Source organism: Balaenoptera musculus, chromosome 7 (genome assembly GCF_009873245.2).
Source record: "Balaenoptera musculus isolate JJ_BM4_2016_0621 chromosome 7, mBalMus1.pri.v3, whole genome shotgun sequence".
In the NCBI taxonomy this organism is placed as follows: domain Eukaryota; kingdom Metazoa; phylum Chordata; class Mammalia; order Artiodactyla; family Balaenopteridae; genus Balaenoptera; species Balaenoptera musculus.
The window spans coordinates 92,137,755-92,281,730 of NC_045791.1; the positions used below are offsets into that span (position 1 = coordinate 92,137,755).

The 143,976-nt window shown below is 45.4% G+C and overlaps 1 protein-coding gene across 1 annotated transcript; it reads right to left on the minus strand.

Moving 5' to 3' along the window:
• Positions 1–8,648: 8,648 nt before the first annotated feature.
• On the minus strand, positions 8,649–108,464 carry MARCHF4 (membrane associated ring-CH-type finger 4). The gene is made up of 4 exons (XM_036858155.1): positions 107,932–108,464; positions 31,543–31,698; positions 25,904–26,096; positions 8,649–9,049 (listed from the first exon to the last, which is right to left on the minus strand). The coding sequence occupies exons 1-4, from the start codon at positions 108,442–108,444 to the stop codon at positions 8,682–8,684; spliced, it is 1,230 nt and encodes a 409-aa protein (XP_036714050.1). The 5' UTR covers positions 108,445–108,464; the 3' UTR covers positions 8,649–8,681.
• Positions 108,465–143,976: the final 35,512 nt, after the last annotated feature.

Consider the following 143,976-nt stretch of genomic DNA (forward strand, 5'->3'; position numbering starts at 1 on the left):
CCCCTTCTTTCTTTCCTGCTTTGAGCTATCGTAGGCCACTTGAGACTCGGAGGTCACAGCCACGGGTGACAAGCCAACAGGCTAAGGATGCCTGAGCAGAAAGACAGAAAGAGCCTGGGTCACCGGTGGCATTATTGAGCAGCTGGATTGATGCCAGCAGCCACTTATTCTGGACGTCTCATTGCAGAAGAAAAATAAAGCCTCAATTGTTTCAGCTCCTCCTAGTTGGGTATCTGTTACTTGCAGCTGAATGAAAATCAGACAAGACAGAGTATTGGTGCCAGGTACCCAGTTTTGCTTTCACTTAACCTTGCTTTTTATATGCTACGGTAATGGTATAACTTTCCTATTACTCTGTTGAGCAATAAAATGATAATAGAAGTAATTTATTCACTGCCTACTTTATATGCATTATTTCTGATATTACAAAGATCCTGAGAGGAAACTGATTATCCAGAGACCAGAAAAGCAAGTGACTTGCCCCCAGAGGAGTTGTGGCTGCTTCCATAGGTCCCCATACATAAAGTCAGGAACCCAGGGTGGTTTACTTAATCCAGTAAGAACAATAGCAGTAGCAGTAAGGTGGCACGTGTGTATGGGGCCATGCCATTTACATGGTCAGTGCTAGGGAGAACGAGAAACCCTTTGGCTGTGGCTGGTGGGTCAAGGTCTTGTCCTCAGCTTTGCCTCTTACCTTCTGCTCTGAATCTTGGTATCCTGGCTTTTGTCCTGGGACCTCATAACTGGATCCTGCCCATTCCTATGACGTTAAATCAGAGTTCTGATTAAGGTCTGTCTACTTGTCATTTTAGGTCCTGTCACTGTCACCCCTGGTGCAATCTTAAGAAAAACATTGAAAAGATATTGTTTAAAAGAACACCCTTCTCATGCAGACTGTGAGTATTACCTTCCTGTTTAGTCACTGAAAACCTTGAACAGATTCATGAAAACAGTTAGGGGAGAATAATAGGTGCAAATGCTTCCACTGTGCCAACCTGGGCCCCAAACCAACAGGAAAGGGGGGCAACCCATCCCAGTGCTTTGGGCCCCAAACCAATGCACCATGGATTTCACCCAAAGTTCTGTCATGGGGTGTATGGAAATCTTTGTATTTATGATGGATATTTTTGGTTGCAAGAAACATATATCCAGCTTAGACTAATGCAAGCAAAAATAGAATTTATTGGCAAATGTCCTGGGATATCTAGCCGAGAAACTGGCTCAATCATGGATCTGGGAGAGAATCAGCACCATCTCTCTCCTGCTTTTTCACTTTGCATGTCTCTACTTGACTTTATTCTGACAGATAGATGCTTTCTACATGGCAGAAAGTGAGGTCTTTCATTTTCACTGACTCCCAGCTGGGAACCATGGTGGAAGGAAACTGTGTTTCCCACTAGCTCTGATAGGAAAATCCCACGGAGGACTTGGATGGGTTTTGGTCACATGTCCATTTCTGAACCAATCCCTGTGGACAGAGAAATAAGAGACTTTGGCCATCCAGGCCTGGGTCACAGTACCACCCCTAGCTGGAGTGGTTTTAGGGATTCAACCCTACCAAAACCACATGGTATGGGTTCCCCATGGGAAAGAGTGTCTCTGTGTACTAGATAGACAAAAGCAACAAGTGTGCACCAAAATAATTTGAGGAGTTGTGGATGGCATGAGATAATGCTTCAGCCTTGAGGCTTTAGCAGGAGGGACTAGGGCTTACAATAGTGTCACCATGATTCACTAGGCAGGTGTGGGCTTAGCATGCTCAGGGTGGTGGCAACTCCAGAATTTCTACATCCCTTCTTTGAAGAGATACAGTGGCCTGTGTTGGAGGTTGTGGAGGGTCCCCTTCTCAACAGGGCACCCCTTGGAATGGCCACTGGCTGGGGCAGAAAAGGTGATATCCCATATCCAACCTCTAGACAAAGAGGCTGCTCAAACCAAGTGACATGACAGAGCCCAGAGGGCCTGAGAGAGATGAACATTTTCCTGCCTCTCACCACCTGTTACCTGGGTGTCTTCGTTCTCCTGAGGAAATCCAAAGAGCTGCTCAGTCAAGAGGTCTGGACTCAGTGTCAATTTTTAGGGAATGCATTTGTCATTCACTCTATTTCTGTGTATGTGTCTGTGTGTCAAATGCACATACACAGTTGTGATCTTTTTGACTGAAAGAACTCAAGACAACCCTGCACCTGCTTGATGATGATTAAAATTCCACCCCTTACAGGGTTACTCCTCTTGCTTAGGAATGATCTCCTCTTGCTTAGGAATGGTCTCCTCTTAAAAATGCAAATTCCACAGGAGAGGGAATAGTGTTAACTTACTTATTAACAGTTAGTAAGAGGAATCTTGTCAGGCTCTTTCATGAGAACAGCTTTTGATAAGAAATGCTGAGCCTCTTACTAGAGTCTAGTAATCAGAGAGTGAGATCCTTGAAGATGGTTATATCTGGTTTATATCTGAGACACCTACCTGGCGAGAACCTTCCACATAGCAGCTTCTCATTGCAGGTTTTTATATGAATAATCTTCAAATTACTTCAAAATTTCTGGTAAAATTATATCATACACAACTGTAAGTGGTAATACTTTGGGTTAGAGGGAGACTTAGGTGGAGGAATTTCGTCCAACATTTGGGCTTAACCTATAGTCAAAATAAAGAGATGGCGGTAAGATAGAGAACGGAAACCCTGTGTTCAGGAGATTCTGGAAATTCCAGTAGGAAGTGAATGAAAAAAATTTTAGTGTCTGAATTATTAAAAACCCTGATGAGGGCATCAACCTTCCCATAGCATGAGGGATGGAGAGGTTTCAGCAGACTTCAGCTAACTTTGAGGGGCAGGTGATGGTGTCCGGGTTACATCCAACTGGTGTAGGGCCCATTCACTTTTCTCCAACGTCTCTTGAATCAGGATAAACCTTTTAAATGCATTTTCACTTTTCTGAGAGGCAGTATAATGTAGTGGTTAACAGCCCAACATACGGCACCAGACTGCGGAGATATAAATTCTAGTGCTGCCTACATGCGGCTACATGACCTTGGGCAGCGTGTTTAACCTCTCCGTGCCTCAGTGTTCTCACTAGAAAAATGAAAATAATAGTAGTTCCCAACTTTGTGGGGTTGTTTTGGGGCATTAAACGAGTTAATATACATAAAAAGCTTGAGATGAGTCTCGGCACATAGAGAGTACTATACGTTTGGCTATTTTTATTATTTCCCCAAAGTGACTGGGGAAAAGGGCAGTACTACCAGATGGAGAGCTTGCGCATCCACGTTTTTATGTAACAGATGCAGAAGCAGATTGTCCCCTCCCCATCTGAGAGGTCCCCTCAGGATCGTGGACGCCCTGGAGGTGCTCCGTGCCACGCTGCCACCTGGCCCAGGTACCGCGCCTTTCCTTGCTGGCAGGGCCTTAGGCGGACAGCAAAACGCCAGACTTCAGCCAGCACCACGGGCACTGAGGATGCCCTGTTTTCAGGACTTTTCTCTCTCAAAAACTAAGAAGGCACGGGCGCAGCGTGAGCCTGCTTCTCTTTTCTTCCCTAAACCCTCCTCAACCACAACTCCTTCTCTTCCCTAAACATCTACTGAGCCCTTGGGTCAAAACTGAGTGTGCTGGGGAGGTGTTTGGTACATGGTTATGGGTCACTCATTTAAAGATGAGGGACTCGCCTCCGTGGCCAGTGGTCGGGGGTCAGGAGGGCACTGAGGGCTGTAGTTCTCATCAGACTGGGGCTTGGGCAGGAAGAAAGCCTTCGCCCAGTGGACTCTTATTCCCACGAGAGGCTGGGTGAGGAGGAGATAGGATGCTGGAGGGGGAGAGGCAGCATGAAGAAGGACCCTGTGGTGGGACAGGGGTGCTTAGGCACCAACCCGATGCAGCCCAGACCCTGGACTCAGATCTGGAGTGAAGCCAGTCCCAGATCCTCACCACTTAGAGTCATCTTGGAGCGTTACTTAATCATCTATGGCACCCCAAGCACTTCCCAGTTCCCACATGCCCTTCTGCCAACAAGGGTGGGTGGAGATGTAGGGGTCGGGGGAGGTTTTAGGATCACTGCGTCACTGCTATAAACTCAGACCCTTACAGGTGAAAATCATCCTTGTTTGCTTGTTACTTAACAGGATAATTTGAGAAAAGGTGATAAGGAATAATGCAAAATGTGTTTCTCATCTTGCCCCCAGCTCTCTCACCTCCACAATATAATGCATTCTGCTTACAAAGCACATCATTTCTCTTAGAAATTGGTTGTTGTTGTATCCAAACCATGCCTCTACTCTCTGTTATCTTTGAATCTCACGGGGCAAAACAAACAAAAAGCAGCAGTATATTATCTCATAGATAATTAAAAGTTCTATGATTTTCGTGGTTCTGTGCTCTAAGATGGTTACAGATTTGATTCTCCTGGTACACAGGGACAAGGCCTCTTGTGGGGTAATAACTGTGGGGTCCTCCTAAATTTTATGGGCTATTTTTAGACCTCCCCCCCCAACCCACTATTCTACACCACTCACTTGGAACCAGGGGCAAAAGTCTAGTCCCCAAATAGGATAATTTTTACTTTTTTTTTTTCTAGAAAAGGTTTCTGTGATTCCTTATGGAAACTGACCCTTTGCCCGTAAGAATACGGTTGAGAACTTCCCTGGTGGCGCAGTGGTTAAGAATCTGCCTGCCACTGCAGGGGACGCGTGTTCAAACCCTGGTCCGGGAAGATCCCACATGCCGCGGAGCAACTAAGCCCGTGCGCCACAACTACTGAGCCTGTGCTCTAGAACCCAAGAGCCACAACTACTGAGCACGCATGCCACAACTACTGAAGCCCACACGCCTGGAGCCCGTGCTCTGCAACAAAGAGAAGCCACCACAATGAGAAGCCACCACAATGAGAAGCCCACACACCACAATGAAGAGTAGCTCCCACTCGCTGCAACTAGAGAAAGCCCGCGTTCAGCTATGAAGACCCAACACAGCCCAAAATAAAATAAATACATAAATAAAATTTTTTTAAAAACCCATGTATTAAAAATATATATATATATATTGTTGAATTGTGTCATTTGTCCTTTGAGAATTCCCCACTGTCCAGATAAAGCCAACTTTCTACTATAGCGGCTTCCATTCAACCAGTGTATTAACTGAACAATATCAAAAATTGTTAGGTACCCTCAATTTTTTTGGTAGGGGACAGAAATAGTTTATAATTATTAAATCCCAATTTCTCCAACCTCCAAAATTTTTCAGCAGATCTCTACCATAATGAGCCCCCTGCATTGTCCTGTCCCAGATTTCCCTTAATTTGGTGCCAGTTGTCCTGTAAGAGTGGACACCTGTCCTGCCAGGTTGCCTGGGATGGAATCCTGGCTGGTGATTATGAGCTAGTGACTTAACCTCTTTGCCTCGGTGCCCACATCTGTAAAATGAAGATAATAATGGTATCTACTTCATCAGTTGTTGGAATACTAAGTATGTCGATGCATATAAATATTTAATTGGGTGCCTGGCACATAGCAAGAGCTTTAGGTGTTAGCTGGTATCTTGTCCCATGCATGGGGCCATACTTTGGAATGATGTGCAGGTGAATTCTCTGGACTACTTCTCACCGCTCTGCATTGGATAAATCTACAGGAAATCTAGGCCTTTTCTTGCGGTAGGAAGGATGATTTGCACATTTGGCAAAGGACAGTGGTTTCAGGTTGTCAGGGTGCACTTCTACCTCGAACCCTAGAGATGCATATAAAATATAAAAACCCAGCTCGCTCATTTTTGTACCCAAAAGCACCATTCCCCAGGGCACAGTGAATTTACCATCCTGTTGGGTAGAGAGGTCAAAGGTTGACCTTTTCTATTCTATGATTGACCTTGAGAACTGGAGTGTAAGTTGATAGAAGTGGAGGCATGTCTCCTGCATGCTGGAAGGTCCTTCCGTTCTCTTCCAGGAGTGTCTTATTCACTCAAAAATATTTATTGAGCACCTACTGTATGCCAGGCACTACTGTAGGTCTGTAGGTCCTGGATATATAGTGGTAAACAAGACAGATGTGGTCTCCTTGATCTCTTGGTGCTTACATCATGAAGATCCAACAAACTCCAGAATCCTATTAGAACTTTTCATTAACCACCTCTTCTTCAATACAGTATATTCTGAATGATGACCCTGCATGACCACAATGTTCTGAAGCTCCCTGCGAATCACCAAAGAAAGACGACATAATGGCCACTATAGTTTTGATGATGTGCATATTTTGTTGCATTCTGATACTTTTTTGAAAATAGATAATGCATGTCTGGACACATCTATATTTTTCATAAATACATGTATATATTTTGGCCGTGCCATGTGACTTGTGGGATCTTTGTTCCCCGACCATGGGTTGAACCCAGGCCCTCAGCAGTGAAAGTGCCGAGTCCTAACCACTGGACAGCCAGGGAATTCCCGCATAAATATTTAATTAAACTGAATGGCCCATTCCTAGACTACAAGGAAAAAGAGATACCTTCACTCTACGTGAATTACTTATATGGTTTTGTTGGTTTTCACTTGTACGTTTTCTTTGTATGTGTCCTTTGGTCTCTCATTAATCGTATGTCTTTTCTGACCCTCTGGATTGTGAGCTTCCTCAGGGGAGTAACTTCCTAAGCCTGTGCACATCCCACTGATGACATTGCCTGACCAACTGCCGGCCCCAGGAAGGAGGGCCAGGTCAGGTTGGAGGGAGGGAAAGCCTTGCCTGCTGCCTAGTGATATGTCTGAGCCCCCTCTCGGGGCCCTGCTCTGGGGGCTGTTTTCTGATGTTCAAAGGAAAACTGTCAGGGGAATGAGGTCCTAACATGCCCCTCACCTGTGGTTCTCTTAGCTTCTCTGAAATGACCAGATGGGGAGAAAACTCTCCAAATTTCCTCCCAGCACTAGTGGTCTCTGCTTCCAGGAGTCCTGGGGCGAAACCTGGGAAAAGTTGGGGAGTTGGTCCTCTTTTTGACTTGAAGGAATTCACCTGCTAGGAAGACAAGAAGAGGCCAGGAGTCCCAGGGCTTCACTGTAGGTTCACACACACACACACACACACACACACACACAGGCCCTGCCCCATCTGTACCCTCAAAGGAGAAACCATTTCTTGTGAGGGAGAAGACTCTAGGGGTGGAGCAGACACAGGAGAGAAGGAAAGCAGTTTATACCATAGAGGGAAAACAGGACAGAGAAAGGAAAAACTCACATAGGGGAAAGGACACTAGTGGTAGGGAAAGAAATTTTATTTTCAAGCTTTTAAGAGAATAATACAAACAACAGAGAGTTTTAAAAAACCCTAAAAACTAGTTTAAAAAAGTACTTGACAGTGTCCCTTTCACACCCACGGATGATGCGACCATTGTGCAATGACAACAAGAAACTCTGCAGGTGACCACCCCGTGGCCTTCCCTGGCAGGGTCCCAGAACCAGCAGGCGGGCTCAAGGGACAGTGCTCCCTGCCAGGGTCCCTGGGCCCGCCTTGCTGCATGGGAGGGACCAGGGAGCCGGTAGCACTGAGGGATTAGCCAAACCGCCCTCGGGGGAGGGTCCCGAGCAGCAAGGAATACTTAGATTGGTCTCCACCCCACTCCTTGGGCCACATACGGCCAACTTCCATTCGCTGCAGCAGCTCTCCTGGGAGACCGTGGGCAGGAGGTGCCCTGCCATGGGGGGCCCTGGGTCTCAGCAGGTGCCAAACCAGGAGGGGCTGTGGCCCTGAGCATGTCCTGGCCATGGGTGGTATTGGGTGATTGGGAAAATCACTCCTGGATTGACAGCTTTGAAGGCTGAAGCCACGGCAGCAGGACTGTGCTCGAGATACCCATGGGAAATCTGTACTACTGTTGTGTGTGTGTGTGTGTGTGTTTCCTGTAAACATCTTTGAGCCAAATCACCATAAAATAAAGTAACAAGGGCACAGAAAGACACCCTACTCCAAACCTACGCCCTCTTTGAGCCCATCTGAAATTGGGAGTTCCCAGTTTGGAAGGTTTGGAAGGGGAAGAAACCCCCCTCCCTCTGGCGGCTCAGGCCAGCATCTCCCTCCCTGCCCCTGAGGCCTGAGTCAGGAATCCTGCCCACCCAGGTGAGCCCAGGGGCCGCAAATGCTAGGAATCTCATCCCTGCCAGCTCCCACCCATCCCTCTCCCTCCCCCCAACTGCCCCTGGAACACAGCCCAGGGAGAAACCAAAGCAAACTCAAGGGTAAAACAAGGAGGGCTACAAGTGCTTTTTCTTCCCACACGTGCACACGTGGGCACCACCGCCACCAGACACGCAGCTTCGCCCTCCCCAGCCGCCACTTCTCCCTGGTGTTTTGCACAGGGGGGCACCTCTGGGTGCCTTTGCTGTTGTGTTTTGTTAGGCTCAGTATGTATTGCACTTCGTTGCTGAGTTTGTATTGGTTTTCCTCGTGCTTGTTGGAGAATGGTATTGCCTGGCTGGAGATCACGAAACCCGCTCACAGCACCAGCCTCCCTCCAACTCCAGTCCTGCCCCCAGGCCCCTCGAGCGCCACCCCCCCCTCCGCGCCTGCCCTCTGGCCCCTGGGGTGCCTCCATGCCTCCCCACACCTGCTCCCCAGATGGCGTCCTGTCAGGGGCGGCCCCCCCCCGGCCCCTCCTCTCCTCGCTCCTGTGCGTGCGTGTGTGGTCACGGCTCCCTCCCAGGTCTCTCCTCTCACACCGTCGTGACCCTCATGACCAGCTCTCGGCTGCCACCCTGGGGGCTCCGCTGTTCATGAGGTCTTAAGTGACTCAAGATGTGCAGGATGGTGTAAGCACAGTGGTGATCGGACAGAGGGCCTGAGGGGTGGCCGGCCGCCCGGGCAGGGCCTTCCTCAGGGGCAGGGGTGCCCGCAGCCTCCTCTTCGGAGGGGGGCGCGTTGGCCTGGGTGGACGAGGAGGTCCGGGGGTTGGTCCTGCCTCCTGCCTTTTGATCCTCCAGGTCTTTCGTCTTGTCATAGTTCAGCACTTTCCACTGCTGGTTGACAGCCTGCCACCGTTTAAAGATGCGGTACACGGAGGGTCCCTCATGAATGATGAGGCCTGGGCAGCAGGGAGAAGAGAACAACAAAGGCGAGTAAGAGATAGCAGCTCGCTGCCGGGAGAAACCGGTCTCCCTCTGTTTATAAGTGAGTATAGGCATTGGGTAAGCCAGATTTATGTTGGTTTGATTTGCTCTTTTCAAACCTACCTTTCAGCTCTGCGCCACATGGCACCCATCCTTACATTTCTAGGCTCGACGAGTCTTTGGAAGTATGTGGAAGGCCACCACACCGAGGGCATGAAATAGTTGGGCACCTACATGCAGTGCTTTTGCCTGGCTCTGCTCTACCCCTCCTACTCCTTGGCCTGACAAAATCCAAATTCATTGTCCATTAAGGCATAATACAAATATCTTTTTCTCCCTCTGCCATGTATCTGTGGCACCTGGCACTTAGCAGATGTTGACTGAATCCTGTGTCTTCAAAGGTACCATAAAAGAAACCCTATGGTCATTCCATACCTGCTGAATGTCTGAAATTCCACTGATTACCTCTCGGCTATTTAACAACAAGCCCAGTGCTACTAATATACACACATTGCTGGCGGAGAGAACTTTGGCATGGCTCTATTGGCCAGGGGCAGTGTAGAGTCAGAAACGAGCTATGTCAGACAACCAGGAAACTAAATATTAATTGTGTGCCTACTATGTGCTAAGCACTAGGGATAGCGCAGTGAGCAGGACAGGCAGGGTCCTGCCCTCAGAGTGCTGGCATTCTAGTGGAGAGACACACAACAGACACGGAAACAAACCAATAAGACTATTTCAGGCACGGACATATGCTATGAGGAAGATAAAATAGGGGGGAATAGCCACTGCCTGCAGACACTGAGAGTCCTGTTTGATGGAGACAGTAGTAAGAGCTTGTGAGGGAGGTGATATCTGAGTTGAGACTTAATTTCTTTTTTTTTTTTTTTCTTTTTTTTTCCGGCCGGGCCATGCAGCTTGTGGGATCTTAGTTCCCCGACCAGGGATTGAACCTGGGCCACAGCCGTGAAAGCGCCGAGCCCTAACCACCGGACCACCAGGGAACTCCCTTGAGTTGAGACTTAAATGATGGGAAGGAGGGATCCACGCAAAGTCTGGAGAGAGAGCACGTTAGTGGTAAGAACTGCAGGCACAAAGGCCAGGAAGTGGGAATGCAAGGCACCCGGCTCAGAAAGGAGGTCAGTGTGGCCAGGGCGCAGGGAATGAGTGAATGAGTGGGGCAGTGCAGGGAGATGGGGGTCAGAGGCCAGTCTATGGTAAGGCCTTATAGGCCATGGCAAGGGACTTATATTCTATCTTGAGTATAAGGGGAAGCCATTGAAGGGCTGTAATAGGAGGACGATGTGGTCTGATATACCCTTCAGAAAGGCCATCCTGGCTCCTGTGAAACAATAGACTGAAGAGGGACAAGAGTAGATGCCGAAGACCGAGAAAGTGATGTAGTGATGCAACTCGGCAATGATGGCCGCTTAGACTAAGGTGTAGCGGCGGAGGAAGTGAGAGGCCACTGGAGTCAGGATGTATGTTGGGGGCAGAGCTGACAGACTTGTTGGCAGGTGAGGTGAATCAAGAGAAAACTCTGGACAACTCTGAAGCTTCTGGCCTCAGCAGTTAGATGAGTATTGGTGTCATTGACTGAGGTGTGGTGGGCATGAGGGTCAGGGGTGTGGATCTGTGTGGTGGTGGCAGCCACTGTATTAGTTTCCAATTGTTGCTGTAACAGATCGTCACATATTCAGTGGCTTGAAACTACACAGATGTATTCTCCTGCAGTTCTGAAGATCAGAAGTCTAAAAATCAATGTCACTGGGCTAAAGTGAAAGTGTCATCAGGGCTGTTTTTTTTCTGGTGGCTTTGAGGGGAGAATCTATTTCCTTGCCTTTTTTCAGCTTTTAGAAGTTGCCTGTGTTCCTTGCCACTTCCTTGCATCACTCTGCCCTGTTCTTCTGATGTCACATCTCCTACTCCTCTCCTGTCATTGAGTCTCCCTCTGCCTTTCTCTTATGAGAACACATTGATTACATTGGGTCCACCTGAATAATCCACGAAACTCTACCTGTTACAAGATTCTTAGATTAGTCACATCTGAAAAGTCCCCTTTGTCATATAAGGTAACATTAACAGGGATTAGGACCTGGGTGTCTTGGGGGACCATTATTCAGCCTACTACATTCATTAATAGTTCTATTTTGGTTATGGTAAATTTAAGACACCTGATAGGAATCTCAATAGAAGGGCTAGGTAGGCAGTTGGACATATGAGTCTGAAGCTTAGGAAGAGGTCTTGCCTGGTGATGGAGGTCATCAGTGTAGAGGTGGAATCTGAAGCCTTAGGAATGGCCCAGATCTCCTGGGAGAAGAGGTAGACGGACAAAAGAAGAGGGCCCATGACAGAGCCCTGAAGCTTCTGGTAATATGGAGGTTTGGTGGAGGCAGAGCCAGGAAAGGAGGTTCTGAAGGAGCAATAAATGGTGTAGAAGTAAGACAAACAAGTGTGGAGACCCAGAAGTCTAGAGAAGGACATGTTTCATGAAGGAGCGTGTGATAACCCCTTGAAATGCTGTTGAGAGGTCAGCTCAAGTGAAATGAGGATGAGGATGAAATTAGCTTGGTGGGCACAGAGGAGGTAGGAGGAAAGAGGCAATAGTGGGAAAATCAGGTAGTTCTCATCCAAGTGCATCTTTTTCTTCCATGAAGTCATCAGCTAAGGTGGGAAGGGGTAAGAGAGGAAGTGTTGAAGATTTGTGGGGAGAAGAGAAGGTGGAAAATAATTATCTTGCAGAGTGAGAGGATGAATTTACAAGGGAGAGGTGGTAGAATTATCTGACAGTGTTGAGCACCTATTTGAGATTTGTGGCCACAATTTAAAGTGGGTCTAGTTATTGGTTGGGTGGTTTTAATTAGCATAGACTGTCTTTCCAGGTAAGTATGGCAGGAGAGAGAGTGGGACATGAGAATTATGGATGTTTGCAAAGGGGGTGTTTATCACGTTGGCCCATGGAGTCTAGACCGGGAAGGAGGGAAGTAAGAACACAAAGGGATAAGGAATCATGAAAATGGAAAAGTGGAAAGTGATAGGGTCAATGCCAAGAGGTTTCTATGAATTTGGAGAATTGCCAGCGTTGGTGAACTACAAGGATAGGGGGTGATGATCAGAGAGTGGGGTGTTTAAATCCAGATTTTGAAGGGATGTGGTTCTTGGTGGTGATGAGCACTAGGGAGTGACCACTTGAATGGGGCTGAGGTGGGCTGGAGGGAAAGTTCTTCGGAATAATGAGGAAGGCAGGGAGTTGGATGGATTATCTGCATCAGTCATCCTCAGTTCCGTCAGACCAAATGCCCCCTTTTTATAACAAATTATAACAAATATATTTTAATATCCCCTTTTCTGTTCTGAAATGGAACTTACAAAATAATCCAAGCTACTATGGTTTCTTTTTTTAACTAATATAATGCCCTAACAGATTATGTAAAGAAAAACAAAGGGGAAGTCATTTTATAACACGATAATATAAATTTCAATATAAATGCTGGGGCACAACCACTTTAGAAAACAAACCAAAAACCTCATACATTTGCAAAAAGCCCCCTAGGTGATGGTAACACCTCTTCCAAGGACCACTGATCTACAGAGATGCTGAGGCAGGTGTGGTGGGAGGGAGTGTGTGAGCCAGGTGCACAGGGGATGTGAGCAGTGAGCAGGCAGTCAGCAGCCAGCAGCATCCAGAAGGGAAAAGGGCTGGTGATGTACATTCACTTCAAAGGGGCTGGGGCTTCTGGAAGATAAAGGAAGAGAGGCAGTTTGGAGATGGTAATGGGGAGCAAGGAGGACACGGCCCCAGCTCCAGGCCCCCAGGGTACAGTGTACTGGAGACAAAGCAGCCACTACTTAAGACAGCCATGCAAGAAACAATGTCCTCAGGAGACACCTTTATTTCAATTAAAGGATGAGGAAAGGAAGACTCGGAGGAGAGGTTGCCAGTGGTGGACCATGAGGTCCAGAGGGCATGTGGAAGGGCTGGGAAGAAAGGGCCAGTAAAGGGATGAGAAAAATAGGAAAGGGATGATTGTCCATATGGTGAAGATGGTTTGAGAGGCTGGACTCAACAGTGAGTGAGATGACTGGGGATGAGGTACAGTGGGATTCTCTTGCAGCCCTGTAAATCTAGGGGCAGCTGGTGTGTCCCCTGTGAGGAAGAGCTGATTCATAGGAGCAAACAGCAATGAGTCACTCCAGCCAACTCCACGTCAAGCAAAGAGACTGGATGGGAACATCTTAAAGCCTTTTCAACCTCCAACACGCTGTGATTCTAGGAGACAAGACAGCCACCCACTGCTACTCTTTCCTCCAGGACTCCAACAGCTCCTAAAATTGTACTTTGTACAACAGGTCTTCGAGGGTTCACTGAAGGAGAGACAGTCTCCCTGTAGCCCAGTTGTTCCTAATCCTTTGGATCATGTGTCCCTTTGAGGATCTGATGAAAGCTAAGGACCATATTCCTGGAAAAAAACCCAGACACATGAACTGTCTTTATGATTTTAGTGGGTTCATAAATCTCCTTTGGACCACCTGTGGACCCCTTGATCTCCTGCCTGGTTCTGGACAAGGAGACTTCCTCTCTGCCCACTTTCTCACCCTCTCCCAATGTGCCAACTCTCATCGCTTCCTTCAACCTTTTGAATACATGCCTGTGCACCCTTGGTACTTCAGTGCTCACTTGTTCATTTATTTCACAAGCCTTGTTCGAACACTGCTATGCTCTTTCCCCTAGATTGTATGCTCCTCGAGGCCAGGGGTCAGATATGGTTGAGGCTTGGGCAGCTAATATGGTATTGGGAGCTTAATGAAGCCCTGGTGATGATGGAGGACATAGGGGCCTTTTGGGGGGGGGGATCAGGAGTTTTTGAAGCCCCAAACTCACTCTTTCCAATAAGAGTCACTACACTTGATTCTTAATTAGCTTCTTAATCAGACAATTTTACGCTGATTGAAGAGGGTGGCTTAAATTTTCGGTCTGAATGCTACCTCCTCATTATCTGTCTAGTGTTCAGGAAATAATTAAACCATTTTAATGGATAGATGGCTGAAGGGAAGGGAGGTGCACCTGTTTTTGTAGATAATGCTTGTTTGCCAAAGTTGGAAAAGCACAAACTACCTCATCCGCATCCACTCCCGAGCCCTCTCTCTGCTTCTTGCTCTGCAGATTACTTATCGATTCCTTGAGCAGCAGAATTTTTTTTAATGAGGGATGATGGGCGGGGCTCATTTGATAGGGACAGGTCAAGTGGGCAAAGTTGAAGAGATGGGAGAGAAAGAAGATGAATGGGAAAATGGATAGAGAGAAAGAGACACTAAAGTTAGAATAGGAGGAAAGAAGGCTATTGGTGAATGGAGGCAGAGAAGTAGTAGAAAAACAAAATAGAAAATTAGAGTGCATGGCAATAGCAGAAATTCAACACATTTTGATTGAGTCCCTTTCTGGGGTTTTCTATTTAATTTATCTAGTAACCACCTAACAAGGTGCCCAACCCTGGGCTGTATTCACTGGTACAGTTCTAGAAGAACTGCTGCCTTCCTCTTTCTCACGTCTCTCCATCTTTCAGGGGCCCTCTTCCTGTAGGCTCCATAGGATGTCGGAACGCTTCATTTGTCATCGTATCTCTCCCCGAGCCTCCAGCTGAAATGGCCCTTCGCTCGGCCCATGAGGATGGGAGGGAAGGTGGTCTTTGTGAGTAGGTTGTCCTGCCTGCACAGCTGCCGTGCCCCTAACTCACCACAGTGCTGTCAGGGAGTTCTCCCTGACGTGGCATCCCAATCCTCCGCTGCTGAATTTTGGCCTTTGGTTCTTGCTGTGTCCATAGCGGTGAGATACAATTTAATTCTGTTTAGTTAGCATTTCCTGAACCTATTGTGTGTTTCTATGAGCACATGTGATGGAACAAAAAACAGATTCCCATGATGTATGCAGTTAATAGGCCAGGGCTGACTGAGAAGTATGCAGAGAAGAGCTCTGGTCCCCTCAGTGACACCAAATCCTGCTTCCCACCCTCACCTCTTCCCCGACTAGTATCCTAGTTTAAGTGGCATAAAGGTTGTAGACAACTAACTCTACAACAGTGCTTCTCAAACCGGAGAGTTTATGAAAACACAGATTCCTGGGCACCACCCCCAGACAATCTGACTCAGTAGGTCTGGGATGAGGACTAAGAATTTGCATTTCTAAGAAACTCTCAGGTGATGCTGATGTATGGACCACACTTGAGCAGCACTGCCTAGAACATGGTCCTTATCTGGACCTACTGCCTCATGGAAGGCTCCGAATTTTGATCAAAGAGCTATAGGTAATTTAAAAAAATACTCTATTTCCAGATGTGACAGACATGAAAAGCTCAGGCAGCTGAAGAAACGGATACTTCCTCTCCTAGACCCAAAGACTTTTGGGTCCCACAATTTAGGGTCAACTCACTGATGAACATGTATTGAACATTCAGAGTACCTGCCACTTACTAGCCTTGTGGCTTGAGGTAAGTTAATTCCTCTCTCTGAGCCTCAGTTTCCTCATCAGAAAGTGGGGGCTGCTATCCCCTTGCTTATAGGGTAGTTATGAGATTAAATGAGGTAATGAATCCTGCATGCTGATGCTTACACTGTGCTGGGCACACATTTACACTCAATGCCACATGATATTGATTGTTTGGGGGAAATTACAGGACAGAAAAAGCCCACTCATATCTCCTCCTCCTCCTCCTTTATTGCCAACCCCGTTCCCAGCGAGAAGCACCTGTCCTTCTGTCTCCTAAGTGTCCTTCCCAATCCTCAGTCATTGCTTATAGATGAATAACATGCTAGACCTGAAAGGAGCTCTGGAAACCAGCTGATTCTACACATGTCCCAAATATCCTTGCATTGGTGTAATTGAGAGGTCCATACCTGGAAGTGTGTTTCTGAAGCTCTGCCCTAAGATACTGTAGATTTTTTTTCCTGTGGGTTTTTTATGAGGCTTAGAGCTCTCACTATCTGGACAGATACTAACAGAACTGCATTTCTCAGCCATGCTGGGTGGTGATGGTGAAGGTCATGGTGATGGTGATGATGGTGTTGGTGATGAGAGTCAATATTTATTGAATGCTTACTATGTCCTATCACTAAAAGGGCTTTGCAAATATGGTCAACTTATCACACAAACCCAATAAAGGAGGTGATATTACCTCCACCTTACAGAACAGGAAACTGAGCTCAGAGAGCCCTCTGCACTCAGGTGGAGCTAGGTGCCTGGCACTGAATGTGAGCATGAGTAAAGCCAAGATTTAAGAAATGGGTACTGAGGGGAAAAGTGTATGTGTGCGTGTGTGTGGTGTGCGCTCGCACGCACGCGTGCACCTTATCCATGCTCTCTTGTATTTTCTATTAGATGGAGATAAAAGATTCAAAAGCCTAAGGAACTGTGGAGCCACAAGATGCAAGGGTCTTCGGTCCCTGAATCACTGTGTGGAGGAGAACCTCCCACTGACAGGAACTTCTGCTGGGTTAAAACACTGAATTTGGGGGCTTACTTTTTTTCTATCTACCGGAGTTACCCTAACTAAAATACCTTCAGTGCTAGATTAGGGGCCACAGAGAAAAGCAGTTGTGGCTCAATGACACATTTCACGTGGTCTCCAAAATATAATAGCTGGCTTGAGCATCCACTTTATTTACCAGATTGTGGCTATTTCTAGCCACAAACCCACCATCGATGGACAGACTTGCCACTTCTGAATCTGTCCCAAAATGCGCTGCAGGCACTGAAGGCAGTTCCTAAGAGCTGTTCCTAAAATATTTGAGCCCTGTCAGCATAACTGGAATAACTGAACTGCCTCCCAAGGGGTCTCCTTGGAGGGGGACAGCGCTTGCTTGGCGTGTCTACTTCTAAATCGGTCATCTTCATCCTCCAAGCATCCAGCAGCTCAGGCGTGGAGAAGGGCGACCATGCACAGGAAGCGGGGGTAGGGGGATGGAGGGGAGGTGCTTAAGGAAGGGGGTGGGGGGATATGAGTTAACAGTTAATCCAGAAAGTTGGATAAGCCACATGCAGGTAACAGAACATGGACTGAGCATCGTCTGGCCCATTTTTGTGGCTGATGCTTACGGGTCGTTTGGCCTGGCCCAGCAGTATTGGCAATCCCCGCAGTCACAATTGCCAGCCTCCGAGAGTCATGACCTCTCACAACGGAAGTAATTCAAAAATCCTGGAATGTCAGACCTGAAAGGACCTTGTAGGTTATCAGGTTCAACCCTCTCAGTTTATAGGTAAGTCAGCTGAGTTGTAGAGAGAGGCAGTAACTTGCCCCAGGTCACAGAGGTAGCTGGTAGCTTATCTGCTCGTCAGGTCTAGGTCTCCTGCTTCCTAGTCTCTTCTGCTGCAGCAGGCTGCCTCCTCCATATTTCAGCTTCCTAATCAGGGAATGAAGAGGGTTGACAGGCGAGGTCATTTCTACCCAGAAGGGGGGAGGGAGGGAAGGAATCCTTGCGGCATATATGTGTTTTCTGTTCACGTGAATTAAAATTAAGTTTGAAAAACAATGTTTTCACAGTCCTGCTGCCCCCACCCCCTGCCCACTTGCTGTAAACTGGGATTTGAATCCCTTTATCTCAGAGGGCAGGTACCAGGTACCTCTAAATCATAGCAAAGTTACTCAGTATACTGCACACAGAGGAAGTTTTAACGAAACCTTTTCTATAGTTTCATCAATTACCCTAGCCCACTGTTTTAAAGATTTGGAGCAATTTCAGAATCTTGCTCACTCTCCTTACCCTGACCCCATTTCACTCACAAGTGAAAAACAAACATGATGAGGATGAGGTCCTCATTTTTGCAGAGTTGACTTCTTGGTGGCCAATCTCTTGGGTCTGTGGAGTGAAAAAAAAATGTTTTTGGTGCCAGAGACCTTAATTAATTTGCTCTTGTTAAATCCTAATAACTTGACCCACTGGAGCAGAGAATGTCCCATTTGTTTCCTGGGTAGCTCTTTCAACTTCTCTGCCGGGGAAGACAGTGTCATTAGAGATGACGGAGGAGAAGGCAGGTGGAAAGAGGATGTTCGATGTAATCAGATCTGCTCATTGAGGGGACACGGGTGAGGGAGCCACAACCTTCCGGAAGAGGCACTGCTCCAAATAATAGCAGATTCTCAATTATGGGAGGACTCTGGGTCAGGCTCTCCAGGCTGTGGCTGGATTCAGGTTTTAACTGTTTGGGCATACCTTTATTGAGTGTCTACCTCGAGGGAAATCTACCCTGACCAAGTACCTCCTACCCTGGTCACTGATACGTATAAGTGTCTGCTCCTTTACATGTGCCATCTTATTCAATCCTCCCAACAAACCTCTGAAGACAGTATTATTCGCCCATTTCACAGATGGGAAAACAAAAGCAGAGAGAGGTTATGCAAATCACTTAAGGTCAAAAGGTTAGTAAGAAACTGAGCAATATGCAGTCCCAGACCATTATGTGGCACCACTCCTGCCACTTCGGAGACCCAGCACTCTGGGTTTTGTGGCTCAGTCCCTCCTGCTGTTTTCTCATCTTCTGTCTCCTTCCATCCCTTAAGTGTTTAATGCTCCCCAGGTCTCTGTCCTTAGTCATCTACTCTCTGAACATTCCTCCTAAGTTATCTATTCAAAATCCACAGCTTCAAACACCTCGAATTGTTGCCTTCCAAATCTGTCTCAACTGCCTACTTTCCTTACCTGTTCCCCTTCCCATCAGTTACCAGCCATAGTCAGAAATGGTTCAATGCCCTCTACCTCTTCCTCTGTGTCACAGGAGAGGACCACCTGTGCACTAAAAGAAAGCCTTTCCCTCTTTCTACCCCAGCAAAGAGACACCTTCCTGACCCTGCATTCTCCTCTTTGCAGATAATGTCTTCCATGTGTCTTGCATCTCTTCTACTGCAAACTCTTGACTTAGCAACTGCCTCTTGCCTCTCTGCCTGGATTTTAGGTTTAGGATGGTCTTTTTTTTTTTTTTTTGCTGCCTTTGCTGAAGAGATATACTCTGGTTCCCATTTGTTTCATCCATTGCCCACCCCATTCTCATGCTCAGCAATGGCGCATGGTCCCCACTCAAGCCAGAGCCCCGGGGCTCCCACTTGCCTGAAGGAGTTCAGGCGGTCCTATCAAGTCCACAACCTATGTGCTTCTCAAGGTCATCCCATACACTTCTTCCCCATTGCCACTGTTTTGCATCTCTTTCCTTCTTGCTCAGACTATTACAAGCATGTTTCCAGCTGGCCTCTCCCAATGTCTAGTCTGTCCAGCTCTGATCCATCCTCCCAACAGCTACCAGAGCTGTCTCTTTAAAACACACATCTGATCATAATTCTTCTCTGTATAAAATCTTATCAATCCCTCCCCATCACCAGCAGGGTAGTCTGAGCTGCTTAGCACATGATTCGTGATCTGTGAGGTTTGGTTCTTGCCAACCTCCCCATCCCCATGACCCACCTCTCCACCCTGGCTCTTTGCACCGAGCCATATAAATCTGCCCAAAGTTTCCTAAGCACACCTTGTTCTCGCATGTCTCTGTGTCTCTACACATGTTCTGCCTGGAAAGTTCTTCTCCACTCTTCTGGATAAATTTTGACATATCTTTTAAAACTAGCTCAAGAATAGGGTTCCTTCCTTTAGAAACCCTTCTTGGACACCTCCAAGAGAGAGTTAATTGCTCTCTGCTCTATTCTACCTTCTTCTATATCTTGTAAAACTCCTGCTATGTTGTGATTTATTTGTAGACTGTGAGCTCCTTGAGGGCAGGGACTGTGTCTCATTCACCTCTGTGTTAATATTCCCTAGTTTCAGGAACAAAACAAGACATCCAACAAATGCTACTGAATGAATGGATCTGACCATCCCAAGCCCATTCTGATTCAGTCATTTCCTGTGCTCACTCATCTCTGTGTCCCAGCTCTTATTATTGCCATCAATAATTACCTTGTCATTGAGTCATTTGTTGAGACGTGGATGGATCTAGAGACTGTCATACAGAGTGAAGTAAGTCAGAAAGAGAAAAACAAATATCGTATATTAACTCATGTATGTGGAACCTAGAAAAATGGTACAGATGAACCGGTTTGCAGGGCAGAAGTTGAGACACAGTTGTAGAGAACAAACGTATGGACACCAAGGGGGGAAAACCGCGGTGGGGTGGGGATGGTGGTGTGCTGAATTGGGCGATTGGGATTGACATGTATACACTGATGTGTATAAAATTGATGACTGATTAAAAAAAAAAAAGATCTAGTACAAGGGCTTCCTGCAGTAGATGCTGAATAAAAAATTTCCTCCCTGGGGGAAAAAAAAAAATTACCTTGTCTGCCTCCCCAGTGAAGTGTAAGATCCTTGAGAGCAGGTACCCTTTCAATAAATATTTCTGAGTGAAGGAATGGATTCCCTAATTTCATGCTAACCAGTAAATTTAGCTACCCACATCCCAAGTACCTTTCACCAGAGTGTCACAGGGAGACAAACCACCCAAATTTCATCTCAACTTCTCAAGCCTCCCTCTCAGTTGGTGTCAGAACAGCACTGATTAAAAGGGAGGTACAACAATGGCTAACCTCCAAAACCCTGAGTACGGGACAGGAGCAGCTGGGGCTCACTGAATTTCTTCTTGTTACCAGCCATTACTCTATGGGTCAAGGTATTACTGGACCAATTTCCCCTCAACCTGCCTCCTCATCCAAGCCCTGCATTTGCAATTTCACATAGCAATCAGAGATGAAATAGGCAGTAAAAAGTGCCCAGGAATTGGAGCCAGAGGTTCGTGGTCCAGTCCTCAGCTCTGCCATCTGCTTAGTTATGTGACCTGGAGCCCAACTGCTTTAAACCTATTCTCACCTGTTAAATATGGATAACACTTACCCTGCTTATCTTTTAGGGTTGTTGGCCCCTTTCTCAGTTCCTCTCTGTTGCAGGCGTTTGGTGGTTTGTTCTGTCTACAGCAACTTACATCTGGCTTTCACAGTGGCATAGATTGGTCTAGGGAGTTAGGACTGTAAGCCAAGAGATGCTTAATCTGTAGAGGCAGCCCGTATCCCAGAATATACAACCCTCTGATATGACCAAGTCCGGAGACATTGTCCACAACCCTGGACCCATGCTGCATCAAACAGAGAATCCAGACCTTCCTGGCAACCATTTCAGGCAAAATCCTTTGGTGAGAACCAAAGACCATTGTCTGAAAGTCATTGCTTTCACTGATTGACCTGGAGGCCAGCCAGGTAGTCACAGCCATGGATGGGGCTGATGTGGCTTCACAAGCAGCCAGCTGACCATGTCCCAGACTCTGCATCCTCTTAGCTTCATGGCAGAGAATAGCTGCTGAGCTGGTGTTGGTGCTGAGTGGAGTTTCTCCTCATGTGCCTCTCCCACTCTCACCAACTTCCCTTAGCACATCACTCTGATAGAAAAGGTAAATACATTTTTAAGGATTAATTAAACTTCTATATTATGTTTACTCAGATTTATACTATCTGAGGCCATTTAACAGTCTAGGGAATAGACCAAGGTGTCTGAAGAATAGAGAAAGTTCAAAGAATTATTTTAACAAACAGCCTTATTCCTTTCTTACTCCAACTCCACCTCTTGAGTTAACCCGGGGCTAGACTCATTTTCCTTTCTCCCGAGGATAAAATTTCTATCCAGGTACTAAATTGCTCCATCTATCCAAGCAGCTTGGGTCTAAGGATATGGATTCTTTCAGTCAACACTTTTATTTACCCAACATCTCTTGAAAGCACCCACCTCCCTCATTTCCACTTCCACCCACTCTCTGGTGAGGATCCCACTCTTCCTCTGCCCACCTTTTCACATCACCTTCTTCCACTCTCCCAGGACTTCTGGAAGGAAAGTTTCTTCTTTTCCAATGCAAGTGAGCTACATGATTGAGTTTTAAAACTGGTGACTGCCTCCAAAGTCTGTAGGTGACCCGCTGTGGCTCTCTGTGGCTTCCATCTTTGTGCAGTAACAGGACCACATCGTGCCTCCTCCTGGCTGGCCCAGCCTGGTCTCTGGCCCTGTTCTAGCTTCTCTGCCTCCCATCGGTTCAGTGAATCAGGCCAGAAGTCCAGATTCATGAATGGAGGCAGGAGGTGTAGGAGAGAATTTATGGCACACTCTCCTTCTAGAGGAACAGACTGGACCCTGGGTTGGTATTCTGGTTTGTTTCCCCTGAAAATCTGACGAAGGTGGAGTGTCAGCTGGGTTATAACCTTGCCTAAGTTGGAGGTGACCCCTGACGGGTGGGTGCTTTACCATGAATACAGCTGGGAGGCTGTAGCATTGGGCTTTCTGAGTCCAGTGATTCTGGTGAATAAGTGTGACTTTTGCGGGGACCCTGGAAACTAGGCCAAGATGGGACCCACTGTTGTGGATCTCATCTTGTTGTTTCTGAACTATCATCTGGGGGCTGAGAGACTAGCCCTAGACTAAGATAGGGAGTGTGGGGAGGACTTGCTTGCAGAGGTAAGCTGGACCTGCCTTATGGAGGCTGTGGGTCCTGGCCTGCATTCCTCTAAGTGGATCTGGTGCCAAACATGCTCTCTTGTAGTTCCGTGAGTCTGAACGTCTAGTTGAGCCTAAAAATAAAGAGGCTCCACCTGATTTTCCCTTCCAGAGAGCCCTGAAAAGCTGATATTTTTACACCCACTTTTGCAGTGCTATGTGTTCCCCCCCACATGCCAACTGACCAGAACATGGCAGAGGAGAAGAAGTGTCTCGTACTTGAACTTCACCCTTACAACCACCATCATTACTCTTGATCATCGTCATCATCATCAAAATCATCATCATCGCAACCAGCACAAGAATGTGTGCATTCCGGCTCCTGCCTGCCACCTCCCGCTCTCTTAACTACATCACATATCACTCCCTTTTTAACTTTGTCTCCCAGCATTTTCTCCTAGGGACAGCATCTCCTAAAAAAAAACAAAAACAAAAAACTCTGAACTGAGAGCCCCACCGTGCTGCCTGAATTAGCCTAAGACAAATTCTTCAGTCTCAGAGTTTCACCGTCTGAAAAATGGGAGGAATAATCATTGCCCCTGGGGACACGCTTCTGAAACAGAATTAGCTCCAGTTAGGATCAATAAAATAATAGGGCAGTCTGAACTTTTTAAAGGTGAGATAGTCTAAATATAAATATATCTGACCACTTTTGGATGGCACCAAAAGCGATTAGGGTCCCTATGCACTCCCCTTCCATCCGACGGCTGTCTCCACGCGGTCACTGGCTGCCAGAGCAGAATGGAGAGTTCCTGGTGTGGCTGTACACCTGGGAAACGATGTTTTCCTGAAAGCTTGGAAGGAAGGACAACAACGTGAAAACCCTCAGTATATGGCTCACTCGGCTTCTCCCATAAATGGAGTGACTGAGTGCCACATGTATACAAGAAGAGAGAGGAAAGTGGGCCGGGGGGAGGCAGGTAGATAGAGGAGCCAGGAAGAGACAGAGGAGATGGTGCTGAGGAGCCCTCCCCAGGGGAGACACCGTGAGCACCAGGCAGGCCAGAGGAGTGGTGCTGGGTGGCTCAGAGCCCCAGGGAGCAGGCCTGCGGTGAAAGCCCCGCCTGTAAGTGGGCCCAGGTGCGCTCAAAGTCATAGGTGGCATCTGTCGGTACTCCATAAGTGACTCTGCGGGATTCCTGGTATCTGATGCGAGGATAATGGAAAGAGCGTTAGACCGCCAGTTGGGAGACCTTGCTTCTAATCCCAGCTGAGCAATCTTGAGAAGATTACTTCCCTTCCCTGGCCCCTGTTCTCTCAACTTCAAAACAAGGGAGTTGCACTGGTCAATCACATGACCAATTCTCTTCTATGTCCAGTTCTCTCCGTTTTCAAATCTATGGAGCCCTGACTGGGAGATGGTATTTATGTTCCTCTCTCTCACCCACGCTCCCTCCAGGGCAGGAGCTTATGGGTGACTTTGTTGGCCCATGCGCTGTGGGCAGAAGGGACAGGGTGCCAGTACTGAGCAGAAGCTCTGAGAAGCACTGCGGGTTTCCACCCATACTCCTGTGCTCCTGCGCTTGGCTAGAAGAATACACCCCAGTATTCCCTGCTCCTTTAGCCTGGGCCCCAACATGAGGAGAAGGCCTGAACCCAGTACACAGTCAGAAGCTAAGTCCAGCCAAGCCCAGCAGAACCAAACCATCTTGCAGACCCATGAATGGGACATAAATGCTTGTTGTGAGGCAGTGCGACTTTAGAGTTGTTTGTTACTGCAGCCAAAGCTGATTCATACACCATGTGACAGGAAAGCATGTCTCACAGATGCGCACACCAGGGACTGATCAAAAGCCTGCCTGAAGGAGAATGAAGGGCAGCTGGAAGGGCCCCTACGGGAAGGCTTCCACTGCTTCCCCCTCCATGCCAGAGCCACACACCTCCATATGGAGACACACCTGGTTTTTGGCATCAACAGCCTGTGCCTCAGCAGGAGTAGGAAAGGAGTCTGGTAGGAGAGGGAACTAAATTAGAATGCCTCAAAGTCAAATTTCTCCCCATCCACAGTCCTCTCTCTTCCACAGGCCTCCAAGCCTGGGCGGTCTGTTTCTTTCACTGCCTACATGCCGTAATTAAAAGGCTCTTGAACTTGGGGGTGGAGGTTCTGGTTTAGCCAGCAGGGAGAGGCAGCAAGATGCTTAGACAAGTTTACAAGTTCCAGCATCACTGGTCTCTGGCTGCTGTAATCAGTATGCAATTCTCCAGGCCTCTCTGATTCCCAGTATTAAAGGACCCCAAAGAAAATGAACACCCTCTCAGCCCAATTCTAGCTAATAGATGTTTTCTTGCCAAACAGAGTAGTGTAGCATATTTGACATAATACACAAACTGATGTGCGGCGAGGACAACTGTGGAACTCTGGTACTCTCAGTGCTGCAGCCTAGGGGGTAACCTGAGAGGTCCAGGTTGGGGTGTATGACCAGGGCTTAAGCATGCTTCATTCACTCAGAGAAAACGGGGATCATTCCCCACCTCCTCAGTCACTTGGATGAAGACTTCAGAGCTGACAGCCACAGTCATCTGTTGGGAAGAACAAAGAGCCCTCCACCAACCAACCTAACATAATGGAAGAGGAGGGAACGTACATTTGGGAATGGTGTAAGGGAACAAGCAGGAACTGCAGTGGTGGGTTTCCAATCTTTTGCTAAAACACTGAAGGTTTGAAAACAAAACCTTACCTGGAACAGACACATATATAAACAGATGAAAGTGCAGAAGCTCAGGGTGAAGCAGGGGTGAAGTTTCAGAGCCTGTCTGTATAGCATTTCATTCTCCACTCCGAAAAGTGGCTCCTGAAGTTGTGTGTGGAACCCCAGAACTATATACACTTTGTAAACCACTAGGCTAGAGAAAGCTTGGGCATTAATAGGCTTAAAGAAACCTGGGAAAAAAAGGGAGCAGGTATCATCATGGCTGTTTCTGGGCATCTTGCTGTGAAGAGAACGGAATTAAATGTATAGGCATCCTTTGTCATGACTTGGCAACGGTGGTGCACACAACAGATAAGAGGCCTTCCACAACTTGCTTGAGGCAGGTAGACTGACCAACCTACCTTTCTCAGATACTCTTAGGACAAGGCTCCTTATTCTTATCTTCACGTGGGAAGGGCAGATTTGCTTGGGAAAGACCTAGATCTTCCTCCTTTGCTCTGCCTCCTCCTACTCCCTACTCACCCCTCAAATCTAAGCCACTGGCCCCTCCTGAGCTCACAGGTCTCCAGCCTGGTGCCATCTCTGCTTTGACCTTCAAGAGGGGACCCTGAGGGATATGTCTAATGCATCACTATGCAGCTCCCCACTTCCGGTAGAGAGCAGCCCCAGACCCACCTATGCACACCACATCCATGAATCCATACATCCCGTAGCAGATCTGGAAGAGGAGGTCTTGGCGCTGCCATTTTGCTGAGGGGCTGAAGGTCGACCAGATGAGCCAAGAGATACTGGCGATGAGGAAGAGGGAACCCAGGATGGCGGCCGCAATCTGAACCTTCTCAATGACTGTCAGAGAGATGGCCTGCCACTGCAGAGAAGAGAACGGCGGGTTAGCGGTTGCTTGGATGCCCTTTACCCCGTGTCCATCCCATTCCCATCCCTCCTCCTTCTGCTGCCCCAGCCTCTCGCCTCTGGATTTAAACCTGGGCTTTCCAACTTGTCATGCGATGGCTATTTTTGCAAGTTTCTGAGGCTGACACTGTGCTTTTGATGTGGAGGAAACCTGTATCACACTAAATGATCAGAAGTCATTACAGGGAGGGGGTTCTGGGCGGGCATGGCTGGGAAGGAAGGCCTTTGTGGTTGATGAGGATACAGACAGAAAAAGTGGAAATGCAGAGTGTAGGTGGTGTTCCGGGTCCCCAGAATATTCTTTTCTGAGCAACACATTATTTTCTCACTAACAGGTGCTGAGAGGGCACAGGCCTTTTTTTTTTTTTTCTTTTTTTCACTTGTTTTCTACAACAACACTTGGCATGTCATTTAATATACATGCTAGAGATTACCAATTCAACAGACAAAGAGAGGACACAGGATGTGGGGGAGAGGTAAGAAAAACAGTATAATTTACTGACCGTATATGGACACTGAGATTTCAGGGTTTTTTTAAACAGAAAAAAGCACTATGCTAATAGCAGTATTGATGGATGGGTTGAAGGCTAGGGTGTGGGTGGGTTTCCACTCCAAAATTCTATGAGTCTATGGTTGGTCCAGGTAGCATAGGCCTAGATGAGCCATGAGTTGGATTTTAGTTTGGAGTTTATTCATGCTCTTGCTCAGCAAATATGTACTGGGTATTCTCTGTGTGCCAGGCATCCTGCTAGGTGCTGAAGACAAAGCAGTAAGCAAAAACATACAAGACTTCTGCCTTCACGGGGCTTTTCATCTAGGGAACACAGACAACCAAATAATTCTTTACTACAGCAATCCATCTGGAGTAAGAAAGGGAGGTACATGGCATGTGAGAGCCTACGATAGGGGATTTCACTTCCCAGAGGAAGCAATGAGTTGACTGGGAATTTACTGGGCAAAGAGAGGAGGGAAGCATGCTCCAGCAGAGGGAAGAGCATGTGCAAAGGCCCTGTGACAGAAGAAAGCATGGTGAACATGAAAACCTGGAAGAAAACCAGAGAGGGCGGAGCAGAGAGCAGGGAGTATGGGGTGAGACGACTGGGAAAATAAGAAGGGAAGACCACGTGGGAGCTTGAAGAACATGCACAGATTTTTGACTTTATCATAAGAGTAAACATGATGCTCTTGAACAGTTTTAAGAAGGGAAGTGACAGGATCTGGTTTGGGAAGGTGGAGGGAAGGACTATCTCCTGATTGTAGCAGTTTGCATAATGCCCTGCAGAGAGCACCCCCAGAAGGCATTTCAGGAGGCATTTCAGAGGCATTTCAGAACTCTCAAGGAAAGGCGGACAACCTTCCTTCTGCCAACAGTGAGCCCTCCCTGCACATTAAATGGCCTGGATGGAAGCACTGATTCTGGCTCCAGCCAGGACTGACCAGAGGCCCCTAAGGAGCTGTAACTACTGGAAAACATTTTGCTTGCTAGTCTAGATGTAGGACATTAGCCTTTGCACTTAATTATACAGATCGCATCCCATCACAGGTAATTGGGCCTTTACATTTTCCACTCTCCAGCCTAGGGTTACACATAACAAAGGCATTTTCCAGAAGATGGCCTGATCCAACCGACTCCTCTCTTAGACGACAAATGCTTCTTCCAGAGCCTGCCTCACTGTCTGTGAAGCGCTCCTGACTGAGCTTTTTGTTTCCACCGCTGTGACATCAATACCCTCCCTTTCTGCTCCAGACTTCAAAAACCCCAAATGGAGAGGCACAGGAAGCTCCCCTTAATCCCTAAAGCCCCTTCCTAACAGCCCCTAAGCCACCTGAGGAAACTAAACAGCGCTCCCGACTACAATGTGAAGCAGGAAGAAGAAAGAGCAGGACGGGGTGATATGCACAAGGCTCTCCTCCTGTCTGTCCGACGGGAGGCTTCACAGAGCGGCAAGGAGAAAGCAGAGGACAAGAGAGCTCTGCAGTCTCCCAGGGAGGCTGGGAAGGGGAGAAGGGCTCCAGAGGCACCAGGCTCTGCCACCGCCAGACCCCCAGAGCTTCGTCCCCAGCGAGATCCTGATCGCAGCGTCCTGAGACTTCTCCGTACCCTGCTGTGCAGCAAATGGAGAGACAAAGAGGAAAGCGCGTGAAGACGGGATGATTCCTTCCTTATAACAGGAAGGGGAAGTGAGCAAGGGCCAGGCGACCCAATCCTAGCCCAGCTCTTCTCCAACTTGTGGACTGTGACCTAGGAGAAGTCAATAAGTCATCACGGGGCTTCCCTGGTGGCGCAGTGGTTGGGAATCCGCCTGCTAATGCAGGGGACACAGGTTCGAGCCCTGGTCCAGGAAGATCCTACATGCCGCGGAGCAACTAAGCCTGTGCGCCACAACTACTGAGCCTGTGCTCTGGAGCTTGCAAGCCACAACTGCTGAGCCCGTGTGCTGCAAGTGCTGAAGCCCGTGCACCTATGACCTGTGCTCCGCAACAAGAGAAGCCACCGCAATGAGAAGCCCGCGCACCACAATGAGGAGGGGCCCCGGCTCGCCACAACTAGAGAAAGCCCGCGCAGCAACAAAGACCCAATGCAGCCAAAAATAAATAAATAAATTTACAAAAAAAAAAAAATTATTAAAAAAAAAATCATCAAGACTTCCAAAAAGTGGAGATAATTGGTCCCTCCTGCTTCCTAGAGTATTGTGATGGTTAAGTGAAATTAATCAGTGCTCTGAAGGGTACACGCTGCCATCATTTCTGTTCTTCATTATGTTTCAGCAAAAGTACAGCTATGCATGTCAAGGTGGGGCTACTTATAACTGTACTTAGCAAACTCCGTGCTGGGCACTGCAGGGTAGAGGTTAAGGGCCAGACTCAGAAGTCAGACCCCTTGGATGTAACCCTGCTCCACCAGGGTGACCTTGGACAAACTGCTGACCCCTCCGTGCCTCTACTGTCTCATCTGTAAACTGGGAATAATAATAGTACATTGGGTTGTTTTCAGTATTAAATGTGATAATATATGGGAATACCTAGAACAGTGACAGGTCCCCAGTTAGCACTAACAAAATGTTCATTAATATGATTGCAGTTCAGGTGTAGCAAAGAGGGTGAGAAGCAGCTACAGAACCTTGAGACCACAGGGCTACCCTGAAATGCCTCCTTTCTCAAGGTGCTCTTTCTAGAAACAGAGCTTGCAGAGGGTCACTGAAATAACGTGCTGTCCTGTCCGCTGTTTCTCACAGCATTGCACGGGGCATGAACCAAGAGGTGAGAGATCTGAGACCTGGAAGAAACTTTCCTACTCCGATGGCAGAGGTAGCTCCGGCACCCCGTGCATTGCTCTGCTCGCACGTGGCAGAGTCTGCCTGCTGCATCCTGTACCACAGATGGTCGGGCTGGCCTGGGAGAGCAGAAGTTGCCCCACCATGGCTGAGCAAGCAGCCGTCTCACACTTGGCTGAGCCCGAGCCCAGGACATGCAATTGGGACAATCTGGGACACAGTCACAAAACACTGCTGCTGGTCCAGACTACATCCTTCTTCTGGTACTATCTGGAAAAGTGAAATGGCATTTACTGAGCACACACCATTGACTGCAATGGTCCACTCACAATCCAGAAGTAACAGAATCAGAGAGTCTCCAGTGACTAAAAACTCACAGTTAAAGACACGGTTGTAACTTAAGAATAAAGCCATAGATCAACTTTGTCAATACTGCCATCTGCTTACCGCACTTATGAGATTAGAATGACCTTTTCTTTTCTTTACCCCCAGGAAAAAGTTATCCCTAAATGGTTCTTCATTTTTTTGTGTCAAGGGCTGATTCCTGTTTGTGAGCCAAGGGCGGAGCCAAGGGGGCACTTGGGGGGTGGGCTTTTGGGTTTGGACTCTGACCCTTTTCCAAGGTTTGAATCAGCTGAGGAGGAAGGGAAGAGTTAAGGCACTCCAGGGCGTGGAGTCAGCTGCCTCACGGCACTGCTATTTTAAGACACTTCAAGATTTGGGAATGAATGGCTGGCTAAAGATGGAACCAGCGCAGGGGGAAGCACTTCTTATTCTGACCCCTTGGTACACTATCAGGATGGCCGAGGTGCCTGGGGGCTCTAATGCCTCCTTCCGGAAATAAGCCTCCCCCCTGGCCCGCATGAGTGGACACTGCAACTCCAGGTGTTTCCAGCTGCCCTTCACGCAAAGATCCTATGCCACCATCACCCCCAGAGCACTCGCCCTCCTGGGGCTGCAGGATTGACTCTCCCACCCCCTCGGAGAGGAGGAGAGAGACAACGGTGCCAAGCTGCTGGAGTTCCCACCCTCACTAGCGTGCTGGTTAATTGATTACGTGGCAGCTTAACTGTCTGACCATGCGTGTGTGGAGGTATTTTCAGAAGCAAAGCGCTCTCTCTCTCTGTGGGTGCCTCGCAGGGGGAGCTGTGTGATTTGGAGGATTTACGACGCCGCGGTGCAGGGCCTGCCAGCTCCTTGGGGGTGATGGATGTGTCCGGGGCAGGGCGGGAGGGGTCGAGGAGGACGGTGGGGGGGCCCTCAGTTCTGACAGGTCCAGCCCTGTGTGAAGCTGTTTCGCAGAGCCCACCCGAGCCCTGGCCCTCCTGCCCTTGCCCTTCGCAGACAGCTCTTCAGAGTCTCTCCCATTTCTTTCTTCCTTCTTGCCCCCTCTTCTCCTTTCCTCTGCTTCCCTCTCCTGTCTCGGCTCCGTTTTTCTCTAGTCCCTTGTCACAGGAAGGATGGTCTATGGCCATCCTTCAGCAACATCAGCATCATTCGATAGCTCTTTAGAGACTCAGGCTCTCAGGCCCCACCCCACACGCCTGAATCACAGTCTGTGTTTTGTCAAGGTTCCCGGTGAATGATACATTCAAGTTTGGGAAGTACCACTGAGTCTCCTCTCTCTTTGTTTCTTCTTTTACGCCCTTAGCTTTATCACTGTCTTTCTCCTCACCCTCCCACCCTATCTTTTTCCCCTCCTGCACTCGTCTGTCCTCCGGTCTTTCTTTCTTGTTTTTTTCCTCCCTCCTTCCCTCCCTCCCCTCTTTTCTTCCTATTCCTTTTCCTTATCTTTCTGATTTCACCCATTCATTCAGTCATCCATTAGCTCACTTATTCTCTCTCTTCCATCTGATTCTCCACATTTCTTTACTTCTACATCTATTTCTCTCTCTTGGCCTCAATCCCTTTCTCCTTTTCTGGCTGAGGCTTAAGAGAAAACACAAAAATTCTTTCATCCCCTCCTGCCGGGTTGCCATCCGCGGTCTCGCCCACCTGGCCCATCTCGTTCTTTTTCTCCAAACCGCCCAGACTCTAAGGTGAAGTCGTCCTCCCGCCGAAAAGCAGGGGGTGTGGGAAACCCCGGGCCGGAGCCCCAGCGTCCCAGCGGGCAGCCCCCGGTTGTACCTGCAGAGGGTTCTTTGTGCTGATGGCGATGACGTGGTACTTGTAGTAGCACAGCTCGCAGCTCCAGCAGCCCCGCTCGCTGATCCACTTGATGAGGCAAGGCTGGTGCGTGCACTTGACCGAGCCGTCGCAGCGGCACGGGCTCAGCAGCTCCCCCTGCAGGGAGAGAGGCGGAGGGTGGTGAGGCCCGAGCCCCGCCGTCTGCGGGTGGCGTTGGGGGTCTGGCCGCCTGAGTGCTGGTTTGCCCCCCAGCCCTCCCCGTCTCGGGGCAGGCCAGACCACAGGCTTAGCTGGGAGGCCCCAGACACTAGGGGGGAGGCCTGGGCTCCAGATCCCCAGCTTCCATGAAGTCAGCTAACAATTCTGAGCCCGGCTCCTACTCGGTACTGCCCAAGTCCTAGGGTTTCTGCGGAAATGAGTCGGGGGACTTCTGTGGAAACCCTCTGCCATCCAAAGGGGGTGTCAGCCTAGATAGGCTTCTCTTTAAAGGCTCAGCCAGGGGTCTCAAGCTCGAGTGCTCTCAGGGCCAGACAGGCAACACAAGTGACAGAAGACAGCTGGTGGGGATTAGGACGGATTGGAGGGCCCAGACCCCAGTGAAAGGGACAGCCATTATCAGCTGTACATGTGGGAATCTAGGTGGCAATTTTTAATGTAAAATCTCCCCATAGCCAAATGTCAACAGCGAATCCGAGTTTTGAATACAGTATATTTTGAGGGTCATTTTGCCTGGGTCCTGAGCTTTTGCGCTCTTCTGAAGGACAGCCCGTAGAGACCCAGGTCCCCTCTGTGAAGCCTCTTGCCCGTGGCCCCAGAGTGACAAAAACACAGCAGGCAGGCCTGAATCCTGGGGACCTAGGAGGCTGGGCAGGTGCCCTCTCTGAAGGCCTGGGGCCCTCTGGGCACGTCCCTCGGGCCTGGTTGGGAGTGACTGGGAAGCCCAGCCTGGGGCAGGCCTCGAAGCAGGGAGGCAAAGACGGTGGCTGGATTTGAAGCCCCTTGTGAGTGGACCGCAGAGCTGGGCTCAGTCTCCAGAGCACGCTGCGACCATACGTCCCATGACCACGACTGAAGCCTGCGTCTGCTTCCTGCTGGGCCTGATGCTGCAGCCCCAGAGTGCCTCCTTGAGCCTCCATCCCTGACTCCTCTTCTCTCCTCTCCCCTCCCTTTCCCCTCTCTCCCCCTGTGTGTTCTTTTTCTCCCTCCTCACTCAAGGTCTATCATTTCTTCTTGCTGACTCCTGTCTACCCAACGCTTTCATATACCTTCTCAGGGACTTTAGCAGCGGGGGCCCACCCAACTCCCCAACCTGTGCTCCCTTCTGATCTATCCCGTGGCCTCCCCCTTCCTTAATTCCTATGCCCTCCCTCCCCCAACTCATCTATTTTGGGAAAATGTCTTCTGCCTCACTCCTATCAAAGGATCCAGGAGCTGCCGTGCACAGCCCCATTCCCTACTCCCCACGCTGATGTATTTGGGATATGGCCACTTAAACCATGTCTCTGTTAGTTTGGGGATTTCACTATTCAGGAAACCACATCTTGTTCCCAACTTTGAATAAGCAGGCACAGGAGCTCCTGACCTATAAGTTACAGAGCTTCATTGGTATATTTAATCACGCTCTTGGCTGTAGACTGTAGAACCAGCCATTTCCTCCCAAGATGCTTGGAATCATCCTTTCCTTTCACTTCAACTTGTATCATTCAAAGACTGCCCCTTGGCCTGGATGTGTTCTAGAGTGTCCTTTGGCACCTGGTATACCTGTCAAACTGCTTCTCTGTCTTCATGATGGTTCCAAAGCCACCTCCTACAGGGAGTCATCCCTGATTTCTCTAGGTTGAGAGCAATGCCTTGATCACTGAGGGCCTTATCAGCACAACCTTATGAGGCTCTCTGCATATGCCTGTCTGCCTCCCAGAGGAGCCCTGGAAGGCAGGTATGGGGGGGATCATTCATCTTTGCACCCCATTCCCCCAGCGCCTAGCCTACTCTCAGCAGGTCCTCAACAACCTTTGTGTTTGAGTGAGTGAAAACATAAGTCAGGCGTCTGCTCGGGTTTCCTGCCTGGTCCTGAGGAACGGGGATGAGACTGCCCACTCCATAAGAACGGGAACCATGTCCATCCTGTTGACCTTGGGACCCCAGCACCTCACTCAGTGCCCAGCACTCCCTGTATATATGTACAATGAAGGAACATGGTGGCAGAAATGCTCAGGGTGCCTCATCCCCATAAAATCCTCCCTGGTTCCCCACTCTGATCCTCCAGTGTTGACAGGCCCCCTCACTGTGGCTGAAGGCCTGGAGCCTTCCTATGCCCGCTGTGAGAGCACTTCCCCATGTGTCTCTGGGTCACTACACTGTGACCCCTCACAGAAGCAATATGTATCTTATATCCATCTTTGCACCCTTAGCACCTAGTACAGTGCCTGAAACAGTTAGACAATCCATCCCACGTTTTTTTGTTTGTGGCTGTACCCCGCGGCATGTGGGATCTGAGTTCCCCGACCAGAGATCGAACCTGTGCCCCCTGCAGTGGAAGCACAGAGTCTTAACCACTGGACCGCCAGGGAAATCCCACACTCCATCCAACTTTAACAGTGCAGCGCACACACAGCTGTTTGATGTATAAGAGGTTTTGCTCCTCTAGAACATGGCCAGCCTCTGGCTCCAGGTGGGGAGCAGTAGCTCCAGGGAGAGAAATAGAACAGGCAGGAGATGCCCACATTGCCGGGCACTCACCACAGCCATTGAGGCCCTTGGTATTGAGAAGCTGCTGTGTGGTTCTGAGAAAAAAATAGGAGGGGGGAGGTTGGGGAGAGGTGCTGAGGGAGAGGCAAAAGCCCTCATTATTCATGGCAGTATTTCTTAGGCTCGTTAACTCTAAAGGATGAGCTGGGTTTGATTAATCGGGTTGTTAAGCAGCCATGTCAAATTGCCAATCAAGTAAGAGACATTACTTCCGGTCCCTGGCAACGGTGCCAAGCAACAGCAAAGGCTGTTCTCCTTGCTTTCCAAACGGCAGCCATGAGACAAGGGAGGAAGAGCCGCTGGCCAGGCATAACTGATAACAAGACCTGGGCTCTCCATCGTGGCTCTGGATGTGGGACCATCACTGGAGCCCCCGAGTTATCTGGAGAACAAGGGAGCATGACCTGGCCTGGTCCCAGTGCCTGGCCACAGGCCAAGAGGCCAAAGGTATGCAGTTTCCCCTGGAGCTCCCGGTCCCCCACGCTTTCTCTTGGCACCAGACAACCCAAAAGGCAGGATAGGGACTTGCTTTCGGTGCCACAAATATTAGAAAGCAAGGACACCAAAGCTGTTAGAAAAGTTTAACTTCGAGGAAGGAAGCAATCCAGGATTTTAGAAAGAAAAACCTGCAAAGAAGCTATTTTAACCTTGGCATTCATGTAAGTGTTTTATTTTATGATTTAGCATATTTTTATGTACATTGGGGAGGAGGGCCGTAATCTTTTTTGTGTTTAGGGCTTCTAAGAGGCCTGAACCTGGACACTGTACCATCTTTGATTGGTCAACCTGTGCTTCTTCAAGAAAGGAAAAATGGAAATGAGCCAACAGCCAGCCAGGTTCAGGTTAGACTGAAGGAAGGTGTTCTTTGCAGTAAACTCTATTAAAAGTTAAAATGGTGGAACGTGGAAATTGAGGTGATAAACATCTCTCAATATAACAGAGACCCCTATTGAAGAGAAAGGTTAAATGACCAACTCAAGGTTACTCAGCCAGGGACTTCCCTAGTGGCGCAGTGGTTAAGAATCTGCCTGCCTATGCAGGGGACACCGGTTTGAGCCCTGGTCCGGGAAGATCCCAACATGCCATGGAGCAACTAAACCCGTGTGCCATGACTACTGAAGCCCGCGTGCCTAGAGCCCGTGCTCCGCAACAAAAGAAGCCACCGCAAGAAGCCTGCACACCGCAAAGAAGAGTAGCCCCAGCTTGCTGCAACTAGAGAAAGCCTGCACACAGCAAAAAAGAGCCAACACAGCCAAAAATAAGTAAATAAAATAAATAAATTTATTTAAAAAAAAAAAGTGGTCACTCAGCCAACCAGTGGCATGGCCAGAAAGTAAAGCCGGGTCTTTCTGACATCAGACTCTGAACTTCTCATCACACTCTGCTCATGCCCCCCTTGCACGTGGGCTCCTCCTGTCCCTCCCGCACCTGTGCCCGTGGGTCTCTTCTGTGGTCCAGCTCCAGCCCTTCTGCCAAGTCTCCATGACTGCCAGCTACAGACCCATCCTCTCTCCCTGCGTCATCACCCACAGTTTGGTCCCTAATCAGTCTTCATTTGTTTCCTCTGGGATTTGGGGTGCTCCTGCATGACCCATAGGACTGGGCACGTCATAGTTGCACAATAAAGGTGCATTTACTGGCTGGCCAGGCACCAGGGTAAGGCAGAGGGCAGGCCCCTCTGGCCCAGCTCCTGAGGGTCCAGCCTTTGGGCTGGAGGATTATTACAGACCTGTCTGCAGTGTTCAGCAAACTCCGCAGCCCAGAGCAGCTCATTAAATGCAAAGGGCACCAGACACTTCCTCAATGAACGGCTTGGAGCTTTGGGGCCCAGAGACCACGCTGGAAATGACTAAGGCAAGAAAAACGGATCTTCTCTAATCCCCGGGCCCCCATGGGACACAGTGTAAGGGACAAGTGAAGGGCATGGTTTTGGGAGACCAAGTCCTTAGGTTTAAACGCCTCTTCAGCTCTTACTGGCTGTGCAAACTTGGGCAAGTCTCTTAACCTCTGTGAGGCTCTGTTTCTTCATCTTTCCTTTGCAGGCAACTCTTACCTCCTCAAAGCCTGGCTGTAAGAGTGGAGTGAGATCATGCATGCAAAGTGCTGGACACAGAGCCTGGCCCAAGTAAGTCCTCTTGTGAAAATATTCCAATTCGAACTCGCCTTTCCATAAGGACTTTAGTTTCATAGTTTTTTTCTACTACAACTCTAATCTATGCTCCGACGATCAAATAGGTAAGACGGGAGCCATGCCTTGAGTAAAGGGTCAACTAAGCCTAGAGGGAGGTTGAGATAAAAGAAATGCCTAAGAGAGTCCACCCTGGTGAGGTGGGTAAGGGGTCGGGATACAGGTCTCCCTTCTGGCCCAGGACTGTCCTCTGTGTTACCAGGGATCACTGAGAGTGTTTGGGGGCCCTCTTTCCCTGGGGAGGCTGAACAGGAGGCCGCTTGGATGGGTTAAGTGGGGTCATGCTAGAGGCGGGACAAGGTTGTCCATAGCCCTTGGCTGTGGCTGAGCTGGCGTGTGGGGAAGAGAACAGGATGGATTTCCCTTGCTGCCAAATAACACAGCAAGCTGCAGGCGCAAGACTCCAGTCATTTCTCCATTCACAGATTTCTTTCTGTTTACTTCTGCCTTGCTTCAATTTTTCTCCCCTCTCAATCTGAAAGGACTTGCTTCTGGAGTCCTTAGGTTACCTAGTTGCCGTGGCAGTGGCAGGTAAGCCAAAGGCTTCCCCTTCCACCCACATGGGCACCAGGCATCCTTGCCACTGAGCAGAAAGAAAAAAATAGTCTAGTGAAGCAAAGACAGCCCCAGTCCTGCTGTAGTTTGCAGCTCTGGGAGATCAGAACAGAGGAAACAATAGCCTTGGGGTGCAGTTTAGGGACATTTCCCTTTATTGAGACTAGCATGGTGGTTAAGAGCTTGGACCCTAATCCCAGACAGATTCAGGTATACCCAGGCTCTTATAATCTGTGTGACCCTGGGCAAGTTGCTTAACCTCTCTGGGCCTCATTCAATCATTCGTTTATTCATCAAATATACATCTAGTATGTTCCAAGTTCTTTTCTAGGTGACAGGGATACAGCAGTGAATGCTACTAATCAAAATTCTCTAGTCAAGAGGGACAGACGTTTTAAGACGATAAACAAGTAAACTATAAAATACCTGAGATGTTGTTATGTGCTATGGAGAAAAATAGGCAGGGAAAAGGAAAATGGAAAACCAGGGAGGGGAAAAGTTGAAATTCTAAAAATGGGGACATTTGAGTGAAGACCTGAGGATGATGAGGGAGCAAGCCATGCAGGTATATGGGGCTGGGCAGAGAGAACATCAAGTGCAAAGGCCCTGAGGCAGAAGCATACCTAGCATGTTCTAGGGACACCAAAGAGGCTGGTGTGTCTGGGCTAGAGTGAATGGAAGGACAGCGATTAGGACATGAGATCAGAGATATAATGGGGATCAAGAATGGGGGACAAGTCAGACAAGGCTTGTGGGCCATTTTAAGGACTTGGCATTTTTTGTGAAGGAAATGGGAAATCATGAGCTTGTTTTGAGCAGAGGAGAATGACATGATCTGACCACGTGTGACAGGATCCTTCTGGCTGCTGTATTGAAAATAGATGAGGAGGAAGTATGGGCCAAGTAGGGAGCAGGAGGCTGTAATCCAGGTGAGCAGTGATGGTGTTTTTGACCAGTAGGGTAGCAATGGAAGTTTTGAGAAACTTCTGGGTATATTTTTGAAGATACAGATTTTTTTTTTAAAATACTCAGTTATTTACTTTTTTTTTTAATTAATTAATTAATTAATTTTTATTTTTGGCTGTGTTGGGTCTTCGTTTCTGTGCGAGGGCTTTCTCTAGTTGCGGCAAGTGGGGGCCACTCTTCATTGCAGTGCGCGGGCCTCTCACTATTGCGGCCTCTCTTGTTGTGGAGCACAGGCTCCAGACGCGCAGGCTCAGTAGTTGTGGCTCACGGGCCCAGTTGCTCTGCGGCATGTGGGATCTTCCCAGACCAGGGCTCGAACTCATGTCCCCTGCATTGACAGGCAGATTCTAAACCACTGCACCACCAGGGAAGCCCCAAAGATACAGATATTAAGATTTGCTGATGGATTGGGTGTGGTAGATGAGAGGAGAAAAGTCAAGGATGATGAAGATCTCAGCAGTGAGAAGGCTGGAGTGTTGCCTTCAGTCGAGATGGGAAAGACTGAGGGGGGGCAGGTTTTGGAGGGTAGATTGGGAACTCATTTGGAGATGTGTCAATTTTGAGATGCCTGTTAAATATCCAAGTGAAGACATGAAATTGGGATGGCAATATGTATTTGTCTGGACTTTAGGGGAGAGGTCCAGCCTCAAGATATACCTTTGAGAGTCACTGGCATACAAATGGTGTTTAAAGCCACGAGCCCAGGAGTGCGTGCAGGTGGGAAAAGGGAGGGGTACCAGGGCTGCTTCCTGGAAGATGCCAAGATGTCAGAGCTTAGGAGACGGGAAAGAACCAGAAGAACCTGAGAGGGAAGGTCAGTGGGCTGAGAAGAGAATGTGAAGCTCCAAAAGCCGAAGAAGGAGACAAAGTCTTTCAGGAAACAGGGAGCCCTGTCAAAAGCTGCTGTTGGGTCCAGTTGGATAAGAACTGAGAATTAACCATGGATTTGGCAAGTATTCTTTCTATTTCTTCCATTTTCTAGATTAAGCAAAGCCATGGACTGAGAGTGCAGGTGGTGGAGGAGGTGTTGGAGGTCTGAGAACTGGCATAAAATAGTCGTCTGGGAGAGTTTTAAGAGTGATTAGACTAGAGAAGTAAGTAGAATTGCTGGCAGCACTGAGGGTCCTTTCTGTTAAAATAAAATGGCTCATCTGTGAAACTGGGGGAGGAGGGTAGTAAGAGAATATATTTAGCACCCTGCCTGGCACACAGTAAGGTCTCAGTAAATGCTAGGCGAATATGGAAAGGGTTATAATAGAGGTTATGGCTGGTCTCCTTGTCTCTAAGGCCACCTTCTCACCTACTTCAAACACTGATCAATTTCTTTCCTTCCTTTCTCCCTCCTTTGAATAAGATTCCCTTCTTATTAATAATCCTAATGTTATAAACATCTCACAGTTCTAACAAAGTGCTTTTATAGACATTATATCATCTACTACCTCAGTAACTGAACGAGGCTAATAATTATTTCTCCTGCTTTACTCTATGAGGGTACCCACTCAGAGAGGTTGTTACTTGCTCAAGAGAAAGGCAGGGTAAGGCTCTGAAACCAGTTCTGTCCATCGGGCTGCCCACACCCACAGCATCTCTGCCCACTCCCGTGACCCCTGCCTCCCATCCCTTCTCCCACCCCCAGCAGCCTTGTTCATCAGATCCTTACCTTTCCAGCCCTGACAAAGAGAGATGGCCTCGCTGAATCCCTGTTAATGTATAAACGCAACGGCAGAAATGCTTTTCCCCTTTGCCCCTCTCCTCCGAACCCAATTCCAGGCAGGCAGTGTTCACAGGGTATTAACTGATGTGGTGGTGAGGGGGACAGAGTGGCTCTAACTCCCCCTCTTACCCCCTCCTCCCACTCCCTCCTCTCACTCCCACCCTTGGCCGGGGGGAGACACTTGTTAAGTCAAAATTAAGAGACAGTGATTTTGGGAAGTTCCCTGGTGGTCCAGTGGTTAGGACTCAGTGCTTTCACTGCCAAGGGCTCAGGTTCAATCCCTGGTTAGGGAACTAAGATCCCGCCAGCAGCGTGGCATAGCCAAATTAAAAAAAAAAAAAAAAAAAAAAAGGAGACAGAGATTTTTATAAGCATAGGAATGCATTAAAGTTTCCTCTGAGATGTGGTCTGTATTAATAAGGAAAGTTTCACTTGCCTTGTAGATGCTCCACTGTGAAGACTCAGAGGACCCAACGCCTTAAAATCAGAATTTCCCCTCTTGAGTGGAGTGGAACCTGTGTGTATTGGAGTGGGAGGAATGGGCACAGGAATAGGAAAGTTGATTGAGATTGTGGAGGCGCATTAGGAGGAATGCCAAGGAAAGTAGAGACTCCTCAATGTCCATCCTAGGTAGCCTCTATGAGGAAAGATAGTTGACAGGGAAAGCAAAGAACTGTTTGGTACCACTCCCGGGACTCCACATATTCTGGGGGACCAGCTGACAGGAAGGCTTATCCATAACACATCCTCCCAACTTTATGGGCACCACCAAACTGGTCCGCGATATCGACCAACTATCTGTGTAGCTGTGATCTGGGTTGGGGGAACAGAGCTGGGAGGGAGGAGACAAACGGGGAGCACAGATGGGGCCAGTGAACAGAAGGGAAACCTAGAAGCCTTCAGTGTCTTCTTCCTGCAGGACACCAGGCAGTGATTTCTTGATTCCACAGACGGGAGAGAGGTCAATGTACCCTGGAACTGGGATCAAGAAAGATGACCTATCATGAGGACCTTCTTACCAGCAAAGGTTGTGGTAGATAAACAGGAGGGGGTGTGGCTCCTGCTGTCCAGGAGGGTGATGAAGCAAGTTTCCCCCTTATCTCTGGGAGGCAGGCTGATTGACATGATGACCTTCAAAGATCCCCATGGCCCTAGAATCCATTATTATATACAGACAAGCCATTCTGAATTCTCTGCATGTTGTGTCGGGCAGTGTACAGGCAGCAATTTGTTTTCTGGGTGGAGCCATTTCTGGCCACTCATCCATAGCACTTTACACGCTCCCTTTCCAGCCAGGCCAGGCCCAAGCTTCTCACTTCCCCTCTCAATGGCACCAAGGCCAAACCCTGGCTTTAGGAGACCCACAGTGTGTCAATACCGGTAGAGTAAACAGAGAATTGTTGCAAGATAATTCGATTTAAAAAAGAAAGACTCTATTACTAAGTAGAAAAAAAAAAAAGATTTAAGGCCTTAATGAGCTCTAGTTATCTACATTGAATTCAATTAACTGCATAATTATTTCTAGTTCTCTCATACCAGCAGCTTACTTTCACAAACACACACACACACACACACACACACACACACACACACACACATAATCTGCCTCTCTCTTCATGGAAAATTTTCCAGCTTTCCTGTTCATCAGTTCAAAAAAAGGGATACAAAATGAAGCATGGAAAACAAACACACAAACCCAAACCAAACCCTCCAAACCATGTTTTTCTATTTTCATAATTATTTTATTCCTGCAGTGCTTTTCTCCCTTATGTCTGGTATAAGACAAATGTACCTATTCCCTCTAACTGCCTCTAAATTTACTCAACTGGTACTAGAAAGAAGAACTTAACCTTACAATAATTGAATTTAAATAACATCCAATTCCATAAAGTCAAACATGATCAGCATAATAAACAAACCAAGTGCCACAAGGGCTGGCAGAAAGAAAGAAGGTCATATTTTATGTGCATATTCGTAATCATATCCATATTTCTAATGACCTAAATGTGCCATATACTGTCCATGTATCTTTCTGTACAACTTACCATTACCATCGCCATTGTTACCAAAGAGCTAAAATTAAAGGCTGATTTGCCCTCAGTCCTTTGCCTGACTTAATAGAAAAACATAACTTTGATAAACCTTGCTGGCCAGAATTGGGCTATTTGCATACAGCAGTGGGCTAGGCCTGTTTCCAAGGTTCCAGGCCACCAGGCTGAAATTTCAGAGATTCCAGGTCACCGTGTTCTCTTTCCTTCCCACAAGTCAGGCCAAGCCAAGGGCACAAGTCAATGGCAAGGTGAGGGCAATTACTCAATCGCCTCCTGCTAACTGCCTTCTTATTACAGGGAGAGGGAAGGATAAAACAGATACCCCGGCTCTCCATCCACCCAGATGTCTCAGTGTTTCATAAGACCCCTCCCTCCCCAAATCTTCTTCCCTCACGTGCATGTGTTTCTACCCCCTGATGTGGGGTAAAGAAAAGGTCTTAAGCTATGAGTGTTTACAGCTACTACTCCTCTCTCAGGTAAGGCTGTGAATTTGTGTGTTCATAGCCCAACTGAGAGCTTTGCGATGCTCTTGGTAGCGCAGGGAAGGGGGGCAGAGTGGCTAATATGATCTGTGTAATAGAGAGCTTAGCAAGGAAAGGGAAGTATGAGGGGGAAAAGGAGATTTTTGCCCTATAATTTCCTCTGCCTGCTTTTTAAAGAGGCTGCAGTAAACATTGAAATGCTTTTCAATTCTTTCTCTGTATAGGACTTGTATTTCTACTTCATGACGAACTTTGTTCAGATTACATTCCATTTAGACTGAAAAACCTGAAGCCCAGAGAGGGCAGTGGTCTTTCCTAGGGTGGTGCAGTGGGGCAACACTGAAACAGGAAAAAATGACAGACATCTCCCTCTCTGGGTTCAGAGCTTCAAAGAGTCGGTCCCACATCCCTCGATATTGATGCCTCTCACCACGCGATACCCATTCCAGAGCTGCTGAAAGTTCAGCCCAGTTCTTTTCACACCTCTCAAGGAAGTGTACTATTCCTGAAGTCTTGGCTCCAGTTCCCCGTCAGGAATAAGCCTGCTAAGGAGAATTGGAATTACTACGGCGTGTGAATAGATGCCAGTCTGTTGACTCCAAGCTTCTGCTAAGCTGCTCCAAGTGGTTGTAGCTTCTGTCATCTTGGCAGTTTTACTTTTTCTTTGAAAGAATTCTGTATCCCTTACTTCTGGAGCTGGGAAGGGGCGTGGTCTTCAAAGACCTTCCTCTCCATCCTCCAGCCTCTGGTCAGACTGCCTGTCAAGCACCATCCTTGGCAGATGGGGTTCTCCTGTTTGAGATAACGCAGGGGAGGGGGACCCCAGAGTCTCCCGTGCTTACCAGTGCTTCCAGGCTTCCCTGTCAGATCCATATTATGAAAACCAATGCAGGACAAGGCCAGAGCTTACAGAACAGCCTAAGCCTCTACACTTAAAGACTGGGGGGATATTGAGGGACCAGCAGTGCTTCCCTCCAAAAGAGGCTGACTGTAGCCCACTGTCTCCTTTTAGGAGCTGTTCAGCATCCTTGGTCGAGCTCTGGCTCTCCGGCACCTGCCCAGGAGACACACATGCTAGGAAACGCTTCCTCAAACCTGCCCAGATTCTCAGCCTTCACCATGATGTGATTTCATTTAATTAGTGGTGGTATGTAAAACATTACTTCCTTTTACTTGCCTTTAACCTCTTTCAGGTGACAAGGTGGCTAAGCAAGAAATCAAGACTTGTTTCAAAACAATTTTTTTTCTGGGATTTGGCAACTCAGTCCGTGTTCTCTCTCTCCTTGTACTTCATGATTGTTTAAAACTTTATGCATCTTCCCCTCAGCAGCGGTCCCTTCAACTGAAAAATTCTATTTTTAAATCCTATTCTCATGTCATGCATCATTTCAGCCACTTTTTTCCTAGACCTTCACCAGTCTCGTAGGTTTTTAAGGTAAGTTTCCCTGCTACGTCCAAGACAGCCAAGGGGCCACATGTCTGGAGGCTGAGAGAGAAAAGGCTATATCTTAAAAATATAGAGAGATTTATAATAAATCAAAAATTTCCTCATAACTATAACCCCCCCATGCACACATAATTTCCCCCAAATCAGGATCATAATTAACAGCCAGTATTTAACTTGTATTTTTTCTTTCTTTTTTTTTATACTTTTTTAAAAAATATTTATTCGTTTATTTATTTGGCTGCACCGGGTCTTAGCTGCGGCACGCAGGAGCCTTGTCGCCACATGCAGGATCCTCGCCGCAGCATGTGGGATCTTTAGTTGCAGCATGGGGGATCTTTAGTTGTGGCATGCGGTATCTAGTTCCCTGACCAGTGATCGAACCCGGGGCCCCTGCATTGGGAGTGCAGAGTCTTAACCACTGGACCACTAGGGAAATCCCTAACTTGTATTTTTTCTTTCACACTATGTCATGAAAAATTTCTCACGGTGATCCATGATTTTGTGCATCATATCCATGATTATTTCCTTAGAAGACAGGAGTGAATGGAATTACTAATTCAAAGGGTGTGGACATTGTTAGGGCTCTTAATACATTCTGAAGGCCAAACTGGTCTTCAGAAAGACAAGCCAGTTTCCATCCATATTCTTACAATGTGTCTGTACCTGTTGCTATTGGCCCATACTTAAGGTCTTGTCCTTTCTCCACATTCTCATGAACAACTGTCAGTAGTGCCATGACTATGACCCTGAGAAGGAAGGCACAGAAATGCAGGCAGTCTCTTCCTCTCTACCTTTCTTTCCACTTTAGGGGAAGCACAGGAGGTGGCTTCAGGATTGGGGCTGAGTCAGGAATTTGCAGCATTGCAACCGAGGCAGTCTTCGGGGAGAGTCTCAGCCATGAAAGAGAACCAGGGGGCACCTAGCCAGCTGGAGGCTGCAGAATCTTAGCCTGGGTGCTGTGGGGTATTCCTTCTCCAGGGAACCGGTAGATGATAGGGATGACTCAGGGTATTCTTGTCAAGAGTCTCAGCATGGCCCAGTCTCTGAGATGGCAAACTACGAGGCTAAGGCACTCGGGTCTGAAGGGCCCCACTCTTAAGACCCTGCACCTGGATAATTGCCCACCACTTCTCTTTGAGATTCCTACATATGGGAATGCCACACCCTTGTATGACTGGGCAACTTTGTTGTTAAAAACGTATCATAATCTAACCTGTATTTTCCCTGCTACAATTTCAGCCTTTTCCTATTTTTTCATGACAAGTGGATGACGCACACGCTTTAAGATCAAACAACTTCTGACTCTGCCATTTATCAGCTGTATCAGTTAGTTCAAGCTGCTCTTGCACAGGAACCCCAAAATTAATGGCTTCAAATATAACCATTTAGTATTTTCCACAAGGCTGTAAGTTGGCTGAGGGGTTCTGCTGATCTGGTTTTGGCTGGTCTTGGCTGGGCTCGCCCACGCATCTTGGAGTTGGCTAGAGTCTGGCTGGTCTAGGAGGGGTGGTCCACCTCTGCTCGTATGTTTCTTAGCATCCAGTAGGATTGCTCAGGCTTGTTCGCATGATGGGGGAAGAGTTCCCACCAACAAGAGAGGGCAAGCCCTGATGCACAAGAACTTTTAAAGCCTCTGCTTACATCAAATTTACTAACGTTCCATTGGCCAAAGCAAGTCATCTGACTATTTCAGAGTCAGTGTGAGTAGGCATTACAAAAGGAAGTGTCTACAGGGAAATATAAAGATCTAGGGCTATTTGTACAATCAAGTTATCACGTTAGCTCTGTGACCTTGGATAATTTTCTTAACCTCTCTGAGCCTTAGTTCCAGCATCTGTAAAAATGCAGTTTTTGTAAGATCCATGCTGTAATAAATGTAAAATATCTGGCACATAGCAAACTTCCCATATGTATTAATTTCCTTCTCCTTTTCCACCATTTTGACTTCCTCTTTTTTCTTAAATGCATTATTCTTATGCATTACCTTCCACATTCAAAGCTTCAACATAGGAACACTAAACGTTATACCTGTAGCTTCTGTTGAATCCCCAACTCCTAGCCTGTGCCTAAGAGAGTAGGCTTTCAATTCATTCCAATGATTTGGAATTTGTATAAAGGAATCAAGGAGTCTCCCCTTCCCTTTATTCCTGGGACTGTGCAGTTGAGAGATGATCTCTGGCTCTCTGATCCAACTCCACTCCCAAGAGTGAAATAGAAAGGGTTAACACGTTTGCATTAACTGATGACTCTGAGTAGAGGCAACAAATGGGGAATCTCCATTTGTAATTTAAAGGTGGCCTTGGGGTTAGGATAAGTATTCTGGCCTCCCCTTAGCTAATCAGGCTCCAGAAGAGACATTAATTGCAGCCAGTCCATCCTGCTGGGGAGACCCAAAGCTGCCAGCTCCCTTGCTGGGAATGGAATAGAATTTTAATTGGCTGTGAAAGCATCATGGCAGGAGGTGCACAAAAGAGTTGGTCCTCTCCCCCCAAACAGGTGAGAGAAGCTTCAAGGGAAAGGCCCTGAGGAGGTGCATGGCATCAAAGACCCACCGCATTCAGGGGTCATCCTGGCTGCAACACCACTGTTCCAGTTCCAGGGCTGGACTCCAGCCAGGGTCAAGGACTCTCTCACACAGTGCACTTGGGGTGGTCAGCACACGAGCACCAAGCCTACAAACCTCACCTCTGTGCTTCCCCTGACTTTCACGAGAGAAGTACTACATAGTTACTGTCACTTGTATAACCAAGAAAACCAATATCATCCACCTCAGAGAGCCCTCCATATATAAGCTTATCCCCCCAGTATGAGTGTGTGCGTGTGTCCATTTGTCCATTCGTGTGGTCTGAAGCAATGGCACAACATTCCTGTACTGTAGTTTCAGAGCAATGTTAATACTTTTTTACTTAAATAAATTAATGTGATAATGTTGGGGAAGACATGTTCTGGTGGCAATGTGTGTGCTCTTTCTGCCATGGCAATTCCTAGAACACACATATAGGGTGACGTGTGCAGGTCAGTGGACGTGACTATGAAAAACAAAACAGTGTGAGTTTGTTAGTATAAATACACAAAGATGCGTGGTGTGGTTTGGGGGGACTACGGGCAAGTTATTTAACCTCTCTGTACCTTACTTTCTTCATCGCTAAAATGAGGGCAATAGTAGTACTTACCTAATAAGACTGTTGGAAAGAATAATCAGATTTAAAAGCTTAGAATAATGCAGAGACTCAATAAATGTGTTTTCATGATTACTTTTAGTGAAGGGAGAGTGGAGCTGGTCATTGACCCGCCCGTGCTCTGTCGACCTAGTGGTATAATGAACTTGTTGGCGAAAAGCAAAGCAGAAAAACAAAAAATACACAAGCAAAATCAATGCTTTCAGAAAACTGTTTTGTGAGATAAAAGCTTGTTAGATATTCAGAATTTTCAAGGAAACTGTGCTACATTAATACTTTAAAATGTAAAGCAATAAAAAATCATTTATAGCTACTAAAAAGTTTTATTGTACATTTGGTTTTTATTATCAAATTTTTATTGAAAGTGTATCACAATTTCAGTTATGGGAGGAGAGATGCATTGAAGGAGACTGTTGAAAATGGAATTTTATAATTTATAAAGATATGAGGACAAGCTTCTAATTTTTAACCAACAAACACACACACACACACACACACACACACACACACCCCTCAGTTTCTACTCTCACTGCCCTCTCCCTCTATTCATACCTCCTATCTCTTCATTGGGAAGTAAAACATCTCTCTAGTTTAAGCTCAGGACATAGGAATGAAAATGGAATAAAGGAAGTGACTAATACACAGAATCCTCTCTGAAATGGTGAGAAATTCATCTCCTTAAAAAGCAGATGAAAATCCTTGACCTTTGGGAAAAAGAGCCAGAAGATGGAATTTTTGCATGATTTTAGAAGACAGAACAGGCTATTGGAAACAGCCCTTTCCGCCACCAAACCTGGTCCCCAGATCACAACTGGGTGTCCAGGCTCCTGTGCCTAATCTCTCCCAACTTGGACCATTTATATTTGGGAAATTAGCAAGACAGCCATTTAAAGAAGTAATTGGTTGCACAAATCAGCTCATCCCTTCAAGGGATGATTTTTCTCACTTTTCGTGAGTCTGCAATAGATTGGCAGGGTCTGTGTAGAGAAAGCCTTGGTTTTTTTCTCCGCTATCCAAGGTACTGAAAAGCATGGCGGGGTCACTTGGCTGGGGGTAAGTTTACAGATGGCAGGCAACGCTAGTGCCCCAGAGAGTGCCAGTGCCCAAAGTGGGTGCATCCCTAATGGTGTAAGAGATGAATAAGAAGCACTGGCATGAAAGCCTGGCTTTGAGTCTTGGCCCCTCCACTTGCCACTGGGCAAGTCTCTTTCTCTTTCTGGGTCTCTGTTTTCTCATTGTTTAATTGGAGGACATAGGATTAAATAATCTCTACCAGTCTCTGACGGTGTCTGACTTTTTAAGATGCTATAAAGGCTCTGTACATGCAAAACAACTCAACGCGAGTCTAGGAATTGCTTGAAAGTGAACTAGGCCAAAGGCATAGGGACGGGAGCTCTTTGTAACTGAAGTGAGCACGCTCCATGGACAGATGAAGAGAGCTACTGGAAGTGGCACAATAACCACTGGAAACTCCATGCCCCTCTCAGAGCTCTGAAGCAGAGGATCCAGAGAGAGCAATTTATGGTTGTGCATCTGTAACGCAGCAAAGGGAGAGACATGTAGCCATGGGAATCCTCAGGGCACTGGAAAGATTTGCTCCTTAGAGTGGAGAAGGGTAGATTTCTATTGCTTGACCCAAATTATTTTTAAAGAGTATCTGATTCACTTCTTCATGCCCCCATGTCACTAAGCAAGCTTCTTATCTTTTGTTTAGCTTCTCAGCTACATAAGATCCTACAACAAGTTCCCCTTGACGTGGGGACATAAGCACTCTAGGTATTGAAAAGGAGTGTCTTACACTGTAAATATAAATCAACTTTCTGATCTCTATCTTGGTTTTTTACAAGTTTTCTTGGCCTGAATTATGTCTTTTCAGAACATGATCACCCAGAGCAAAAGGTCATTAAATCAAGGTTCAAGACTTCCTTCAGCCCAACCTTGCAGGAGGGGAGTGGGGAGAGCAAAATTATTCTTATGATTGGTTGCCCCTTCCTTCCTCTTTCCTCCTGGACCCTCATCTGACAAAAGAGATGAATTACTCCTGATATGTATATTATGTAAGGTAAATATCATTTATTTTTGTTTTTATTCTGTTGTTTTTGTCTTTGCTTTTTAAATCCTCATCAGCCAAGTCTGTCTTAGACTGTAGGACAGTGTGGAAAACATTCACAGATTCCATGGAAACCATTCAACTCAGCAAGTAAGAATGCTATATGTGCCACTTCTAATCATTCACCAGCCTCTCAGTGACAAGGAGCTTACTATCACATCCATGATGTCTACCCATTGCATTTTTAATAGCTCCAATCAGTGAGTGCTTGTGGGAGGAATGATAAATATTAAGTTGCAAGCTGCAGGAGGGCAGGGCTGTGTGCAAGCCATGATGAAGAGGCATTACAAAAGACTGGAGGATGATCAGGAGGTATGGCAATGTACCTCTGTACTGGGAAGAGCGGTATGTGTGTGGAGCCAGGAAAGGGGATAGGCAGATGTAAGTTCAAGGTTGTACACTATGGGTTTGTCTGAATGTTCATGTGGTCATGGTGCCTTTTCCATCACCTCTGCAACAATTTCCCCCAGTACCTGTCCCACCTCCCTCTTCTGGAGGAAAACCCTATCCCTATTCACCATGAGCATCACCTTTCTTGCCCTGACTCTAACTTTCAGACAAAAATGCCAGAGGCAAGAAAAATGGAGGAGAGGCAAAGAAAAAGAGGGGGAAATAGATTGAAATAACCAAACTGGGGAGCTTAGGAGCTGCTAAAAGGCTCACCAAGAGGGACTTCCCTGGTGGCGCAGTGGTTAAGAATCCATCTGCCAATGCAGGGGACACGGGTTCCATCCCTGGTCCTGGAAGATCCCACATGCCACGGAGCACGAAGCCTGTGTGCCACAACTACTGAGGCTGTGTTCTATAGCCCGTAAGCCACAACTACTGAGCCTGCGTGCCACAACCACTGAAGCCCACGTGCTTAGAGCCCATGCTCCACAACAAGAGAAGCCACCGCAATGAGAAGCCCGCGCACCGCAACAAAGAGTAGCCCCCGCTGGCCGCAACTAAAGAAAACCTGCACTCAGCAACGAAGACCCAACGCAGCCAAAAATAGATAAATTAATTTTAAAAAAGTCTCACTAAGGAATGGATGGGCAGGCTCCTTTTGGCCCCAGCCAAGACAGCAAATATCCACATACAGACTCAAACTCTGTGGGAAAGAGCTCCATTCCATGAATCTTTGGCCTATTACCTCTCAACCCAGAGTTATCATAGACCCATATGGAAATTGAGCAACCTGTGCTGGGGGCTGTCATAGGTGGTCCAATCATGTGGAAGGAATCAAGGGCTTGCCATCACCAACCATCTCCCTACGCTCATCCCTTTTCCTTTTGTCTAAGTCCCTCAGAGGAATGGCACAGTATAAACCCTAAGGAATAAAGAGGCAGAGGGACCACATACATCTTATGCTGGCGTCCCCTGTATCTAAACACTCCTTTCTTATCAGGACATCCCAACACATCTACCCAACCGAATCCCACGCTTCTTTCACCTAAATATTTTTCATAATAGTCATCATCATCATCATTATGACCACGGTAAAGATTGTTTTTATTTCACCATTTGCACTCCAAGGACTTTCTGATTCTGTATTTATAAATGCAAAGTTTTAATGGGAGATATGTATGCATTGATAAACTCTTTGAAAATGTATTTTCCAAAGAGAACTCCATTGAGCCAATTTAATTTTTGATCAATCTTTTTTAATATAGAGCAGTTAAACTGTTTCCACTTTTTTCTATTTCTCATTTAATGTTATTGAAACTTTTCACTGGGATAAATCATTTTATAAGTAAAATATGTGTTAACTCATTGATTAGTTGATCTGGTTTGGGTCCATATTAAAATTAGCTAATTATAGCTTCTGTTGTTGAAAATTTTATTCTGTGGCCTTTATAATCCTTCCAAATTTACTTTTTTTCTGGATCAAAGTTTGCAGATCTGAATTTTGTTAAGAAGCTGTGAGTGTTCTGCCAGGTTTTAATAGATTATAAATTTTACTGAAGGCAGTTTTTTTAGCCACTCTCGTTTTTCTTATATTGACTGTTTCTAAATATCATCAGAGTGAAGATATCCTGCCACATAAGAGCAAGAGTACTTGATTAACTGCCTAGTGCACATGGGCATCAAATAAACACCATCTCCTTTAAGCCTACAACAGTGCTGAGAGGTGAGTATTATTATCCCCTTTCCAGATGAGTGAACAGAGGCTAGGAGTAATGAGGTCATTTGTCCAATGTCATGCAGAGGCTATGTGATGTACCTGAGAATTGAACACTAAGCTTTTGAATGTTAAAAGCTTTTATTTATTTTTTTCTTCTGTGCCACAGTGTCTCACTCTTCATTCATAATTGCACAGTGTTCACTGGCTGCACACATACCCCATGACACCTTCTGGGCTCTTGCCAGAAGAGAGGCTCTTGCTCTGTCTCTCTCTCTCTCTCATACACCCACCCTGCTAACAAAGCACATCAGACTGCCATCTGACTTCAGGCCTCACGCCCCCTCCCAGGCAGTGTGCCTCTCTTTCTCCCCCCTCTTGAGTAGGTGAGTTCCACAGCCGTCCCAGGGACCCCTTGGGAGGAGCTCCTATTGGTAGCACCTTAAAATGTCCTCAGAGGTTCACTTCAATGTGTGCCCGCGAGTTCCACCTGGAAACTTGAATTAGGTGGCCACATGGGGGGTGTGTCTGCGTGCCCCCCAGGGCAGAGGAGCAAGCTGCTGCACGCAGTGACTCACGGGGGTTTGACCACCAGGCTGGAGGGATACATCAGCGTGTTGTTTCATTTAGTCAGGAAGAGCATGTCTTTTCAGTGGGGCACATCCAGATGGTTTCCTTTTTTACAACAAATTATGGGGGGATGGGAAGGAAAGGAAATGGAGGAAGGGGGGAGGGAGAAGGGCTTCTATTTTTAAACCTTTGCCAGGCATTAGTTCTGTGGAAGTTTCTGTGAGGAAGGAAGAAGGGAAGAGAAGATGGGAGGGAGCAAGGGATAGCTGACAGGAAGGGCAAGGTCTAGAAGAGTGGTTTTGAAATATACTTTTTTTTAAAAGTACCTGGAAACTCTTCTTCAAATGTATCCTGTGAGGGATGCCAATATTTGAAACAAATAACAGGGGAGCTGTGTTCATTGACATGAGAGTAGGAGTTTCCAGAGCCCCACTGTGCACAGCGACCCCTGTGATAGCGCTATTGAAAACAGGTTTAAGCCATTTGTCGAGCAGCGTGTAGGAAGAAGACCACATTTCCATGTATTCATTCATTCATTCAGATACTTATTGATGCATATTATGTGCCAAGTGCTGTACAAGATGCTAGGAGACATCGTGGCAAATAAAACAGACACTGGTTCCTGTTTCTGGTCTAGCAGGGGAGACAAACATTTATGAAATAATCACACAAACAAATGTAAAACTGCTGCTTTGAAGAGAACTCAGTGACCCAACAGGGGGCTGCCCTGAGGGTGCTACATGTGGGCTGAGGGCTGAAAGACAGGCACTAACTAGATGGGGAGGGGACAGCAAATCTGGGTCCTGTGGCAGGAGAGTGCATGGCAAGTCCCCTTGATGGAGACGCGGCAGAGCACAGTTACTGGTGGGCTTGGACTGTTACATACAAATCTGAACGTTTTCACTGCTGTAGAATGCTACACCGTATGAATATGTCATAATGTATTCTCCACTCTACTGCTGCTGAAGATTTGGATTGTTTCTAGGTTGGGGTTACTATGAACATTCGCGTACACGTCTCCATAAGAAGGATGGCCTCTTGGGCAAGAGGGGTCAAAGGCCACAGGGCCTCCCCACTGGCCTGATGGAAGTTCCAGACCCCCAGCAGCCGTCCTCTCAGCCCATCTGAACTTCCTTCTCCAGAAGTCCCTCTGGTGTCCCACATGTAGTCCTTCCCACGTAGCTTCAGGCTTGATCAGAGTCAGAAGATGGCTTTCCAAACATGGCTCCAACACTTAATGGTTAACTGCAGTTCCGGACCTTGCAAGTCTTGAGTTTAGACTGACCAAAAGATGGGACCACAGGCCCTCAAAAGAGACCCCACTAGGATTTCACCCTCTCCCCACCCCAGGAATTTTCCTGGGATCAATATGTCTGGCCCTGGTTACCATGCTTTGTCTTCTTGTCAACTATTCCTAGTCTTGACTTCTTCTGACTTTAAGCCTTGGGCATACCTGCTCTATTTTGGCAGCTCCTGTTGTGCTAGTCTAGCCCTGAACCTGACCAGTGGAAGAGAATTACACTTTTATTTCACAGACCAAGTTCTGGCCTCTTGTCTACACCATCCTGAAACCCCAGCATATTGTCCTATAATGAATGCCATGTGATCTTGGGCAGGTCACCCAAGCCCTCTGAACCTCTCAGTTTCCTTGTCTGTAAATTGGAGCTAGTAATCCCCCGGTCCAATTTTAGCAGTTGTTGAGAGCCTAGCTTCTAGAGCTAGAGTCCTTGGGTTCAAATCCCAGCTCTGCCACTTACTAGCTGTCTTAACTTGTTTGGGCTGCTATCACAGAATATCATAGACCGGGTGGCTTATAAACAACAGTTATCTCTCACAGTTATAGGAAGCCGACAAGTCCAACACTGAGGTACCAGCAGATTAGGTATCTGATGAGAGCCTGCTCCCTGGTTCACAGATGGCCATCTTCTCCCTGTGTCCTCACATGGTAGAAAGGACAAAGGAGCTCTCTGGGGTCTCTTTTATAAGGGCACTAATCCCATTCATGAAGCCTCCACCCTAACGACCTAATCACTTCCCAACGGCCCCACCTCCTATTACCATCACATTGGGGTCAGGATTTCAACGTGAACTTTGGGGGAACACAAACATTCTGACTATAGCACTAGCTGTAATGAGATTATATTGTACAAGTGACTGAGCCTTTCAGTTCCTCAGTGTTTGTAGCTGCATAGTGAATAGTACCTGCCTCATTGGGTCATGGTGAGGATTACATAAGTTAATATACAGAAAGCACTTGGAACAGCACGTGGCACATAGCAGGTCACAAATAAACATTAGCTAATATTATTAATACTTTGGTTCACACGATGTTGGAAGGATGAAAGGAGATGATGGTGGCAGTGAGCCATAGATACTAACACAGTGTTTCTAGAAGTCCTAAGAAAATAGGTTGGTCTATAACCCTTAGGATAGGAGTGCATAGTCTTTGAAGTCTAAAGGGTCTTGATTTGAATCCCACTCTTCCATGGCTGGGTGACCTTGAACAAGTTACCTCAGTGAGGGTTTTGTCGTCTGCCTAGTAGGATTAAAGGTGAAGATTAAAAGAGGAGTAGGTGACCTGGCTGGCACAAAGTAGGAACCGGGCTCGTGTCAGTTTTCTGTCCTACCACGTGGCCCTGCTCTGGTGTAAGCAATGCCTGAGCCCGGTGTCAGAGTTCTTTAGCATGAGTTTGTTGGTTTGCAGACAAGGTGGGGCTACGGGAATACTTAGCCTCCAGCCCAGGGTATGAAGCATTCAGGTGCAGGTGACACTTAGGCTGGGAGGCTCCTGGCAATAGCTGCTCTGTCAGAGACATCACGGGTGCCTCATTATGTGATCTGTCAGTGTCTGCCTCTGAGTGCAAGGCATTTAGTGCTCTTTCCAGGGAAGGATGTTTATAAGCAATTAGTAACGATTAATAATGAACCGAGTAAATCATCATTGGGGTCTGTAGATATTACAACTCTTCAGCAGAAATGGGTCAGGAATAAGAAGGAGAAGATGAATGATGGCATATCTCTGTGAGCAGATACCACTGGGGAAATTGAGGCAACCCTGAGAAGTCTATAACCATCAAAGCATCTGGGACCTATCTGCAGTGTTCCAGCCTGGCTCTTCGGAGCCTGGGGTCTCTGCAGGTGTGAACCAAGGCCCCTGGGTACTCCATCTCCACCCAAACTTCATTCAGAGTAGCTCTATTTTAATCTGCTTTATATATTAGTTTCCACAAATTTCATTTGAAAATTAAGTTCTGCTGATAAAAAATAAAAAGTTAAATACAGGAATTAGGTTTTTGTTAGATGTTAATTTCATTTTTTCTCCCACTTTGGGTTTTTCTATTACACAAGAGAGTAATTTAAAAGTACGCAAACACAAAAAACAGTAATGATGCTTCCTTGTATTTTCATATCACGTACCAGTTTGCTCTGTGCCATTGATCACGTATCTTATTTGATTCTCAAATAGATCAGCAAGCTATTCAGAGAAAGACTTATTTCTCATTTGCAGGTGAGGAGACTGAAGTTAGGGGCTCTGGAAGTTTCTCAGGGAAGTGAAAACCTGTTTGGGAACAGGGTCTATCAGACTCAGGCTGGTGATGTCAGTGATGGTGCTAATCAGAGAGCCAGCAATTTTTAGGTGCTGACTTTTGTCAGTTCCTGTGCTAAGAACTTTAGATATTCTCTCTCTAGGTTCTCACAATGACCATATGAGGCATGTAATATTATCAGTAAGTTAAGGTTCTGCGTCACTGAGTAACTTGCTAAAGGTGATGCTGCTAAGAGTTTATGCATTGAACTTGAATCTGATCATGAGAAAGTGATTAAACCTATCCACATTAAGGGATAGTCTACAAGTAAACAACTGGCCTGGACTCTTCACTCTTCAAAAATGTCAATATCCTGAATGATAGACAAAGGTTGGGGAGCTGGATAGAAAAAAATCAGCTTAAAGAACATTATGGGGACAATCGAGGTATTAGCTTTTAACACTGTTATCAATTCTAATTTCTTGGGTGTGATAATTGTGTTGTGCTTACATAGGAGAATATGCTTGTACTAGGAGGTTCATAAAGAAATATTTAGGGATAAAGTATCATGAAGTCTGCAACTTACTCTCAAATGGTTTATTTTTTGTTTGTTTGGGTTTTTAAAATATTTATTATTTATTTCTTTATTTTGGCTGAGCTGGGTCTTAGTTGCAGCATGAGGGATCTTTAGTTCCGGCATGCGGACTTCTTAGTTGTGGTGTGCGAACTCTTAGTTGCGGCATGAATGCAAGATCTAGTTCCCCGACCAAGGATCGAACCCGGGACCCCTGCATTGGGAGCACAGAATCTTACCCACTGGACCACCAGGGAAGTCCCACTCTCAAATGGTTTAGAGAAAATTTTTTGATAGCTAGCTTGCTGGCAATAGATAGCTAGATAGCTAGCTAGATAGGTAAATAGATAGATGCAGAGGTAGATATATCTAGATAGATATATTGTGTGTATATATAGGTATGTGTCTATCTACCTATCTGCCATATCTACATCTATCTATTCATCCATTTATCTATCTAGCTATCTATTTATCTATCTACCTATCTATCTAATCTATCTATCTAAAGAGAGAGAGAGAGAGAATACACAATGTGACAAAATGGTGAATCTGGGTGAAGAGTATATGGTCTTCATTGTACTATTCTTTCAACTTTTGTATATGTTTGAATGTTTTTAAACATAAAGTTGGGAAAAAAATTTTAAAGGAAAAAAAAGTCAGGCCCATGGAGCTCCTGTCCTGGTCTCTAGGTCTTGCTCCCTAGAACAGCCATGGAAACTGGTTTCCTGAAGGCTGATGATGGGCCCACATAATCTAGGTAAGCAGACTAGACAAGAGAGCTCTCCAGTGTACCCGGTCCTGCCTAAGGTGTGGCTTATGAGCCAGGCCTATGCTGAACCTGCATTCCACCTTCCCACTAAGCACTGTGTTTCTCAGCATTTGTCCCTGACAGTCCCCAGAAAGGGATCTTGCAGGTTGACAGAGGAGCCCAGACTATGACGTTTGCATACTGCCCAGACAGTTATATACATCATTCATAGTTCATTAACCCGAGCTAAAAAAAGAAAGCACTCAGCATAGTCAGCTGCTAATCCTCAGGGCACTGGTTCTGATTTGGTTCAGGTTATACAACCTGCTTTGCCACTCCCGGTCTCCTGTTCCCAACTTCTGCTACTCCCTTCTCAGAGAAGGGTGTGGACACGCAAACCTAGCATGGTTGTTCTTCATGCTTGCTGCTTGTGAATGGCAGAGGCAAAAGTATTTGGAGAGGGAAGAGAATAATAATCATGGTCAAAATAAAAGTCTCAAGACTATTTGCAGACTTCCATTTCCTGTCTTTTGATCCATCCTCCTCCCATCTCCATAAGCATAAAAAATGAAAGGTTGGGTTTCCTTGGTGGCGCAGTGGTTAAGAATCCGCCTGCTAATGCAGGGGACACGGGTTTGAGCCCTGGTCTGGGAAGATCCCTCATGCCGTGGAGCAACTAAGCCGATGTGCCACAACTACTGAGCCTGTGCTCTAGAGCCGCGAGCCACAACTACTGAGCCCGCATGCCACAACTACTGAAGCCTGCACGCCTAGAGCCCGTGCTCCGCAACAAGAGAAGCCACCACAATGAGAAGCCCGTGCACCGCAACGAAGAGTAGCCTCCACTCGCCGCAACTAGAAGAAAGCCGCCCGCAGCAACAAAGGCACAACGCAGCCAAAAATAAATAAATAAAATAAAACAAATAAAACATTAAAAAAAAAAAGAAGGGTTGATTCTAATGGCAACATATCTTTACAAAGCATCTGTTTTTGAAGATCCCATGGCACTTTACAGATGGTTTCTGGAAAACCTAATTAATCCTCACAGCGTGTCTGTGAAAGAAGAGGTTTTGATCTAAATCTACCCTGAAGATGGCACAGAACAAGAAGGGTGGAAATTATAGCGGAAGGAATCCATGCTAGAAGAGAGGTAGAATTACCAGATGGTATGGACATAAAATAGATTTCTATGGCAGCTGATACATCTCTTTTTCCAAAATATTTTTAAAATAGGAGAGAGCTCCTTATACTGGACATAGGACACTTTACATACCCTGCTCAACCCAGAAGGTCCATGTAAGGCTTACTTGCCTCCACCACACCTAAATTCAGGTGTGTACATGTAACCCAGCCTAACGAATCAGTGGACTACCCTGGACACAGTGATTGGTTTAGGAATAGGTCACACGACCCAAATCATCTAAGATGGTTTTCTTAAGGATTTTACTTAAGTTTTGGAGGAAGACACGGTCTCAGTCTGAATTCATGAACTCTAAGTACAACATAAACTCAAAGCTGTTGACACCATCTTGCTTCCACATGAAGAGGCCTTTGTTATGATATCGCCAGACTCTGCTACATGGATCAAGGATGGAATTTGAAATTGGATTATACCTGCCATTTAAATGATTTGAATCAGCCCATGAATACCATGGAAATTGGAAAATTTTTACTGGTATTTAATTTTAAAGATTAATTGAAATTGCTATAGTTAAGTATCCTTGGTTCCAGCCACACTGCACCCAGTTCCATTCACTTTGGTTTCCCTGTTTTGGGGGCTAATATACCTTTTATTTTGCTTGATACAGTTTTAGTTGGCTTTTTGTCACTTACAACCAAGAGTGCTATATAGCTCCATTTCCCTCATTTCCAAGCCCCATCCCATTCCATCCCATCCACAGACACAAACCACTTGTCTCAAAAGGCTTTGGTGACTTTCTGCTTGGAGTTGAGGAAATAGCAGAGAGAGGGGAGAACTACTAAGTGATATCTCCAGGACTCTCCTTCCCATTTTATGATGGGAAAAGCATAGCATCATTGGCCTAGATGAGACCATAGAAAGCATTTAACCAGCATGACCACGCAAGTAATGCCAGACCCCTCTCAACTTTGCCACCAGGTGGTCACTTAGCCATGACCCCAGCAGTGAATATCCCTCCTCGCTGAGACTGCCCTTTTCACTTTGGGGCAGTTCCAATCATTAGACAGTTCTGTCTTATGGTGAACCCAAATCTATTTGTTATTTCCAGCCATTGCTTTCTGGGGTGACACAGAGTAATTTTCTCCCTTTGCTTCATGATAACTTTCAGGTACTTATGGGCAGGCAATCTAGCTTCCTAACCCTGCCTATGTATTCTAGACATTTTTCATGTCACCCTTTTATTAACCCCCTTCTGGAAGTATATGCTCTTTTTTTTTTTTTTTAATATTTATTTATTTATTTATTTTTGGCTGTGTTGGGTCTTCATTTCTGTGCGAGGGCTTTCTCTAGTTGCGGCAAGCGGGGGCCACTCTTCATCGCGGTGCGTGGGCCTCTCACTATCACGGCCTCTCTTGTTGCGGAGCACAGGCTCCAGACGCGCAGGCTCAGCAATTGTGGCTCACGGACCTAGTTGCTCCGCGGCATGTGGGATCTTCCCAGACCAGGGCTCGAACGCGTGTCCCCTGCATTGGCAGGCAGATTCTCAACCACTGCGCCACCAGGGAAGCCCAGTATATGCTCTTAAAAGCTTCATCTTGCACCTAACAGGTATTAAGCTGACAGGAGAGGTATATAGGAGGGCTCTTACTTCCCCTTTCTGGATTTCACACTTCAGTGAATGTAGCCCAAGACCAAGTTAGCATCACCAAGGAATAGGAAGGGAGGAGAGTGGGGAAGGCTTTTTAAAAATAAAAAAATAATATAGTCGATTATGAGGAATTTGGAAAATATTAAGAAGGAAACAGAATATTTCCTTTACCCCTATCACCTGGAGATAAACACTGCTAACACTTTATTATCTCTCTTCTAATCCTTTTCCTATAAAAATATAAATTTACTTTAAAAATAAAATTTGAAATCAAACTCTGGATACTTATTAGATTCAGGAATATATCCCATGTCATTAATTTATCCACAGAAATATTATTGGTAATGATTTCATAATAATCCATACTGTGACTGAGCTTCCAATTTTTTCATGTCCTTATTGTCAAACACGATTTTTCTCACATTTTTATTTTAATAAACAACTACATGATGAACATTTTAATTAATTAATTAATTAATTTTTAAATAAATTTATTTATTTTACTTATTTATGTTTGGCTGCGTTGCATCTTTGTTGCTACACACGGGCTTTCTCTAGTTGCGGCGAGCGGGGGCTGCTCTTCGTTGCGGTGAGCGGGCTTCTCACTATGGTGGCTTCTCTTGTTGCAGAGCACGGACCCTAGCCTCGCGGGCTTCAATAGTTGTGGCACGTGGGCTCAGTAGTTGTGGTGCACGGGCTTCGTTGCTCTGCAGCATGTGGGATCTTCCCCGACCAGGGCTCGAACCCATGTCCCCTGCATTGGTAGGCAGATTCTTAACCACTGGGTCACTAGGGAAGCCCATGATGAGCGTTTTTAGTAGAGTTTCCTAGAAGTAAGATTAGGGGACAGTAGAGTATGGATATTTGTAAGATTCTTGCTTCTTCCTGGGAAATTCCATTCCAGATATATCCTCTCCATTTATTTTTCCATCCATAGTGTATGAAGCACTTGCCTTACCACATTCTGCTCAACATTACTTATTATAATTTCTTACATTGCAATGAATTTATTAGGAGTAAATAGTATCTAACTGTGGTTTTAAGTTACATCCTTTGATTATTCATATAGTTGACTTTTTTAGGTTTAATAAAATAATTTTTAAATGGAGTAAAATTGGTTCCTCTTTTGTGGCTTTTCCATTGTTTTTAGAGGTAAATGGTATCTAATTGCTTTTTTTTTTTAAATTTAATTAATTTATTTATTTACTTTTGGCTGTGTTGGATCTTCGTTTCTGTGCGAGGGCTTTCTCTAGTTGCGGCAAGCGGGGACCACTCTTCATCGCGATGCACGGGCCTCTCACTATCGCGGCCTCTCTTATTGCGGAGCACAGGCTCCAGTCGCGCAGGCTCAGTAGTTGTGGCTCACGGGCCTAGTTGCTCCGTGGCATGTGGGATCTTCCCAGACCAGGGCTCAAACCCGTGTCCCCTGCATTAGCAGGCAGATTCTCAACCACTGCGCCACCAGGGAAGCCCTCTAATTGCTTTTTAAAGTTGCATTCCCTTGATTATTAGTAAAGTTGAACATTTTTAGACGCATTAAAATAGTTTTTAAATGGAGTAAAATCAATTCCTTTGTGACTTCTTCCATTATTTTACGCCTAGTGTATTACTTTTATAAATTGGAAAAAATTTACTGATATCCAGTTTTAAAGACTAAAAGTTACAGCCTCTGCAGGCCTGATTTTAAGCTGCCGTAGCTACTCCACAGGTAGTTGTGAAGGAGCAATGGCAGGTGACACGAGGTGGCACTTGAAGACTTTAAGAGCACATGTAAGTGCGTGTTGCCATCTTCCTCTTTCTGACTGTCTCTAACTCTCCATTTCTCTCATCTTCGTTCACAACTGTTATACGTGATCCCTAGATACGGAAAGGATGTAGAGAAATACAGTTTTTCAGAGCCGTGGAGGGAGCATAGATTTTTCAGGGCTTCTGAAGGCTGATGTGAATATTGTATGAAACACATCAAAGATATCTGATTCCCCTGCCATTTAAATGATTTGAATCAGCCAGTAAATACCATTAATTAAGGATCCTCTCTAGGCTGAGCCTTGAAATAAGCATTATGGTAAGCACTTAAGGCTAAGGCAATAATGGAGAAAGAGAAGTTATCGTAGAGAGAGGAGACAGTGGGGCTGGAAAACTGCAATTAGGAGAGTCACTGATTCTACCCCCTCCCATATCCCAGGCTTCATTTATCAGTTGCAAGTGAAACAGGGATTAAAAGAGAACTAGTCTGCATAGGGAGCTATATTCAACATCCTGTGATAAACCATAATGGAAAAGAATATGAAAAAGAATGTATATATATATATATATATATATATATATATATATATATATATATAACTGAGTCACTTTGCTGTACAGCAGTAATTAACACAACATTGTAATTCAACTTTACTTCAATAAAAAATAAATTTAAAAAAGAGAACTAGTCTGTATTATAGTTGTGTGTGGTAATCACAAGATACTATTTGGAAACACTTAAATTAGATCTCTAGTTCACACCTTATACCAAAATAAATTCTAGATGAATTTAACATTTAATGAGTTTTCACAAATATCTTTTGTATATCCACTATGTGCCAGACCCTAGGGGAGGTGCTGGGAATACAAAACAGATCTATGATTTCCATCCTTCATAGAGTTTACGGTCTAGTTGTAAATATTGCATAAGTAGACAAAATATGTAACTGCAATTCTGGATAAAACTTATGAAGGGAAACCATAGGGTGCTAAGAGAAAGAAGAACCGGGGTTGGGAGAACCTTCTTTGGGTAACGTAACCAGGAGAGGCTCCCTGAGATAATATTTAATCTGAGACTTTAGGAGTGAGAAGACACCACCCAGCTGCAGTGCAGAGAAAGATCATTCCTTCCAGGCTGAGGGGACAGCAGTCAAAAGACCATGGGAGCTAGAATACACAAGAAGAAACTACAAATCCATATTTTTATAACCATGGGATAGAGAAGGCCTTTCTAAATGTGGTTCCAAAAAAGCTGGGACCACAGAAGTTAGATAACATCAAAATTTTTAACCACTTTGTGGCAGAAACCACATAAAGTTAAAGACACGCGGTAAACAAGGCAAAATAGTTATAACTTGTATGACAATAAGTTATTATCTTTACTGTATAGAAAGTACTTAAAACAAATATAAGAAAGGTTAACCCCCCCAAAGGGGGGGGGAAGAAGGTCAAGGAAATTCACAAAACAAGAAACACAATTGGCCAATAAACATAGGAAGAAATGTTACACTCCTCTTATAAATAGAGAAATGCACATAAAAATGATTCTAAGTTACCATTTTTCACTCATGAAATTGGCAAAGATTGAAAAGATTTTAATCTCCAGTAACTGAGGAAGGTAAAGAGAAACAGGTACTCTATTTCCTGCTGGTGGGAATGTACATTGGTATAACTTTCCTAGAGGACAGAGAACAAGTCTTAAAAATATGCCATGCTAACACATACATATGGAATCTAAAAAAAAAAATGGTTCTGACAAACCTAGGGGCAGGACAGGAGTAAAGATGCAGACGTAGAGAATGGACTTGAGGACACAGGGAGGGGGAAGGGTAAGCTGGGACGAAGTGAGAGAGTGGCATGGACATATACACACTACCAAATGTAAAATAGATAGCTAGTGGGAAGCAGCTGCATAGCACAGGGAGATCAGCTCTGTGCTTTGTGACCACCTAGAGGGGTGGGATGGGGAGGGTGGGAGGGAGACACAAGAGGGAGGGGATATGGGGATATATGTATACATATAGCTGATTCACTTTGTTATACAGCAGAAACTAACACAACATTGTAAAGCAATTATACTCCAATAAAGATGTTAAAAAAAAATGCCTACTCTTCACACTCAGCAATTCCACTTCTAGGAATTTATCTTTGGGAAACACTCAGTTCTGCAGAAAGGTTTAACTATGAGACTGTTCATTATAATATATTCTATCATGATTAAAGATCAGAGGCAACCTCAAGAGGGTCATTCATACAATGGAATACAGTGAAGTCATTAAGAATGAGTCTATTAAATGTATATTTACTGACTTGGAAATATGTTCAAGATGTTAAGAGAAAAATGCAGATTAAAAACAGTACCTATGATAGGATTGCATTTTGTTTTAAAATATCATATCTATGCATAGAAATGTCCTTAAAATGTTAATAGTGGTTATCTCTGAATGATGGGACATGTAAGTTTTACTTTCTTCTTTATACCTTTATATGTTTTATGACCTTTTTAGAATGAACATGCATTGCTTTTTACAATAAGAAAAAATAAAGCTGTTTTCCTATTGGGGTGGGTAAAAAGTGAGTCATTATGGCCCCCCTGGGCCAGAAGGGCCTGGAAGATGATCCTGTCTGTTTTGCTTCCTCAAGCAGGGCTGTTTGATCAGCATCACCTGAGCCCTCAGGAACAGGCCTAATCCCTGGGGAGGCAATATCCACCTCCAATCCCTCTCTATCCTTGGTTTAGACGCAGTCACCCCATCCACATAAGCCCCCTGCTCAATGTTTTCTCTTTTCCTGGGAAACAAAGCCCTTCGCATGCTCTGATTCATCCTCCAGTTGGAGGCCAAGTCACCGGAGCCTCAGGCACAGGTGTCTGGGGTGACACAGCGCGACACAACACCTCGAGGATAAGGGCAGCCCTTCCGCCTTCGAGGCTGTGAATTGTCAGGCGTGATTAGAAAGGTCACTTGTCCTGATAGCTCTCTGTGTTTCCCCGGAGAGCAGCCTTCCTGCTGGGAACGTTCTTGATTGTGCTTCTTGTTGTGGGTCCCTGCCTGCTCACTCCCTCCCTCCCTTACAATAAAGGAGACCCTAGCCTCCCCCCGGTCCTCAAGCATGAAAAAAAATGCCAGTGATGGCAAAACCTTGCAAAAACAGAGCAGCTCTCCGATTCAAGAAAAGAGAGAAAAGTGAATTTCTAGGAAAAGGGTCGCATGGTAGAAGAAGGAAACTGCATTTTTGGAGAAAAGAAATATGCAGCCTTGGGGAGTGTGTGGAAGTTAGGGAGGAGAAGGGTCAGAGGAACAGAGGAAAAGAGAAGAACACCCACCAAAGTCATATTAGTAGAACTAAAGCAGTGCACGACGCTACAAAGTACAAACTCTGAAGACTGAGGCAGAAGCTCTCAAATAGCTCTGTGCCCCTGGCCCCAACCCCCAGAAATGCTGATTCTGCCAGTCAGGGGTGCTGTCCAGGAATCTGCATTATAAAAGCACCCAGGGCATTCGGAGCAGGCTGTCTGTGCCCCCTGCTTTGATAATCCCAGTCTAAAGGATAAGGGTGAACACATTTGAGGGACTAGGAGCTGGACACATCAGAGGAATCCAAGGGGTAGAAAGTGAAGGATGTGATGGGGTGGAGAGAGGAAGAATTGTCTGTAAGGAAAGGAAAGGGATGTAGTTATATAACCCTCTGGTTTCTTGAGCCCGAGCTTGGCCAGAAGTGGCTTCTGACCCCATCAGGTACATGGCTGATGTGAGTGCCCCCCAAAGCTATAACCTCTAGTCGGTGTCTTTATAGAGGACCTGCATGCCAGTGAAACGCTGGCTGGACAGTTGCCCTAGAGCAGAGCTTAAATGTGCACACTAATCGAGGGAGGATCCTGCTCAAATGCAGATTCTGATTCTGTAGTTCTGGGGCGGGGCCTGAGACTCTGATTTCCAGTAAGCTACCAGGTCCCTTCTGGTCCACCCTGGGTAGCAAGTGCCTCCAAGGCAGTGGCTCACAATCCGGGCTGCCCAGTGCAATCACCTGAAGAGTTTTGGGAAACAGCTGTGTCCAAGCCCCACCTCCAGAGGTTAGGATGGAATTGGTGGGAGGCATCTGGATGTCTAAAGCTTCCCACCAAGGCTGGCATCCACTACTCAGGGCATCCAAGGAGGGTTGTGGAGCCCGGCAGGGGTCTGGAGAAGGCAGCCAGGTAGTATTCCCTCTTCTTCAGTAAACACTAATTAGGTAAATACGGAAACTCTGGAAGTACATTAGAAAGTTCAGACATAGACTCAGACCCATGGGCTTAAATATGGCTTCAACTATATTTTACACTTGAGAATAATAATTATAATTGTTATAATAATGTCGTAAATAGCATTTTAAAGTTTACAAAGTTCTTTCCCATACATTATAGCACTTGATCCTCATAACATCTCTGTGAGGTGAGACAGATATAACACACATTTTTAAGAAGGGAAAACTGAGGATTAGCTTTAATACTGAGAGTTGGGTATCAGGCTCCATCTCAGACCTGCCTGAGTCAGAATCTGCATTTTAACAGGATCTTCAGGCGATTCATGTGCACATTAATGTCTGAGTAACACTGCACACCACCTGCCTCCAATCCCCAGCTGACACCTGGAGGGTCAAAGCAAAGGTTCTTGGGTCACCTGAGGGTCTTTTAAAAAATGCAGTCTTAGCTCTTTTGAATACTACCTAATTATTCTTAGAGAGTCTTGGGATGAGGTCTGAACTAAAAAATATGTTTGAGAGCATTTAGTTCAGTCTTTGGAAAAATGTGGATGTGGATAAACCACTTCCAGGGACTTCCCTGGTGGCACAGTGGTTAGAATCCGCCTGCCAATGCAGGGGACATGGGTTCGAGCCCTGGTCTGGGAAGATTCCACATGCCACGGAGCAGCTAAGCCCATGCACCACAACTACTGAGCCTGCGCTCTAGAGCCCACGAGCCACAACTACTGAAGCCCGCATGCCTAGAGCCCGTACTCCGCAACAAGTGAAGCCACCACAGTGAGAAGCCCGCACACCGCAACTAGAGAGAGCCCGTGCGCAGTGAAGACACAATGCACCCAAAAATAAAAATAAGTAAATGAATAAAAATTTAAAAACTACACAATACACAAATCTTAATAAAAAAAACAAGAAAGAAATACATTCTGTATTTTTCCAGATTCTTTGTAGCCTTTGGAAGATTTTTACAGTACAAAAAAAAGAAAAAGAAAAAGAAAACCACTTCTATTAAAATCACTGGCTGTCCTTGTGAAATGGGCAGATTCCTGGGCCCCACTTCAAACCTCCTGAATCAGGAATCTGCATTCAACTGGCTCCCCATGTGGTTCTTACATTTAAGCCAAGAACCACTACCTTATATCTGTGGGGGAGAAGTAACATCAATATTAAATTGTTATTTTAGGGAGTAGACAACATTTTTATTTCTGCTTGATTAGATCTAAATTATCTGTTAATATGATGCCTTGATTTATGGAGGATGTTTTTCCTTAATTGCCCCCAGAGTGTGGGCAGCGCAGAGGGGACCATGTTGCACCTTGTCCACGGCTTTTGTGAAATATATGGGGGTTTGGGCAAGTGGAAAATGTGACACCACCAGCTAAAATGAGGTTTTAGGGATTGTCTGTGGGTTTTAGTATCTCTATTTTTGCCCCCTTGGTTGGCAGTGTTATTTTCTCATCCTTGTAGGCGTTTCTAAGGTAATGGGAATATTATGTGTGCATTTAGCTTTCATCAGGTCTTGTCAGGAAGTGCAGCAGGGAGGTTGGGCTCTAAAGCATTAAATCCAATTCCTGTGTTCACTAAACCCCTTCTCCTCCCATGAGGAACTGTTGGGGCTCTGATGTACATCAGCTTCCTGTCTCTTTTAAAGCAAACTCTTTTTACACTTCTCCATGGGCAGGTAAGGAGAGAAAGAATATGACCAAGTCGTGTGGGGATGGTGTGAAAGATATGAATGGAAGAGTGAACAATGGACACGTTGCCTTTCCAGAGAATGTTGAAATTCCACGGTAGTTTGTGGTGCTGCAAGACGAGGGAAAAATATCAACCATTGCTCCAGCTGTCTGACACTGAGTAGGTAAAGAAAGCACAAGTTAAAATTACCAGAAAAAAAACTATAAATCATGGATGAGAGAAATTAAAGAAGGCAGAAATAAATGAAAAGACATTCTATGTTCATAGATTGGAATGCTTAATATTGTTAAAATGTCCATACTATCCAAAGATATCTACAGGTTCAATGCAATCTATCAAAACCCCAATGGCATTTTTTTTGCAGAAATAGGAGAGACGATCTTACAATTCATATGGAACCACAAAAGACCCTAAATACTTAAACCAATCTTGAGAAAGAAGAACAAAGCTAGAGGCATCATATCACGATTTCAAAGTATATTGAAGAGCTAAAGTTAAACAGTGTGGTACTGGCATAAAAACAGATATATGGACTGATGGGACAGACAGATCAGGGAGCCCAGAAATAAACTCATACATATATGGTCAACTGATGGTTGACAAAGGTGCCAAGAATACACATGGGGAAAGGATAGCCTCTACAACAAAAAGTGTTGTAAAAACTGGATATCTACATGCAAAAAAAAAAAAAATTGAAATTGGACTGTTGTCTTACATTATACACAAAAATCAACTCAAAATGGACATTATACACAAAAATCAACTCAAAATGGACATTATACACAAAAATCAACTCAAAATGGATTAAAGATTTAAACATCAGGCTTGAAACTATAAAACTTCTAGAAGAAAACATAAGGGAAAAGCTTTATGACATTGGGCATGGCAATGATTTCTTGGATATGAAACCAAAAGCACAGTCAACAAAAGCAAAATTAGGCAAATGGGACTACATCAAACTAAAAAGCTTCTGCACAGCAAAGGAAATAATCAACAAAGTGAAAATGCAACCTACAAAATGGGAAAAAATATTTGCAAACCAAAGTGCTGGAGAAGAGGTTAATATCCAAGATATATAAGGAACTCCTACAACTCAATAGCAAAAAAACCCTTTGATTTTAAAAACGGGCAAAGGACTTGGATAGACATTTTTCCAAAGAGGACGTACAAATGGCTGACAGGTATATAAAAAGATGCTCAATATCATTAATCATCAGGAAAATGCAAATCAAAACCACAATGAGATATCACCTACACCTGTTAGGGTGGCTATTATAAAAACAAAAGATAACTAGTGTTATCGAGGATGTGGAAAATTTGGAATCTTTGTGCACTGTTGGTGGGACTGTAAAATGGTGCAACTCCTATAGAAAACAGTATGGAAGTTCCTCAAGAAATTAAAAGTAGAACTACCATATGATCCAGGAATCCCACTTCTGATATATACCCAAAAGAATTGAAATCTGGATCTTAAAGTGATAACTGCACCCACATATCCACTGCAGCATTATTCACAATAGCCAAGATATGGAAGCAACCTAAATGTCCAATGATGGATAAATGGATAAAGAAGATGTGGTATATATATAAAATGGAATATTATTCAGCCTTTAGAAAGAAGTAAATCCTGCCATATGTGACAACATGGATGAACTTGGAGAACATTATGCTAAGTGAAATAAGTCAGTCACAAGACAAATATTGCATGATTCCACTTACATGAGATACCCAAAATAGTCAAACTCAGAGAAGCAGAGAGTAGAATGTTGGTTGCTAGGGGCTAGAGGGAAGAGGGAACAGGGAGCTGCTATTCAATGAGTATAAAGTTTCAGTTATTCAAGACTAACACATAGTGATCTACTGTACAACATAGTGTCTATAGCTAACAATACTATATTGTGCACTTAAGAGAATAAGTCTCATGATAAGTGTTCTTACTATAATTTTTTAAAAAGATTACCAGGAAAACGAAGGGTTTTGGGGCAAGCAAATGCCACTAGCCCTTCCCAGCTGACTTTAGTTGCAAGCTGTGGAAACGACAGGAGGCTGCTCATTGGAGCATCTCCCCTTCTTGCATCAGGAAACTCACAAGTCACCCACAGAAAGCAGAGGGGTCTCCGTGTTTTTAGTCTCCAGGCTCCGCAAGTTAGTGCTTACAGCCGAGCAGCTCATCCCTAGAAGAATGTTATACCAAGGAAGGTGGGCAGTTCCTCGCGACCTCCACTGAGCAAAATGTAAGGGGAAGGGAGCCAAAGTAGAAGCATCTTTCAAGGGTCAGATGTGTGTCTCTCTCAGGCCAGTCGCTGCTCTAGGTGCTGGGGATATAGGAGTGAAAAAAGCGGACAGTACCCTTGCTCTCAGGTGATTCCGTCCAACGGGAGGAGATAGACCACACCCAAGTACTTTAAAATACATACGTCAGGGGGTCATAGGTGCTGTGAAGATGGTTAAATCTGGATAAGGGGATACAGAGTGATAGAATCTACTAGAGGAGGGTCCAGGGAGGCCTCTCTAGTGACAGGAATGAAGTGAGGGAATGAGCTGGGTGACGACCAGAGGGAGCACTGCTCCAGACAGAAGAGTGCAAATTCACAGACCCTGAGGTAGAAGCAGAATGGTTGAGCAAAGAACTACATGAAAGCTGCCATGAATGAGGAGAATGGCAGGAAACGAGACCAGAGAGGCAGCCACGGACTCCATTGCTCAGGACTGGATTTTGAATTAGTCAATGGGAAGCACTTACAACTTAAGCAATTTCCTCCCCAAACTTTCATGATGTGACTAAGAAGAATCATCAAAACTACTTCTTTAGAGATTGTTCAAAACAAAGACATAACAAAAGAGCACGCAAAAATAAAAGTAACCATGTTAGGGAGATGGGATTATGGAATTTCTTTTCCTTTTTTTTTTTTCCAAAAAATAAATTTGTGACTGCTGCAATGCTTCCAGAATATAAAATACGTTTTCCTAGAAACAAATCTACTACCTCAAGGGCAGGTGGTGCTTCTGTATCCCCAGTACTGGGAGTTGCACCCAATGCATGTCAGACACTCATAAATGCTCGTGGACTCAATGAACCGAACCTCTGGAGATGAGTTACACATTCTGTTTGGAGCAGGAGAATAAGAAATGCTCCAGGCCCTACCTGAATCAGGTCAACGTAATCCAGCCTTCTGCACTTCATCCAGAGTTTTGCTATTTTCAAATTAGCCATGCCTGTGGGGAGTTTAATGTCTAGAGAAGTACAATAATTTTGAGCAAAGAGATTACAGACCTTCTACTGGCCTTGCGGGAAACACAACAAGCTTGCTGCGTGGCTGCCCCCTGACATGCTCATCCAATCTGGAATCTCATATGAGTGTATAAGCTGTATCACCAATCAACGCCTTGGTTGATTCCTTCTTCATCTCTCCAGTGTGCTGGGTGGTGTCAGTGGAATGTTGAAAAATCTGCTTAGAATTTAGGACCGTTATACGACACAAAGGTAGATTCAGGGAACACAAGAACTGAACGTAAACAAATCTGTAAATTATACTAGCTGTTAAGGTTTCCCTCTTTCCATATTTTCTGGGAAATAAATAAGAAAGGCAGATGTCACATAGTAGCTCTTTTTGGCCCGACTCTTATGGGTTCTTAATTTTCCACCTCTCTTATGAGCATTCAGTTTAGTTAATAATAAAAGCATCTACTGATTGAGCACCTACTATGGGTCAGGTTCTCTGATTAACATTTCACATAGCTTAACTCATTTAATCCTATGAGGAAGATATTATCACACCCATTTTACAGATTGAAGTAACTGAGGCGAGGAGACATTAAACCATTTGCTCAGAACCACACAGCCAGCAAGTGGGCAACCCAGGTTTAAAATCTAGGTCTACCTAAGTCCAAAGCCCATGATTTTTATCACCACAGATAAGGATGTATAGTGTAGCCTCTTTTCCTTTAAGTAAGATTTTGAAAAATTTCTCTGAAGTTAGGTAAGAGTAGAGAGGAATGGCTACATTGGAAAGCCAGAGCTGTAATACACAGTTCAAAAATAGAAGGTAGGGGTGAGACAAGAGGGTTCATTTAGCCTAGGAAATAGGTTTCCTACCTTTTGTAGGAGGGTCTTACCTACTCAGTCAAAACTCTGAGGCTTCCCACAATCTGTACTAACTACTTCCCACTCATCCATTCATTCATTCACTCATTCATTCAAGCAAATATATAATTGAACACCTTCCATGTGCCAGGCAACCGGGATAAAATGATAAATACAGTGTTCCCCATTTGTATTTGTACTTGAAACCTATCTATCTATCTACCTATCTATCTATTTTCATATCTATAGCATTATCCAAAATAAATATTAAATTGCAATGCTGGTAAGTCCAAGGCAAGAGAGCTATGTGGTGCTATAAGAGCCGTGTAAAAGGGGATTGGTCTGTCCTTGAAGAAGCGATGTTTGAGCCAAGATATGAATGATGGCTAGGAATTAAGTAGGCAGAGAGAGGAGGGAAAATGCTAATAAAATTATCCAGCCATTCCTGCCCTCTTTCCCTCTCATCTTGCCATAGCAGAAACCTGAATCCTGTGAAATGGAGATGGGGCTGTACAGGAAATGGATCCTTCAGGTCTCATTCCTCCAAGCAAATGTAGCCCTGGGAACACTGAACATTGTATTCATTGAGGAGAAAGAAGAGACAAGGTGACTGGTGATACAAAACCAGAATAGAGGCATTGTTATTTTATCCTCTGATATATCAGTCTTCTGGACTCCCTGGTGACACTGCTAATCAGAGACAGGACTGCAACTGTCCCATACACTGCATTTGTTTGATCTAGAAACAGATGCCTGTTCCTCTAGAAAAACCCAACCTTGGGCCAGGGCACCTGGCTTGAAGAGTAAAAGAATGGGCTAGATTTCTACCCCTACTGACCAGCACCCCCCTCCAACCCAAACCGGTACTCTGTGAAAAATCATCACATCCATACATGGTGGACCTGTGGACAAACCCCTGTTATACAAGTCTCTGTAACTGAGACAGCTGTGAAACGAGGACTAGACTGATCAAAACTGTTGTGCACAATGATGCGTAATTAGGTGTGTGTGTGTACCGGTGAATAAACGTAAATTACCGAAGATGACTAGAGATGGCCAAGAGGAGTAACAGGAACGAGAATCAGCAAAGCCAGCTTCTCCTGGAATGTGTTACCGGACCAACTTTCCAGGAGACAAGGAGAAAGCAAGAGATGGACACCAAGCCATTAGGAGAGAAGAAAACTAAAACCACATGATTGGCAACTGGTGATGAGATGCCTGGAATAATCAGAGAAGTTGAAGGCTGAGGTCCCTGGAACCTGGTCCTATCCTGGTTTGGAGCAAAGGTGTTTAACTTGGGGTCCACGAATGAGCTTCAGGGGATCTCTGAACCATGAACACTATTTTTGTGGGCAGGGTTCTTAGCATTTAGATTTGAGAATCAAATGCTCAAATTAAGAACCACTGGTTTCAGGTTATTCAGATGACCTCTCTGCCTGGGTCAGTGTGTATTCTGTAAAGACAGAAACATCTTGTCATGAGAGGCCCTGAAGAAAACAAAGCCATTTACTATTAAGGCCAAAGAGGTCATAATTTTCCTTGAGAAGGAGCTACCAATTCTTCCAAGTATCCTTGCCTTCTTGTATGGAATTAGACTACCCTGCCCATAAGAACCCAATGATACCTCTTTGGGAGGCTTGGGTTTTCTGAACCAGTGTACCTAAAACTGAATAAGCAAAATGTGTTTATCATTAGGTGTTTAAGTTGGTACTCCAGCAAGTTACAGCCATATAATTTCTGCCTCCTCCAGATTATCATCATTAATTTTCTTCTTCTTTGTAATCATTCAAATGATTAGAACATGGAATAGAATGGATGAGAATCTGGGCACTGGAGTTCTTCAACCTGGAGTTTAAGACTTGGCTCTTCCACTTAACATCTGGAGAAATCGGTAGGTTATTTCATCACCCTGAACTTCAGTTTCAACATCTGGCAAAATGGGGATAATAATTGTACCCACCTTAGAAGGTATTGTGAGAATAAAATAATTAAATTAATCCATGTAAGGTACTTAGTATAGTGTAAGTGCCTGATACAGGTTAGAATTATAATTTACCCCATGCCTCCCAAACAAAAAAATTTGTTTTCACTTTGGGCTTTTAAAAATTGAGATATAGTTTACATACAGTGAAATTCACAGGTTTTAAGTGGTCAGTTCGATAAGTTTTGAAAAATCCATGAATCTTTTTGATAAACAAAAGCCTCATGCTCTTTCTGTTGCCTATATTGTAAAAACTTTTTGTTTCCCAAATGTTGAGTTATACTACAATATATAATTTATCTATGAAAAATCTCCACCTTCGCCTCCTCCAACATACAGAGTCTGAACTAGCTCCTGCCCACCCCCAGCCCAATTTAAAACCTAGGAGGAACTTGGTACAGTCATTTTGCTTTTCCCCTGCATCCAGGAGAGGCTGTGCGTCAGTTTTATTTTTAGGTCTCCAGGGAAAGTGTTTCTACAACCTCCCTCAGCTACCTGTTTCAGCACTTAGCAACACTTAACACTAAAAATCTCTGTCCCTGTGTGTGTCTGACTTCTAAATGAGTAATAACAATTAATAATGACATAATGCTTTAGCAAGAGCCACAGATCAAGAAGAGGCGGGTAGAGATGTGTAAGCCTGGCAGTGTAAGTGCATGTGTGCACGTGTTAAGCAGGGGAGGGTGTGACACAACTGAGACTGTGTTGTGAGAGTGAGCTGAGAGTGAGCCTGCTCAGCCACAGCCCATTGGCCATGTGTCTGATGACAGGCCTACAGTTGCCAGATTTTTCTTCCCAGAGGGAAAGGCAGAAATCTGTATCTTTATGTGAAATATGACTTTTTCATGTTGTCTTGGTTAAAAAAAAAAAAAGCCTGCTGCCTGAGTGCAGCCCATGTATTAGTTCACAGTCTCTGCTTTAGAATTTATGCAGTGTTTTCACACTTACTATCTCATTTAACCTTGAATATACCTGCACAACAGGTAAGGCAAGCAGGTATACAACCCAGTTTTTTGTTTTTTTTGTTTTGTTTTGTTTTTTTTTTGGCTGTGTTGGGTCTTCGTTTCTGTGCAAGGGCTTTCTCTAGTTGCGGCGAGCAGGGGCCACTCTTCATCGCGGTGCGCGGACCTCTCACTATCGCGGCCTCTCTTGTTGTAGAGCACAGGCTCCAGACGCGCAGGCTCAGTAATTGTGGCTCACGGGCCCAGTTGCTCTGCGGCATGTGGGATCTTCCCGGACCAGGGCTCGAACCCGTGTCCCCTGTATTGGCAGGCGGATTCTCAACCACTGCACCACCAGGGAAGCCCTACAACCCAGTTTTTTAGAGACGAAGAAACTGAGGCTCACAAGTATTAAATGAGCTGTTCCAGCTTCCCAGCTGGCAGATCCCAGGACTTATGGTTCTGCTTCACTGTGTCTCCTGTTAAATCCCAGCTTTGCCCTCCAGGGGCTGTTGGAGCTGTGGTTAGCATCTCAGGGGATGAGGCTGTCTCCCACAGTTTGTCAGCTGTTTACGGAAAATGCAGGAAGGCATGATAATATGGTCGATCTATCAGGAATTTATAACAATTCTTAATTTATGTATAACTTACAGAAAAATCAAAATATATAATAAGCAAACATGGACGGAACTAAAAGGAGAAACAAACAAAGCCGCAATCACAGAGGAAAACTTAACATATCTCCCTTAATAACTGATAGAATCAGCAGACAAGAAAAAAAAAAAAAAGTAAGGATACGGAAGGTCTGAAAAACAAAGTTGAATGACCGACTTGACCTACAGATATAGACAAAACACTGCTAATACTGATGACAAAATATACATTCTTTCTAAGTGCACATGAAACATTTCCCAAATTTGAATATATATTATGCAAGTTCTAAGAAAATTCAAGAACTGAAATCACTCAGAATATTCTCTGAGTGTGTCAAATTAAACTAGGAATCAATAACAAAAAATGACTAGAATATCACCAAACGTTTGGAGGTTAAGTAATAAGCTTCTAAATAATCCACGGGTCAAAGAAGAAATCACAATGGAAATTTCCATTCTTAGTAATAAAAATATGATATATCAAAATGGGTGATGCAAATAAAGATTTACTGAGAGCCTTATACATTTGTATTAGAAAAGAGAAAGGCTGAAAAATCAGCAATTTAGGCATTCATCTGAATAATTTAGAAACAGAACAGCAAATTAAACCCAAAGTAAGTAGAAGGAAGGGAATCATAAACATAAGATCAGAAATTAATGAACTAGAAAACAATTCACAATAGAGAAACCCAACAAAGCCAAAAACTGAGCCTTTGAAAAGAATAATAAAATGGATAGATCTCTAACAAGACTCATAAGACAGAAAGAGGAAAAGCACAAATTACCTATATCAGGAATTAAGTTCATCACAGACCTTTAAGACATTAAAAAGCTAATAATAGAATATTATAACTCCCTGTGCCAAAAGTTTTGGAAACTGTAGGTGAAATGGACACTTTCTAGAAAAGTACAACATATGAACCAACATAAAAGGAATAGAAAATCTAAAATCACTATATCTCCTAAATAAATTAAATTCGTAACTAAAAATCTTCACACAAAGAATGCTCTAGGCCCAAATGGCTTCACTGATGAATTATTCCAAATATTTAAAAAATAAATAATATCAATGTTATACAAACTAAAAAAAAAAGGAGAAATTACATTCTATGAAGCCAGTATAACTTTGATACTAAAATCTGTCATTAAAAGAAAGAAAATTACTGGCCAATCTCTTCCATGAACATAACACAAAAATCCTAAACAACATATCAGCAACTTGAATCCAGTGATACACAAAAAGACAGCACACCAGGATCCAGTGGGTTTATACAGAAATGCAAGGATTGTTTAACAAATGAAAACCAATCAATGTAGTTAACCTTAGAAACATAATAAATATGTTTATTTATTTATTTATAAGGGAGAAAAATAATCTGACCATATCAATAGATGAAGAAAAAAAGATTTACTAAAACTTAACACCCATTCATGATAAAAGTTCTTAGTGAACTAGGACTAGAGGAGAATTTCTAAATCTTTTATAAAACACCTACAAAACTTCTAAAGCAAAAATAATACTTAATGGAGAAATATTGAAAGATTTCCCCCTGAAATGAAAAATGAGACAAAGAAACTCACTATCACCATTTGTATTCAAACTATCCTGGAAGTCTTAGTCTCTTCATCTATGAAGAAAAAAATACAGCTCTTTATAAGAATTAGAAATAAAGAAATAAAATTACATTATTTGTAGTCAATATTATTAGGTACCTTGGAAAAATTAATCTACAAATTATTATAATTAAAATAAGTTCAGCAAAATTTCTTGATTTTAGGGCTTATAAAAAATCCATATATATATTAGTGGCAAACAGAAAGTTAAAAAAATTTTAATAATATCATTTACAATAGCACCAAGAATTTCAAATACTGAAAAATAAATCTTATGAAGGATGTGCAAGAACTTAATATCAAAAACTACAAAACTTTGCTGAGAGAAATTTAACAAATTTCTTTAACAAATATTATTAAGTAGATTTATTAAATTTATTTAATAAATAAGGGTGCTCCTCTCCCTAAATACATCTATGGATTCAATACAATACCAATCAAAATCCCATCTTTCTATGGAAATTGATACATTAATTCTAAAATTTATGTGGAAATGCAAAGGGCCAAGAAGAACCAACACAATCTTGAAGAAGAACAAAGCTGTTTGCACTACCAGATAGCAAGATTAATAATAGAACCACAGAAATTAGTTCAGTGTGGTATTGAACTAACTTAAAATACTAGTGGAACAGAGCAGAATGTCCGGAAACAGGCCCACATATATATATCCATGGTTACTTGATTTATGGCAAATGTGAAATCCCAGGGCAGTGGGGGAAAGGCTAGACTTCTCCTAAATGGTGCTCTGTCAGTTGCAGAAGGACTGGCAGCTGTTGCTGGCTTTGAAGATGGCAAAAGGGGCCCATGAGCCTCTGGAAGCTGACAAGGCCCTCAGTTTATAACCAGCAACAAAACAGGGACATGGGTCCTATAAGCACAAGGAATTGACTACTGCCAACAGTCTGAATGAGATTAAGTGAGATCTCCCTTAAGCCCTCCAGAAAGGAGCATGGTGTGCCAACATCTTGACTTTAGCCCAGTGAGACCCATATTGGACTTTGCACCTACAGAACTGTAAGAAAATTAATCTGTGCTACTTATAGCTACTAAGATTGTAGCAATTCCAGCAACAATAAAAAACTAATATAGTGGCAAGGATGCAAGGAGATAGCACTTCCACAAGGAAGCAGACTGTCTTACCAGAAAAGAATTTGATAAAACATGGATTTTTCCCAAATAGCCAGTTAGTCCAATAAGTGGGCAAATTGACCAAATTCACCCTGAAAATAACCCATGGAATCTGGAGTACTGTGAGGATTGGTATGGGGATGGAACCTTCAGAACTATTTCCACTGTTCAAATGGCTAGTGATGATGCGTGATTTGTGTGTCAGAAAAAAATAAACAGTAACATCAATTTGGTAGGAATCTGTAGAAAATTTATATAGTTTACAATTCAGGACAAAACTGGTCAAAGTGAAGATATCAATGCAGAACAGAATCACAAAATTTGTTATACATTCACCATAAACATAAACCGACAAAGGAGCCAAACGTTAATTGTCCCGTAATCTTATAAACACCAAAAGATGAGCTAAGCAAGAAAAAGGCAGAAACTATTACATCAATTAATTCCAGAAATTCTAAATTAAAGCTGATATGCCATTTGAGGAACTGATAAAAGAATGCTCCCAATGACTAGAGATTGGATAAACAGAAAATGACATGCAAAAATGTCCAAAACAATCCTATTACACAGAAGAAATGCTGAAATTTAAAAATTTAACTGCTAGAAGTACAGATATGCAATTTGGGGAATTGGCAAATGAATGCTAAAAATACATATAATTGGAAAAAATTAAAGAAATTCACTAGCACACTAAAGAAATCAGAGGAAACAGTTCCATCAGATATGAAATCTTGGCATTTTGGTTTCTAACAAGGAGTAATTGGGATATGATGACTTGTCAGAAGTTTGCAGAAGACTTGACATGAAAGAGTAATAAGCAGCAGAAAAAAGAGCACAAGAGTCCAGAAGAGATTACTATAATGAACAGTATGATGAGTGTCTCAGATATGACGGACACTAACTGTCAATATTAAATCATTGAGGAAGGATAAAAAGCAAACTGTTTACTAATCCTAAAAACGCTAGAGAATTTTCAGCTAAGAGGGGAACTAAGAAGTAACAGTAGTATGCATATCACATATCATATTTTATTTACTAATTGCTAGAAATAAATCAAGAGACTATTGAGAAATTAGTGGAAGTCTCATAAAAATGTTAAAAGAGTGGCAACAGAAAACGATGTTAAAAAGAATTCAGGGACTTCCCTGGTGGCGGAGTGGTTAAGAATCCGCCTGCCAATTCAGGGCACATGGGTTCAATCCCTAGTCCGGGAAGATCCCACATGTGGCGGAGCAACTAAGCCCGTGCACCACAGCTACTGAGCCTGCGTGCCACAACTACTGAAGCCCGGCGCGCCTAGAGCCCATGCTCTGCAACAAGAGAAGCCGCCACAATGAGAAGCCCGCACACCACAACCAAGAGTAGCCCCTGCTCGCCGCAACTAGAGAAAGCCCGCGTGCAGCAACGAAGACCCAATGCAGCCCCTGCACCAAAAAAAAAAAAAAAAAAAAAAAAAGAATTCAAAAGAAATCAGTAAAAATGGAAAGATTCCCATTTAAAATGCCAATATTCTGGTTTCTAATGAGGAAATATAATTTTTTGATTATTAAAGATACTCTCACACACAAAACCCCATAATTTCAACAAAGGGAGCAATCCTTAAACTGCTACTATAAAGACAAAATGAAATCTAGTCCACTCACTCTAAACGGCGATCTCCAAAGCCACACGAAAATTTTCCCATGCAATAGAAATTGCTTTACAACACTGTTAATCAGTACATGTGTTAAATTATTTATTCTGTTAATTGGTCATTTAATGAATTGGCTTTGCCTTGCTCTATCTATCCCCTTCTTTCCCAACTGGCCATTTTGCAAATAGATCATTTGATGAATTGATTTTTGGCAAAACAGCATTAGATCAATTCAGTGCTGGTAAGTTTACCCAGAACCATTTCCTCTATAGCAAATGGGGAATGCAAATAATTTTTTTAAAAAACTCTTTCTTGAAAGCAATTTGGCAATCCTTGTTAAAAGCTGTAAAAATGCTCATGTTCTTTGATCAGGAATTCTACTTCTAGGAAATTATCCTAAGGAAATAATGACAATGTGCAAAAAGATGAGGCTACACAGATTTCATTATAGAATATTCTAGTACAGTAAAATGTTACAGACAAGCTAAATATTTCAGTAAGAGGGGGTTGGTTAAATAAAACAAGTGAATGTGTACAGTGAACTGGTGTAAAGCTTTGTAATTTGTGCTGTAAAAGAGTATTTAATGTCTTGGAAAGTTGCTCAAGCATTATTGTTAAGTTTAAAAAAAAATAGGTTGCAGAACAGACTGAAACTATTCTAGCAAGGAAAAAATTGCCATATGTGTATGACTGAGTGGATAAACTCCAAAATATTTACTGTGGTTATTTTGGGGGATTGGCATGGATAATTTTTATTTTCTTCTTTTGTTTACATGAATTTTCTAAATTTTCCACACTGAATATGTGTATTTTGGGGGGGGGTATAGTTGTTTTACAATGTTGTGTTAGTTCCTACTGTACAGCGAAGTAGAGTTCCCTGTGCTATACAGCAGGTTTTCATTAGTTATCCATTTTATACATATTAGTGTATATATGTCAACCCCTATGAATATCTGTTTTTTTAATAAAGAGAAAAAAAATTCTAATCACCCACTAGCTTAGAAGCCAGGAGATCTGACAATCCTCACTATGTGTGTGACTGTGAACAAGCCCCTACATCTTTCTCCAAACCTTCACACTTCTCATCTTCCTTGAACTTTATGTTTCTCGCCTTGTTTGTCCTTTCCCTTCACTAAACTTCTAGCACTCCATAGCCCATGAACTCTGGAGACGATTTTGAAGAGTTACATGTTGTATGTTGGCCTACTGGGCTTTCGTCCAATAACTATTGAGTGACAGGCGCTCTGAGAGCAAGGAATGCCAAAGGAGGAAGCCACCCCCAGGAGCTCATCCTCCAGTGGGTGAGACAGACATTTGATCCCCAACAGCACAGCACTGTGATCAACACTCTACTGAAAATGTGAGCAAGGTGGTGTCAGATCACAGAGGTCAGCAGTGACTTCCAGAAGAGGTGACATATGACTTGGACCCTGAACGGAGGACCGGCATGAACCACAGTTATGGAATACTTACTACAACCAGGCACTGTGCTGTGGGCTTTGTTCACCTTATCTCGTGTAAGCCTCACAACAGTCACACCAGGTCAATCATCATGCTCTCCCTTTCCCCACTTTTTCTTGAGCAGTCTAGAACATCAAAGCTTCAGAGGGTAAGTAGTGTGCCCCAGGTCCCTATGCAGGTCCCTCCTCGCCTTGCCCTGTTCTGCTCTATGTTGGAGGGCACAGACACCTGGAGACTACACTTCCTAGGCTTCCTTGCCAACTGGTCCAGCCAAGTGGGAGTTTGGAAGGTGGGAGGTGGGGAGAAGCTCATTTCCTCCCAGCTTCGGGTAACAACTTCAGCAGTAGCTACGTAGCCTCCTCAGTTCTAGCCCCCACCCCATCCCCGATAACCCTTCCTCAGCGTTCCCAGATCCCACCAGGAAGCCTGGATTCCCAGGCTCCAGTAACCTCCCAGGCTCCGCCCTCTGTCCCTCCACCTTAGGGATGGTACCACCTTACGCCATGGCTTCTCCGACTTGCCTCAACATCTACCTGGACTTATAGCTCCACCAACACCTCCGTAATTGGTTCCCTCCTTGAAGTACCTAGCGGGGGCTCTGTTTTCCTGAACAGACCCTGATCCATATCGTCTCACAGCTACTCACTGGCTGAGCTAGGACACTCATGGCTCTGAGACTCTAAAGTCTTAAAATGATCATCCACATCCATTGAGCGCCCACTACATGGCAGGATCTTTAATCCTCACAACAACCCTCTGAAGTGGGTGCTATTATTATCTCCAATTTACAAGAGAAGAAGCTGAGGCCCAGAAAATAAAGCAGCTTTCCCAAAGACACAGCGAGCAAGTGCATGAAGGAAGAGTTGGACTAAGGCATTTTGAGTCCAGGGCCGATGTCCCCTGCACTCTGCAGTCCCCAGATTGGACAGGAAGGAGTGGGAGGTAGGAAAGAGTCCCCAGAGAGGGGAGAGTGAAGCACGGAGAAAGAACACAAGGGTGACCTTGGACCAGTCTTTGACCTTCAGTATTGTAATTCCTGAGCTATAGTTGGAGAGGACAGACCTTGGTCACCAAGATCCCATCCCCAGATCCCCCCCAGCAGCAGCCATATCATGAGAGAAGAAAGTGTTTGGCCTCTGACAGAAGATGCCAAGAAATCCTAGGTACAGTGTTAATGACCCTGCCTTCCTCAGCACCTCCCTCCGTTTCTCCATCCTCAATTGATAAAAGGCCATGATTCCCTTTAGAAAATCCACCCCTCCTTCCAGCTCCGGCTCCCTTGGCATTTGCACATCGCAGGGAATTCAGGTTGCTCTGACTCAAATTAGCAGGTGCTAAGCAGTTTCCACGTTTCTTAGTAAATAGGTCAAAACACAAAATCCATTCATTCCTTCATCCCCCCTCCTTCCTTGAAACACATTTTTCTCTCTTAGCTGGTCAACTGAGAAGTGTTTTTCTTCAGCAAGAGCGAAAGTGGCATTAACTCAAGGAGCCTGGCAGCTGTACAGTCCTTTGCAAACCCTCCCCTGCCCTGCTGGTCATTCATCCATCGCTCATTCGTTCATTCATTTGCCCACCGTGGGGCAGGCACCGACTTGGGGCTTTGGGTTTTACCGGGGTCCCTCAAATATAAAGCAGGCATCATGAGGGATCCCACGGAGACCCTCCAGGAGACCCCATTATCACCTGGGACTCTGCCCGGGTGATAGGGGACCAGGGAGCCTCGGGGGAGTCGTGCACTTAATTTCCACCATCTCTCCGGGCCTCCTGCTGGCGTGATTCGAAACCAGCTCCTTACATCAAGCAGCCGCCGGCTCTCCGCCCGCTGGGCTCCGCCCCCCAGCCCGGCCCCCGGCCCCCTTCCCCTCGGAGCCCGCCTGGACGCGGAAGCCAATTTCCAGTCAGAGATGCCTCCCTCCTTCCCACACCTCGCCAGCAGCCCTCGCCCCAGACAAAGGAAACAGGAAGTCGAGGGGGTGGGGCCGGCTCTTCAGACCTATCACCGCTCCCTGGAGCATCTCCGCAAAGCCTGCTGCCTGCTTGGTGTTGCAGCCTGGGCTCTGGGAGCCGTGCTTAGAGTTAATGGCCAAAATGAGGGACCTCTGCGTGGGCTGGGGGGAAACTTTCCCATGTGCGTTGTTGTTGTCTTTTTAAATCTAGGGTGACACATGAATATAAACCCCACATGATTTTGCCGGGCTGGCCGTCAGTTTCAAGCCAGGAACTGACACACATTGTCCTCCACAGCCTTCCACCTGACAGTATCCTTGGCGGAGGGGGAGGTAGAGGGGAAGGGGGGGGCGCTTCCAGGCCCGAGTCTCAGTGTGAGCTAACGAACCCCACCCGAATCCGGTCAAAGCCAGTGATTCGAACTAATCCTCCTCCACATCTTCCACTGTAAGTAGCCCGCCTGGTTGCTGCCTGCCATGGGCTTGGCCATCCCTCTGTCCATCGTTCTGTCATTCCAGCACAGACACAGAACCTCCCAGGCTCCTAGGACCTCATGACCAAAAAAAGAAAGGAAAGGGCTTCCCTGGTGGCGCAGTGCTTGAGAATCTGCCTGCCAATGCAGGGAACACGGGTTCGAGCCCTGGTCTGGGAAGATCCCACATGCCGCGGAGCAACTGGGCCCGTGAGCCACAATTACTGAGCCTGCGCGCCTGGAGCCTGTGCTCCGCAACAAGAGAGGCCGCGATAGTGAGAGGCCCGCGCACCGCGATGAAGAGTGGCCCCCGCTCGCCACAACTAGAGAAAGCCTTCGCACAGAAACGAGGACCCAACACAGCCAAAAATAAATTAATTAATTAATTTTTTAAAAAAAGAAAGGAAATAATTCCTGGCCTTGAGGAGGAACTTCAGGCTGAAAGAGAGAGAGAGATACAAGCCAAATAATTTCAACAGAGGAAATGGAGGTGGGATGCATTCATGAAGAGTATTTGAATATCAGGGCTGATAGGGTCTTGGAAGCTCCACTAGCCCAGTCTACTCAGTGATGTGAACACTGGGGCCCAGAGAGGTGAGGCAGCTTGCCCAAGGTTACCCAGCCAGGAGCAGCGCAGGACTCCCATTGAAGCTTCCTGGCTTCTCAAATTGGATGTGCACGCATTCCTGTCCAAGCTGCGGACAGCTCCACAGTTGCCCATCGACTCGCTCTCCCTCCCCCTCATTCTCCTCTGAGTCATTCAGCTTCTTGCAGAACTAGTGACACTCCCTTCCGCTTTCAAATTCCCAAGTTTTTGCCCTCCCCAAGTGCCAGACCCCCAAGTGCCGGGCGCCCAGGGCAGCAGTTGCTAGAACCGTTCCAAGGAGGCAGGCAAGCAGTGAGAAGTGCCAGCAGAATCATTTTCATTAATTTATACCATTTTGCAGCTCCTCCAATCTGCCTGGTCCCTGCTGGTCCTTCTCTGTCCTGAGATCGCTGTTCTGTTTGTTTCTATTGTCTGAGGAATAAAATGGTTTTGATTACACTCACGGTCTCCCATGCATGACTCCATTTGGCTGCCCACAAGGCAGAAGGCACCATCTGTATTCCTCTGCATCTGACTTCTGGAGAAGGCCTGCTTGCTGCTGCTTGGGTTGTGCCGGGGTCACCACCAGACCCAACCCAACCCCACCTACAGCAGCCAGCGTGGGTTGAGGGGGATTGAGGGAGGGCTGAGTAAACAGACAGGATCCAGGGTGGACTGGTTTCCTTCCCGTTAGCATCAAAGGAAGGAGAGGATGAGGCAAAGGAGAGGAAGCTAACATTTTTGAAAGTATAAGGCAGAGTTAGTCAGTCAACAAACAGCACCTACTGCGTGCCAGGACCTGTTCTCAAGGCTGGGGACTCGGAGGTGAACACAGTGGGGCAAGCTCCAATATGTCTGGGTTGCGATGTTGTTCAAAATATTTGGCAACAGGACCTGCACAGACATCAACCACTCATCTGCCTGGTAGCACAAGGGTCCCAAAGGCCCCCTCTTGTGCTTGGCATTAACCCTTTAATTGCTGGATCTTGGTGAGACCAGGGAAGCGGAGTCCCAAGGGAGGAGCTGGGATAGCCAGGATGGTAGAGCCCCAGACAGCAGCTGCTTACCAACCGGCATGGAAGATTTGGGATATTACAGCAATATTGAATTTCAGCCATGTACACGGAGCATCAGATCAGGGGGTTGAGGAGGGACTGTAGCAAACAGCCTGCAGTTAGGGGCAACCACTACTTAACAACAGCCCACAGTGTCTCAAGGGAAGAAAGGGCCCAATGATTCTGGATCTTCCAGTGTTTCAAGAGTCAGTTCTGGAGAGTGTGTGTGTGTGTGTGGACTCTATTTTTTTTTTTAATATCTTTATTGGAGTATAATTGCTTTACAATGGTGTGTTAGTTTCTGCTTTAGAGCAAAGTGAATCAGCTATACATATACATATATCCCAATATCTCTTCCCTCTTGCGTCTCCCTCCTTCCCACCCTCCCTATCCCACTCCTCTAGGTGGTCACAAAGCACCGAGCTGATCTCCCTGTGCTATGCGGCTATTTCCCACTAGCTATCTATTTTACATTTGGTAGTGTATATATGTCCATGCCACTCTCTCACTTCGTCCCAGCTTACCCTTCCCCCTCCCGTGTCCTCAAGTCCATTCTCTAGTAGGTCTGTGTCTTTATTCCCGTCCTGCCCCAGGTTCTTCATAACCATTTTTTTATTTTTAGATTCCATATATATGTGTTAGCACACGGTATTTGTAGTGAGGTAGATGGACCTAGAGTCTGTCATACAGAGTGAAGTAAGTCAGAAAGAGAAAAACAAATACCATATGCTAACACATACATGTGTGGACTCTTTTGATTAAAAATAACTATATGCCTAGCCCAGATCAAAGAAAATGCATCTTTGCCCACACACACCCCCAAGAGCACCCACTTTGAACCCTGTGGCCTTACGATACCAGGAACTGTGCTGCACTTTACAGGTTAAACTGAAGTTAATTCTCACAACCACCTATCAGGCTCATACTGTTCCCTCCAGTTGACAGATGAGAAGAACCGAAGGTGTTTTCTATGGGGCGGCAGGCGTCCACAAGGTCACTGGTACAAAAGAGGGCGGCTATTTGAATCCAGGATTTGCTGTCTCCAAAAGAAGAAAGGACCACTTTGGGTGCAAAAATGTTCTGGTGCTCCAGTAGGCACCTGTCCTTTTGATGGATGGGCTGGTGCTGAGGGCAGACCTGCAGCGGGCCCAGCAAGGGAGCTGGGGTGGCTGTGGCTGGCAGGATGGCTATGGGAGAGGTGGGGACGTAGGGGCGGGTGGGTACAATCTATACATAGAAGTGGGAATGGGGTAGGTATGTTAGAAAGATTCTGGACTTTATTCCAGCCAGAGGAATGAGCAAATCTGGGTCATGGTGGGAGAGTTAGGGACCCTTCAAAGAGAGTCAGGGGTGAGGTTTTATTTTCCACAAGCCTGCAGAAAGGTCCACATGCCACCTTCTTCTCTGCACTGGGTCCCAGGGAACTGGTTACCATATGCAGCAGTACACCCTGCCCTTGAAGATGCCTGCAGTGCCTGGGCTGGAACCCAATCTGCTTCCACAGGTCTCCAGTGGAGCCACCAGCTGGTGTGTGTGTGTGAGGGGCTCCTGTGTCCCCCTTCTGCAAGACTGTACTGTGATAACGAGGTAGGAGAGAGGTGGCATGGCACTGAGGGCAAGGACCAGTTAGGCAGAAGGCACTGCCCAGGAAAAGAGCACAGAGACGAGAATTGCATGTCTGTGGGAGGAATGATGAGTTGTCCCACTGTCCAGAAGGATGGGGACCAGCGGAAAGAGAAGGCTTAGATGGAAGGCTGTGGCTAAATTGAAGGACCCTTAGGAGACTAAGACCAGGACATTGAGATATTTTTTTCAGTAGGCAATAGGGAGCCATAGAAGGTTCAGCAGCAGAATGTCTGATGAATTAGGAGGCTGGAGAGTAATATCTGAGTTCCTAACGTGTGCCAGCCTCTTGACATATCCTTTATCCAGGTTTATATATATTCCTTATGTATCTTTCAACTAATCCTAAGAACAGCCCTATGAGAAAAGTATTAAATATTTCCACTTTGCAGGTAAGGTTAGCTTGTAAATGACAGTTCAGGATTGTAACGGACTGGGGGGCTTTGTGAGACTGGAGGTTGGGAGAGTAGTTTGAAGGCTATTGTCATATTTGGGGTATGAATAGCAATATCTGTAACTGCCGCTGAAGCCAGGAGAAACGTGTGGGGGAGGATGAATGCTCAACTCCTCAGAGCAGGACCTCGTGACAGTCGGTGTGGATGGAACGAGAGGGAACAGTCACAGGATGGGGGGATATTACCCTGGAGAAACCATCAGCAGAAGAGGGAGTTTGGGAGAAGGGCTCAGTTTTCAGAAGACAGTCTTACTGTGATTTTAGAAATGTTGCAGAGGTGTGGGAAATGTTGTTTTTACTTCCCAGCTTGGCAGTACAGAAAGACAAACTAGAATAGAAGCTTCTCAACAATACTCACCTTCCCACATGTAATGCATGCAAATGTTTTCCTATCCTATTGTCATCTATTTCACGGTAGGACAGTGGGTGGAGAAAGGAAATGCTGGTTGCAACTCAATCATGCAACTGACTTCAGGACCCACAGATGAGGAGCGGCCTGAAATGTGGACAGGACTTCACAAGCAGCAAGGCGATGGGGGCTGAGCGGCAAGTCCTCATTTTCACTGCACACGATGTTAGCAAAGACAAAAGCGGAAACATATAGGCGAGGAGTGGGGACTCCAGGGTGCCTAATGTGCAGAGGAATCTAGGGAGGAGAGCTTTCTGAAAGGCCACATGTTTTTTGAATTAGCTCATCAAGGACCCTCCAAGGAACATTTTCAGTAGGTGGTGGAGGTGGAAACCGGGATGCACAACTGGAGTGGGCGTGAAGAGATGAAAGAGAAAGTGCTGCCCCTTTAAGGGACATTAAAGACCTGAAAGCGCCTGTATCCGGAGGAGAGGGAGCCAGCGGAGAGCACGTGATGGAAAGAGTCTGGCGGTGGTGTGTGTGGGCGCAGGGGGAGGGTGGTGGCAGTGGATGAAGTGAAGTCCCAGCGGAGATGGGGGTTGCTGGGGCAAAGAGCACTGGTGTGGTCACTTTGGGAAGGAGGCAGATAGGAGGGAAGGGGAGAGACTAGGTAAAGACAGACATTTGCAGAGGTGAAGAGGGAGTGATGACCGGCAGGAGGGGACAGATGACGGCACGTGAATGGCTGACCCCAATTTTCTCAGTAAAGTAGGAGGCAAGGTCATCTGCTGGAAGGAGGTTGGCGGCTTGATGAGAACGGGAAATGTTGGAAACAGATGCTAGAAAGCATCCACAAGCAAGGAAATGAAAGAAATTCTGAATAGTTGGAGGACCCGTTTAGATGACTCAGTCTGTGAAAGCTGTGATTTGCTGGTTTCGCGACCTCTGGTCTCTCCTATCAGATACTTTCAGAGCGGGGCCTCCCGCTTCTCCCCAAGATTGCACACTCAGCTCCACCACCCTGAGGGCAAGAGAAACATTGTTGATGCCCTGCTAAAAGGCCAAAGAACACAAACCATTATGCCCCCAATTTTTTTAAACAATTTTGCCTCTAGACTTTCCAAAATAAGCTCCTTCTTTTAGATTTCTGATTCCACTTCCAATAAATCTCTTGACATCACAGCCTAGCCCATCTGGACCAATCAATCAGCCCTTATCATCAGGCAGAACTTTTCTCTCCTTCCCCTCCCTGGGATTTGCAGCCCTGTGTGCACACTGGAATCACCTGGGGAGAGTTTAAAATACTGATGTCTGGTCCCGCCCCTAGTGACGGACTTAATTGGTCTGGGTTTGTGGCTGGACATCTGTAGAATCCGCCCCCCCGCCCCCCCCCCAGATAATTCTAACATGCCAGCTAAGGATGAGAACTACTGAGCCCCTTGATACTCAAATTATGGTCTGTGGACAAAAAGTATCTGCATTGATCTGGGTACCTGTTGGGATGCAGATTTTCAGGCTCTACTCCAGATGCGTGGAATCAGATGCTGCAGTTCAACAAGGGCTCCAGGTGATGCATATGCACATTAAAATCTGAGAAGATTTGTACTGGAGATCTAACTTCTTAAGCCCTCCCTCCTGCCCTGTATAAGATCAAAAAGGAGGGTCTCAGAGATCACGCCTCCTTGACTCTAAGCAGCCTGGCAAACAGCTAATGGCTGCTTTCTCCTAGAGTGTGAAAACAGTCACCCATCAGCCAATCAATCAACAAGTGCTTCCCAACTTACGGCAGGTAGGCACTGAGTACCAGTGTCCTGGGGTGTATTAGTCTACAGTGTAGTGAGCTGGAACATTCTTTTTTTTTTTTTTTTTTTTTATTTATTTATTTTTGGCTGTGTTGGGTCTTCGTTTCTGTGCGAGGTCTTTCTCTAGTTGCGGCAAGCGGGGGCCACTCTTCATCGCGGTGCGTGGACCTCTCACTATCGCGGCCTCTCCTGTTGCAGAGCACAAGCTCCAGACGCGCAGGCTCAGTAATTGTGGCTCACGGGCCTAGTTGCTCCGCGGCATGTGGGATCTTCCCAGACCAGGGCTCGAACCCGTGTCCCCGGCATCGGCAGGCAGATTCTCAACCACTGTGCCACCAGGGAAGCCCTGGAACATTCTTATAGGGTGATCGACTGTCCAGGTTGGTCTGGGACTGTCCACGTTTTAGCACTGTAAGTTCCACATCTTGGGAAACTTATCAATCTCCAGGGAAACTGGAATGATTGCCCACCCTATGTTAAGTAACCTTGAGTAACATTTAGAACCCCTGAAAACTATTGTCTAATTGTTTGCTGGATGCCCCTCAATTCTGGCCTGTCTGATGTCTACAGGTTTCTGCCTCTGATATGGAGAAGGTAAGTCCTGGAGGGCAGGGACATTGTCTGACTCTCACTGACAAATTCCCAGGGCCGGGAAAAGGATGGACTCACTGTAGGTGCTCGATGTTTTGAAGGAGTGACTGGGAGGGTGACATGCCAGCTACTGAGATGGTTAAAAATATAAGTTTCATATGTCTCCCCTCCCCCACTGTATTAGTCTGCTCAGGCTGCTATAACAAAATATCATAGGCTGGGTGTCTTAAACAGCAGACATTTACTGCTCACCGTTCTGAGAGTTAGAAGTCCAAGATCAGGATGGTTAGGTTTTGATCAGAGCTCACTTCCTAGCTAGCAGATGCCACTTTCTCATTGTATTGGTACATGGCAGAGAGAGAGCCAGCAAGTTCTCTGATATCTCTTCCTATAAGGACACTAATCCCACCATGAGCCACCCCCCCACTTCTTGACCTCAGCTAAATCTAATTACTTCACAAAGGCTCCATCCCCAAATACCATCATGTTGGGGGATAGGGCTTCAACATAAGAATTTGTGGGAAAACCATTCAGTCCGTATCACCCACTTTAGCAGAAAGGGGGAAATGTTGGTCAGAAAAAAAAGAGATTCTTTTCTTGAGTGAATCCGTGAAAGTATTCAAATACCTAATTGGCCTGGGTTGCATGAATTACATTACCTTTTTGAGCCCCTACAACTGCCAGGCATGGTGGGTGATACAAAGGTGAACAGGACACATGGGACAAGCTCCTTTGAGCTTGCCTTTGACTGGAGAGAAGGGAACACAGGACATGGCGGGAGGGGAGGGCAGGCAGTCCGTGGTGAGTAAATGCTATGGGGGCACAGCCAGAAAGAGATGAGGTATAGGATGGAGGAGGTGATGTATGAGGTAGGGCTTGGAGGGGGTTAGGGTTTGGGCCGATAAGGGAAGAGGGAAAGCATGTCCCAGGCGAAAGAAAGCCTTTGAATGGAAATCAAAAGTCAGAGAGCCGTGGGGTGTATTTGGGGAATGGCAGGCAGTGGCGATTGGCTGGAGTATCCGATGGGAAGTAGAGGCCATGAGGCTGGAGGCTGGATGGAAAGTCAAGTCCAAATCCGAGGAGTCCTTGATTGTTACTGTACTGAGGGCATTTAACTTCTTTTTGTTTTTCTTCATGACAATAAGAAGCAGGAGAGTGAACTGCTCAGAACTCCCTATTATGTAGAGTCAGGGGGTACCCTTGATGTTTCCCCAGCTTCCTTACTGATAGGAGTAGGTGTAGGGAGGCAGCGAGCTGGACGTGCTCAGGGGCCTCTGGTCCCCACCCTCCTGTCTCCTGACACTCCTCCCAAGTCCTCCTTTCACATGTCAGGCCACCGCACTATGCCACACCCCCTCACCTTTGCATGTGCCTGGCACCCCTTTGCCATAGGTCTCTGGTGAACTCCTGCCCGTCCTCTTAGCAGCAGCTGGAGGTTCTTGTCTATGAAGCTGCCCACCTCTGACTCCCTCAGAGCTGGCCCTTCCCTCTTTTCTGCACATGCTGTAACTAGACCATCTCTCCATTGTGATTTTCACAACAATTTGCTCGCATACTTACTTCTCTCCTGTTTGACTGAAAGGCCACTGAGAGAAGGAACCACATTTATTTATCTGTATTCGTAGGGCTGGCACCATGCTTGGCACATCATAGGTGCTTGAAAAATAGCTGCTGAATTGAATTATGTTTCATTAAAGAGTAGAGAGAGCCCTGGACTTGGAGTCAGGAGCCCACAGTCCAAACCCAGCCCTGCAAACCAGCAAAGGTACCTGACTTTTCTGAGTCTGTCTCCTCAACCATAAGGGGAGTAAGGAATGATACTTTCTACTTTGTAATTTTATCCTGAAAGACTCTATTATATTCCTGGAGTGTGATAGCTGTACTTCTGGTCATCACACTTACCTCACCCATAACTACTTGTTCAGAGTCTGGTGAGATCATAGAGGGGCAATATGCAAAGATTGGATGTTGGTACTGCTGCTGGGGTCCCACTGCCTGCCCGACATCACCAAGTGCAAGGGAAAGGATGTCCTGGGCATGTATGAAGCAGAAATGCAGTGGAGAAGGGACTAGAAAGTTGATCAAGAAATTGTTAACATTATCCAGGAGGGGGTGGATGCTTGTCAGTGGAGGGGAGGCAAGAGCTACAGACAGGATTGCGCCAAGAAGCCAGAGCAGCTGCCCAGGTGGCCAAGGAGCACCAGGACCACCATCATGACCTGCGGGCCGTGACTCCGCTAGACTTCCCCTCTAGACTGTGAGCTCCATGAGAGTTGAGGCCTTGTCTGTTGTGTTCATGGCTATGTTACCTACACCCTGCCCGGTGTCTGTGCATCTTACAGTAACACTGACACATCACTTACTCTCTTTGGGCTTCGATTTCTTTATCTCGTAAAAGAAGGAAGGTCCCTTTCTCAGTGTACTATTCTAGACTGTTAACATTTTCTAGCATGAGGGTAGGTAGTAATAATGCTGATGGCAACTTTGGAATGATCATTTCCAAAGGAATCAAAAGGCAAACATAAAACGTTGGTGCTGTGTCTACCAGAGCTCCACAGGGCTGAGCAAGCACAGGGCACTGGGAGAACTGGGAAAGCTGAAGGTCTGGGAAGATTATGGGAGCTGTGCCATGTTGATAACCTTTTCTTTCAGCTCTGGCCAGACAGTGACCTCCAGGTGAGGGACCTGAAATGAAAGTGTGCCTGGGTCTTAAGTGAGATGTTGTTTGCCACCCACGTTGGAGGGACCCTGCCAGGTTTAGAGCTCCCGCGCCTCTGCATTCGCCTTTGTTGACCTCTTGCACCCCTACCCCCTGCAGGCTGAGGTGGTTGTTACCAAGGTGATCACCCACGACGGAGGGACCCCTGTGTCCTCGCTCCTTAAGCGGGCTCAGCAAGGCAGCCTCCTGGCGGAAGCAGGACTGGGTTAGGCCGGGACCTGCACAGGCGAAGCCCCAAATTGGGTGAGGCTCACAGCTGCTGTAGCTGATGCCCTAGGGCGGCAGACACGACTCTACGGATCAGAGTTCAGAGAAAGGAAGATGAGGGAATGCTTGTGTATTGAAGCAAACTGGGCTTTTGGAAAAGCTTCTCTTTCTGCCTGGAATGCCCTTCCACTCTCTCATCTGGGTCAACTTCAGGGCCCCCATAGCTATCTCCTCTTGTGAGAAGCCCTCCCTGATCCTCAAGTCTGTGCACCCAGAGCACTTTGCACAATTCTTAGTCCTTTGCATCCTGCATTATAATGGCCCCATCTGCAGTTACAAGACAGCAAAGCTCCTAGGAGACAGGAGCTGTGGTCTAGCTCAACTCTGCTGAGGATTCTGTGGATAGCCAGAATCTTCAGCACAGTTCTGGCAGAAAGCAGCTGCTCAATAAATATGTGCTGAATGAATGAACTGGAAATTTTACACCACTCTTGTGGGAGAAAGATAAAACAAGTTGATATCACAGTTTCAATAAAATCCACCTACTGATTTTTACAAGATATCCTGTGGTCTGTGAAGCTAAAAAGACATTCCTTTTCCTTCTTTTTTTTTTTTTTTAATTTATTTTTTGGCTACGTTGTGGCACATGGGATCTTTCGTTGCAGCGCACGGGCTCCTCGTTGCGGTGTGCAGGTCTCTCTCTAGTTGCGGCACGTGGGCTTCTCTCTAGTTGTGGCATGTGGGCTCAGTTGCCGCGGCATGTGGGATCTTAGTTCCCTGACCAGGGATCGAACCGGCGTTCCTTGCATTGCAAGGCAGATTCTTAATCACTGGACCACCAGGGAAGTCCCTCCTTTGCCTTCTGTAACAGAACCTAACTTTAAGCAACAACACTTCAACATAAAGGGAATTTGGGGTGGTGTTCAAATACACTGCAAAGTGGACTTATGTTTTATAAAGATTGTCAGCAATAAAAGTTGAAATATAAATTATAGGGTTATCCCCAAATTCACTGGAAAATTAAATTAGCCACAAATGTGTCCCATTCCTCCCCATTTTCCCTCCCTAATCTCTTTCATTCTCCAAACATCCTGATAAATTACCACTTTACTACAATATGTTCATCTGTTAGGAAGTGAATGAATGAATATTTCTGTAGCTGGTAAAAGGGTGGAGAAGGAAATGTCTTCCTCCTGTGAGGGGCAAATGTCTTCCTCCTGGTATTTCCCATCTTAGCATTTTGCCTTCCATCCACTTCTGTAGAACCTGGTTTCTTACCTCTAAAGATTAGGAAAATAAAGTTTGCTCTTTCCTCCCTACCAAAGGAATATGATCCAGTGCCTCTGCATGCATTGGAGGGTAAGGAATCTTCTGGACCCACAAGTGAAGCTTTCAGATACAAACTCAATTCAATCAACCAAGAGAGTTTTTGTGGAGTTACTATTACCAGGTAGGTGGCCCCCAAGAACAGTCAGACCACTAGGCTGCAATTACAGAAAGGCCAGTAGGATCAAACCCAGAAAGGCTGGCATTGAGCGGAATAGCTTCTAGAGAGGAGCTAATGCACCCCTCCCCCGTCTGCACAGAACCCACACTTTAATCCACCCAGCTCTCTGAGGAGAGCCATTCTGGGTCTTAGAGCAGAGAAGGGTGATTTGAAAAGCAGTGAAAGGCAGAGAGGATTAGGCTGCGTGGAATATGTTCCTGATGAGGAGAGTGAGGATAGATCTCGGAGAGCCTTACCTTACACGCACTTCCACCTGGAGAATTCCCCCTACTCATCCCTATGTGGCCACTCAAGGATTAGCTTCTCTGGCGATCCTTCTCTAGCTTTCCCAGACATTACTAGTCACCCCTCCTGTGGGGTCCTTCAGCACAATGAATGCAACCCTGGTCCAAGGCACTCATCATAATGTCGTCTTATGGTTGCTTCTTAGCATGCTGGGTTCTTGCACTGGACTCTGAGCTCCGCATCGTATCTCCACATTCCCAGGGCCTGGCACTGGGTGTGTTCACTCGCTGTCTGTTGAGTGAATGGTCACACTGGTCCTTTTGCTGCCACCAAACCAGGTGGACCAGAAAAGAAATGGACAACAGGACAATTTCATCTTTAAATCATGACCTTTGGGGACGGAACATCCCTTAAGAGGTCATCAAATGCATTCCCCTCATTGAGCAAGACTGATGAAGTGCCCACTGGGATGCACTCTGGTCCTGTCTTTGGCTCTGGTCCTCAGCATCATTGTGCCCCAAGCTATTTTGTCCGCCCTCAGCTAGCTCCACCTCCCCTTTTGTAAAACCTGTTTAATAACTGTCTTTTCATAACATTTAATTAACCAGACAATAGGCCATACCTTTCTATTACAGAAAATTTCAAACAGACATAAAAATAGAGAGAATAGTAGAAGAAAGCATGTACCCAATCACCCAACTTCAGCATCTATCAACTCATGACCAGTCTTGTTTCACCTCTACTCACTGGATTATTGTGAAGCAAATTCCAGCCATCATGTCAAATAAACATTTTTTTTTAAACTTGAATTGCATTCGTAGAAATGAAGAAAATTTATTTAAATCATGAGGAACCTCTCTGTGTTTTGGGAAGGAGGAGGCATAGAACTTTTGAAATCATATCACATACATCTCCAAAAGCCTCAAACTGATTTTTTTTGTAGACAAACACTTAATGGATGTCAGAAGTAAGACACAAGCGATCATTGTATAGAATGTCAGTACTGACTTTGCAAGGACCAGACCCTGTGTGCTCTCTCTGGAACAAAGATGACTGAAAGGCAGGAGCAGCCTGATGGACCAACCCCCTCAAGCACCTTTTTCTTCTGTGCTAAATAGCTGTAGTCCATGTGCAGACACATACCCACTCGCTCACTCTCACCCACAGACACACACACACAACAGCAGTGGACATCTCTTCACTCCCACTCACACCTGCCCTCATTCACCTGCTGCTGTCTGGTTTGGGCAGTTGCTTTCTGAACACATTGGAGAACTCAGAGCCTCAGCACTAGAAAGCTTTCTTTCTAAAGTAGCACACTGCTTCACGGAGGCTTAGGTCTGTGGCTCCTTGAGGCATCGCCACAGCATGAGTCAAATATACAGCCCACACTCACTCAGTATGCCAAAATGCTCCTTTTGGGATGTCAGGTTAAGCAGTGTTAAAGAACACTGCATAATGGCCAATGCTATTTATGCTGATGATTATGAACTCTGTTTATATGCTTAAGATCCCGTACTGGGAAAACATTCCTGCCCACTCAACACTTTTCACTGCTCAGGTGTCACCCTGTCAATCTCAGAGCACTTAGCACACAGTACTTATACCTGGGGAAATGTGTGAGGAATATTTATCATCCTCTTCAGACAGAGGGGTAAAGAGAGACCAGAAAGAGAATGAATGTTTATCTGGAGTCCCCTTCATGGACTATGGTAGGTGTTGTCTCCTCAAATTCTCACAATAATTCTATGATGCATTTCTTTTATTGGCTCCACGTTGCAGAAAGAAGACATTGAAGCTCAGGGGATTGAATTGATTTGCCCAAAGTTGCTTTTAGCTGATAAGTGCTAGAGCCTGGATTCTAACCCAATTTTTCTAACCACCAAACCCATGCTCTTTTTTCTATACTTTTTTCTTTTTTCTGTACTCTTTTTTTTCCAACTTTTCCAAGTATGAGAAACTACCCCCCATTTAAATTATTTTTAGTTTTTAACTTTTCAATTTGAAATAACTTAAGATTCATTAAAAAACTTATAAACATAGCTTCCCATAAACCCTTCACCTTACTTTTCCAAAGGTCAACATCTTATAGAACCACAATACAATGACCAAAACGAGGAATTTAGCATTGATATAATACTATTAAGTAATCTATGCACCTTATTTGAATGTCACCAACTGTCTCACTAATGCCCTTTCTCTGGTCCTGAAGCCAATCCAAATCACGCATTGCATTTAGTTATCAATCTCTTTGGACTCCTCCAATCTAGGACAGTTCCCCCTTCATTCTTCATCTTTCATGACCTTGACATTTTGGCTGGTTGTTTGGTAGAACGTCCCTTAATTTGGATCCCTTTTAATGCTAAAAGACTTTCACAAACTCTCATATGACTATAGTTGTACTTTTGAGTATCTGCTCATTGAGAATATATTTATTGACAAGAAGTTGCACTAAAGTGAAGGATGCTTTTGATTTTGCTCATAACGATGCCTTCCACATACATTTGAAAAATTGTATGTATATCTGTGAGATAATTTTTATTTACTATACTGGCAATGCTCAGGTATATTTAGTTTCATCTACCCCTGTGATATTTTGGAAGCTCCTCCTGAGGTCAGCAGTCCACAGTCATACACACATCAAGGCAGAGGTTCTCAAAGAAAGTTTGGAGAAGACCATTGACAGTTGGTAGATCAGATAACATCAAGAGCTAATGTTCACTGCATCTTTGAGAATTTATTGTGTGTTTGTACTCTATTCTTTCCCAAGAGTTTTGCATGCATTATATCATTTGAGCCTCACAATAGTACCTCTAAGACAAGTACTATTATTAGCATTCCCATTCTACAGTGGAAGAAATTAAGATTTCGAGTCTGTAGGTGACTTGCCCAAGGTCACACATCTACTGCACAGCAACACTGGGATTTGAACACAGTTCTGCTTGGCTCTGAAAGCCCCATATTCTTATCCACCATGCTAATTTTCTCCAAAAACATCTCTGATTTTTTGCTTCCATTGTTCCTATGTCTGGAAAAGCCTTCATTTCCTATTTTCCAAATTCTTTCCCTGGTTCAGTCCTTAAGGCCTAGTGCTAAGGGCATTCTTCTAGGGAGATTTCTTCTGGTGGAAAGAGAAATTGGATTTATACAAACCCCAGGTACTGCTCCTCCACCTGATAAGGCATAAAAGAGGACAACAGAATTAGAAGGGGCTTGGATATTCCTGAGTACAACCTCTTCCTTATATAATAACAATAACTACTACTATTTATTGCATGCTTACTGTGGGTCAGCAGTGTTCTAAATGTTTGGCATGTGTTATCTCATTTAAATCCTACAGCAACCCTAAGAGGGAGGTACTCATACAGTGGAGGGGGAGACTTCTAGAGCTCACCCACATCTGGATTTCCTCTCTTTCCAGGTACCTAGGAGGATGACACTCCCCACCCCTGCTGCCGTTAGGCAGAGCCATGTTTCTAGATCCAGCCAAGTTGTAGGCGAGTGTGATGCGCCATTCCAGAGCTGAAGCACTTCATTGTTGGTATTCAGTGAGCTGTGAGGAAGCGAGCTGTGCACCATCTGTTGCCTTACTCTGGGACTCTGGGGCTTCCCCAGAGAGGCCCTTGATTGGACTTTGCTCAAGAATACCCTCTGAACATAATTCAGAAGTGGGATTGATGGTTGTATTCATCAGGGAAATTAACATTAGCTGGCCAATGTCTTAACACAATCAAAGTTTGCATTTCTCCCTCATGGCACAGTCCCAAGGTGGTTAGACTTTTCCATCTTGTGGCTGTCACATGTGAAACTTGTAGCTCTCAGATCACAGAGGCAGGGATGGAGAGAGATGCAAGAGGCATCCCTTCCTGCCTCTGCCCTGAGTGACACATGTCCCTTCCTTCTTAGTCACATGGTCCTGTGCCCACTCAACTACCTCCCTCTCCTCTACCAGTGCCCACACCTCTGTTTCTTATATGTCTGGGAACCTCAGGTCTGGTGGAAGCATTTCTCCTTCTTATTTGGCTTCCTCCTCAAACTGCTGCCTAGTAAACAATATTACTGTGAACTAGTCACCTACTTTGGAATTGTCAAAGCTAATGGTTAGAAATGCAGATTCCAGGGCACCACCCTGGGACCATGGCCCAGGACTCTGCATTTTCCCCTTCCTGACGCACTTCTTGGTGCCCACAGATGTCTCAGAACTATTGTAATGTGCGCAGCCCAGGTCAGTGTTATCCAAACTTCAGTCACTTACACCGTTCGACACATTCATACTATTGTTTTCTTCATACGTAACATTTTTCTGTAAATGTCTCATATTTTTACTTCAGTCAATTTATTTCTAAAGGAGACTTTTTGTCACTACCATAAGTGAAAAACCAGTATCATTAACCATAAAAAGAAGAGACAAGTTGTGCTAATACAATAGAATATTATTCAGCACTAAAAAGGAATGTGCTATCAAGCCAGGAAAAGACGTAACCGTAAATGCATACCACTAAATGAAAGAAGCCGATCTAAAAAGGCTGCATACTGCATGATTTCAACGATATGACATTCTGGAAAAGGCCAGACTCTATTGCAGGATTAGGGGGTGGGAGCAGAGGGATGAATGGGGGGAGCACGGGGGATTTTTCAGGTAGTGAAACTATTCTGTATGATACTGTAATGGTAGATACATGTCATCATGCTTTTGTCAAAGCCCTTAGAACATACACCACCAAGAGTGAACTGCAATACAAAGTATGGACTTTAGGTAATAACAATGTGTCAGCGTTGGTTCATCAATTGGAAAAAAAGCACCACTCTGATGCAGGATGTTGATGGTGGGGGAAGTAAGGAGGAGGGGTGGGAGTGAGTATATGGGAACTCACTCAGTTTTTCTTTGAACATTAAATTGCTTTAAAAAATAAAGTCTGGGGCTTCCCTGGTGGCGCAGTGGTTGAGAATCTGCCTGCTAATGCAGGGGACACAGGTTCAAGCCCTGGTCTGGGAGGATCCCACATGCCGCGGAGCAACTGGGCCCGTGAGCCACAGCTACTGAGCCTGCGCGTCTGGAGCCTGTGCCCCGCAACGGAGGGGCCGTGGTAGTGAAAGGCCCGCGCACCACGATGAAGAGTGGCCCCCGCTTGCCGCAACTAGAGAAAGCCCTCGCACAAAACGAAGACCCAATACAGCCATAAATAAATAAATAAATAAATAAATAAATAAATAAATAAATAAAGTAGCTATTAAAAAAAAAACAGTAAATGGTTTAAAAAATAAATAAAGTCTGTTAATAAAAAAGAATAGACACAAATGCAAGCAAAACAAGATTAACAGATTCTAGCTAGATATTGCTGCATGTCCAAAGGCTCTGAGCCTGGTGCCTTCTCTGTTTGCAGAGGAGATTGACAAGCGTTAGAAGGGTGTTAAAGACATATTATCTCTTCAATGAGATTTTCTCCTGGACATAATCATAAGGCATGAGAGCAAAATGAGAAGAGAACAACATTCTCACTTGAGGATCTATGTTATTTAACATCGTGTCTGTCTGGGGTATCCATCCTATCCCAGCTTTCAGAAACACTAGTCTAGGCATGACCCTGAATGCAAACACCTCGCTGTCACATGTTGAGCAGGTTTTTCTGCTGCCACTTCCTCAACACCCTCCTCCGTGTGCATGGTCTGCTCCTGGCCTCTAGGGACTCAGAGTCCAGAAAAGTGTCTTTCTGCACAGTTCCTGCCAAGCAGAGAGTGTTGCTTAACAAAGATCTGTCAGAGACATGGTGGTGATGGAGATGGTAAAGACAAATATGTTAGGAGTGAGGGACACAGGCAGGAGAGGACAGAGGTTCAGCAGAGTCAGGCAATGAAAGGCAGAAAGTCAGCCAAACAGAGACACTGGATCTAAACGTGCATCCGTGATGGTCAGGCACAAAACAGCTGGGGTTTACTGTGGTCAAAGCACAGCCTTAAACAGAGTATCTGATTTTTTAAGGTTGTAGTGAGATAGTGTGGTAGAAAAGGCAGCAGTATAATCTGGGGGCCCCACTCCAGGTCTCTGAGCTACACGAACAGAACGGGATAAATATTGTTCCCATTTAATGAACAGCTGCTGTGTGCCTAGAACTTTAATCCTGCCCACTCCTTATGACAAGTGTTCAAGCTCAGTATTTTATTCCTGTTTTATAAACAATGAAATCTAGGTGCAGGGAGGTTAAATAAGTCACACAAGATCACCCAGCTGGGAAGGACCCAAACTGTGATTTAAATCCATGTCTTTCTGACTTGAAATCCCATGTTCTTCCCATCCTTCTGAAATTGTATGAGAAAAGATCTGCTCCTGGTCAAGTGGTCGCAAGCCAGGTTAATGATCACTATGATTACGAGAACAAGAATCATTGCTATTTGTCATTATAGAATCAGAAAAGGAGGTTGGATGGGGTGAAAGGTATCTCAAGGGATTGTCCATATCCCCCTTGCTTGGCAGTTTAATTTATATAGACACATACATACACATATGTGCCCATGTACACACAAGCAAATATGCCTTCTACTACCAAAGATAACTCTATCAGTCTGGAACCAAAGATAACTCTATCAGTCTGGAATAAACATGTGCCAGGACGGAGGGGAAAGGATCAACAAACACTGAATCCCTACTGTATGCAGAGCCCTATGCTAGCCACCTGGGTGGTTTCAAAAGGCTTCTTCTGGAGAAATTGATGTTGATTCTCTTCAACCACATCCAGAGTAACCTTTCACTGAAGAAGGAAACTAATTTGATCTGTTTTCCTCAACACCTCTGAGCACAGGCCCTGGAGGTATTCTCATCAGAGCAATGAGAATTGCTCTGGGTGCAAGACTGGGGCTTGTGTGTCCCCTTTGTGGGCTTGGATCACAGAGTTGGACAGAGCTTCTATTCGCAGATCCCCTTCTTTGCGGACAGTTTGCATCTACGTAGAACTCAAATTATAACTTATTCAATTTTACCTATTTTGTCATGCGTCGGTCATTCCCATGTGCGTCCCATTTTTACTTTTAACATACACAGAGGGAGGTATCAAACGTGTACTATATGTAATACAGAGTCTAAGTGACTCTATCTTACATATGATACTTCTTGAGAGGGGGATGGTATACAGTTCAGCCCTCACAGTATTCACTTGCCAGCTCCTTTACATCCGGGCTCACTTCCAACCTGGCTTCCTTCTCAGCAAACAAGAAGCAGCTAGCTCATTCCCACACTCCTTTGAGTATCCCCTCCCCGTCAAACCTACCCCCCTCCCCCAACTCACAAACCACAGCTGGGCTTCTCCAACGTACCAGCTGGAAAAAAGAGCAGAGAGAGAGAGAGATTGATTCCCAGTATCTCTCCTTTCTTCTTCCAGGCTCTTTTGAAATGCATATTTCACTCCTGCTCTACTGGTTTTATTAAGTAATTCTCTGTATGGGGCCCTCAGCTAGAAGCCACACCCAATAAATTAGCCAACCACCACAAACAGATGCAGTCTGGCAAGTGAAGAAGGATTACTCTAAAGTGAACACCGTGCAGAGGATCTACAGACAGTTGAGGTGAGAACCACTCCACCACTGTCAAGACACCAGGTGTCTCCCCTCCTCCAGTCCCTAATTCTGTCTGTGAATGACAGACAGCTTCACTCAACACTTTATTCACATGTATGCACGTGCATGGCTGTGCATGTAAAGAATAGATAGCTAAATATGGAAAATAGCCAGGGACCCAATGGTGAGGTTTGAACATCCTTACATCATCTCCCGATAAAGTATTAGAGCACTGGTGAGAACCCTAAGGAAGTGGTCCTTGGACCTTCCAGTTTAAATAGGACCAGGACTGGCAGATGTAGCAACTGAAAAACTACAGTGGGAAAAAAATCTCAGATGGGAAAATGACAATAGCTCACTCATGACTTTGGGGAAGGTGTGGCAAGTGTGCTTCCCCTTTCCTGGGATGGTTTTGCATCCTAGGTCCATGATGGTATCTGTTCCCTGCCATTCATGAAATGCTTGCTCTCCTATTGTATGTGCATGGTGTAAATTCAGGATTGCAGAGATCACGTGCTTGCCAACAACTTAGGATTTCTATAAACACGGGACAGAGAATATTCTTTGTGATCTTTGCTGAAGATGCATTTTTCCATGCCATGTATTATATACACGGGAAATAGATATTCTGGGACTAGATGTCCCCTTGAATTGGAAGGGATGCAGACCCATCTCTTTGTGCTTAGATTAAAAATCTCTCTGGACCCCAAGAAATCTCATAATGAACCCCAAGTCTCAAGCTCAAAAGGAATCTTGAGGGTCACAAGTTCCAGTTGCCCACTTGAGCCCCCTTTCTAAGGCAGCCTATACTATCTTGGGACAGCTTTGACAGCAGGTTCCTTCTGATATCAAAACCCAAGTTGGCTTCCCTGGAGATTCCATCACTGGCCAAGGCACTGCCCTTTGTGATTCCACAGAACAGGTCTGCCCCTTCTTGCGCACAACACACGGTCAGCATTTGATGCCAGTGAATATTCTTCTCCCTTGAAGTCTCTTCTCCCCAGTTCCCCTACCTGTGGGGCTGCCCACTGGATGAGCTCTAAAGGCTCATTCATTCAACAAATAATTATAGAGCATGAAGCAAGTGCCAGGAACTGGATTGATGAGCAAACACAACCAAGTCATTGCTTCCAGGGATCTTACAGTCCCCTCGCAGTACCACCCTTAGACCCAGGCAAGAGGGCCCCTTGCTATAGAAAGCTCCACTCTGGCCCTTCTTCAGCTGCATGCTTCTCATAGGGTGAGGCGCCTACAGGGTCAAGGACCCACATCCTCCTTCTAGAACATGCTTCAGTTACCTGGAACCCTGGAATGCCTGCCTATTCAGCCATGAGCCTGCTCCCAAAACCTGCATGGTTCTCTTTCTTCAGAATCAAAGGGAGAGGGGCAAGGGGAAGCTCTTTGGAGGTGGTATAGATAGAGCCTGGACAAGCCAGTGGGTGTGCCCACACATGTATGTCCAAGGCTTTTTATGGTGCAGGATGGAGCCAGCAGTGGAAAGAGAATCAGATCAGAGTGGTCTGTTGACCAAAGGCCAGATATCCCCATTTGGCTAGTACAGAATTCAGAGGACTCTAACAGTTTTAAATTCAAATCTGTCTTCCAGGTTGTTTTGAAGGTATATTTGTCAGGATAGAAGGATAAAATGTACTTTGTTTAACAGTTTGTTAGCTGGATTTATTACTTTTAAATATTTTGGTCTATGATATGTGAGCCTCCATCCATACTCTTGCCCAGGGGTCCATAAATGTTAGGGATGGGTCTATTCTTTGTGGATACAGATATTCGTTAATTAATCACACAAAGAAATGTAAAATTGAACCATATTTCTAAGAAAAATAATATACCATTTGGGTCTCTCCTAAAATGCTCTGCTTGATCTCCATTCCCAGGGTTCTCCTTGCATCTTGGGGTCTCCAGGCTCCCTTGAGCCCTGCAAAGCCCTTCTCTTATTTTCTGAGATCCCAAAACACTGACTAAAATATTTCACACTACTCTTGCCCCTTCTGAACTCAGAGCTTCAGAGAAATGAACCCTAGGAGGAATAAGGGAGGCAGACCAAGATTGTTAATCTCTTCCAGACTCATTTCCTGCTTTTCATTAGGTCCAAAACAGATGCCCCATCACCACACTGCCATGGTAGATTCCATCTTTGTACCCACTCCAGGGGCTCCACAGCTGACCCAGCCTGGGAGGTGGTTTCACCTCTTTGTTAAGGTATCCGTGCGTCTCACATCTCTTCCGCTTCCAGCTGTCTAAACTCAGCCTAAGTCTATTTCTTCTCACTTGGTCTGCAGCAGCAGGAGAGAAACCTTCTCTGACTAATTGGGGAAAAGGTAGCAAATTCATCCACTTGTTTCTCTGAATAGGCACCCCACACACTAGCTGCTTTTAAGCATGCATCTCTTTCTCGTCCCCGATATTACTGTAATTCACCAGCGACTCACTGTCTGTGTGTCCTTGATCTCTCTCAGCCTCTGTGATGTCTGGGTTAGATTGTGAAACTCCCTGAGGGGGCAGGGCCACATCTGCCCTGTGTCTCCAGACCCTGCTCAGCAGAGCAGCCCACATAGGTAGGCACTTAATATAGACTTTTGATGATGGAAAGAGAAGAACAGCACTCTGTCTAGAGCATTGTGAGGGGGCAAGAAGAAATCTACTACCACAGACAGACCATGTCACAGCAGCCCTCCTGCCAGACTGGGAGCTGGGGCACACTTTTTCCTTTTAAACAAGGTGTGTTGGGGGGGCACTGTCTCTTGCCTCTGAGATAACAGCAACAACAAACACTGTGACAGCATGTCTCTAATCGTGTTGACTGATCTGACGCTCAGAATAACCTTATGAATTTGGGGGCTATCATTATTATCCCAGTTTTCAAATGAGAAACCTGAGGCACAGAGAAGTTGTGCAAATTGTTCAGGCCTCAAACTGGGGCCATCTGGCTTCGGAGACCTCAGCTTACCCACCACGGCACATGGTCCCTTGACATGAACTAGTGGAGCTTCAAGCAGAAATGGAGAGTGAAGAGTTGCCAACCAGGCTCTTGTCCCACACTCTCGCAGATCCTTGATCGACTGACCCCTATCCCACCTGAATGAATGGCTGAGGGGAGGAGAGTGGCTACTCAGTCAGCTGTCCAGCATGGAACCAAGTTGGCCCTCAAAGCATTTGTTCACACCCCATCCCTCTCCCTCCTCCTATCTTTTCTATTTCTCAAACATGCTAAGCTTGTTCACCTTGAGTCTCCTCCACCTGGAAAGCTCTTCCTCTAGACCTACGTATGCATCGTTGGGTCCTTCTCATCACTTAGGTGTCAGCTCAGATGGTACATTCTTAGGGAGGCTGTTCCCGATCACTCTGTGTAATGTAGCTCCCAAGCCCTCCCTTTCATTCTTGTCTAACTCATTTTCCTATTTTGCCTTCATCACAGCACTCAACGCCATCTGAAATCACTTTATTTGTCTACTAGTTTACTTGTTTATTTCCGCATCTTCACTAGAACTTTAGGTTCAGGAGAGCAGAGAGCTCATCTGTTTTGTTCACTCCTGGACACTCAGGGTCTGAAACAACATCTGGCATGCTGTAGGTACCCAACAAACATTTGCTAAATAAATGCATGTGTGAGTGAATAAGTAGTAAGTCCTTTATAGATATGTGCAGATATGGAACTAGCTAGATCCTTCATTTTCCTGCCCCTCACCACATACATTTCAAGCCATTGGCAGGAAGAGACCAAATTTTCAGTTTTGGCAGCCTTTCAGCCCCTGGAGCAGTGGCAAAAGACTGGGGAGCTGTTCAGTCCCTTTGTCTGGGCCGAGAAAAGACCAAGACATTCAGCTGCTGAGCCTGCAGACTGTCTGCACTCCATTCAGGGCCACGTGTGGACAATTGCTGGACAGCTCCCTCCTTGAACAGAAAACAAAATACTGAAATCTCAGCTTTTCACTTTCTGTGCCTGACTGTCTCTCTCCCTCTCTTCCTTCTCTAGAGAGTTTTCTCCACCTCCCCCTCTTTGTCTCCCTTCCTCATTGAAATCCTGTGAAGAAAAACAAGCAAAAAGTGGGAAAATGTGTTCACATCTAACGCATGTTACTCTTATTACTAATAACACAATCCCATTAAAATCTCCTGGCTGCTGCGCAAATAAAGCAAACCCCCAAAGTATAATAGTCATATGCAGGGAGTGCTTGATTTGATCCAGTCTTAGTATCAACATGACCCCCTATCCCTCCCACATAATAACAGAGCCCATTCCTTTATTGGTGTTAGCTTTTTTTTTTATTCCATGCTTTATTTATGACACATTGTAAAAATAACAAACAAGAAAGGAAAGCTCCTAACCTCCAACCAGACCCTGTATCACGTGAGGGTATTTCACAATATTCCTAATAATCCTTTTTTTCCTTTTATTTAGCAAAATACTGCTTTTCCATGAGGAAAATACATGCCATTATATATTAATCACTTTCAAGTCATTTTCAGGTTCATTATCTTCCGGATCCTCTCAACACATTTATAAGCAAATGAGGGGAATAGAAAAAGGTTCCTCTAAATCACAGAAGTTGGAAAAGGGGCTCAAGGGTATAAAGAAATCTGAAGAAGTTCACACAACAGGTAAATATCATCCAGAACAGGCTCCAAGTCCTGCTGTATTCTAGAGACAAGGGTGTTCTTGCCAGAAGCCACACTCCCAGTGGCCCCTGTGACATGCAGACCTGAACCAGGGCACATGGAAGAAGAAGGAAATAGCTTAAGAAGTTAGGAAGCTAAATAAGTCCTTTTTTTTTTTTTTTTTTTTTTTGAGAAGATGGGGCTTCTGATTGGGGCAGATGCTGACCGGGAGCGTCCTAAGTGAAGCACAATTCTTGTTCTCAGCCCCGCCACTCCTCCTTGCGTCTGTGCTGGAGGGCCAGCACTGGAAGAGGAGCACAGTGCAGGCACCCTGGGCCTTCTTGCCTAACAAGAGTCCTTGGCTCTGGGCTGCAGTCCAATTGGGACTTCAGGCAATCCTAGACACAAGAAGGAGGAACCCAGCCCTCCGCCTCTCAGAGACATTTATTCACACTGAGATCAACATCACCTCCTCTCATAATGCCCAGGCCATGGCCCCAGTCATCATCTGTCCCTGCAGTGCCCTGCCCATTCTGGGCAAAGACAAAATGAATGAAAATGTCAGTGAAGCCTGACTCCCACAGAGAAAGCCTTCAGCAAGAACCAGAGCCACTCAGGAGCACCAGCATGGCATCCTACTACACCATCACTTGTCCAAGGAGCACCGAGAAGTCTTACCCCACTTCCGGGAAACTAGTGAAGAAGTGGCTGATGTGACCACATAACCCTGCCCAGGGTGCAACTGAATGTTCTTTCACCAGCATCACTAACTAGATCAGATTTTCAGGTGAACCTTTCTGATCTGGGATTCTGTGGAAAGTGTTGCCACAATTCATGATTCTAGAAGAATGTGCACATACTATCCAGCACTGCAGAAACTAGATTGAAAGTGGAGCTAGAGAGGGTGGGGTGAGTATGTCTGTGAAAATCTGAGTGAATGTGGTAGGGAGAACCCTTGGCCTTGGGAAGACTCTGGTCCATAAGGTCCTAAGCACCTCCTATCCTGGATGGGGAGAGTTTAAGGGACTTTCTAAGTTTGTGTGCTTCAGGCCTGAGAAGGGAAATGGTTATGACAAGACTCCTTACTTCCTTCTCCATATTCTTTACACTCACCCTCACCCTACTTACCTACCTGCGTTCAACCTAGAAAAACTTGAGTCTGCCAAGAAGTGTCATAGCAAACTGTGTAGTCTTCATGAACTTACAATCCCTCTCCATTTCCTCCTCGGTGACTGCTGAGGAGGTCAATATAATATGGGAGGGGTTAGTATCAAAGTGAAGGAACAGGCATAGGCTTGCTGAGGACAAGATCTCCACACACTATCAGAGAGGGAAGAAGTCTGAAACTGGAACTGAAGATGGGCTGGGGGAATGTCACTAACAACAAATCAGATACAAGGATATCTCAGCAACAAGCATGAATGTACCACCAAGTTTCTTCATTTCACCCCTTCCAACTTCTGAATCTTCTACTCTGAGGATGCTTATGGAATTTTTGGATGGAATTGAACATATCCCAATTGAGCATTGGAAGGAAAATGCAAAAATGGGGTACAACTGAGCCACCAAACAGGCTCCACCAGGCACCAGACACCTCTTGGGCAAACTTAACCACATGAGACATCATTGAAGAGCCCTTAAAATGTACAGTCCTCACACTAGAAACAGCACAATGGTTCCCCAGGGCAAGTAGGCAAGTAGCAAACTGCAAGACCTGGAGATCCCAGAAGGAAGCAGGAAAAGGGAAAAAAGGGTCTCACCTGTTCCGGCCCCTGGAAGCAGATGCGGCAGAGCGGGGTTCTCATGCCACTGTCCAGGCTGCTGCCCAGTGAGTAGCGATCCTCAGCCTTTCCCTTACAGAAGTCATCTGAAGAGGCACTGCTGAGCAGCGAGGCAGGTGGCTCTGTGGCTGGGCCACCCCAGTCATCTTCCACTGAAGGTGGCAAAGGTGGCAGAGGTGGCAGGGGAGGGGTCTCCCTGCCCACGCCTTCTCGAGGCCCCCTCCAGCCTGCCCACCCCCCGGCACCCAGAGCCGGAAGGGTGTTGTTGGCTGCCACGCCGGGGGGCTGGGGTTCGCCGTGCATGGGCAGGGGCGCTGGAGGGGGCCGCCGCAGGAGGAGAACCTTCAGGTCATTGAAGAGCATGCGGCAGCGGCACTTGAGGAGACCCTGGTGGCGCAGCATCTGGGGAGCTGGGGAGCACAATCCACAGCGGTACCAGGCACAGCAGTACCACCACCACCACCAGGGCAGCCCACTCAGGGGCATCAGCATGTGCCCGGTGGAAGCAGAGAGACCGGTAGGGGCAGGCGGAGTCTTTGCAGAGGATGGAATCGGTTGAGGGGATCCACAGTGTGTCTGTGTTATGGGGGGAGGCTTTGTTCTCACTGGCTCCTCTTACCTCCCTTCCAAGTAGCAAATAAATTGCCCCCGGGACTGACGACTGTGAGTCACTGCTTCTGAACTCTACCTGGAAAGCCCAACAACAGCAAAAATTTTCTTGCCCCTCCACCTCTACCCCAACCTTAAGCTTTGCTCAGAGTGTCTCCTTTTTGCTTTTGACCTGGTGGCACTGGTAGGGGCAGGGGCATAGAAAAAAAAAATGTTGAGGATGGGCTGTCAGGGCCTTGAGATCAAGGTCTAATTGTTAGAAAGTTCCCCAGGAGAGGCTTATTGGGTTTTTCTCAAATGCCTAGGCAGTGGGAAATCTTTTCTTTCATATAAAAGGGTGGGGAAGGTTATCAATAAAATTTGGAGTGGACTGAGCTGGGCTTAGGGCAAGCTAGCTCAGTGAAGAATTGAAGACTGCATGTGCTAGAGAGAAAAGATAGTTTTCCTCAGGTAACAGGAGGTTGGTTGTGAGGGGGTGAGGGAGGTAAGGTGGGGAAGAGAGGAGATTGGGAGAAGTTTTAATTCTCCTGGGCAGAAAACTGGGGCAATTAACCCCCAGAAGCACCAGAGTTACTTTTAAGAGAGCAGCGGGGGGGTAGGGAAGGGATTCAGGTGAAACTGGGCAAGGGGCTTGTGCTTTGCCTTTGCAGCCAAAGGGCTGCACAGAAGAGGGGAAAGCCAATTAGGAGAAGAGAGGTGGGAAAATCAGGGACTGGGGTGGGGGCGGGGGGAAGAAATGGAAAAACAGAAAAGACCGTTTAACCCTTGCAGAGCCACCTCCTTCCTGAGCTTTAAGATCCTGGCTAGAAGAAGGGTGTGTGTTTGGGGGGTGGGAGGCCGAGAGCGGAGTAGAGATAAGGGGTAGAGAATAGGGGCTTGTGGGAGGGGACTACATGGTCTCAGCCCCCCGCCCGCCCCTGCGGCAGTCTGTAAACCCGCGGCCCCCTTCCCTTGGCTCCATCAAATGTCCCTTTGGGCGAGGGGCAAGGGCCGGGATAAGGGCAGGTCCGGGCGGGTGGGTGGCCTCGCCTTCTCCTCGGGTGCCGCCCTCCTTCTCTTGCTCCGGGTCTGCCCGAGGCCGCCGATGCTGCGGCGGCGGCGACCGCTGGTCGGCGTCCGGGTGTCTCCGGGGCGGGGGCTGCTCCGGCTCGTCCTCCGGCTGCTGCTCGCCGTCCGACGCGGCCAAGACTCCCGGCTTCATGATCCTCCTCCCCCTCCTCCTCCTTCCCGGGGGGCCGGCCCCAAGCCCCCGCGCCCGGGCAGCGCTGCCATGCAACCGGAGGCGAGGCAGGCGTAGGGGCGGGGGCGGCTCAGGAGTGAGGAGTCGGGCGAATAAAAAACGAAATAATACTAGTGGAATAAGAATAATTCGGTTCTCAAATAATCAGGAAAGAGGGCTGCTGGGTGGGTGCGGGCACAGGAGGGCGGCTGCTGGGTCTTCAGGGCAGCTCTGCCTCCGCGGCCCCTACCAAGGGCGGCCTCGGGCGGCTCTCTCCCCCCCGCCCCTCCCTCCTCTCCGCCGCCTCTGGCTGGCTGGGCTCTCGCTGTTGCTACCTCTCTTCCCAGAAGCAACGAGGTGAGGCTTGTTGGCGGTGCCAGCTGAGGGTGGGGAGGGGGAACCGAAGCGGCGTGGCCGAGGTGGGAGGTAGCCAGCACTTGGCTCCGGCTTGGTCCTCGCGACTCCCCAAAACCATATATAAATATATCTCTTATGAAAGGCGAGAGGAAGCAAATCAGATTCCAGGCTGCTGCCAGGTGTTGTCTCGTCTTCCGCCGTTGCTCAGCACCCGCCCGCCGCGACTGCTGCCCCCCCCGGCTCAGTTCCCGAAGGGGTGGTGCTGGAAGGGAGGTGGCAGGCGGTGAGCTGACCGTCCGAGGTCTGGAAACAGGGTTCCTGGAGCAGAGAAGGCTCTCAGCTACCTCCGCCGCCGCCGCCGCTGCATTCAGCACTCCGGGCGAGTGGACAGCTCCCACCCAGACCCTGAGCGTCACGCGAGTGGGGGCCTGACGCAGACGCCAGGGAGGGATTGAGGAGGGAAAGAGGCGAGAGGGAGAGGGAGAGAGAGGAGGAGGGAAAAACTGTTGGAGGCAAGGAGATGGGGAGGGACCAAGCGAAAGGGAAGGAAGGAGAAGGAGGGATTTAGGAAGGAAGGGAGGAGGGAGCAAAGTGGTGAAAGAGCGAGAAAGGCAAGTGGGGTAGAGAGGAGCATTCATGTACTAACTCGTGCATTTCCCTCCCGCTGGAGAGTCTCCGTGTGGACGGTACCGCTGTAGAATTTCTTCCCTCTGTACACGGCCCCCCTCAACGCACATACACAGAGACGTCTACATCTCAACCAGAGTCTGTTTCCCTGCTCATATGAACATTTTAAGCAGATACCAGTCTGCGAGCGTTGAAAGAGATACATTTTTGTGACTCTTGCACTGATGCTGGAACTTGATGGAGACTAAGTCCCTCATGACTAGGAACTCATGAGAAGAAAGTATTTCTAACAGGGAGAGGGATGCTAACACATTTTTGCCAGTTTCTCCTAGAATTTAAGCTCCAAAGGACGGGAATTTTTTTTTTTTTGGTCTGTTTAAATCTTATGTGCCTAGGTCAGAGATAGCATGTGGCAGGTACTTAATACATATTTTTTGAATGGATTATGATCACCATCACCAAAGTCATCATTACTCCAAGCCATAGACCTCTTTCAATTGTAGTCATAAGAATCCGGAGCAATATTGCAGGCTCATCTTAACCAATATCTCCAACCTCCCCTCTATTTGAGACTTTCACTGAGCCACTGATAAGAGGTAACTTGAAATGGATGTTAATTTCCTCTCTTATTTCTATTCTGACTCATGTCATCCTACTGCATCCTTCTCAGTGAGTTGCTAGTGAATAGAAAAGTGTCCCTAAATGTGAAGAAAAAGAAAATTTAAAGTGGTCTGTACAAATACTGAGTACTTGCAGCTGTAGACTTCGGTCATTTAAAACTTAGGATTTCTTGGGCTTCCTTGGTGGCGCAGTGGTTGAGAATCTGCCTGCCAATGCAGGGGACACGGGTTCGAGCCCTGGTCTGGGAAGATCCCACATGCCGCGGAGCAACTAAGCCCGTGAGCCAGAACTACTGAGCCTGCGCGTGTGGAGCCTGTGCTCCGCAACAAGAGAGGCCGCCATAGTGAGAGGCCCGCGCACTGCGATGAAGAGTGGCCCCTGCTCGCCGCAACTAGAGAAAGCCCCCGCACAGAAACAAAGACCCAACACAGCCATAAATAAATAAATAAATAACTTAGGATTTCTTTCTTGCCTTTCCTCATAACTGCTCCCCCAACACCCCCCCCCCAACACACACACACCTCCAAGGTCATAGACTTGGATAAGCTATCCCAATGAGTCATCTACACTCCTTTAAAAATGTTGGAGCCATAGACAGAGTAGCATGCAAAAATCTCTGCTCCAAAATATCATTGGCATGAAGTTCAGCCCTGTGAATCACAAGAACACTACACCTTTGCTGCCATCTCCTTCAATGATTCATTCTTACAAGATCTAAGGAGTAAGGACTTAAGTGTGGGTCTTGGTTAACCCAGGGTGGTTGCTTGTTTGAATCATGCCTCAGCACCCACCATGGATGCTGACACCTGGCCCAAGGTGAGTGGTTGGAAAAGGATGGTGACACTGTTAATAACTACAAAATAATATGTATTTTATTGATACGAGTATGACCACTGTGCTGCAAAATTTTTTTCTTTGCTTAAAAAAAGTCCATCTGCTCTCAAAGAAAATTCTCTGTGCTCCACATTACCCTGTGCTTGCCGAGGACGTTGTGTGAATTACACTCTATAATAATGATCTCATCATATATTCATCTCCCTTTACATGACTCAGAGCTCCTTGAAGGCAAGAATCAGTATTTATATTTGAATCATCAGCACATAATATAGCGCCTAAAGTCTGGTGGGTGATCAAGAAAATGAACACTGAATGAATGAATGGCCTTTTTATTTCAATGAAGCTACTGTATTTCTCCTCTTCATCTTAGACACACACATGTGAATGCTCTCATACATAACTGAATATCTGCTTTACCTAAAATTGAGTTTCAGGGTTTTATGCCAATAAGATACTAGTTCCAAGTGTGTCATGCAAGTAAATTGGGGCAGGAGATAGAAATGCCATATGAAGCTTGTATTCAGAGTCACTGAAAGGGGTGATATCCATAAGAAGACTATTTTTTTCCAACCCTTCCACTGAGAGCAAAAAGATTTCTAGAAAGAGAAAGTTGCTAAGGATGGGAAGCAACAACAAGACTGTCTTCAAAAAACCTAGAAAGCTTGACATTTCTGTTTTGAATATAATGTAAATCTTGAAGAGCGCCTCACTGAGTTGGATTCTTCTTATCCTGACGACAAAACAGTTGTTGGGAGCCCCCAAGAATAAAAGTCAGAGATCAATGGGTCTCCATTTAAGCACTCAAAAATTATTTACTAAACCCCAATCATAGGCAAGGAGTTGTATTGGAAGATGTGGGGAACACAAAAACGAATTGGTTGGAATTGCATCCTGTAGGGTCTAGTACTATAAATATGTACACAATCATAATATAAGTTATAAAATAATAAATGCTACAAAGGTAGTAAAAGTTTTGGAGTGTTTAGAATAAGGAGGTAATTAATGCTTACACCTTGGCAGCAATTAGGAAAGGTGGGAGGAGGTGGAGATGCCAGAGCTCCAGGAAAGCCTTTTTTAAGAAGTGACATTTGGGACTTCCCGGGTGGCGCAGTGGTTAAGAGTCTGCCTGTCAGCCAATGCAGGGGACACGGGTTTGATCCCTGGTCCGGGAAGATCCCACATGCCGCGGAGCAACTAAGTCCGTCCACCACAACTACTGAGCCTGCGCTCTAGAGTCCGCGAGCCACAACTACTGAGCCTGTGTGCCACAACAAGTGAAGCCCTCGCGCCTAGAGCCTGTGCTCCGTAACAAGAGAAGCCACCACAATGAGAAGCCCACCCACCGCAACGAAGAGTAGCCCCTACTCACCGCAACTAGAGAAAGCCCGTGCGCAGCAGCAAAGACCCAACGCAGCCAAAAATAAATAAATAAAATAAAATAAAAAGAAGTGACATTTGAACTGAGTTAATATGTAGCATTCAGAGGAGGGAAGTATATTTCTGGCAATGGGAATGCTGAATACTTTAGTTTTTCCATTTTTCTAGAGTGGAAGGTGCTTGAAGATAAGTAGCTGGAAGTGAGGTCAGAAAGGTAGGCTGAAACCAGATTACAGAAGGCACTGAACTACTCTGGGAGAAGATTTATTCATTGACCAGGTACTTGTTTTAATAGTTTTAAAGATTTGGAGCTGAAGGTGAATGGCAGAAATAAACTTTATCTCTGAGCAGGTTAATTAACTGGATGGGATTTCACTGCTAACAGGTGAGAAGCAATCAATATTTTTCATTTCATGCCAGAAAGTTCTCAGCTCCTTAACAGATTTATTCTTTTAAATGAGGTTGTTTTCAGATATATTTCATTACATACAGAGATGCTGGGGTCATATGAATTAGAAGAGTAGAAGAATCAGAGGCTCCAAGGAATAGTCTTCAGGAAGAAATATTAGGAGATGCGGAGTTTCAGAAAAGACTTATTATGGAGGCCGTTGCACTTGTTTCACCAACCAGGGGAGCCCTAAACGGATCCCATCTATTAGCTATTGTTTCTTTTCCTAGACAGAGAGTACTCAGGGTAGGAGGCATTTTACAGAGGCTGGGGGAAAAAGAGAAGTCCAGAAAGATTAGGTGACTCTGTGCCTAAGATTCCATAGCAAAGTAATCGTCAGACAAGGGCTAGAACTTATACATCTTCTAATCCTCAATACAGTTTGCTTTCCACTAATTCACAGTTGACTCTCTTTAAGCATATAGTTCCTCAAGAATACTTGCAGAATTACTGTTGTCATGCAGATTACTAATAGCTACCATATACTGAGCCACACACCTTTTGCCTATGTACTTATTAAAAATAACAGTTCTTATGTGCCACCCCAAGTCTACTGAATATGAATTTCTTAGGGAGCAACCTGAGAATCTGCATTTTAACAAGCATCTTGCCCAAGTGATTTTTTTGATCCTCAAAACTCCTTAAGTGGTAAGTATTATCCACATTTTTTGGACGAGAAAAGCGAGGCTCAGAGAAATTAAGTCTAAAGTTACATACAGTTGGTGAACACCAAAGCTGAGATTCTAACAGAGGCCCCTCTCAACCTAAAGTGTACGCTCTTCTTATGCTGGAACTCTGCCTTTTAAATTAAATTCCCTGGTGCCACACAGAATTCCCACACAGTTATTATCTGTCTGTCATACTGTGTCCCATGTCAAAAAGAGTTCAAAACTCAGGCTAAGGTGTGGTAGGCAGCTTCTAAAAGGGGTTCTAATGCTCCCCACCTTCTGGTATTCATGCCCTTGTGTAAATGCCTCCTTTGGAGTGTGGGCTGGACTTAGTGACTTGTTTCTAATAAATAGAATGCAGTCAAAGTGATGGGATGTCACTGCAGAGATCAGGTTATGAATGACTGTGACTTCCATCTTGCTCTCATTCTCTCTCTGGCTCTTCTCACCTGCTCACTCTGATGGAAATCAGATGCTGTGTTGTGAGCTGCACTATGGAGAGGCCCATGTGGCAAGGAGCTGAGGACAGACGGCCTCCAGCCAATGGCCAGCAAGGAACCAAGGCCCTTAGTCCAACAGCCCACAAGGAACTGATTGCCAACAATCACATGAGTGGGCTTGGAATCAAATCCTTCCCCAGTTGAGCCTTGAGCTTGGCTGACATCTTGTTTGCAGCCTCATGAAAGAACCTGAGCCAGAGGACCCAGCTAAGCTGTGCCTGGATTTCTGACCTATGGAACTGTGAGATAAATGTAGTTGTTTTAAGCCCTCTGTATGTTATCACAACCCTCACTTCCAACACATATATAGAGACATCTACCTCTCAACCAGAGTCCATTTCTCTGCATGTAAGCATTTTGAGTCAATTGTCACCTTCAAGCCTTGGGAACGATAAAGTTTGGGGAATCTCTCATTGAACCTGGGGACTTGGTGGAGACTAAATCTCTCACGGCTAAGAACTCATGAGAAGGAAATGCTTCAAACAGGGAGTGAGATGTTAGCATCATGTCCTTCCACTTCCTCTTCTAAAATTTAAGCTCCGTGGGGGAGGGGTTTTTTGCTTTGTTTAGTTTTGGTTTTTTGGTTTTGGTCCATTTTGATCCCATGTGCCTAGGTCAGTGATGGCATGTAGCAGGTGCTCAATACATATTTGCCAAATGAATTATGACCACCCCCACCATCAGCATAGTCACTGTTACGGCAAGCTATAGACCTCTTTCAGTTGTGGACTGTAAGAATCTAGAGCAATATTACAGCCCCATCTTAACCAATATCCCAGCCTTCTTATCCAAACTTTCACTGAGACACTAATAAGGAATAATTCGAAATGGATTTTAATTTCCTCTCCTATTTCTGCTCCTGACTCATGTCACTTTACCCTATTCCTCTCAAGGAGTTTCTAGTGAGCAGAAAAGTGTCCCCAAATATGAGAAACACATTAAGTTTTGGAGTAATTTGTTACACAGCAATTGGTAACTCATACATAGGGCACTGAGAACATCAGTCACTGTGCCTGTGTTTCTGTGCCCCAAGGCACTCTACTCTGACCTCAGATGAAGAGTTTGACCATTCACAGGACGATGCAAGTGTACATGTGAGAGATCACCAAGAAAAAGAAGTACTTTGGTATGCTTAATTTGTGGGCTGAACTTAATACCTAGGAGAGTTCCTCTCAAGCCTTAGTGTGCTTTAAAGGTCAGCTTGGGTGGTTGTTGAAAGTGCAGATTTCCTGGGTAGATTCTCATTTCCAGAGATTCTAACTTAGTATGTCTAGTATGGCACTTGGGATATGCCTTTTTGTCTAGTTCCTCTTGAGCTCCATTGTGGAGAATACCGGCTTAGAAGACAAAGCTCAGAGCCAGGACCTCACCCTCCCACCATCAACCATCACATGAGCAGGGCTGGCCATTCCCCTGCTCTGAGTTGATATTCTTCTCCAGACAGGAGTGAGTAAAGAGCAAGTTCCAAGTCAATATCAGAAAGAGGCAACACAGTGATATGGAAAAGGTGCTGAGAAGAGATTGGTGCATTTACCTCTGCAGTCTAGACCATTCCTGGTGACAGGAATTCAGTAGGAAGCAAGACAGATGAAGGTTTTGCTCTCACAATGTCCACATCCTAGTGTGGAAAACAGATAAGTAGACAAATAAATAAAACAAGTAATTTCATATGGTGATAAGTGCTATAACGAAACTAAACGGGTTAATGTGACAGGGAATGACGCACTAGCACGTGTATTGACTGGAGGGAAATAGATGGTGAGGACAGGGAAGACTTCCTGAATTTAGACCAAAGAGGTGAAAAGGAACTAATGATGTAAAGATCTGCGGGAGAATATTCCAATCAGAGAAGTCAGTAAGCAGAGAGCTTCAGGTGGAAATGATGTAGCATGTTAGGGGGAACAGAGAGAAGGCCAGTGTGACTGGAGAGTAGGGAATGAGGGGAGGGGGTGATGGAAAATGAAATCAGAGAGGAGGACAAGAATCACATCATGTAGAGTCCTGTAACAATGGTGAAAGAGACTGCATTTAATTCTAAGTGAGCTGGGACACCACTGAAGGATTTTAAGTAATGGTTTTCTATTTTTTAAAAGGTCACTCTGGTTGCTGAGTAGGTAGTGGACTGGAGGTCTACCATTTCTTGAACACTTACAATATGCCAGACACTGTGCCAAAAATTTTATAGGCTTTATCTCATTTAATCTGCACAACAAACTTATGGGTTAGATACTACTGTTTTTCGTATTTTATAGAAGAGGGAACTGAGGCTCAGACAGTTAAGTAACTTGCCCAAGATCAAACAGCTATTATGTGGCTATGGTGGCTGATACCAGTGGTCACCAAGATTTCTGATTCTCCTGACTGAAACAGTAGTGAAGTGGGGATCAAAACCAAGTCTTTCTGAACCACAAGTCAGTATCCTTAACTACTGGGCAATACTGCTTCTCCCTACCTCATTATCCATGAAGACCTCTTAGATAAAGTTATGGCCTTGAAAAGATGAAAGAAAGAGGATCTAAGAAAAAAATGTAATCCTTATGAGGACAATTACTAGAGGAATAAAAGAAGAAAGAGATTAGTAGAAAGTCATGCCTGTCTTTCCTTTTCTTACTATGTCAATTAAAAAAAATACAGAAAATAAAAAAGAATTTCTCAGAAAAATATTTATAGTTAGGGTATCCAGGTTTTTTGCTCGTGATCAAGGAATTAATTGTGGCTACTCCTCATTGAAAATAATTTTGCAGCCCATCTCTAGGGAAGCATAAATGGAAATGCTCTCTACTTTGGAATAAAGCCTCCAAGCTATGGCCCTTCTACTTTCAAGCAGGACAGAATCTCCATTTGGGTCACTGTTCCCTATGTGGCCTCTTTCTTGCTTCAGAAATGACCATTTGTTAGTTTAAGACTGTTTATTAATCTAAACCACCTTTCCTTTCAGCCTTCCATCACCCATCATTCTCAAATCCCAAGGATTGACAGTCTCTGTATCTAAGTTTGGAAAGAACCCAGGTAATGAGGCCAGTGTCCCCATATCTAAAGGCAATTGTGTAATAAATTATAGTCTCCCAAGGTTACTAGGAAACCTGAGTTTAAAGGGATTACATTGGTAACCAAGATGTTAAAATGACCCCATTTTCTTGACTTAAAAATATAATACTTTCTATCAGAAAAAAAAGGAAAAAGAAAAAAGGATTGACCAAGAAGATGGCAGCTATTGCCCACATATTCATATACCTATGGATGAGAACACAGAGTGCCCGGTCTTATGCACATTCCCAAACATGTCTACAAACTGGGAACAGCTATGAGAGGATTTGCGAATTAGCCTCATGTTTACACATTTTTGGTCAACTATAATTACTTGTTTATTAGAACAGAGGCTTCCTTGTTTATTACAGTCATTATAGTCTGTCAGTAAGAGATAATGTTCCTGAATTTCACAAGTATGTGTGAATTGCGCAAATCTTGCCAGCCCTAGCTAGGACTCACTCTCAAAGAAAATGCTCGGAGAAGATAATTCTCAAGGAGGCACAGAATTTTATTTCAGCTAATAAGGAATTATCTTGCCCAACAGAACGGCAAACATTCCCCTAAGCGAGGAATTTGCAGCAAATGCCTTCTTGCTTGGCACTAATCTATTCATCTCTTCAGCAATGTTAGGCACTTACTTGATATGTGTGTTCTTACTCCATTCTTATCACAACCCTCTAATGTAGGGTTCAGTGGTCCCATTTTCTAGATAAGGAAACTAAGACTCAGAGAGGTCAGGTAACTTGCACTGAGGGCCCTGCCTAAGATCCATATCCAGGCCTTTCTTTCTACAAAGTCCATGTTTTGTTCATTCTCCACACACACATACCGCTCATGCGGACTAGGCTAGTTTTTCTGGGGTACATAACTGCAGGGGTGTATATAAAAGGAATTGCTGGATGACAGGACCAGGACCAGCAGGTAGTCTCGAGATTAGAAAAGGAGAGGTATGACAGCATGTTAAGGTAGGGGAGCTGGTGATGGGAAGAGGTTGTATTGTTTGCTGAGGAAGTTAGAAAACACAATGAGTAGCTGGGAATTTGGAAGACCAAAATTCATTTGTCTGGCTGTTGTGGATGAGGGTTGGACAACCAGGACATTAATTAGGTCTTTGATTACATTTAATCCTTTTTACTTTTGCAGATGCTTGGGGAGGGACAGAGTTTGTGGCACATAAATGATGCTTTGCACTGAGTGGTCTCTGGCTGTGTCAGCACAAGGAGTTGGGGTCATTGCAATCATAATGGGAATAGCCAACTGTTGCTGAGAGTTGATTTTGTGGAGACACCATGTGAAGTGCTTTACCTTCATTTTCTCATTTAACCTTTATACCACTTCTCAAGGTTAGTTCTATTTTTTTTTTGCAGATGATGAAACAGGCACAGAGAGGTTAAGTGGCCAAGATCACATGACTTTCAGAATCAGGACTCAGTGTCCCACCGCCATCTAGACCAACAGAATTCTTAGACACGCCCATGCACTACATATCTTCCATCTCTCTGGCCCCAGTTTATGAGAATGCATGCTGGATTTCAAGAGGCAACTTTGTGTTTTCTTACTTTTTTATACTGAGGTATTTACTTATACACACTCAAGTGCACAAATCTTAAGTGGATAGTAAATACAGTTCCTGAACCCAATTCCAACGTGTGTGTGTGAGTTTGTGTGTGTGTGTGTCTAGGTTTCCCCACACCAACAAGCAATTCTCTGACACCAATAGGGTGTCTGAGAATACAACTCAATTTTGACATTATCTACCCAAAGATGGCATCAGATGTCACAGGTAAAGGGCTCAGTCCCACAAGACAGCCTTCAGATGCCAGTCACAAGTCCAGGTTGTTACCTGTACTTTTGACCAACTGGCAATAAATCAGAGGTTCCCACAATCCCCTCCTCAGGTTCAATTAATTTGCCAGTATTGTTCACAGAGCTCAGGAAAACCCATTTACTCACTAGATTACCAGTTTATTGTAAAAGGATATTAAAGGGTACGAATCAACAGCCAAAGATGCACAGGGTGAGGTACGTGGGAAGGGGCATGCGGCTCCCATGCCATTTTCAAGAGCACCACTCTCCCAGTATCTCCATGTGTTCACCAGCCTGGAAGCTCTCCAAACCCTGTCTTTTTTGGGTCTTAATGGAGGCTTCATAACAAAATCATGATTGATTAAATCATTGGCCAATGGCAATCAATTCAACCGCAAGGTCCTCTCCCCTCCCCAGAAATCAGGGGGTGGGACTAAAAGTTCCAGCCCTCTAATCACTTGGTTTGTTCTCCAGGCAACCAGCTCCCACACTTGGATGGGATCCAAAAGTCACATTTTCTGAAGTGTTTTCAGGAACTGAGGACAAGAGACCAAATACTATCCCGTTGCTCTTATCACTCAGGAAATTCCAAGGGTTTGGGGAGCTGTGAGCCAGGAAGTGTAAACGATGAGCAAATATCTGTGAGAAATATCTCATATTTCATATCTCATCTGAATGACCAAGTATATATTTTTCCTATAAATCACAATATCGCAGATAGCTTAAGGGAGTTTGACACAATTAGATACCCAGGTAACAACGTTCTATGTCAATAAACACATCTGATCTGAAAATGCAGCAATGATAAATATTGCAGGATGTGCAGCTACAATTTTTTTTAACTCCAGATGACATTATTTAGAACATAATATTGTAGCATGCACATGGATGGTTTTATATTACATCTTCTTGTTATGATTTATAGAACCCAAGTCTCCCTTATTTTGGAAGGTATGTGAATCCAGTTGCTCAAGGTATATGAGGTATAAGGTGACATAAACCAGGATGCTATGGGGGGCTTTCTATGTGTTTATATTAATTCCACTTCACATGATATGCACAGATAAACTTTTGTGCTATCCACATAAGGGAGACTTGGCACGTCCTGTGAATTCCCCAGGAGAAAGAAGGTATATAAATTCAAGGTTTTATTATTGCTACATATGTATCTAAAAATCAATATTTCTATCTGTTTAGCTATCGATCTACATGTGCACATTGAGTAGCTATTTAAAACAGGGTTTTTGAAAGCCACATTGCATTAAATGGGCTCTCTGTTAAAATAGGTTACATGTATGTACATGGCTAAAGGTTACAGGGTGTGGGTATCATTGTACACTATAAACTGGGAGAGTTTGTGGTATAAATATAGATTATTTTTCTATTTATGACTGTGTATATATCTGTACATCTCAGATGTCCATAGTTCCATGCATAATCACATGTCACTCGAACAAGATGTTATGTTACCAAAGAGGATTGGTCAGTGGAGGACTTTATCCGCATGAAGAACAAAAGCCCTCGTGTTCTGGAGCCAGATGTGGGGTGGACACATCAGAGGCAGATCCAGAGGATCCTGGGGAATCTTCAGCTGAGACCACCTCTCCCTTTGTCTCAGCCTGACTCCGAGCAGGCAACTGCCCTCTCAGGACAACTGAGAAGAAGATTCCGTCTATCATGTCCACTGCCTCATTGCAGCCTTCTTGAGTATTTAATAATACCATTTGCCTTGCTAGAAAAAGAGCTCAGAGAAGGCTGTGCGGTCCTGGGTACCAGGAGTGCGCAGCAAGGCTGTGGCTGACACGGAGCAGGCTGGCTAGTCATTCCCCTCCAGGAGCGCCCCCACATTGAAAACCCCGACAGATGGCTCTGGACTGAGGATGTGGCAGAGAGGAGAGACCACGTGGGTGGTGTCAGGCACCAGTCAGGAGCCTTGGAAAGGAGGAGAAAGTGCTGAGTTAGTATCAAGTGACCAGGGCATGCAGTGAGAGGGAAACCAGAGACTTATTTTCCACTCACACATAAAAACTTGGCTCAAATTCAGGCTACCACAGAGTATTTCATAGAAAGGTAAACCAGAATGGACCACATGGCTCCTCCGATCCCAGGCAAACATTTTACAGACTGGGAAACTGAGGACCAGATTGTAACCAATCTCTGAAGTCATCTAGCTGATTAGTGGCCAAGCTGTTTATATAATCCAAGACTCTGTTTCCATTTTTGGAATGATTAGGTTATGCTGCAATAACAAACAGCACCACATTTTCAGTCTCTTAACACAATGAAAGTTTATTTGACCTTTTCTCCAAGTCAGTACCAGTCCTAGTGACTCTGCAGGGCAGCTGCCTTCATGTAGTGGCTCAGCGGTCTAGGCTGCTTTAGTCTCAGGGCACCCCCATCTCAACACGTGCTCCTGTGACTGAAGTGGCAGAGGAATCGGGCACTGAACACCGCATGCCAGCTCTAAAATGTGTCAGCGCAGGAGCACCTTGTCACTTGAAGTCACAATCCATTGGCAACACTATCCACAAGACCCTGACCGATTGCAAAGAGAGATGGTAAATATAGTTTTCCATATATCCAGGAAGGGGAAGAGAATCAGAAATCTTGGTGACCACTGGTATTAGCCACCATAGCCACATACCAGCTGTTTGATCTTGGGCAAGTTACTTAACTGTCTGAGCCTCAGTTCCCTCTTTTTTAAAACGGGAAAAATAGTATCTAACCCATAAGTTTGTTGTGCAGATAAATGAGATAAAGCACATAAAGTGTTTGGCACAGTGTCTGGCATATTATAAGTGTTCAAGAAATGGTAGACACCACTACAAATATAGCATGGTTAGCATACTTTCTACTTGCTTAGACAAGAGGGTAAAGAGGTTGGCAGAGATTAGGAGGAGAGAGGGAGAATAACACTTAAACCCATCATTTTAACAGTTAGGCTTCCCAATAAGGCTAGGTCCTAAGGAACAGGTGTGAGTGGCTATTCTTTAGGCTCACAGAATATTAGGTGTGATCCAGGCACAGCACACCCTGGTGTGACCACCTGGCATGAGTGGATCTTGCACCTGCCACCTGCCTGTTATAACAGGTTCCTTGGGAGGTCAGGACAACACACTCAGAGGCTTTCTAATGAAGATACTATATACAGATGTGTAGGTGAGATTGAGGGAACCAGTGGGGAGTATTGAGTCACCTTTAGGCCTGTGGACACAGGGAGGGGGTAGTGTTATGGAACCTAAATGAATGTGCACCGTGGAAGAGGAACCACCCAACAGAAGCGCCAGTGAGAGGTAGACACTCCCAGACCATGACAAATCCGGGAGGAATCAGGAGGAGTAAATATCCAAATCTCTCTCTCTTCCCTCCTTTTCATCTCCTGAAGTCGCCAGTCATTGACCAAAGCCAACTGGAAGCCAGAGGACAAGGGTGTCTGGCTGATGTGGTCCACAGGCTCAGTCAGCTCCAGGACAGAGAAGTCATCCAGGGTTGGGGACACACAGCACACCTGTACCCCAGCTCTCCCTCTCTCCACGCCAATCTTAGCTGCGACCTCCTCCTCTCCCTTACCCTTCTCTGCTCCTCTTGCTTTCACTTTGCCAGGTTGACTGAGCATTTCCTTAAGTGAAAAGTGCTGCTTGGATGGAGGTCATTAAAGCCACAGGATTTCTAACCACAACGTGGAATAAGCAGTTCACAGGAGCCAGCCCAGAGTGTTCCTAGACGGTCCCATTATAGCAGCCTACTGCTGCTACTGCTATTTTGACTCAAAGTACAAACACAGTTCTTGCCTCTCTAGTCTGTCAGTGAGAGGAATGGCATAGTGGGCAGCTGGGGTTTTGTTTGTTTGTTTTGTTTTTGCTGCCTAGCTTCTACTCATCTCATCTTGATTACCATTCCCAGTTCTCTCTGGGGTATTACCCTTTCTTCCCCCACTCTCAGCTCATGTCTTCAGGTAGGGCTGACTTGTTCCTGGCTCAGAGGTGGAACATGTGACCTAGACTTAAACCAATCACTGCCTCTAATTCTCCCATACACAGTAACTGGTTCAGGGATGGACATGTAATGCAGTCAGAACAATAAGATATAGTAAGATTTTGTTAGAAATGCTGGAACTAAGACTGTTGATGAATTCCAGATAGAACATTGTAGAAGATATTATGGTTGACTCTCCAGTAGCCATTGCACCCTAGATGATTTTCTAAGCAAGGGTTTCTCAACCTGAGCACTACTGACATCTTGGACCAGATAGTTCTTTGTTGTGGGCCTGTCACTGTGCATCAAAGATGATTAGCAGCATGCCTGTCCTCCACCCACTAGATGCCAGTAGCACCCCTCACTTTGTTTATGACAACCAAAAATGTCTTTGGATATTGTCAAATGGCCAATGTGATACGTCATCCCAGGTTGAAAACCACTGATCTAAGCTAACATGGTAATTTTATTCGATGTGTCAGTGGTTGGTTGAGGAATGGGCAAGTGAAGCAATTCTGCGCCATAAAGCATGAGAAGAAGTCTTCTAGGAGACTCTAGGGGACATTTCTTTTTTCTGAAGAAAGAGCTGTAGGAAGAGGTAGTTCTCCTTCTTTTCCTGCACCTTGCAATGTCTAATTATGACACTTGAAATTTCAATAGCCATTATGTGACAATGAGGGCTCTTCTTCTAAGAAAAGAATTGATACTAGAAATGAAGGAGTAGAAAAAACGTGGCTCCTTGATGACATTGTTGAGGCAATTAGTTAACCAATCTGGATGTCACTACATCTTTGGATTTCTTATTGTGTGAGGTGAAAACTTTTCTTATTGATTACACTAACTTGAGTCAGATTTTCTGTTGTTTGCAACTCAAGTTATCTTAAGTGACATGGACTTCAGAATGGATGTATGCAACCTTGGGAGCTTCTGGATGTTCTCTTGTGATCACAGGGAGATCCTACTTAAGATTTGAGAAAATACAGAGAATGCAGGACTGAGAAGAGAGAAAAGAAATGTAATTTAGTGACAATGGTTTGGACATATCAGAAAATACATTTTCTTTGCTTGGCTTTAGTCCATTAGAGCTGGGTTTTCCAGGGACTTCCCTGGCAGTCCAGTGCTTAAGACTCAGCATTTCCACGGCAGGGGGAGCAGGTTCCATCCCTGGTCAGGGAACTACGATCCCTTGTGCCACGGCCAAAAAAAGAAAAAAAGTTGGGTTTTCCGTCCCTTGCAATAAAAAGTGATCTAACTGATACAGATGGAATAAGATAGAGCCTCCAGCATCAGAAAATCACCTCAGAGCAGATGAGAGATATAAATACTTTGGATGCCAGTCCCCCCCAAATTAATCCAAACCCTTTAGCTGTGTCTACATCAGGAAAGAAAATAGAATGAGGTACTACCCAACCTCTCCCAGCCCACTTTCCCAAATACACCAGAATACCTCTGCCTAAAACATTAATAAAATTAAGGAAAGTATGAGCCTCAAATATGGACACTTGTCACAATTTCAAATTCCACTGACTCACTGTAGATTTTGCCTGGATGATCTGTATAGATATTTGATCATCTGGAGTGATACTGTATTCATAAAAAGGAAACTTAGATACATCCTATCTGACTTTCTTATTTTTCAGAGGAGGAAACTGAGGCCCAGAGAGCAGAAATGATTACCAAGGTCACGTGGTTACTGAGTGGCAGAGCCCGGACTAGAAGCCACGCCTCTTGACAATTCCACTCTTCTTCATCCTCCCTCACCTCACTTACCTGATATTGGGTTCTGTTTTCTTTTTTTTAATATAAATTTATTTATTTATTTTATTTTTGGTTGTGTTGGGTCTTTGTTGCTGCGCGTGGGCTTTCTCTGGTTGCGGCGAGCGGGGGCTACTCTTCGTTGCGGTGTGCGGGCTTCTCATTGCGGTGGCTTCTCCTGTTGCGGAGCACGGGCTCTAAAGCGCAGGCTCAGTAGTTGTGGTGCACGAGCTTCGTTGCTCCGCGGCATGTGAGATCTTCCTGGACCAGGGCTTGAACCCGTGTCCCCTGCATTGGCAGGCGGATTCTTAACCACTGCACCACCAGGGAAGCCCCTGGGTTCTGTTTTCTGAAATGGTCCATGCAGAGACTGGGGACTTGGCCTGGCTTTCCTGTGGTGGGAGAAGTTACTCTACCAGGATCCATATCTAATTAGTGACACCCACAAGAACACAGGTTTTAAAATCTTTCTAGGGCAGCTGCATCAGTAGCCCTGGGAAGCCCTGGGATGGGATGGACCCTCACCCTCAGCTGGGACAGATGGCCAGTCTGGCAAAGCTGGTCTGGCTGCCTGTTCTTCTTCAGGCAGAGTTGGAGCCAGGTGGATGCTGGAAGATGGAATAACCAGAGACAGCAGAGTGGGAGAATGGGCCTTTCCAGTGGCAGGAGGCACCGAATCTTTTGTGCCACCAAAAATTCAATCCAAATTTAAAGCCAACACACAAGTGGAGTGGGCGGGCCTCTGTGATTTGATGGGTTCTCCGAGGTTCTGGCTGCCTAAAAATATCCCCTCTACCCACCAGCCTAGGACACCCTCCCTTCTTATCGGGCCTGCAATTCCTACCATTAGAGTCATGAAGGTTTTAGATGACAAAGAATGGAGCACGTTTCCCAGCAGGTCACCATTAAAGCAGGTTTCCTGGGAGTGGAAGGGGGGGCCCTTACATCTGCTCCTTTTAGCACAAAGAGCTAATACTGCCAGGAGCTCAGAGAAGACAAGAGTGGCCTACTTAACAGTTTTCGTCCAACTGAGATGCCAGTCACTCAATTCATTCATGCTCCTTTGACCAGGGCCTTGAGGAAATTAGGCAGCAGGCTTTAGAGAAAATAAGGCAATGAGGCCTCCAAGCAAAGCATCATTTTCTGTCTCTCCTTGGCACTCACATTTGGGTTGTCTCCCCGTGGGGATCTGGGTCCAAGTTGGAGAACTTTTTCAAGTGCTTGCTGCAGCCAGAACTCGGGAGCTTCCAGAGCTCTGCAGGGCTCTCCAATTATTGTTGCTGTTTTCCCCTAAATTCCTTCCTACTTCCTCTTGCCACCACTTTCCCTTGGCCAATCCCAAGAAAAAAAAAGTTTTTAATCCTGGCATGCTCTTGAGAAGTAGAGGGGTGAAATGGTGGGCGGACGAAGCAAGGCAGTGGGAGAGATTCTTGCCCCTGATTGATTGATTTTGTCCACCCCATGATGCTGCCGGTGTGACCCTCCCTCTGCTCTGCTCTGTCAGGGCTGGGGCCAGGGAGAGAGATTGACAGGGAGGGTCAGAGGGAACAGTTGCTGACAGAAAAGGGCCTGGCAGGCAGCAGAGTGATTAATGATCTTGGGTTTAGGAAACAGACAACAGCCAAAGGAGAGGAGGCTGGTATTCACGGGATTGAGAGTTGTGCTTAGAATTTACAGCCTCTACCTTGAAGGGGAAACTCTCTGAATACTTAAAAAGATGCTTGGTATAGGGGCTTACTGGTTGGAATCAGGGTGGGTGCCTTGGTTTGGGTCAGGCCTTTCATTCGTTCATTAACAAGATGCCCATGGATAAGACTGGAGAAGCCAAATGAAAGAATGGACTAATGTCAAACCATTCCTGTGATTGCCAGACACACCCTTGTGAGGGAAGAGAGGAGGGCTTGTCCTTGAAGCAAAAGGCTACTCTCATTGTCATTCATCCTGGCACAAATTTAACTGGATGCTTGTCCTAAGGATATAAGGAGGAGGGACTTATATTAGAAAGAAAAAAAAAAGTATCTGTTCTCCCCTGAGTAGAATATCTCTTCAGCTGGCACCCCAAGACCAAGAACAGCCCCGGAGTATTTCTGGTGTGAGTGGGTTTTGGGGCAGGGGGAAGAGGGCTGCCCTTTGTCAGTGGAGCCAAGCCAGGAGCGAAGCAAGGAAATAGATCTGAAGGATGAGCAAGGGATTTTGATAATTCTCAGTTTTCCTAATTTCTTCCATTAATCCCGGACTTAGAGAAAAGTCTCCCTGAGGTTTACAGCCTGATCTCAGTGATGCTGTAGTGGCTGAAGGACGAGGCTGATACCTGCTTGGGACCCAGCAGCAGAGCAGCGAGCATCGCCTCCTCTCCTGAGGTCAGAGAAGTAGCTAGAATTGTGGTAGTTGTAGGGCAGTAGTACCCAGTAGGAATATCATGGAGGTCAGTGGCTGAGGCAGTGCCTTGGGGATAAGGCAGAGTGAAATAACCTCATGGCCTTTTTCCTGGACGTGGGTAAGGCAACACCCTAGAAAGCACTCCAAAATGGTCTGAAGGTCTCAGAGGCCTGGGGTCTCAGCTGAGGTCACTGTAATTTGAGGCACAAACATGTCTCAAGGGGCCCGGCATTGTGTTGGGCTGCAGGGAGACAGGGACCTTGAATTAGACAAGATCCCTCCCCTTAGGACCTGCTGCCTAAGTGACTTTACTCCATCCCTCCAGGTGCCTGGAACCAGAGGACCCTGGGTAGGAAAAGTCATGCTGAATCCCCGGCTCAGGGAGACCACTTGGTTACCTTTGCATTGTCCATGTTGCCAGGCCCATGGTTCAACTTTAAGAACCACAGGCTTACAAGATCTGGAAGAGAGGTTGGAGAGTGTCTGGCCCGGCCCTCTGGTTTTACAGACTCAGAGACATCTAAATGGCAGGATCTGGTGGGGAGAAGGCATCCAGACCTGTCCCTTGGCAAAGGGGCACTTTGATATCAGGGCATCGCCCTCACTCCAAGGCAGAGCAAAAGAGGTTAAGTCCTGTGGCCAAGTGTGCAGGCTCAGACACAAGGATTCAAATCCTAGTTCTGGCTCTGTAACCATGGGTATGTTATTGACCTTCTCGAAGCCTCCATATCCTCATGTGTAAAATGGGGACAATAATGACAGCTACTCACAGGGAGTCTGTTGAGGATTAAATGAGGAAAAATCTGTGTCAAGGGCTTAGTGCTCTGTGTGGTACATTAAAAATGCTCCATGGTTTTCAATTATTTAAAAAAAGAGTTTTTTCTCAAAATGTGCTTGGGTTGGGATTGATTTGCCTTTTTTATTTCTGTTCAAAGTACATGTCAGCTGTAAACCTTGCTGCTTTTAATATCATTAGTCATTACCAATTGATGAGAATACTCTTGTTGAAGCTCTTGGCTCTTCCATTTTCCTGCAACTCCAGGACTTTTTCTGTACCTCACAGCTTCTGTTATAATATACCCCAGGCAAGAGGTATTGTTCCAGTTATCTACTGTTGCATGACAAACTACCCTACAATTTAGTGCCTTAAAAGGACAACTGTATATGTCATATTTCATGAGTTTATAGGTCAAGAACTTGGGCAGGGCTTGGCTGGGTGATTCTTCTGCTCCATTTAGTGTTGACAGAGGTTACTTGGAGATACCTGCTTTGCATTTGTGCAAATGGCTGGAATTCTGGACTCAGCTGGGATGGTCAAGTGTTCGGATGTAACCTCTCCTGCATGGTGGCTTAAGGTAATCAGACTTCTTACGTGAAGACTCAAGACTCCATTAGCCTGTGCAACAAGAGTATAGCCTAGCTTCAGAATTCCCAGGATATTAGTTCTACCACATTCTATTGCTTAATCAAGTCACTAAAGCCACCTTGGAGAATTAGACTCCACCTCTCAAAAGTAAGAGCAGCAATGAGTTTGCAGTCATATTTAATCTACCAGAGGTAATGAGAGCATACATATCAACATTTTTATGTAAAAATACAAAGCACTGGGGAAAAAATAAAAAGCAGTATGCATGATTGTTTATCCCCTCTATGGATGGAGAAACTCTCTAAGCATAAAAGAATTGAAAGAAACCAGAAAGGAAAACTAGAGTTCAAACTTCTGTATTTCAAAAGAATTGTAGGGCTTCCCTGGTGGAGCAGTGGATAAGAATCCGCCTGCCAATGCAGGGGACACAGGTTCGAGCCCTGGTCTGGGAAGATCCCACATGCCGCGGAGCAACAAAGCCTGTGAGCCACAGCTACTGAGCCCATATACCGCATCTACTGAAGCCTGCGCGCTCTAGAACCTGTGCTCCGCAACAAGCCACAGCAATGGGAAGCCCGCGCACTGCAACGAAGAGTAGCCCCCGCTCGATGCAACTAGAGAAAGCCCGCTCACAGCAACGAAGACCCAACACAGCCAAAAATAATAAATAAATAAAAATAAATAAATTTATTTAAAAAAAGAATTGTACACAAAATAAAAATAAACTGAAGCCACAAAAAAAAAGCTACAATACGTAATAGATTAATATCTCTAAGGTGAAAGTTAATACAAATCAATATGAAAAAAAGCCCAATAGAAAATTAAGAAAAGTAAATGAATAGACAATTCCTCCCAACAAGAAATGCACATGACTAATAAATATGCAGAAAAAAAATTCAATCTCACATAGAAATTAAAACCACTATAAGATATTTTGTAATCTCTTTGACTTTGGCTGACCAAAAATACTCTCCTGGATGCTGGCAAAGATATTGGGAGACAGTCACTCTCAACAGACCTCTTGGAAATCAGCTTCCAGGAATTATCGGAAAGAAATAATTATCAGTGTGCACAAAGATTTAGAGACAAAGATATTCATTGCAGTATTGCACAAAATAACAAAAAATTGGAGGAAATCTAACAACAAAGGATTGCTTAAATAAATTATGATGTATTCACATAGTGTAATACTATGTAACCATTAAAAACAAGGTAAAGTATGCTATCACATGAGAAAATGTTCACAATGTATTGCTAAGGGAAACACATGCAATACGATTCCATTTTTGCACACACAAAAACATATTTACACAGAAAACAGTGTTGGTATCACACAAATGTCATTGCTTCTACTCCTCAGAGCAATTTGAAGGTGCAAATCTACTATGCCCATGTGACTGTCATGGATTGAATTATGTCCCCCCCCCAAAGCTGTTGAAGTCCTAGTCGCCTTACCTGTGAATGTGACGTTGTTTGGAAATAGGGTCTTCGCAGATGATCAAGTTAAGATGAGGTCATTAAGGAGGGCCGTCATCCAATAGGACATTGTCCTTATCAAAAAAGGGGAAATTTGTACATAAACACATGCACCCAGAGAGAACACCATGGGAAAATGAAGGTAAAGATTGTGGTGTGCATGGGCTTCCTTGGTGGCACAGTGGTTAAGAATCCGCCTGCCAATGCAGGGGACACGGGTTCAAGCCCTGGTCCGGGAAGATTCCACATGCCGTGGAGCAACTAAGCCCGTGCGCCACAACTACTGAGCCTGCGCTCTAGAGCCCGCGAGCGACAACTACTGAGCCTGCGTGCCGCAACTACTGAAGCGCGCGTGCCTAGAGCCCGTGCTCCACAACAAGAGAAGCCACTGCAGTGAAAAGCCCGCGCACCGCAACGAAGAGTAGCCCCCGCTCGCAGCAACTAGAGGAAGTCTGCATGCAGCAACAAAGACCCACTGCAGCCAAAAATAAATAACTAAAGTAAATACATTTATTAAAAAAAAAAAAAAAGATTGTGGTGTGCAGCAGAAGTCAAAGAAAACCAAAGATTCCAGCAAATCACCAGAAACTTGGGGAGACGCACAGCCCTCAGAAGCAATCAATCCTGCTAACACCTTGATCTCAGACTTCGGGCCTCTAGAACTGTGAGACAATGAATTTCTGTTGTGGAGCCACCCAATTTACGGTGCTTTGTTATGATGGCCCTAGCAAACTCATACAGGTTTGTGACCCTGTCTACCCGATCAGGCTGTCTGGCCTAAGCTGGCACAGTCAGACTCTTCTTGGAACTTGGAATTGGGACAATGAAAGACTGAGCCAGTGAGACTGAAAAATCATGAAGGCTCCAGGGCAGACAGGAAGACCACCTGTGAACTAAGGAGTGAGCAAAGGAAAGTGGTCTTCAGAGAGAGAAGATTGGAGCAGGTGGAGAGACAAAGCAGAGATGCATGAGAAAGGGGTCCCAAGGCCCCATGGAGCCAGAAAAAGCAGGTTCTGTGTCTGTCGGAGTGTTGTTCCCTTGGGGCCCAGAGACACTTTGTGCCCTGCAGGGTTCCCTGGAGTGCACCGCAGGCTTTGATAATGTTCCTGAGTTTGGGTCAGCCAGAGTGGATTTCCATTCTTTTACAACAGCAAGAGCATTGATGAGAGCAGTCAGGAAGGATATATAGCAAATATCAGTACTGGATATTTCCAGATAATGGTTCTTATTTCATTCCTAAAGCTTATCACAGTTTCAAATTTTTATACAAGGAACCCACCTAATGTGTTCTATTTTTTTTAAAGCTAACTAGATTAATTCATTTATCGTTCACTTTACAAATAGTTTATTGAGAGCTTCCAGACCCTAAGGATTCAATGAACAAACCCACAAAAATCCTTGCCCTCATGGAGCTAAAGATAAAGAAGATGGATAAATAAGATATACAATATGTTAAAGAGTGATAAGGGATATGGAGAAAATAAAGCAGAAGAGGGAGATGGAATTGTCAGGTGAGGTGAAGAGTCAATTTTAAGCACAGTGATCAGGGAAGGTTTCACTGAAAAGGTAATTTTTAAACCAAGACTTGAAGGAGGTCAGAGAGCAAGTCATTTGAGTGTCTGGGAGAAGACGGATTTAGGCAGAGAAGCCCACAGATGCAGAGTAACTGAGGCATGAGCGTGCCTGGAATGTTCCAGGAAAATCAGGGTGCCAGTGTATCTGAAGCAGAATGATAGAAAGGGAGAAGACTGGGAGATGAGGTCAAAGGTGAAATCGGGGAGAGGCAGGCAGACCATTTATGGTCCTGTGAGTCATTATGAGGAGTTTGATTGTTTTGGATTATTTCTCAATCGGGGTGTAACAAATTATCTCAAGACATAGTGGCTTAAAAGAACAGCACACGTTATTACCTCACAGTTTCAGTGTCTCAGGCTGGAGACTACAACCAAGATATCAGCCAGGGCTGTATTCACCTGAGGGTCTGAGTGGAGCTGGAATGTCCACTTGCAAGGTAGCCAACTCACATGGCTGGGAAGTTGGACTGGCTGGTGGCAGGAGGCCTCAGCTGCTCACCACATGAGTGTCCTCATGACATGGAGACCAGCCCCACTTTGCAGTGAGCGACCCAAGACAGAACAAGGTGAAAACCTCAGTCTTTTATGACCTGGCCTTAGGAGTCATATTCCGTACACAATATTTTGCAATATTTTATTGGTTACATGAGTCAGCTCTATTCAATATGGGAGGGTACTAAACAAGAATGTGAACCTCAGGCAGCAAGCATCATTGTGGGCCCTTTTGGAAGCTGGCTACCACAGTTATTCTATTTAAATGATAATTTCAATATATGCAAGACAAGTGATTTGCCACTTTCAACTGCATCCTTCTTTGCAGGGTTTGTCTAAATATAACCACATTGAAGAATCAAATAATTCTCCAGTTCTGACTTCCAAGGGACCTAATCTATGGTAGTCAATCTTTATTCTGTAAATCCTCTCCTGATATGCTATTTGTCTCCAGGATGAAAGAATCTTACTAAGATTCTTTAGCTGTAAATAGCAGGCATCGACTTTAGCTGGCTTGAGCACAAAGAGATGGAATTTGGGGGAAGGATTCCATGGTGTCCCATAGAAACGATGGGAGGACTGAATTGCCAAACCCAAAGAAGGGCAGGAAACAAGGTGGTTCTGGAGACCTGAGCACCTGAAGTCTATGGGTCTTCTCTGGGAGCACTGTTAATGTGAACAACTCTCACACCCCAGGCTCCCAGTTCAAGGTGCCAGGTTCCTGTGAAGGAGCATCTGATTGGGTCAGGTGTACCCCACCCCGACCTAGACCAGTCACCTGGATGGGGGGGGCGGTCGTGGGAGCAGTTTACGATACAAATGAGGGCTCACCTTGAATATTGTACGGAGGACATTCCCAGAGAAGAGCGAGTTTTGTGAGCTGAGCAGCCACCCCAGGAACTATTTTCTGTAAAGCTCACAGACATATTGTACTCAGGTGGTCACCACTGAAATTTCCATTTTTGCATTATTGCATGCACGTCTGTCTGTATTTTTACATAAAATTATTTTTTTATCATACCAAGCAAAATGAACAAAAATTCTTTCATCTCATTTAATATCCAGCTCAAAATTTCTCAGTTGTCTCAGGTGCTCAGGTGCCTTTTTTTTTTTAATACTTATTTATTTGGCTGAGCAGGGTCTTAGTTGTGGCACACGGGATCTTCGTTGTCGCGTGTGGGATCTTCGTTGAGGCATGCGGGATCGTTAGTTGCAGCATGTGGGACCTAGTTCCCTGACCAGGGATCCAAACCCGGGCCCCCTGCATTGGGAGTATGGAGTCTTAGCCACTGGACCACCAGCAAAGTCCCTCAAGGTGTTTTTTTTACATTTAAAACGTCTTGATTGTCTTTTAAATTTTTTTACATTTAATTTAATTTGATTCACATTTTAATTTTTAGCCCCCTAGGGGGCACTTTGGAAAAGTGTGGAGTGATTTGGCTTGCCCCAATGATGGGTAGAGGTCCCGCTCCTGGCAAGCAGAGCCTGGGACCCCAGCAGCTTAATATATTGCAACTTGTGCAACAATTCTACACATACCTAATGCCATGCTCCACACAACTTTCAAATGTCCCACTAGATATTTATAGAGCTGGAAACTCATTTATAATCATCTGAGCTTTAGAATGTAACTTCATTTTATATGTAAACAGAAAGACTTTTTAAAAGGCTTTTAATATACACTAAGTATACCCTAAGAATGGAACTACTATGTAAACTGCAGGAAGATTATACTTTATATTTTGTTCAGTGCTTTACCAGGAGTGGTTCACCAATTTGGAAGTCACATCTCTGACAGCAGTGTTGCTCGTGGTAATTGAGACTTCAATATCCCTGTATTAGTCTTCATTCGTAGCTGTCACATTTGTGGTGATTTTACTTTTAGGGACTAGAGTCTATTTCATTATATCATCTAGTGGAGTCCTCTCTGAGCTGTCACCTATTGAAATACACCCCTAAGTTCCATTTCTAGCCTCTTTCAACTCTAAGCCTTTCCCAGCCCCTCTTCTTATCACGCCCAAACCAGACACGGAAGGCTCCTGCTGCATTTCCCTTAGGATAATGCCTGACATCCAGGTTTGGAGGGGGTAGGAGTGAGAGGTGGGCATGGATTTCCTGAGCTCCCTGACTTTTGGGGGAGAGGACCAGGGAATGCCCTTGTGTGTCACAACAGAAAGAGAACCAGCTGGGGCTTGCTTACCAGAGGAAGACTTTCGTTGCCTCACTCCTGCCACAGCTGATACTGCCTTCAAAACAAAGCTCTTAATTTATAGGCTTCAGATTAAACTTACATTTCCTGAGCACCTCTACTATGCCAGCCATTGTGCCAGGTGTCTCACAAGCACTGAGGTAGATGTTATTGCCCCCACTTTACAGGTAAGGAAACTGAGGCTCAGTTTCTAAAGTATGGAAGTGATCCCAAGAAGTCCTCCTGAAACCCCCTCCCTGCTTCCAGGAAGGGTTGGACAGTTCTTCCCACGTTCCATCCCCTTTGTCCCTTTCTATGCCTACGCAGGCTCGGAGGAGAAGGGGGCCAGGAGGAGTCCTGGCCAGATGGCAGGGTAATAAATGACTCTGATTTAATCATTTGTTGCTCTCCTCTTAATTAAAAAGCTTTTCTCTGAATGACTTGCTGATCACTCAGGCAGTACACACTGTTTGGGTGAGGACTGGAGCGCCAAGGGAAATCTAGACTGAGAGGAGGAGTTGGCAAAAGAGGTGCCAGATGGGTAGAAGAAGCCCACCCTACACATGCTGTGGGGAGACAGTTTCAGGGCCTCTCTCTCTCTTTAGGCCTGAAACGTGTTCAGTCCAATGACAGAGCCTTAGGGAACTGGTTCTTCTCTGGGTCCTGTGTTTATCTGGAAGCTGACTCAGCCATAGGGCTCTTGAATTTCTGAGATCAAGATGTAAGATTCATTTTATCTAACATGTGGCTTGGCACTCAGTTTCCCCGAAGCCCCATCTGGCCTTGGGGAATGGTTAGATGACCTACGGGGGCCATTTTGCATATGTAATGTTACTTATACACTTGATACACAGGGGAGGAGGTGAGGCAGGGGAGGGGGGATGTGGTTGGGGGCTCCCGTTGTTCCAAGTGTTGTCAGGATCTGCAGTTGCAGTCAAATGACATGATTTCATAAGCTCTCTACATCTTCTGTACAAGTACAATGTATAAGTCCCTGTGACTAAAATCTGCTTCACAGCAATTATCATACAGAGCCATGTTTTCAAAGCCTCAAATGTAATTAGAACATGTTATTGACAAAGCGTTAGCTAAAGATTTAAACTTTGAATTTGTTCATGAGGGATTGGATTTGTGAATATTGAGACTCCCCCCTCCCCCCTCACTTCAACTGCCGTTGAGAGTTAGATTGAGATGCCAAATTCAATCAAAGACCACATAACACCCCCTACCGAGGGACTCCTGGTCCTCCCTTACTCATTCAGACTTGCCAAAAGGACCCCAAAGATCGTGTCCTTCAGGAAAACATCCTGTCAATCTATAACTCTCTCTCTTAAAAGTTATTTCATTTAATTAACCAAATTTTCCTCAGCATTTGTGATTCTGTCAGATCTGATCATCCTTGGAGCTACCACTTTTCCTGGTTATTTCTGGATGTCAAATTCCTACTTGTCCTTCAAAGGCCAGTTCAGGTACCACTCCATCTACTTTGCCTTCCTTGTCCTGTGGGCCCTCTGCACCCACCATCACATTTTTTTTTTATAATTTATATATATATATATTTTTTTTTTTTTGGTTTAATTTTTGGCTGCATTGGGTCTTAGCTGCGGCACTCAGGATCTTCATTGCAGCATGTGGGATCCTCCACTGCGGTGTGCGGGCTTCTCTCTAGTTGTGGCGCATGGGCTCCAGAGCGCGTGGGCTTTGTAGTTGTGGCCCGCGGGCTCAGTAGTTGTGGCGTGAGGGCTTAGTTGCCCCTAGGCATGTGGGATCTTAGTTCCCCAACTAGGGATCGAGCCTGTGTCCCCTGCATTGGAAGGCAGATTCTTAACCACTGGACCACCAGGCAAGTCCCTCATATCACATTTTTGACACACATCTCCTCTCTTCTCCTAGACTATAAGCTCCTGGAGACAAACATTTTCTTTTTAGTGTTTGTATTCCAATCATGGACAATGGCATCTTGCAGACAAATAATAAAGAGTTGCAGAGGCTTCTTACTTTGTTTCATCTGTCTGCTGTTATGTTATCAGCCCCACCACTGTTTTCATTAGCATAGCTTTGTAGCACATTTTCAATTTTAACTCTAGAATAATAGCTTAATATATTGATCACTTCCTATGTTCCAGGCAATGGGCTAAGAGCTTTACATGATCTCATTTAATCCTAACAGGAAGTCTCTGGGATAAGCCCAATTTTTCCATTTTATAATGGAGGAAGCCAGAATAGGAAGAAATTAACTTACTTCAGTACAAGTGCAAAGATCAAAGTGCAGAACCATGTGACTAGCATGTTACCCTGTATAGAAAAAGGAATGAGGGATAAATATGGTTTTATTTACATGTACATAAAATATATCCAGAAAAATATGCAAGAAAATGATGACATTTATTGCCTGTTGGGCAAGGGATGGGTGGCTAAAAAACAGGGATGCAGGCAGATGCAGATGCAAGTCTTGGAGGCACTGAAGCTTATACAATTTGGGAGGGGGCAGCTTTTCTTTTTTTAATTTTATTTATTTTTGGCTGCGTTAGGTCTTCGTTGCTGTGCGCGGTCTTTTTCTAGTTGCGGCGAGTGGGGGCTACTCTTCAATGCGGTGCGCGGGCTTCTCATTGTGGTGGCTTCTCTTGCTGCGGAGCACAGGCTCTAGTCCTACCGGCTTCAGTGGTTGCAGTACATGGGCTTCAGTAGTTGCAGCACACAGGCTCAGTAGTTGTGGCGCACGGGCTTAGCTGCTCCGTGGCATGTGGGATCTTCCCGGACCAGGGCTCGAACCCGTGTCCCCTGCATTGGCAGGCAATTCTTAACCACTGTGCCACCAGGGAAGTCCCGGGAAAGGGCAGCTTTTAAAGAAAAAATAATACAAAATGAATATAGAATTAGGTACAGGACCTTAGAAGAGGCCTATTGCAAATGAGCGTCCCTGAAGTCGAAGCTTACATAACTTCATGTTAAATCTGCTTCCAGATGGAAAAAAACATTTCACTGTATGTGCTTTTACATGTGTACAGAGTTTGAATCATGTGAATGTATTGCTTATTCAAAAAATATATCGTTTTTTAATTAATATTTTTAAATGCTATCTCTTCAACTGATAGCATGAAACAGGCCTTTTAAATTGTGAGAAAAGCAAGTAACTAAGTATTTTCATTTGTTTACAAGCAGAGAAGGAGGTGCGTGTAGCAAGCTAGAGAGGGTGCTGAGAAAGAATTCTGGAGTTGTCTGTTTACTGGAAACTGAGGGGTAGTGGAAGGTGGGGATTTACCTCCATCATTTCAAAGTACAGACTCGTGCTGGGAGTCTGAAAGCCTTGAGTATGTAATACTTACCGGACTTCACATCACTTGCTGTACAAGTCGGGTTAAGGAGAGAGTCCCTGCTCTTTCAGAAGCTTACAAGAGGAAAATAAAAACTCAAATAATATTGAACTGATTGCTAAGAGGGAGGCTGATTTCCTGGAAACAAGGGCTGGAGGACCAAGGAGGTGAGTGGACTGGATGCTAATGCTCTTTCCCAAATGGATCTGATGGTCCGTGGTTTTCTGTTATTGCAGCCAGGAGAAAGAGGTCCTTTACTGTAAACTACCTAGAAAGCATTCATTCTCTTAACCGCTCAATTAGGATAATTTACCCTCGTGATAAATGGGACTGTTCCTTCTCTGTGATTTAGTCTGAGCGGGCCTCCTTCTAATGCAGGTGGAAATAGCTCTGTTCTCAGCAGATGGCCAACCTGTGTCCTCACCACCCTAATGCCTCAACCTGCAGCTTGCAGCGTGGCTCTGCAGAAGGGATTGATCGCAAGCCCCCAGGTCAGTGGGAACATAAAATAGATAGCAGCTCCCTCCATATATCTCTCTCCCATAGACAGAACAAATTTGAACATGCAGAGAATCTGGAGTGGACACTAAGGAGAATCTTCTGACAGTTAAGAAACATGAAATACTGGAGTAAGGGAAGGAAGGAGCAGCACGTTTCTCAGATCCAGAGGAACCCCACACTTTGGATGGTTATTTAGATGCTGCCTTAGTTACAGCGGAGACAGCATGCAGCCCTCAAGGCCACTTAAATTTCCCTCTACTTTTGAAATTCCTTAACGATTGAACGACCTTTTGTTTGTGCGATGTTTTATTTGAGTCAGGAGCGGATCCCCTTTCTTTCTCTATTGAAGGGGGGAAGGTAACTGACGGCCACAGAAGTAAAAATCAAACAAATGCGAGCGGGGAATGTCTAGGGGACGGTAATATAAAGTGTTACCCTTACAGTCTTTGAGAACTGAAAACCAGGAGAAATTCAACACATGCAACAAACTACTAAAAATAAGTTTTAGTTCCATGATGTGGGCAGGCTGGTTATGGGGTTAGAGGAGCAGAAGGGGGGGAAAGGGAAGAATAAAAAGGTAGGTAGTAAATGTAATATAAGATGAAAAAGAAAGAAAGAAGAAGAGATAAAGCATAAACATAGAGAACCAAGGAGTAAAGAGGAGCCCAGAGTGATGGGAAGCAGTAACACGGGCTAAGATCATGGACTATTATTCGCCCCCTGGTGGCCTTCAGAGGTATTGCACCAAGCCAATGACATTGAATGTTAAATTTTCGCATCTGTAGACACAAAAGGGGGGCTACCAAGGGGGCAATTTCCCATGGGATGGATTACCTATTCTATATCAAGAGTAGAATATTAAGCAAAGTCTGATGGCTCTTCCCTTGTTGTAGCACCTAGGGAGCTGCGTACTGGATGAAGAGTAGGAGGTAGGACATCTGAGAGTTTGGGTTCCAGTGTTATCTGTATCATTGAACAAGCTACTTGTCTCCTCTTTGCCTCCATTCTCCTTTAATAATCATGAAAGAAAGCAATTTTTTCAATTCATATCTCTGTAAAGAAGCTGCCTAGTATACAGAAAAAAACAGCAGTCCGTAGAAAGTTCCATTTACTACCCCAGCTTTCTAAGCAACTTCACGTCCACTGCCGCAGTGGGAGGTGAGCAGCGGGGCACTCTTTGAGTGCTGTGTGCTGGACTCAGACATTCAGGCTCCCTGAGAAGGAGACGTGCTGCCGGAGTCTCCCTCCAAGGAGCTTTCCAAAGGGACCATCTCACCAGGCCACGGGGCTTCCTGGTCTGGACTCCTGCTTGGCTTCCTAAAAGAACTTCCTGTTGGCACTCTCACCTTCCTCCAGGGAAACCTCCAGTCAGCAGCAAGAACAATCTTCTTAAGACACACACCATATCACACTACTCCAGGGTGAATCCTTTCAGTGGTTCCCCACTGCTCCCAGAACAAAATCCAAACATCTTTCTGGGGCCTGCAGGACCCTGACAGTATCTGTCCTACTTGCCTCTCCAGCCTCACCGTGTGCCCCTCGCCTTCCCTCTCACTGTCCTGTGGCCATACTTGCCTTCTTTCAGCTCCCCTAACATGCCCAGATCTTTCTTGCCTGGGTGCCTCTGACTCAGGACCCTCCTCCCTATGACATTTACTTGACTGCCTCCCCTCTTCCTTCTGGTCTCAGCTTCAAGGCCTTCCCTCAGAGAGTCCTCTCCTAACCACCATGAAATAGTTCCTTCTATAGTCTCTCCTTGGGCCCTCTGCTTAGGTCCCTCAAGCACTTATCATTTAGTTTGTCTCCTTGTGTGTGTCTGTGTGTGTGTGTGTGCCTCCCCAACCAGATTGTAAGCTTTAGGAAGAAAGGATGACATCTCTGGGTTTTTATTGACTGTTGCAACCCCAGGGCCTTTGCCCAGTGTATGGCCCATAGCAGGTCCTTGAATTGTTGCTAAACGAATATATGGATGGATGGGTGAATAAAGTGGAATTTGTGATTTTGGAGAAACAGGAAAAGTGAAACTTCACAGATTTAAGAAAACTGGAGCAGGGTGTCAAGGGGGGGGGGGTGCTTTTGGCAAAGCCATCCCAGCAGAAAAGGTGCCAGATTTGAGGGAGAGGCTTGTGAATTAATCACAGCCACCAAGACCAGAAAGTTTGAGAAATTAAGATGCTTGGAGAACCCTCACACCAAACTGTGGGATACATGGTGTAGAAATAATACTGAGTTTCTGTCTTTATAATACATTTAGAGCTTTTGGGGGGAGGAGCGATGGGGGTGCAGATGAGAGAAGGGAGAAAAACTGAACTGTCAGACTCAAAGCAATTAAGTCCATCAGAATGGAACAACCACTAAGGAAGGTGAATTTCTTGGCTTGTAACCCTTCACATGGCTCCTCTGTGCTTTGGATATGCAAATGTCTTTACCAACTGGCAGCACCCGAGGAAGGAACAGCCTCCGTATCCACCCAAAGTCTTGCACCTGCTTCCGAATCTTATCACAGGGCTCTAGGTGTAATTAACTTGAGTGATGACATGCCCTTGAGGTGCCTGTCAAAAACTCCCTTCCCAAAGGGCTGTCAAGCCCTCTCTAGGGGATCAGAAACGGAGGGAAGAGGGAAGGCCAGGGCCTGCATCACTAGCATGTAAGCTCCAGGAAGAGGATGCAGTAGGTACCCAGACATACTGTCAGGCAACGGCAAGCATGCAACAGTTATCTGTAGGTTTAATTAGTGTCAGAAAGAGTCCTACAGTGGAAATGATGTTCCCTGTTCCAGCCCAGCCCCTGCCTGGTCCTTCATGTCAGGCACAGCTAATTCCTCTGGTGTGTTTTTACAACACACAAAGGTGCTGTCTGAACTAGCAGCTGATCTGGCCTCTGTTTCCTCACATATAAAACCACATAGTCCGTTCTAGCTTTAAAATTCAACATATCGATATATCTGTGAATCATCTACCTATCAATGCGTATTTGTTCACTGCCCACTAATACCATAGGAGTGGACTGGTCTTATGGTTGTCAGATAAAATATAGGACCCTCAGTTAAATTTACATTTCAGATAAGTAATACTTTTTAAATATAAGTACGTGCATGCAGTGTTGGGGACAATTATTTGGGACATTTGCTAAATCTGACAGCTTTAGCTATTTGTCTTCTATCCTCCAAATACTGTAATCTTTTGGAGGAACAGGAATAGGATCTTATTCATCTTTGGAATCCCTTGCAATTGTGTCTGCCAGATTTTTGGATTTCACAGACTAAATATAATTGGATATTTTTGAAAGGAAAACTACTTTTAATTTTGGTAAATAAAGGCATTTATGACATTCATCACTTTACTAAAGAAAAGTCAGTTAAACTTTAAAAAACTACTAGATGAACTCTCAAGTCATTTTAATGTAATTTTACATAATTATATAAATCTTTTTAAAAATTAACTTTACAAGATGCCTATCACATTGTCCTGTTGTTTGTGTGCGTCTAAGGCAATCAGGTGACACTTCAAACCAGTTGGCACTGCCCAGCTGACCTGCATTTGAGGGCTTCAGCTGTGCAGTGTTTATTTGAAGGCCTTGCATGATGTTTTCACTTTTTTGCTTTAGCTGCCAGGAAGCCCTGAGTTAATTTGGAGCTCAGCTGCTATAACTAGCCTCTCTCTCCCCTGCATTCCTTGGCTCTGGCGCTTTCCTTCAGGACTTTAAACCTTTTCAATGAATGAATTTTTACTATAAGTTGCCTGAAGAACTTTGGAAGTATAGAAATTTAAACAAAAAAGCCTTGCATATAACAGTACTCAATAAACGGTGCTGTTGACAAAGCAGATATGAACAATGAGTGGTATTTGATTAGTTTACTTTCTGAAGACAAGGTGTTTTTTAACTGAATTCTTTTTTTTTTTTAACATCTTTATTGGAGTATAATTCTAATTTCCCATTCTTAGAATTTTTGAATGTTTGAGCTAGAAAGGTAAGCACATCTTTTAGTTCAAATCCAGACTTCCCGAATTGGGATTTTGATCCCATGAATCCATAGGAATACTAGAATCCAAGCTCCACTGGTCCACATGCCTTCTTACCACACATCAAATGGCAATATGTCATTCTACAGGCGAGCCAACTGAGCACAGCCAAGGGCAGTGACTGTCGTATGAATTGGTGGCAGACGTGGGTGAAGTGCCCAGCACCCAGCTTTCTTAGCAAATTAACTGAGTCGGCTGGGGAACAGAAAGGGCAGGGAAAGATGTTCATTCATTTCTGTTCACACTATAGAGTAGGAAATGGCAGCTGGGTGCAGAGAAATGAAGGACCTGAGAAGATTGACCTCAAATAATAGCAACATCCCTCTCCCATCTGTTCTGGGATTTCACAGTTCACTAAGTGCTTCTCCTGTATTTTCTCAATTTGATCCTCACCACAAGGAGATTTAGCAAGGTGGTACTGTTTTCTCATCCTAACTTCACAGATGAGAACTTAGAGGCATGGTCATGTGTTGATGTGGCCAATAAAAGGGGTGGAGCTGAGATTTGAACACTATCTAGTGCTGAACTTCACTCAAGGCCTATAGCCAGGCCAATGTTTCTGTCCTTTAAAAAACCAACCCGGGGCTTCCCTGATGGTGCAGTGGTTGAGAATCTGCCTGGCAATGCAGGGGACACGGGTTCGAGCCCTGGTCTGGGAAGATGCCACATGCCGCGGAGCAACTGGGCCCGTGAGTCACAACTACTGAGCCTGCGCGTCTGGAGCCTGTGCTCCGCAACAAGAGAGGCCGCGATAGTGAGAGGCCCGCGCACCGCGATGAAGAGTGGCCCCCGCTTGCCACAACTAGAGAAAGCCCTCGCACAGAAAAGAAGACCCAACACAGCCAAAAATAAAAATAAATTAATTGATTAATTAAAAAAAAAA

Coding starts and splice junctions, on each gene's coding strand:
- MARCHF4 (XM_036858155.1), bottom strand. CDS start 108,444: ATGCTGATGCCCCTGAGTGGGCTGCCCTGGTGGTGGTGGTGGTACTGC. Junction 31,699..107,931: donor GCTTCCAGGGGCCGGAACAG/GTGAGACCCTTT, acceptor CTCTCCCTGCAG/GGGGAGCTGCTGAGCCCGTG. Junction 26,097..31,542: donor GCACAAAGAACCCTCTGCAG/GTACAACCGGGG, acceptor TCTTCTCTGCAG/TGGCAGGCCATCTCTCTGAC.